Below are 144,179 nucleotides of genomic sequence, written 5' to 3'. Positions count from 1 at the left end.
GTTTCTTGAACAAAATGGTTACTCCACTGGTTATCTTTCAACTCTGTTAGCATTGAGGAGAAAATCAACAAACAGGGCTTACTCCAGGATCTGATCTAAATTCAGAGCTTGGTGTTGAGAGAGACATATTCAACATCATGTAGGCAAAGTGTCTCATGGTCTAAATTTTTAATAAGAATCAGTATCAGACTGCAGGCTAATGCCTGGAACAAACATGTTTCTGTACTGGCTGCAATTCTGAGGTATCCAGAAAATCTTCCATTTCCTACTATACGGACAATTATTGCTTCATTAGAGGAGTGTAGCTATTGAGCCCTCCTAAGATGCACAGAGCTCCATCTTTTAATTTGAACGTTGAGCTCAATGCTTTACTGCAGGCACCCTTTGAATCTATGAAATCAGTTTCATTATATTATTTGTTTATCAAAAAGACCTTTTTGATCGCTATCACTTCAGAAAGAAGAGTTTTTGAAGCTTTGTCACTTGATCCATCTTGCTGCATCTTTCACATAGACACGGTGGTTTGGAGAGTGGATCTCACCTTTATTCCAAAAGTAAATTAGATTTGTCATCCAGCATAAGAGATCTCATTGCCTTCTTTTTGTCCACATACTTCTCCTGCAAAGGAGAAGCAATGGCATTTGCTGGATATAAGGTGAGCCTTAAAGGCTTATCTGAAAAGAATTGAGAGCATAAGTAAAACAGCCTTTCTGGTCTTATTTTATCAAAGAAAAAGAGGTTCTATGGCATCAAAATCATTAGTTTCACAGTGGCTATGCTGATGCTTTGGTGAGGGTTGTTAGGAACTGGGACATAGGCGGTCTGGCCTACAAGTCAAAGCAGAAGTAGGGTTGCCAACCATCCAGGTTTTACCCAGACAGTCCAGTTTTTGGTTTCTGTGTCCAGGTGCCCTTTAGGGTTGCCAGGTGCCCATTTTTTTTACCAGAAAGTCTGGTTGAAAAGGGGGCCTATTAGTGTCAGGTCAGATGCAGACACCCAAACTGCAGATACCACAAGGTGGGGAAGCTGCCGGGTAATTAACCCTTGCCAGTCCCTGCTCAGTTGGGGCTGCCTCCTACCTGCAGGCAGGCTCCTTGTCAGGCTGCAAAAGCTCCCATCCCAGCCCTGGAGGAGAAGGAGCCCAGCTTGAGACATGGGGGAGGTGGAGATGATCCAGCGAGCAATGGCAGGAGGGAGGCAGAAGAGCGAGCGATGGGGGTGGAGCCTCGAGGGAAGAGGCAGAGAAGGGGGCAAGTCCTCAAGGGAAGAGGTGGAGCAGGAGCAGGGCCATGGGGGGTCCAGTTACCAGCAATTAGAAAGGTGGCAACCTTAAGCAGGAGTGGGATCTAGTGAGCGGAGAGGGTGTCTAGATTAGGGAACAAAAGCAAGGGTCAGAACCAGAGTCAGCTGCCAAATACCAGAGCCAGGAATGGAGCCGGAGTCAGAACCAGGAATCAAAGCTGAGAGATGGAGCCGGGGTCAGATATCAAATGCCAGAGCCAAGGATCGAGTCAGAAGTCAGAGACAGAAATAGTAGCCAATGGTCAAGAGCGAGGCGTAAGGGCAGGAACCGGAGGAGAGGCAAGGGTCAGGCACAGGCCAGAAGTAAGGTAGGCGCTAGGAGTGAGGACAGGAGCAGTCAGGAGTCAGGTTGGGTGCGGATTGCAGGAGGCAGGAAAGTGCAGGGCCCAACACAGCAGCAGCAGGGAATCTGCACAATTGTTCAGATGTCCCACGTGGCTCACTTCCTGTAGGGGGAGTGAACCATTCAGGCAGCCTCAGGCTTTGGGTGCTCCAATAGCACTTCCTGTGTGACCTGACCTTCCAGGACTGGCAAGATGCTTCTTCACCCATCTCCCCTGTTGGCAACAAGGAAGTGTCAGAGATCCAGGATGCCCATAGCCCTGGCTGTTAGACCTGCACTGTCAGATCCTTACAGGCATATGGGACAAAGGATTCAATCCTCCAGTGTGCACCAGATCTCAACTCACTATGAGCATTGGCAGCATCATGGGAAAGGGCAGGCCCTTTACAATGAAATCTGTAAAGTTGCAACTTGGTCATCCCTGAATACATTTATCAAGTTTTACAAGATAGATAGATACTCAGTGTTCAGCTGATGCAGTCTTTGGCAGCTGGATCCTGCACACTATGGTGATTCCTTAGGGTGAGGGAATCCTTTCTCTCAGTGACATTATTTTGTACCCTCCCTAGGAATGTTGTTGTTGCTGAGAAAATCCCACATGGTGGATTTGTGGAGAAAATGGGAGAATTTGTGGTTGCTTACCTGAAAATTTTCCCTTCTTCAAAGAGCTAGATCCAGTCCTCCCTGAAAAAGGGAGATCTGTCTAACTTATTGTTAAAGTTCTCTGCAGTAGTTAAATGTTTCTTGTTCATAATGTTATCTTGTTGAGTATTAACATGCAGATGAGAGACTCATTCTTTGTTTTACAATCCAGATGGACTAGCTTTGGAAGCATCTCGAAACTGAGGTCGTCTCCGGAAGGTAAGGGCTAGTCCCTAGTTAGCTGTGCAGTCAGGTTTGATTCTGCCCCCTACAGCTGCATAAGGCGACAACCCACACTGAGAATATGTGGATCAATTCCTTTGACAAGGGAAGATTTCTGGGCAAGCAACTACAAATTCTCCCATTTCAAGGCAGTCTCAGACTTTTCAAGACAACAATTTTTAGTTGGATTAAGCTGGACTAAACCCAGGCCCCAGAAGTGAAAAAGACAGTGTTTGTAAGCCTAAAGCAACACTTCACTGCCAATTAGTTTTAAGTATGCATTGCGCTGTCAGAGTTCCAAGTTCTGTGGAAAGTTGAACAATGTTTTAACATTTTAAGAACAAGGGGACAGGAGCTTAACCCATGTATCACTGCTCTGAATTTCATTCTAGGCATTTTTGGGTTCAGAAAGGATTCTAAAGAATATTTTCATCCGGAACACCAAAATGATGGCTAATAAATTATTTTCCTGTAGCATTTCATAAACATCATTTGCCAGAAAGCCAGATCAGTTTCTAATAGTTAAAACAATTAAGGCTTAGTTCTTTGATTTCATTCGAAGGGCATCCAATACCTATCCATCAAAGTCTTGGTCTGGAGCAGTTTTTCCAGAGATTTCGTGCTTAAAAATGATGGATCTGCAAATGCTGGCAAGCCTTTTTTATGTAGATTTTTCTAACTATTCCTTGCTTTGCAGCAACTGGCTGCAGTTGTATTCTTGAAAGACATCACAGAAGTGCCATATGCAGACAGGTATATGTCCAGAAATATTCCCTGTAGTTTTGAAGATGAACTGCAAATGCTTTTCGGAATATTTTTTCCCCAGACTGTTTACGTTCCCAGATCAGTAGGAAAAATACTAAGGGTCAGATTTTCAAAGGAGCCGGGCCCTAACCTAATATTGCACCCTTGTTTTGTACATCCAACTGTTTCTATGTATAAAAGCTCCAAGTTGCCCAGGCAACTGCATTGGTTCATGCAAAGCAGGTGATTAGTCCTCCACCCAATTTCAGAGCATGGGTGTAGATGGCATGTGCAAATGTAAGTTTTTGCAGACATAGAAAAGTGGTCACTCCGAAAAAGTGGCTGCACAAAACTCGGGGGTCAGTTTTCGAGGCTGCTTTTGACATTTTGGGCTCCATTTGCGTATTGTTGCCCCTTTTCAACCCAAGTGGCCAGTCGCCGTTCAGGGCCCTGGGAATGGTCCAGTTTCAAGTAGAAATTGATGGAGTCAGGTATTTTCCTTGATGCAATCTTGTTTATTGAGAAGGAGTATATGAAGTCTGGTGTCTCTGAACTCAGAAGGAACCAAGAAGAAAAGAAGCAGTTTCTTTTCTTACAGCCCATGCCTCTTTAGCAAACATCGGACCCAAAAGCTCTTTCCCTAGCTTTTTTCAATGTTATACTTCTTTTACAGGCTCCTACTTGGCTTTCTTGCCTTTGCCTCTCTCTGTCCTTGTCTTTTTCAGTTTCTGTGTGTTTTCTTCCTATACTCACATGACCCAAAACAATACTCAGTCCAAAGATCTTGGGTGGGTCCACCCGTACCTTTTGTCCTACGTGTAGGAGCTTATGTTTACATTTACATTAATTGAAGGGTGACCTATCAATCTCAATTGGTTTTTAACTTCACCCATACCTAGGTTTTACCCATCTCATAACAATATTTTTAAACTACCAAATAAATATATTTCAAAGAAACGTATTTTAAAAAAACAGAATCCCCAGTTTAGCAGTCGATATTTCCCTTGCAGGAGTTGCTGCCATCAAGGAGTCATAAAGGAAAATACTCTGTTCAATGGTAGCTCTAATTAGAGATTTGAAGAGCTTGAAGTCATTCAGATTTCACATTGGTAATTTCATTAATACTTGCAGGGAAATGCAAAAATCCAAACTAAGGACTTGGCAGGTAATTGAAAGAGGCAAATGGTTTTTCATTTTGATTTTAATCTGCAGAATTAGAATCTGATTTTACAAACACTTCTGTACACACTTAACTGGGACTACTCACATGCTTAAAGTTAAGCAGGTTTGCAAGTGTTAATAAGGCCCTGATCCCACACCAATTATGGTGTGGATGTGTGGGTATTTTCAGCTTTTTGTCATTGACCTATGATGAAAGGTGATTTTGGAAGTGGCGTGTCTGAAGTATTTCTTTATATATGTTTACAGTTTTTTTTTAATTTACTTTCCAAAAAAAGACACAAAATTCAGGCTCTTAAAACAGTTTTTTGTTGTGATTTTTGCTTTGTTTGTTTTTTGCTTTATTTTTGGTTTTGTTATAATTTATGTAGTTCCCCTTTAAAGAAACTGTTTAAAAGAGTTGAAAATGACAGGTTGATTAATCAAGAATAGCTCTTTCCCCACTCCAGCAGTCTCTTCCAGGGTTAAAACAAAGAGCAACAATTGCCAGATCTCTTAATTTCTGGGCCTCATTGAATTTAATGCCTGTTAACCCCTAAGGACTACTGAAACATTTGTGCTCTGTAGGCCCTTAGCCAAGCTTAGCATGCCGCAAATGAAGTAATGCCATACCTGTCCATCTGTTTGGCCTATAGCTTTACAATATTTGGGATAAAAGTTTAATTTCATATAATTTTCTGTGACATTGTTTAGAAATAGACCATTTGTACGTGTCAGAATGAAATGCAAATCACCCTGTAGTAAATGGAAGTATGATTTTTGATTGATGTTTTGTAATGCATGATTGTTATGATTGCTACCCTGTTGTATATCCTCCCCTTCCTCCAGAAGAAAATGTAATGGAAAATGTAACCCTAACAATTATATACAGATGGTACCATCCACATTATTTCAACTCTGTGTAGTGGCTTATGTTTCTGTACTACAACTGGTGCAAATTAAATTTTAGTCATCTTCTGTACATACATTATACTGTATCTCCACTGGCTAAAAGATTAAGAACTGCACAGCTGTTGGATGAGAGGCCATGTTGTTCCATTTATTTGGCTGTTCTGTGTTGCCTGTGCCAATGAGAAACTGGTGATCCAGCTGAACTTTTTGAAAAAAGAGTATGGCTGTAGCCCCGAATTAAATGCCTCCGATAAAACCATCCTAGAATGTTTTATTTTCATGATGTGACAAATCAGGTAGAGGTGTAATTTTTGTTAATCTTAGATGTTGGAAGGAACAGTCAGCAACAGGTGATTTTATCTCAGTTGTGGGGCCCAATTCTGCTTGTACTTAAGTGATAGATGCTTTGTCATTGACTTCAACGGGAGCAGGATTGGGCGTGTGTGCATGCATGTGCGTATTTTAAGAGTTGAAAATCAGTTCCTCCTTCATTTACTTCCAAAGACTTGAATAGTAAATAGAAAATAGAGATGTAAAAGACCTAGTAGGTCATCCACTTCATCTCCCTTTCCCCCAAAAACTGATGTTGATGTTTCCGTAAGTGGCACTCTTCCCTCTCAATTAGTACTGAACCAATTCTTCAATATAGTGTTAAAAGCCACTGACACACTTACTTAAATTTCTGTAACTCTCTGGGGCAGGAACTCTCTTTTTGTTATGTGTTTGTGTAGCGCCTAGTACCATGGGGTCCTGGTCCATGACTTTAAAGACTTCAGGGGAAGTCTTAGGGCTTCTCTTTCAAAGGGTTTAAGCTGGATTGAGTTTACGCAGGTTAGTTAACACACAATACACAAACAGCACTAATAGCATGCACATAGGATAAGTGCACATCATTGTGTACATATAATGGCTACTTGCTACGTACTAAGTGCATGGCATTCTTGGAGGATAACCCAGGATCCTTTCCTTCATTGCAGAGCAGTGTGCATTCTAGGATTTTTCTTGCTGTGCATCCTAAAATTCCGCTGTCTATCTTCTATGCTTTCGTTCCGGGTGGGTTTGTGCCATTTTCAAATTGATTTCAGCTAGCATGAACCACAATGCTCTGCGCCACTATACTGGCAATCATGAATATGCAGAGGCTTCCTGAGCTGTATTTCAGCTCTCAAAGCCAGGTGGTTTCAGTTTTGGACTTTGCCTGTCGCACCACTGAGCACAGGGTGTGGCAGAAGCAACAACTCCTCCAGCAGCAGCAGTAGATTCAGTGGCAGCAGAGGAAGTGGGAAGAGGACAAGGAAGAGCATGACACTGAGCAACTGCTACTACAGGAGCTGTTCCCGGAGCAGCATCACACCATGCATTGTGGTTTCTGGGCTCAGGAAACCAGTGCTGATTGGTGGGAAAGGATCATTCTGCAGACTTAGGTGACCAGCAATAGCAAGAGAATTTCAGGATGGCAAAGGCAACCTTTTTTGAATTATGTGATGAACTAGCCCCAGAGCTGCAGCGGCAGCATGCCAATGTGCAGTGCCCCATAACCAGGGAAAAGTTGGTCCATACCCATGGAGAAGTGTTCATCTGGATGGTGGCCACTCCCAGATGCTACCAGTCCATAGCCAGCCATTTTACCATGGAGAGATCGATTGTTCAGGCCATTGTCATGCAGGTTTGTGATGCCATGCATATAACTAGGTTATAAAGCCTGGTAATACTCAGAACATGGACAGCTTTGCACACATGAAGTACCTGAACTGAACTGGGGCAACTGATGGGATCCAGGTGCCTATTATTTCACCCAGTCAGGACTCAGAATTTATAAACAGAAAGGAATGTTACTCCATGGTATTCAAAGGCTGGTTGACCACCATGGCAGGTTTACAAACATAAATGCAGGGTGGTCTGGAAAGGTCCGTGATGCTAGGGTCTTTCGGAACTTAGCTCTATTAAAAAGAACAGTTTGCCCCCAGGATCACTGTAGGCTTTAATAGTGTAGAGATTGCTTTGATTATCCTGGGAGACCTGTCTTATCCTCTGCTGCCCTAGCTAATGAAACTATCCACAGGCTGCTTGGACTGAATGAAGGAATTGTTTAACTATCACCTCAGTAGTTGCAGAATGACAGTAGAGTATGAAAGGAATAGGTGGGAAGCTGCAGAAAAAAATTCACCTTACATTATTGCTGCATGTTGTATTTTGCACAATATTTGTGAGATTAAGGGAGACAGCCTTAATGATGGCTAGGGAGCTGAGGTATGAGCCTTGATCAGCGGTTTGAGCAGCCAGCAAGATGTCCAATAGAAAATGGAAACAACCAGGACAATACTGTCTGAGACGTCTACTGCTCTTGCTTTTGGTCGCTGGGCTGAAAATGTGCAGCTGTACATCCCGTTGTTAACCCAGGGAGTGGGGGTTGGCGGAGGGGTTGAGATGAATTTTGAGAGGTTCAGTCTCTCTTATGGGTGGGGATGGTGGCAAGTTGTGGCAATCCTGAGGTTACCTTGTGTCTGTTCCTTGTAAAGCCTATGAATTATTTAAGATGCTTGAGTTTTCTGTGTAAAATGCTTTGATGATTCTTTATGAATTAAATTTTAATGTTTTATTAGTAAACAACAAACTATTTATATAATAACCAGAATTAAACCTTTAATTAAAACAGTAATGCAACAAAAATTCAAGGTGACACAGCACAGTGGAGGGCAGAACACAATGGGAGGAAGGGGTGCTCCAAGTTACTTTGTTATTGGGGAGCAGGCGTAACAAGGTGTTTTGCCCTTGTCATGTGAATAAAGGACAGCAAGCCTGTGCTTGGTGTGCCCTGATTGAGGAACTCACTCTCAGCTGGACTGCGCTCTCTAGGCAGGAGTACCAAAGCCCAGCGGAGATGACAGAGGGTGGGGTCGGGTGTTTGTACTGGTGGGGTGGGCTCTGCCTAAGGGTTCTAGGCATTATTTGATACTCCTCCTCTCCACTATGTAATGACAGAGGTGATTAAGACTCCATTGAGGCTCCTTTGTTGCAGATCAATGAAGCTGATATCACTGATAACCAGGTCTAAGCACTAGACTCGCCGTGGGACAAGGTCTCTGGTGAAAGAGACTGCCCAGCCTGCATGAGCAGTGAGGCTCCCCGACTAACAGCTGAAATCACTGAAAACTGTGTTAAATGTTGGGACCTCAAGACATCCCAGAGGTTCCAGTGGAGTGAGTGGCTGGTGGAGCAAGCAGGCAGCAGAGCAGCCAACAGCATAGCCAAGCAGCTGGTGGAGTGAACGGGCAGCAGAGAGGCCAACGGCAGAGCTAGTGACTGGCAAGCAACCAACAGTGGAGCGAGCAGCTGACTGGCAGAGCAAGCAAGGTGACTCCCCGCCCCCCGAGGTGGGAGGTGAACTCACGCAAATGCACCTCTGAACTCTGGGTCTTCACTGACCAAGGACGACAACTGCGAGTGGAGTGCAGTGAAGGGACAGGGTAGGGACACGTTAAAGGAACTTTTGTTTATTGGACTTTCTCACTGCAAGGTGAGAACCTGAGGCAAATGACACTGCCCAGCGTATTCTGGGTTGGGTGTTTTGTTCGTGGTCTTATACTTATGAATCGTGCTTGTGGCGTTTTCCCAAGTTAATACCAGGTTACTTTCCCCTTTTTATTAAAAGTTTCTTTTCTATGCAGCACAGACTCAGTGCTTGCAAGAGGGGAAGTATTGCCTCTTAGAGGCACCCAGTGGGTGGTGTGTAATTTTCCCAGGTTACTGGGTGGGGGCTTGAGCCAGTTCTTTGTTGTACTGTTAAAAAGGAACCTGTAGATATTGAATCTGGCCCTTGTCGCTGCCGACTCCACCTGGCAGAAGGGTTACAATTTGAATATGCCTGGGAAGGGCCAGAGACATACTGTCAGCCCCCATTTTGAGCTGGTGAATGAAGTTGGAGCAGGGGGTATTGCTGGGCAGGACAGGGAGGGGAAAGGAAAATAGGTAGATGGGCATGTACCCTCCCGGTGTGGGCTTGAAAATAGTTGATAGTCAGGGCTTTAGCAGGAGCAGCCATCATTTTGAAAATATGTAGGGTGTGGCACCAAATGGACAGTGTGGGCCAAGGGAGGGAGGAAGGGTGCTGGATACTTGAAAAGGCTCCAACTTGTATCTGCCAATAAGGACTGCCACAGTTGATCACCAGGAACAGAAGCTAGCGTGGCAGTGTAGCATAATAACAATAAATTGTAAAGCTGGATTCTTACATGGCAAGGGTCCCTCGATAAGATCTCCCTCCTCAGGCCCAGCTTGGGTTTCTGGCTAAGAAGTAGGCTCAATTCCTACACTGCAGGAGCTGGGCTTGTTTCCTTCCTGGCTGGTGTCAGGATTCTGAGTCCCAAAGAGATCCTGGCTTTCAGTGGACAGCTCTTCATGTTCCTTCTCCTTCCAGCCTACACAACTTTCTTGGGTTTAGTTATGGTGTAACTGATCAAAATGTTGTCCTGCTGCCCAAAAAAATGGACAAGTTACATTTCAACTGCCGGAACTTTTTCTGGTATCCTTGGTTTTAATGGACAGTCTCCTGAACTGTTTGTGCTGTATCCTGCACTGGTAGGCATCCTAGTTGTGACCCCTTGCAGATCTCTGCTTAGCAGTGTCCACAAAAAAGATCTTTATTCCAGTGGCTGGCCACAAGAGCTTGTTGCATCAATGCATCTCCCCATCTGGCAATGCAATTTAGGGTCCCAGCATAGCTCCAAGCGGATGGTTGAGGCATGTTGTAAGGTTTCTGGAGTAATCACAGCAATGCTGATATACTCAAATCCAGGAGCAGACAGGTAAATTCTGGCCCACACCTGTTTTTAAACAAGGAAGTGGACACCCAGTAAACTTAACACCAGAGCAGTGAAGGGCACATGGGTAAGTAGGTCAGTAACGGTCACTCACAAAGCAGTGTGGGATAGCAGTTGAAGGACTGTCAAAATAGTGTGCAGTAGCATTGCATGCACATGAGCAATAGCTTGAACTAATTCAATTTGCATCAAACTCAGTTAACATTGAAAGAGGCCTCCAGAATTCATGAGAAATGCAGTTAGTATGCTATAATGAATTGTGTCATGTATATGCTAGCATTTTCAAACCAGATTAACCCGATTTAATCCAGTTTAAAATCCCCATGTAGACAAGCCCTCAGTTTACACTGGGGTAACTGAGAACATCTTTTAGACACAATTTAAAAGGATTTGGGGCCTTTGGGTAGAAATGTGAGCAATAGAATCTTGCCAACTTTATTTTCCATTAACATTTCTATGGCTCACGCTTTAATGATCCAGGTAATTAAAATTCCTCCTACCTACAGTTTTTCTTGCAGTTTGAGCTGACTACAAGAATGTTCACTTCCTGTCTTAAACTCTTAATGTTAAACAGCTGCCAAGTTTCACCCTGAAATAGCTGCATTTCTATGGTAAAATAAATAAATGTCCTTCTTTTTATTATCCATTACCTGTTGATACCTATAAGAGTGTAATGAGGTTTGTAATATAATGTCTATAAAATATTTTAAGATCCTCAGATGATGCATCTTTGGGAAGTGCAAAGTATTGTTTTTATTATTTTTCACCATGTGGATAAATAAATAAGTTAACGTTTTATTTAGGAGCACTTTTTCTCTTTAAGTATCTGGTCCATTGCTTTAATTATGGTACACAGATAACATCTAGCACATGTAAGAGCAGATACTGTAAGATTAGTGGTCCAATCTTGCTCTTATTGAAGTCAGTAGGAAGAGGACCTACATCATTAACATTTTCTTCAGAAAAACCTGGATCAGAGTATCCACGTTTACCATTTATTAAAACATATTTAATAAAAAAGAAGTTGTTAATCTCAGAAGTCAGTCAAATTAGCCATTTCTATGAAGTTTTATACGTATGTGCTGTAGACATTGACCCCTATAATCATAGTACTTAGCACTTATAGACTTGCCCAAGATTAAACAGTGAGTCTGTGGTAGAGCCAGGAATGGAATCTCAATGTCTGAAATTTTTCATTTTATTTTTTTGGGAAATTCCATGTTATTTCATTTTATCCACCTGGTGCGGGAGGGGATATGTATGGTCCTGCTCCCCAGGGAGCGGAAACCTGGGTGACTGGGCCAAATTTGAATGAATGGCACTGCAACCCGGTGTGCCGGGTCTCAAAGTCTGAAACTGGGAGCCAGGAGTTGCCATTGTGGGGTGAGTTTTTCATTTTACTTTGTTTTAGGCATGATTTTTTTTGTTTTATTTCACGTTATTTCATATTTACAAATAACACAGGGCTCTACCCATACATAACTGTACTTTTGGTGTGTACATACCCAAAGTGAAGATGCTGCTTATTGTAAACCCAACGGTATGGAATTATTGTAAAAATGTAGAAAAGACATTTCCACTGATATTTGTTTCTGCATGTTTCAAAGACTTGTGTTTAATATTTTTTTTAATGTTTGCACATTACAGCCACCCAAATTCTAGGGTTCTGGGGAATGGAACAGGAATTGTTGGAAATTAGCACTGAAATAAATTTAGATTTATAGAAAAACTCCAGGAGTGCTTGACATACATGTTTCCATGGAACTAGAGATGGGACCGAGCTGCAAAATTAAGATCTAGATCCAGATCCTCCAGCCTTACCCTTAAGGGATGAGAAGTTGAAATTCAGATCTCAACTTTGATTTGAACCCATCTCTCCATCATCTAATTACAGTAGAGTTCTATTTATAAGGGTCAGTTTGAGCTGTTCCTCTTTTTGATTGTTATATCTGAATGATGATTATGTGTGAATCCATGAAACCACAAACTTCCCAAATCAAACTGTGTATATGTGCAAAATCCCACCAGTTTCTTCCACGTGTCTTAGTGCTATAGCATGACAGTCAAGATAGAACTGGTTGAAACTAGCACTCTAGGGTTGCCAATTCTGGTTGGATGTATTCCGGGAGGTTTCTGCACATGACAGAATATTTAATTAAAGATTAATCTTTAATTCCTGGAGACTCCAGGACAATCCTGGAGGGTTCGCAACCCTAACTCCCACCAGCCATAACATTCTTTTCCTGCAGTTGAGCTCACCACAAGAAGTTGTGAAATTCTTTCCTACTTTTGAAAGAAATCAACAAAAATAGAGAAATTTCTTCAAAGTTGAACACCAGACATTTGATTGTAAGTGATGACAAACGCATCGCTTCCTGGTGTTTTTTGGAAAGTTAGATTTGTTGCCAAGAATCAAATCTACACGTTGTGACCACTGATGCTGAATTCAACTAGATAATCCAACTGCCACAAAAACTTAAGTTCCTTTGGGTACACCTACACAGTAAAAAAAGACCCATGGCAGTGAGTCTCAGAGCCTGGATCAACTGACTTGGTTTTGCTCCTCAAGGCTAAAAGTAGCAGTGTAGACTGTACATGGCAGCACCTGAAATGAAAAGCATCAAAAAGCTAAGACAGCAGTGATGGGGTGACAGCTGAGCCTGGTATGTCATGCTTAAAAGGCACCTAATCCCATAGTTCAGTGCAGCATGGTTGGCGGCAAAAGAATCTTCAAAAATCATCATTGACCTTGAAGAGTTCCAGGGGTCTGTGTGTGTTTGGCACTATAAACCACCACCAGTAAGAATAATTTAAGAAAGAATCAACCAAATTCTTCTAAATACATAGAGCCTGATCCAAAGCACATTAAAATCAATGGCTTTGGATCAAGCATTTATATATACAGTCATAGGTTGGTATTCTGTCTTCATATTTACCAAATACATCATTTATAAGGTGGGGTTTCACCATTGGGGTTTATTGTGTGTCCATAATATTGCCCCATATCTGAGAAAAGTTAACTTTTTTTAGAAGAGAGAGGTGGTTCTGAAAAAGTGATTGAAACTGTCAGACACTTTCTGCAGTCTCTTTCCTTTCAGCCAAACTTTTAGTGTCTGATTTAGCACACCTTCTGGAGGCAAAACTCCCACTGAACAAAAAAATGGGAGCTTTGTCCTTGCAACAACAGCAGGATCAGGCTCTTAAGTGGTTTTTCTGCCTTACTTTTTAGTGGGAACTCTTATTATTCTTATTTTGAGTGAACTGAGCAAACCATTAGCAGAAATCTTTTCATCCCTTTATCTTCATCTTTAAATAAAAAGGTTGAACATGAAAGAATTGTATGATAGTCTCAGCACATTAACAAAATATCATTTGGAAACTTATGAGTTAAACCCTGTGAAAGATAGCTAAGTCCTAAGTTATTAATATTTAGGAAATTCTATAATTTTTGTGGTGTCACTAAGTGGTGGTGTCCTGGGAAGGTTTGAAGATTCCTGGCCACTAAGTGGCAAGGTACATTGATAGTCTGGAATAGAGTGTGACCTGCCATGGTTCTCGCTGCCAGAAACTTTCCTCCTCGGCTGTCACTCGTAATGTGACTAAGCTTCCCATGCTACCAGGTCCTGATTCCTCCCTCAGGCCAGGAGTCAGCAATAGGTAGGGAGTTACTTTTGGAGCTCATTTTATGGGTAGTGAGTAACAAACATGGAAGCCAGCCGTGGGAAGAGTAGGGAGGTGGGACTAGAGACAGTGAAAAGTGTGTGGGCAGCATGAGGTTGTTGGATTGCTCGAGGGGGAACATATTACAGTGGTCAGTGGGGAGAGGGTTAGAGAAGTAAAAAAGGATTGCTAGGAGAGGGAGCAGCAGCTAATAGGAAGACAGAGATCAAGGTGGTGTGGTAATGGGAAGAAAGAGAATAGGAGAGAGTACAGTATTCTAAGGGATAAGTTGTCACAGATGCCTCTTTCCATCAGCCTTTGTTTTGCCTCTTGTGAATTCCAACACCTACACAATAATCTCTGTTCTAAAAGCACTGTCAGAATTCCCAACACTGAACCCTGCAAACAAGTGTGTTCTCAATTAGGACAGGAACTCCCCACCCCCTTTATTTGATATGAGTGTTCAGCTCACATTTGCTGGCCTCCAGAGGAATCACGTTAGCACATGTTCCAGAGTGTTCCACCTCCCAAAATCATAGAATGTGCATTTCTTATAAACCAGTGCAGATAATTGCCTGGGTTTTCTTTTTCATAGCCACCCACCTCCTCTTCCCAACTAGCTTTGATTTAAAAAGCCAAATCTCTTCACATCCACATCAAAAGCAAAAAGTTTGCTCTGTGTCACCTCTCCTGGGATTTGGATTCAAACTTTTCAGAAGAAAGATGGAAAGAATAGCTTGATTTTTTTTAACTTTACTACCCTCTGTCTCATCGATAATTTTCAGGGTCATTGGTGGAGCAGCCTCATAGACCAAACTCATAAATATAGCACAAGTGATTCTTTATTTCTATTGTTTACGATTTATTCATACTCTAAGTGTGCTGAGTATACAACAGAGGATATAGTCCTTGTCCTGAGGAGTGTATGGTCTAAGCTGGATATATGTTTTGTATATTTATGTGTGTTCAAGCATCTCAGGCCCTGGATAGGCACTTCTAAAAACAGATCTGAGGCAATAACACAGTGAGTGATAACAATAGACAGTAGGGATAAGAGGAGGATGAGGGTTCAAACATATTGTGTATTGGTTTTTTTGTGTCATGCATGGGACTTGGTAATTATGTTGGCTTTCTTTCCTTTTATTTTAATGTGGTTTTGTAATTGCTTTCACTTTTTGGGAAGAGGGAAGACAGACTGAGGAAGAGGAGGAGTGGGTCCTGGAGTGCAAGTTAGTGGTGGAACCCCCAGCTGAAAGGAATGTACTAGGAGGGGAGGAGAGGCACTTTACAGCAAAGTGTTTCCTTTCAGTATTATCTGGAAAATCTTTTGGTTTTTAGGGAAATACATAGGTGTAAAAATGACACGGTCGGGAGGAACACAGGCTGTATGCCAGTCAGACACATAACACCCCTGCTAAGTTTTGCATTTGGGTTGTCTCCCTTGTACAGTGGGATGCTGATTACAAATGCATAGACAGATACATAATCTCTTGGGGCCAAATGCTGAGGGGTTTCTTTCTGAGTTCTTATTCAGGCAAATGCCACAGATCTAAGCAAAAACTGAGTAAAGTCTTTGAGATTCAGCCTTTAGTGAATGGGATCCCAGTTTAACCCGGTACTGTTTCCCACCAGCACATTTACATTCATGTTTTTCCTCACTGAAAGTATCAGACACCCTCCACTTAAACTATTTTGTGCACTTTAAAGTGCTTGGAGCTAACACTGACTATTTTGGCACAGTTTTGGGGTTGCAGTTCCGGACAGCTACAATAAGCTTCCCTGTTCCATTGAGCAAGGTTGTTTGACTTTTTTGAAACTCTTAAACCCTTCTAACATGGTCTGATGTTGGGACTGTTTTAAGTTGTTTGTTGTTTTATTATTTGTATTGTACCAGAATACATAGAAATAAGATGATAGTAGGTTTGCTGTTTCCCTGAGGCTCTCACAGGATGTCTCAGGAACTACACAATTAAGAAACTTTCAAGATAAATTAATTAATGGGAGTTGCATGAATTAATTAAAAGAAGAATTGACTCCTGAGAGTTCCTCTGGATTTAAACAATTAGAGCTGAGTACAGAATTCAGCATGCACCACCTCTCCAGTGCACGTGAGAGACAAGCATGTGTTGTCCTAGTGAAGATATAGTGAGTTTTAGATCCAAGGGGCCAATTCCTTGGCCCTTCAGCCAGCTGCTTTGCATTGCTCATGCAGCACAAAGGAGACAGAAAGCTACCCTTATGGGGCTGCTGGTAATGTCCATGACATTGCAGAATCCTTGGGTGACCTAAAGCTGGCACAGCTGGTGCTACACCTCTCATTTCCCCATAACTGACCTAGTGGATTGTGACATTACCAAGGGTACAATCTGGACTGTTGAACAGCTGTGTCCCCTCAATTCTCCAGCCTGGGGTGCCTCTTACACTGCTTCTCTGTGAGAGCAACCACTCCTGGCCTTCAGCATGTAAATCATTCCCACTCCAGAGTTATATTGCAGAGTGATACCAGTAAACTCCCAGTCACAGACTTTCCCCCAGAAATGTGCACCTTGTGCTACCCCGCCCCTCCTGAACAAGACAAGCTCATATAAAGTCCATTATTTCATTAATAGAAAATGATATGCACAAATCCTGTTATCTCAAGTGAAGTTTCCCAAACACTTCAATCCAATAAATACTACTTTAGATAAAACAATAAAAGAAGTTTATTAACTACAGAAAGCTGAATTTTAAGTGATTACAAGTAATGAGGCATAAAAGTCAGAATTGGTTACAAGAAATAAAAGGTAAAACATAAACTAATACCTAACTTAACAAGCTAAGTGAATTTAAAGTAAAAGGATCTCTCTCACCACATGTTCTAGCAGTCTTACTGGCTGAATCTTTCAGCCAAGATCCCTCCCTAGTCCAGTGATGCTTCCTTTGTCTTTCAAGTGTTGTCAATGCCGTGAATAGAGATGAAGGGAGAGATAATCTGGAGAGTTTGTTCCTCATTTTTATATCTTTTCCTCCTCTTTGAGAATCATCTCCAGCTGGGGTTCAGGAGAAAGCAAATCTGTGGGACGGGAACTTCCAGCTGTTTCTTTCCCAACATGTAAATTTCTCTCTTATACCTTTTTTCCTGCCAAAGAATGGTTGCTTAACCAGGTGATAATCCATTTGATTTTGTTGACACCTGGCTGAGGCATCAGTTTGCCTTTTGTCTCTGATGAACTAGTTTTCTAATTTTGGAGCATGTCTCAGCAATGTCATATGGTAGAATTTTATAACTTTACATATGGCATACAGTGTTGCCAAACATATTTTACCAGGACAGCAATGATCCGCACATTTATGAGTTTCCAGATGATAACTCACAAGGCATACTTTGTACAAAATCCATTATAGTTTTGTAAAAAGGGTGAACATATAGATACAGACTGTCACAGGGATATTCCAGGATAGGCCAAGGCCTGGCCAGAGTGGCTTGCATTCCAGTGATCAACTGATGATACTATTCCTGGGAGCCTTTACTACTAGTGTAGCGTAGACTAGCCAAAGGGCAACAAAATGGAAGATGAAATTCAGTATTGAAAAATGCAGCGTAACGCACATTGGAAAACATAATCCCAACTACACACACAAAATAATTGTGTCTATCCACCCCTTAACATATTTGAAGACTTATCAGGTCCCTCCTCAGTCTTCTTTTCTCAAGATTAGACATGCTAATTTTTTGTAAACTTTCCTTACAGGTCAGGTTTTCTGAATCTTTTATAATTTTCTTCCTCTCATCTGGACTCTCTCCAATGCATCCACAACTTTCCTAAAGTGTGGCACCTAGAATCGGACACAGTACACCAGCTGAGACTTCACCAGTGCTGAATAGAGCAGGACAGTTACTTCCCATGTCTTACATACAACATTCCTGTTAAAACACCAGTTGCGGGAAAGGTCCAATGAACAGCTGGCCTTATGGTTTCTATTGGCCTAGTCATTCCAGGGGCTCCCAGTTGCAGACTCAATTTCCCCCATGTGCTTCAGTTGCTGCCCCAGAGGTTCTATCACTACGGGAGGACGGGAGAGTGGCAAAGTAGAGCAACCCAGGCCTACCCACTCCACTAGGTCCCAACCCAGAGCCCTATGGGTCTATCAAAGCATCAGGCCCAGTTATTGAGCTACCTCAAATTACATTTCCCCCTGGGTCACTTCCTACCAGACTAGAGCTCCTCAGTTTGAGGCATGGTTGCTGGTTCAGCAGACTCCCCTTCGTCTCTTAGTGTCCTGTTCAATCAATCTCTTTTAGGGCTTCCAGCTCTCAAAGAATAGAAGAGGCAATGGGAGTGAGGGAGGGAATCCAAGTCCCTGCTGCTAGAACAGCCTTCAGAAAGCTGTTGCCACTCCTCACACAGATCACAGCATCAACCTTGCCTCCTGCTGCACATGCAGCTCTTATCCCCCAACCACTTTTCCTGGACTACCTGTGTCCTTTTGAACTGTTCCTCTGCTGGAAACATGCCCTGAACCTGTGGAGGGCTGGGGCCTCCCTAGCCCAATATTTCTCTACTCCCAGCCCTGGTACAGTGAGGGGCCTGTAGACCCCATCACAACACCCCAGAATGATGTATCAGCCTTTTTCACAACAGCATCACATTGTTGTCTCATATTCAGTTTGTGATCCACTATAACCCCCAGATTCTTCTCAGCAGTACTACCACCTAGTCAGTTATTCCCCATGTTGTAGTTGTGCATTTGATTTTTTCTTCCTAAGTGTAATACTCCACACTTGTTTTTATTGAATTTCATCTCGTTGATTTCAGATGAAATCTCTAATTTGTCAAGATCATTTTGGATTCTGATCCAAAGTGTTTGCAACCCATTCCAGCTTGCTGTCACTTGCAAATTTGATAAGCATACTTTCCACTCCATTATCCAAGCCATTAATGAAAATATTGAATAGTACCCCACTAAATATGTCCTCCCAGTTGACAGCTAACACTTGATGAACTACTCTTTGAGTTGTCTTTCAACCAGTTGTGCACCCACTTTGTAGTAATTTCATCTAGACCACATTGCTGGTTTGCTGATGAGAATGTCATGTTGGGACTCTGTCAAATGCCTTACTAAAATCAAGATATATTATGTCTACTGCTTCCCACCCACCCACCCCCATCCATTAGGCCAGTAGTCTTTTCAAAGAAGGAAATTAGGTTGGCACAGCATGACTTGTTTTTGACAAATGCATGCTGGCTATTTCTTATAACTCTCTTATCCTCTAGGTGCTTACAAATTGATTGTTTAATAATTTGTTCCAGTATATTTCCAGGTATCGAAGTTAGGCTGACTGCTCCTCACCCATCCTCCATGAGTTCTTGAAGATAATTCCTTATGGTTCAAAAATTGCTTCAGCTAGTTCCTTAAGTACCCTCGGATGAATTTCATCAGGCATTGCAAACTTGAATACATCTAATTTATCTAAATATTCTTTAACCTGTTCTTCCTATTTCAGCTTGCGTTCCTTCCCCTTTGCTGTTAATATTAATTGTGTCGAGTATCTGGTCACAATTAACCTCTTAGTGAAGACTGAAGTAAAACAGGCATAAAACATCTTAGCGTTCTTTATGTCATCGGTTATTAACTCTCCTTTCCTGAAAAGTAGAGGACCTAGACTTCCTTTCATCTTTCTCTTGCTCTTAATATGTTTAAAGAACCTCTTTGTATTGGCTTTTATGTCCCTTGCTAGGTGTAACTCATTTTGTGCCTTAGCCTCTTTGATTTTGTCCCCACATGAGTGTGCTTTTACTTTGTGCTCCATCCTTGTTTCCATGTTTTGTGGGATTTCTTTTTGATTTTCAGGTCCTTAAAGAGTTTCTGATAAGCCATATTGTTCCTATCTTTCCCTTGCATCGGGATAGTTTCTGGTTGTGCCTTTAATACTGTCTCCTTGAAAAACTGCCAACACCTCTTTTATTCCTTAGATTTTCTTTCCATGGGAACTTATCTACCAGTTCTCTGAGTTTGTCAAATTCAACTTTTTTGAAGTCCATTTGTCCTTATTCTACTGCTCTCACTCCTTCTTTTCCTTTTTTAGGGTATGTCTACACTACAAAATTAGGTCGATTTTATAGAAGTCGATTTTTAGAAATCGATTTTATACAGTTGATTGTGTATGTCCTGACTAAGCGCATTAAGTCGGTAGAGTGTGTCCTCAATACCGTGGCTAGCATTGACTTATGGAGCGGTGCACTGTGGGTAGCTATCCCTTAGTTCCTGCAGTCTCTGCTGCCCATTGGAATTCTGGGTTAAACTCCCAATGCCTGATGGGGCAAAAACATTGTCAAGGGTGGTTTTGGGTACATGTCATCAGTCGCCCCTTCTTCCCTCCCTCCTTCCCTCTGTGAAAGCAACGGCAGACAATCGTTTCATGCCTTTTTTCCTGGGTTACTCGTGCAGACGCCATACCACGGCAAGCATGCTGTTGTGAGCATTGTAAACACTTTGCACGTTATCCAGGAGTATGTGCAGAACCGGGCTAAGAGATGCCAGCACAAGGACGATTGTGATGAGGACATGGACACAAACGTTCATGAAAGTACAGGCTGTGGCAATTGGGACATCATGGCGGCAGTGGGGCTGGTTGATACAGTGGAACGCCGATTCTGGGCCCGGCAAACAAGCACAGACTGGTGGGACTGCATAGTGTTGCAGGTATGGGATGATTCACAGTGGCTGCGAAACTTTCGCATGCGTAAGGCCACTTTCCTTGAACTTTGTGAGTTGCTTTTCCCCACCCTGAAGCACAGGAATACCAAGATCAGAGCTGTCCTGACAGTTGAGAAGTGAGTGGCAATAGCTTGCAATGCATGACTGCTACTGGTCAGTCAGGAATCAATTTGGAGTAGGCAAGTCTACTGTGGGGACTGCTGTGATCCCAGTAGCCAATGCAATCACTGACATTCAGCTATCAAGGGTAGTCACTCTGGGAAATGTGCAGGTCATACAGGATGGTTTTGCTGCAATGGGGTTCCCTAACTGTGGTGGGGCGATAGTCGGAACACATATCCCTATCTTGGCACCGGACCACCTTGCCAACCAGTACGTAAACTGCAAGGGGTACTTCTCAATGGTGCTGCAAGCACTGGTGGATCACAAGGGACGTTTCACTGACATCAACGCGGGATGGCTGGGAAAGGTGCATGATGCTCTCATCTTTAGGAGTTCTGGGCTGTTCAAGCAGTTGCAAGAATGGACTTACTTCCCAGACCAGAAAATTACCGTTGGGGATGTTGAAATGCCAGTAGTTATCCTTGGAGACTCAGCCTACCCCTTGCTCCCATGGCTCATGAAGCTGTGCACAGGCAGCCTGGACAGTAGTCAGGAGCTGTTCAACTACAGGCTGAGCAAGTGCAGAATGATGGTAGAATGTGCCTTTGGACGTTTAAAAGCTCGCTGGCGCTGTTTGCTGACTAGGGTAGACCTCAGTGCAACCAACATTCCCATTGTTAGTGCTGCTTGCTGTGTGCTCCATAATATCTGTGAGAGTAAGGGGGAGACGTTTATGGTGGAGTGGGAGGTTGAGGCAAATCGCATTGCAGCCAATTTTGAGCAGCCAGACACCAGGGCTATTAGAAAAGCACCGCTAGGCGTGCTGCACATCAGAGAGGCTTTGAAAACCAGTTTCATGACTGGCCAGGCTACAGTGTGACAGTTGTGTGTGTTTCTCCTTGCTGCAAACCCTCCCCCTTTGTTGATTTTAATTCCCTGTAAGCCAACCACCCTCCCCCCTTTGATCACAGCTGGCAAAGGAAATAAAATAACTTGTTTTGAAACCATGCATTCTTTCTTTATTAATTTTTTAAAAAATGAGATAACTGACAAGGTAGCTGGGGTGGGGTGGGGTGCGGGAGGAGGGAAGGACAAGGCCACATAGCTTATTGTAGCCACACTACAAATCAAAACTGTTTGAATGACAGCCTTCTGTTGGTTGGGCCATCCTCTGGAGTGGGGTGGAGCCTCCCCCCCGCCACATTCTTGGGCATCTGGGTGAGGAGGATATGGAACTTGGGGAGGAGGGCAGGCGCTTATAAAATGGATGCAGCGGGGGTCAGTGCTCTTGTTGGCTTCCTGCAGCTCCAACAGACGCGTCATCATGTCCGTTTGCTCCCCCATTAGCTTCAGCATCGCCCCCTGCCTCTGCTCTTCACGCTCACTTAATGCTTTCCTGGCGTCTGCCACTGAATGTCAGTGTGGGAGGACTGCATGAGCTCGGAAAACATGTCATCACAAGTGTGTTTTTTTCACCTTCTAATCTGCAATAACCTCAGGGACAGATGATAGGGGAGCATAGAAACATTTGCACTTGGGGGGAGATAAAAAGGGAGAGTAAAATGTAAGATGATACATTTCTGAGAACAAAAGGAAGACTCTTTCACAGTGAATCAAGCAATTCACAGCAGACAGCACATGTGCTTTAGGTACAGGTCACATTTTGCCTTTTATATTGAGCACCTGCCCGTATAGAGACACATCACAAATGGCTGGGCAGCAGAATTCGGTCTCCAGGCAGCCATGGTAAGCCTTTTGGTATGCGGGGTTGGCTTCTTACACCTTCATAACATGTGGGAATGGTTTCAAACTGCAGCGCCATCCTTTCCCATAGCAAGCAATTCCAGTTGGGTTTCATATTTAAAAGGAGGGGCTGCGGTTTTCAGGTGGATGTGCAGCACACACCCCCTCCCCCCACCACGTGGCTATTCTCTGGGATGAGCCCTTCACCCCTCCCCCCACCACGTGGCTATTCTCTGGGATGAGCCCTTCACCCATCCCCCCGCCATGTGGCTATTCTGCAGAATGATCCCTTTTAGCCAAGCGCAAACAACCCAGCATGAACGGGGTCCTTTTACTATTCCCTTACAAAAAAATCCCCTATTTCAACCAGGTGACCATGAATGATATCACTCTCCTGAGGCTAACACAGAAAGATAAAGACCGAATGTTGCTTGAATGCAACCAAAACCCAGGACTATTCGCTGCCATGCTTTGTGCTGCAGTGATTCCAGAATACTTGCTACTGGCTTGGCATGGTAAAGTGTCCTACTGTGGAGGACGAAATAAGGCAGCCCTCCCCAGAAACCTTCTGCAAAGGCTTTCAGAGTACCTTCAGGAGAGCTTCATGGAGATGTCCCTGGAGGATTCCTGCTCCATCCCAGACATGTGAACAGACTTTTCTAGTAGCTGTACTGGCCCCGAATGCATCCCAATTCTTCAGAGCAAATCAAACATTAAACACTATTGCTTTTAAACCCTGTACTGTAGTTACAAATGTGCACTCACCAGAGCTACCGTCTCTGGCTTCAGAGTCGGGGATCCTGCCTTGGGAGGGTATTGGCTCCAGGGTGATGAAAAGCTCCTGGCTGCCAGGGAGAATGGATTCACCGCTTGCCTGCTGCACATTCTCCTCTTCCGCCTCCTCCTCTTCCTTATCCACAAAATCCTCCTCTCTGTTGCGTGAGACTCCCCCCTTGCAGGTGTCCACGGACAGTAGTGGGGTAGTGGTAGGGTCTCCCCCTAAAATGCCATGCAGCTGATCACAGAAGCGGCATGTATGGGGCTCTGACCCAGAGCGACCGTTTGCCTACTTTGTCTTTTGGTAGGCTTGCCTGAGCTCCTTGACTTTCACGTGGCTCTGCTGTGTGTCCCTGTTGTAGCCTCTCTCCACCATGCTCTGTGCAATTTTGGCATATATATTAGCATTTCTTCTTTTTGATTGGAGTTCAGCCTGCACAGATTCTTCTCCCCATACAGCAATCAAATCCAGGTTCTCCCTTTTGGTCCATGCTGGAGCTCGTTTGCGATTCTGGGGGACTGCATGGTCACCTATGCTGCTGAGCTCACCACGCTGACAAAACAGGAAATGAAATTCAAAATTTCCCAGGGCTTTTCCTGTGTACCTGGCTAGTGCATCAGAGTTCAAAGTGCTGTCCGGAGCAGTCACATTGGAACACTCTGGGATAGCTCCCAGATGCCAATACCGTTGAATTGCATCTGCACTACCCCAAATTCGACCCAGCAAGGTCGATTTTAGTGCTACTCCCCTCGCCGGGGGAGGAGTACAGAAGTCGATTTTAAGAGCCCTTTAGGTCAACGGAACAGGGTTGGTTGTGTAGACGCATTCATTTTAAAATTGACCTACTGCAGCTAAATTCAACCTAACGACTGAGTGTAGACCAGGGCTAAGACTCATGAAATCTATCATTTTGTGATCACTTTTACTCAAATTGCCGTCTACCTTCAGATCCAGAACTAATTCCTCCCCGATGATCAGAATTAATTCAAAAATGGCTGTCCCCGATTATTTCATCCACTTTCTGAAATTGTCCCCAGTACATTCCAAGAACTTACTGGAAATTTTGTTTTGCCAAATTACTTTTCCAACACGTCTAGGTAGTTAAAGTCCCCCATTACTATCAGGTCTTATGTTTTGGATATCTCTGTTATTTGTTCTAGAAGTGCCTCATGCACCTCCTCTTCTTGATTTGGTGATCAATAATAGATCCCTATCATAACATCACTTCTTTTATCTTTACTCAAAACCTTTCAACTAGACAGCCTCACACCTCCCTCTGGACCTCATAACCAGTATATTCTTGATGTACAATGCAACATCTCCCTTTTTTCGAGCCTGTCCTTCCTGAGCAAAATGTTGAGTAGACTGCACCAGTGATTTCCCTCTTCTTTCTTCTATGACCTTAGTATAATTTTCTATCCCCTTCCAGCATCTAGTCCTCTCTTAAGGTTGCCTTTTTTTATGCTTATCTGGGGGCGTTTGTCACCTGCCACCTTCAAACCTAGTTTAAAGTCCTCCTCACTAGGTTGGTGAGTTGGTGTGTGAAGATGCTCTTTGCCTTTTTGGTCAGGTGGACCCCATCTCTTCCCAGCAGTTCTTCTTCCCAGAACAGCATCCCATGGTTGAGGAAGCTGAAGCCGTCCCATCAACACCATCTGCGCAGCCACACATTTATCTCCAGGACACACATGTCCCTGGTGCGCCCTTACCCTCAACTTGGAGGATGGACAAGAACACAACATATGCCTCTGACTCCTTCAGCCACACTCCCAGAGCCTGTGGTCACTGCTGATCTGCTCAGGGCCATACCTAGCAATAAGTAGCATCAGTGCCCACTATTATGTAACAGTGCTTGCACTTCTACGAGGCAGGACTGAGCTGGCAGCCCCACAACAGCACTCTCATTAATGTTCATTAGAACTCTGCACTGTACTCTCTGTCTTGCTGATCACTTTCTGCTTTATGAATCGACAGGCTGCAGTTCACACCTGCCTTGGGTAGGATCAAGCCTAAGTTAGTAGGTTTGTATCTTTTATTTAAATGTTAGTGATGTTACATTACACCATTGAGGGTTCGACTCTGGCAGCTACAGTCTCAAGTTCAACAGAGTTATCTCTGCTTGTTTTAGATCTAGCGCTCATAGGAACATGTGAAACCACAGGCAAGTAACAATACAATCCATTATCTTATCAATTTTATTAAAGTTACTAACAAAGTTATGAATGTCACAGTGTATACAACTCCTGGATATATCCATGCACCAGTTATAACTACAGACATACTCACATCCTCCTAAATAGTGTTAGGGTCTGGCTCTCTCATGGATCGATCATCAGTAGAGGGATGGCAAAGAGTCCTTATAGACTAACAGACGTATTGGAGCATAAGCTTTGGTGGGTGAATACCCACTTAGTCGTTACTGCTGGAGTTTTCCCATAGGAAGCTCAAGTTTCCCACTCCAGGCACCCCCTTTTAATAATGTGATTTTGCCTATGCCTACATTCTGTGCATGTACATGAAAGTGTCAGTCCTCTTTTTTTCTTACTGGTGTAGTGTCCCCTAGAAACTTAAGGGACCCTAATTTCTTTAGGTTCTCTTTGTTCTCATTAGCATTGACGCACAACCTATATCCTGTGGTTAAGACACATGTTGAAAGTCAATACCATCTGGCTTTCACATTGGAGGGGGTTCAGTACACTGTCTAAGTCTTACCTCAAGGATTCCATAACAGTCCAGCTATCTTGCATAGATAAATGAAGTGAATTCTGTCTAGGTTTTCCAAACCATCTGTTTTATTCAGTATGTAGAAGACATTTGTCTTCCAAGAGAGACTTGAGAGGAATATCTGGAGTGCCTGGATGAGCTTTTAGAAATCATCGTGGAAGCAGGACAAAAGTGTAACCCAACAAAGGTAAAACTAATGGTCCCAGAAGTTTCTTTTTTAAGTATCACATTGTCTCAGGGAGGTTGTATGCAATTCGGGAATTGCCTACGCCCACTGACATAACTTCTTTATGTTCATTTCTAGGTTTAGCAGGATACCATCGAGACTTCATCCCTAACTTTGCTTACGTTGCAGGTCCACTCTACAATCTCTTGAAAAAGGGAGTAGTTTGGGTCTGGACAGACCAGCATGTAAAATGCATTTGTCAAATTAAAGCAAGAAGTAGTGTGGGCACTTGTGCTGATCACCCCAGATCCTAGCAAACCATATCATCTAGTGGTATCTGTGAGTACAACTGCAATTGCAGCAGTAGCTTCGAGAGAGAGAGAGAGACATGGAAAAATCAGACCAGTAGCATATGCTTCCAGGAAAATGAGTCCAGTGAAACTTAAATTGGCTACAGGTTCATTGCCTACAGGTTCCTGCAGCTATGTGCAAAAAGTTACATGTGTGACAGGAGAGGTGGGCTGGTGGTGAATTTGTTTGTAGGATTATATGTTTTCATTACACTTAGCATTAGCATGAACTCACAGAACAGATCATACAGTTCTCTCCATTTTCTACATTATGGGCTTGATTTATTTGTTCATTAATAAAGCCAATTCCTTTATCATGTGCTATTTGCAAAGATGTTTGTTATACCCAGTGGGACTGATTTTCCGTCAGATGCTTACCTGGGTTGGGGTAACAATAGGTTTAATTTGATAACTCTTGCATTTTATTAGCTGTGAATTTAGTAGCTGTGAACAGCAGAATAATATGACACAAAAGAAAAAAGCTGCACTATCCATGCTGTACTTATCCTGCTACAGGGAGGTCCAAACATCATATTTCACAACCCAGTGAATTGCTTTCTTGTGGGTCATAAGAAGAACATACACTATGTGACTGAGGCAACTAACTTTTAATATCTTCAGTGTAAAGTGGACTATTTCTAACGGATCATGACATTATCAAACTGCTGTTTTAAATCATCTCCATGTGCTGTAGCAATGCTGTAAGACGCATTTTCAGATGTTATTCATTCAAGTTCAATGAGGGGAAATTGGAAACATTTGGGTAGACCCTACTTACAGATCTGTTAAGACCACACTGCAGATACGTAATTTAAATGCATGTGGAGGTGGGGAGTGAGGAATTGGGAAAGGGGTGAGCAGGAATAATTCTATCTCATCATCACAGATTTTGTAACTGTTGCATGAACCCTGCTATCCAACCCACATTGTGGAGACTATGGGATTTTCTCAAAGGTGGCATTTTTTCGTATTCTAGGGATCAGATTCTGCCTGGTTGCAGAACAGGGTTAGGTGAAGCAGCACAACTTCTGCTCTGCCGTGGTGCCTGGAGCCAGATGGCACAGGCCACAAAGTGTGAAGTGTTCGTCCAGAAAGGCACTGAACTGGCACCTCTGCCAGCAGAGCCCCAGCTAGATTTTAAAGCTGCCTTCCCACACAGGAAGCTCGCTCCCAGGGAGACCGAATGGTAGTTCTGCCACCTCCCCCCGTTGAGAGGGGAACAGGGGCAGTGGGAAATTTCTCACTATGCCATATCTAGCTGGGCAAGACATTGATATGGGATGTTTTCAGTGCTTAAATACTGATACATAAATACCTGAGAAAGATAAATTTTAACTGGTTGAAGAAAACAAACTGTGTGAGGGCTGTTGTTTTTTTGTCATGATAGATTCATATTTCTCCGTAAAACGATTTGTGGGGAGTGAGTGATTAATAAGAATGCTTCAGCTATCATTGCTGCAAGGCATGCAAAGAGGCAACGAAGATGCTTACCAGCAGCTTCACCAAGCCCTGCCTTTGCACTGGTAGTTTCCTGTATGAGAATATACTGCAGTATACTACAGGAATTGTCCTAAAGACACCAGCTTAGCAGTTTTACAACGGTGTTTTTGGCTATTACTACATGATACTATAAAATACTTTCATATGGTTTATAGCAGTAAATACAAAATAAGAGGTAACTTGGAGCAATATCCGAACAAGCTAACTGCAAGAATTATTCTTTACAGAAGACAGTTGAATTTTGAACATACATGTGCAGATTATAGTTAATTAAGCGCAGAATTTAAAGAAACCAAAATCCAATATGGAATCATCTAAGGAAGTACAACTGTACATTCTTCTTTGAGTAGATGCTGCAGTTTTTTCCACTTAGGTGGGTGCGTGTCCAGCGCTCTGAAGCCGGAGACATTTGCCTAGCAATAACTGTAGAGGGGCAGCATCTGCACTTTATGGCCCTAGCACTTCCCCTGGCTACGTGAGGCAGTGCTTCCTCCACTCCTTACTGCCTGTGGCTGAAGTCAGAGCTCTTCCCCCTCCCCAGGAAAAGCGTGGACTGGCATGGAGTTGGTGCCAGTGCGCAGAATGGCATGGGTACCTCTAACACTTCCCTGGTATCGAGTAGGGAGGCCGACCTGCCGCCACTTCAGTTTCTTCTTATCACCTGTGAGGGTTTGCCGGAACGGTCATTCTCTCTTGCTTCGGCAAGCCTTCTCCCTAGTAGTCTTCAGACTGTTTCTTCTGTAAATAGTTAGATCAGTAGATAGTAGTGGTAGTTGGTTTAGTCAGTATATAGTTAGAATTCCAATAGGGAATTGTTCTGGGGGTGCCCCCTATTCCTCCTCCCCGCCCCCCAGTACCGGGACATGCCTATGCCCAGGAGTGACCCTCACACTTCCTGTTTGAAGTGTCTGGGGGAATCGCATCAGAAGGACTGTTGCAAGATCTGCAGGGGATTCCGCCCCAGGACTCAAAAAGAAAGGAACCAACGGTTGAAGATCCCCACTTGGAGCCAGGGTCAGCAGAACCGATGCCTAGCACCTCAGCATCAGTGCGCAGTGCTCCAGCATCAACACGGGAAACTTTGGCGCTGAGAAAAGACTTGGATAAAGACGCTCGGCACCGACAAGCCTCCCTGCACAGAGGCTCCATACATGGTAGAGCGCGGCACCAGTCCCAGTCCCTAGTTTCCTGCAAAAAGAAGAAGCTGGACAGAGGGCACTCACCCACACCAAGACCGGGACGTAAGGACTTGACTATAGTGAGACCCATGTTGGGCCACCGCTTCGCCTGGCACCATTGACTCCTGCCCCAAGAAGGGGTCAGTCAAGTCCAGCTTCCCAAGACTCCCCTCCCTGGTGCCGTCCCAAGGCAAGTCAGCAATGATACTATGTTGATCATCATCACCTCAGCACCAGTCACCAGTATATTCTGCCAGCAGACTGACAAGGGAGCTGCTCACTGGTCCCCAATATCCCATGATCCTCCTACAGTGAGTCCTCCCAATCAGAGTCAGAGTCCTTTGTGTCCACGCAGAGCCAGCACAGATCGGAGTGCAGACAGATCGAGGTTAGACAGGGAGAGACAGCAATTTTCCCCGATGCCATAGCCCATGCAATGGCAGGCTCCAGCCCAATGGCCATTTTGGATCGCCTCGGCATTTCATCAAAGCCAGGGGTCCTATTCCAGGAGGTCTGTGTCGGTGGCCTCAGAATCCCACGCACCTCCCCCAGTGCAAGATCAGCTGCCCTATGCCACGCTGGAAGACCCGGCACTGCATGATCCCCTCAGTGCTGAAGGCCAAGAGCAAGGGCCAGTCCCAGTTAGAACCTTGTCTTCATCCTCACAAGATGAGGCAGTGGCTGGAACCTCCATGGCTCCTGCACTCGAGGATCATAGGGTCCACCAGCAGCTCCTGAAGAGGGTGGCCTAGAACCTGGGGCTCCAAATCAAGGAGGTCTCTCAGTCATCAGACCCCATAGTTGACATCCTGGCCCGCTCGGGTCCCTCCCGAGTTGCCCTGCCACTCATTAAAACCATACAAGATACCACCAAAATCCTGTAGCAGACACCCATGTCCCTGCCCCCAACAGCAAAAAGGACAGAGAGGAAATATTTTGTCCCCTCTAAAGGGATTGAACACTTTTATTCACAACCACTGCTGGACTCCTTCGTGGTGGCGGCAGCAAATGAACAGAAACATCAAGGGCACCAATGCCCATCACCTAAAGCTCGTGATGCGAAGAAGCTGGACCTCTTTGGGAGGAAATTCTACCGGGGGGCTCAAGGTTCGGATTTCAAACCGCCAAGTGGTCCTTAATAGATATCGCTTCAGTTCCTGCGGGGCTATGTCTAAATTCATGGAACTTCTGCCAGAAGACTCAAGAGCAGAGTTTTCTGCCTTGGTTGAGGAGCGCAAGCTTGTGGCAAGGGCATCACTCCAGGCAGCCCTGGACGTTGCCAGTTTGGCCGCTCGTACCATGGCTTCAGCAGTGGCCAGGGGGAGGAGCTCCTGGCTGCAGGCATCAGGGCTCCCATATAAGGTCCAACAGACCATCCAGGACCTCCTGTTTGAGGTTCGACCCTTTTCGCTCAGAAAACAGATTCACGGCTTCATAGCCTTAAGGACTCAAGAGCCACTCTCAAGTGCCTGGGTCTCCATACTCCGTCTACGCAGTGGAGGCATTTTCAGCCCCAGCCCCTGCCTTGATTCTACCAGCTGCAGAACAGGCAGGACTACTCAAGGAGGCATAACAGAAACAACAGGAGGCAGCCTCCTCCCTCGTCAGCTCAGGGCTTTGGGCAGCCGAAACAGTCCTCTGGTCAAAAGCAGGCCTTTTGAAGGTGCGCCCGAGGGCAACGCACCAGTTCAAACATCAGATCCAACTATCCCTTCTTTTTTGTGCCGACTATCCCATTTCTACCTGGCATGGGCCCGAATTACGTCAGACCACTGGGTGCTCTGCATGGTAGAACAGGGATATTCTCTCCAGTTCAGCTCCCTCCCTCCTTTCCACCCCCTTTTCCCCGTCCCTCTTCAGGGACCCCTCTCACGAGCGGCTTCTAATGCAGGAGGTATGCATGCTTCTAAGTGTGGGGCTGTGGAAGAGGTTCCTCAGGAACTAAAGGGCCAGGGCTTCTATTCCCATTGTTTCCTAATCCCAAAAGCCAAACTATGACGGGCTGGATCACAGAAACCCCCTTGGGAACTGCCAACTGATGTGCCAAGACTACTTCTGCCCCTGCTTTCCTACCCAGTCAGCTTAGGACTTCAGTGCCCTGCCTGGTTTGAGCCAGACCCGCTAGCCTGCTGCAAACCCAGACCCAGATCTGAACCATGTCCCCTAACAGCTGTAGGCTTAACTGAAAGCATCTTACAAAAGTGTTTCTATCCTTGACACTCAGATGCCCAACTTCCAATGGGGTCCAAACCCTAAATAAATCAGTTTTACCCTGTATAAAGCGTATACAGGGTAAACTCATAAATTGTTCGCCCTCTATAACACTGATAGATATGCACAGCTGTTTGCCCCCCCCTCCAAGTATTAATACATACTCTGGGTTAATAAGTAAAAAGTGATTTTATTAAATACGGAAAGTAGGATTTAAGTGGTTCCAAGTAGTAACAGACAGAACAAAGTGAATTACCAAGAAAAATAAAATAAAAAATGCAAGTCTAAATCTAATCAAACTGAATACAGATAAAATCCTCACCAGTTCAGGTAAGCTTTCTTCTACAGACTAATCTCTTTCTAGTCTGGGTCCAGCAATCATTCACACCCCCTGTAGTTACTGTCCTTTGTTCCAGTTTCTTTCAGGTATCTTTGGGCGTGGAGAGGCTCTCTCTTTAGCCAGCTGAAGACAAAATAGAGGGGTCTCTCAGGGGTTTAAATAGAGTTTTTCTTGTGAGTGGAGACCTTCTCCTCTCTCCTATGCAAAGTCCAGCTACAAAATGGAGTTTTGGAGTCACCTGGGCAAGTCACATGTCCATGCATGACTGAGTTCCTTACCAGCCACGCCACATTCCTGGGAAAGCCCAGATGTGGATTGGCATCTTCAAGTTCATTGTTGGCTTAAGGGCTTCTTGATTGGGCACTTACTGAGAATAGTCTTTTCTCAGGAAGCTGACCAACTGCTTCACTAAAACCTACTCAGAATCAAACAAGTATGCAGCCAATATTCATAACTTCGAATACAAAAATGATACATGCATACAAATAGGATTAATAGATTCAGTAGATCATAACCTTTACAGAGATACATTATGTGGCATATGTAGCATAAAACACATTCTAGTTATGTCATATATACATTCATAAGTATATTTCCATAAAGTCTTATGGGGGGCATCGTCACACCAAAGGTGGCCTCTGGCCCATCCTACATGTGTGAGACCTCAACAAGTTCATGGAGAAGTTGAAGTTCTACATCATTTCTTTGGCCTACATTATCCCTGGCCTGGATCCAGGGGACTGGTATGCCACCCTCGACTTGAAGGACACTTATTTTCATATTTCAATAACACTGTCCCACAGAAGGTACCTCAGGTTCGTGGTGAAGCACAGTCACTATCCATGCACAGTCCTCCCCTTCAGCCTGTTGGCGGCACCTCCGGAGTTCACCAAGTGCATGGAAGTTGTGGCCAATTTTCTGCGAAAGCGCCAGGTGCAGGTGTTTCCATACCTCGATAACTGGCTAATGAAGGGCTGCTCCAAAGCGCAAGTGGACACACATGTGAGGCTGACAAGAGCAACTTTTGACGACCGTGGCCTTCTACTGAACATGCAGAAGTCAACTTTGTCCCCCGTTCAGAGGATAGAGTTCATAGGGGCAGTACTGGACTCAAAAAAGGCGAGAGTATTTGTCCCAGAGTCTTGAAGTACAACAATTACAAAAGGTAGGTAACCATTTTTTGTTTCATCGCTGTTTTTCAGATGGGTGTTTTGCACTGGATAGGGATTCTCTCTCATAGGAGGAACATATAGATGAATGAGAGAGCCATCTAAGACACAAAAAGAACAGGAGTACTTGTGGCACCTTAAGAGACTAACAAGTTTATTAGAGCATAAGCTTTCGTGGGCTACAGCCCACTTCATCGGATGCATAGAATGGAACATATAGTAAGAAGTTTATATACACACACACACACACACACACACTTGCAGAGAAGGTGGAAGTTGCCATACAAACTGTAAGAGGCTAATTAATTAAGATGAGCTATTATCAGCAGGAGAAAAAGGTTTTGTAGTGATGATCAAGCTGGCCCATTTAGACAGTTGACAAGAAGGTGTGAGGATACTTAACATGGGGAAATAGATTCAATATATGTAATGACCCAGCCACTCCCAGTCTCTGTTCAAACCCAAGTTAATGGTATCTAGTTTGCATATTAATTCAAGCACAGCAGTTTCTCATTAGAGTCTGTTTTTGAAGCTTTTCTGTTGCAAAATTGCCACCCTTAAGTCTTGTACTGAGTGGCCAGAAAGGTTGAAGTGTTCTCCTACCGGTTTTTGAATGTTATGATTCCTGATGTCAGATTTGTGTCCATTTATTCTTTTGCACAGAGACTGTCCGGTTTAGCCAATGTACGTGGCAGAGGGGCATTGCTGGCACAAGGCACAGTCCAGCTGTGATAGGGTATTTCCAGGAAGTGGTGTGCAACATCAGCTGTAGCTCCAGCATCTTAATTAAGAATTTGTTGAACTGGCATAAGAGAGAAAGTTAAGGGAGTTGATTGCTCAGCTTATCCGTTTCCAGAAGGACATGATTTTAATTTTGAAAATGTTATTCGATCTAAAAACTGAGAGTCTCATACCCACTGCATGAGCAATTCTTAGTTTACTGTAGAGCCTGAAGTTAAGAAAAATACACACGCACCTTTACATCTAGTGCTTTTATGAATCATTTCAAAGAACTCTAACTAAGCAGCAGTAGCAATATCATGGCTACATTCTATGAAAAGAAAGGGCTGCATTGCTTATGTTGTTTCCAAAAAAATTGTTTTGTTTTGCATTCCCAGAAGTTCCTTTTTTTCTTCTGAATAGGTCAAGCAGGAACATTGATGTAAATCCTGTGTATGGCGATTTTGTTAGATTTCCAGCAATTGCAATGGAACATATTCATAACAAGTATGTTTTTCTCTAGAGTGATACCATTAGTCAAAATATGTTTTATCATATTTCCACTACATAAACACAAATATCTTTCAAGAATCAAGCTTACTGGTCTTGAGGATTACAATAGCCACATCTTATAAATGGTTCATAAGCCCATGCAAACCATGGTTTCAACTCAGGATGGAAAGTGTTTGTTGGGACAACTATCTCCTACCAAACTAGAAGGCTTGACAACATAGGAGGATAATATTTTATGAGCTGGCTGGGCTGTGCCTGATAAAACAGTAACTGTGATGAGTCTCGTACTTTAAGCATGTGACTGCTGACTGAATGTGATAAAGGAACCAGAGTTATGCATCCATGGTGCTTCAGTCTCATTGCTATTTGCTCATTGTCATATTTATCTATTTAAGGTATGTACATAGCTTCAATGACATATTGTTTTAACACCTCATAATCTCAATGTGCCAACAATGAACCTGCTATCCCTAGTGAAATGTAGCGACCATCTGTCAAGGTTCCTTCCCCACTCTGAACTCTAGGGTACAGATGTGGGGACCTGCATGAAAGACCCCCTAAGCTTATTCTTACCATCTTAGATTAAAAACTTCCCCAAGGTACAAACTTTGCCTTGTGCTTGAACAGTATGCTGCCACCACCAAGCGTTGTAAACAAAGAACAGGGAAAGAGACCACTTGGAGACGTCTTCCCCCAAAATATCCCCCCAAGCCCTACACCCCCTTTCCTGGGGAAGGCTTGATAATAATCCTTACCAATTGGTACAGGTGAACACAGACCCAAACGCTTGAATCTTAAGAACAATGAAAAATCAATTAAGTTTTTAAAAGAATAATTTTAATTAAAGAAAAGGTAAAAGAATCACCTCTGTAAAATTAGGATGGTAAATACCTTACAGGGTAATCAGATTTAAAACATAGAGAATCCCTCTAGGCAAAACCTTAAGTTACAAAAAGACACAAAAACAGGAATATACATTCTCTCCAGCACAGCTTATTTTACCAGCCATTAAACAAAAGAAAATTAACACATTTTCTAGCTAGATTACTTACTAATTTAACAGGAGTTGGAAGGCTTGCATTTCTGATCTGTTCCCAGCAAAAGTATCACACAGACAGACAGAACCCTTTGTTCCTCCCCCCTCCATATTTGAAAGTATCTTGTCCCCTCATTGGTCATTTCGGGTCAGGTGCCAGTGAGGTTACCTTAGGTTCTTAACCTTTTACAGGTGAAAGCGTTTTGCCTCTGGTCAGGAGGGATTTTATAGCACTGTATACAGAAAGGTGGTTATCCTTCCCTTTATATTTATAACATCATCCTTCTACACACCCACTTAATTGTAGCAACAGTCTTTGCACATGTTAGGATATAGATATTCAGGATATAGATAGGTCTGTAAAGGCCTATACTCTAAGAATTTAGGTGTATTCTTATCACTTGGCTAGTTATAGAGATATAAAAGAAAGAATCAAAATCACTGTCTTCTGGTGTAAGGGCCTTCTCTTACTGTGACAGTCTGAGGCCCTGTGCTTAGGCTAAGACCTTTGGCTAAGCAGCAGAGGCAGCCATAAGCTGGGAAGCGACGGGTCACATCCTCACATTCCAAATTAGTCACATTGAAATAAGGTGCTATTGGGCTGTTAGAAATACAATCCTGTCCTGATAATGCCTATCGCCTCCAGAGAAAGGGAAGTGCCTAGAAGATGTAAAAGGAAACTTAGTTTGATAGCACCCTGTCTGGCAAGAACTCACTTATCAATAGCTGGGATGTGAAATCCTCACTTCTGTATTGTTTTGTCATTATAGTTCCCACTTTGCTATTGTTTGTCTGTATAATCTCTGTCTGGTTCTGTGATTGTTTCTGTCTGCTGTATAATTAATTTTGTTGGGTGTAAACTAATTAAGGTGGTGGGATATAATTGGTTACATAATCATGTTACAATGTTAGGATTGGTTAGTTAAATTTCAGGAAAATGATTGGTTAAGGTATAGCTAAGCAGAACTCAAGTTTTACTATATAGGCTGCAGTCAATCAGAAAATGGATGTGGGAGGGGGGGAAATGGGAACAGGGAATGGGGGCGGGGAATTGGAATCATGTTTTGCTAAGGGAGGGAATGGGAACGGAATGGGGGTGGGGAATTGGAATCATGTTTTGCTAAGGGGGGGGAATGGGAACGGAATGGGGGTGGGGAATTGGAATCATGTTTTGCTAAGGGGGGGGAAATGGGAACAGGGACATAGGTAAGACTCTGTGGTGTCAGAGCTGGGAAGGGGGACACTAAGGAAGGAAACTGGAATCATGCTTGCTGGAAGTTCACCCCAATAAACATCGAATTGTTTGCACCTTTGGACTTCGGGTATTGTTGCTCTCTGTTCATGCGAGAAGGACCAGGGAAGTAAGTGGGTGAAGGAATAAGCCCCCTAACAGCACACAATTTTGTACTTGCATTCCCAAACTAGTAGAGGTTGTAAAGAAACAAACTTTTCAATGATTTGGTGACTGTGATGAAAACTAAAGAAAGAGATTTGAGCTACAAAAAGCAAATGACATTATTGGCAAGACACCAGACTAGAAGTAACCAAAAATTTTAAAGCACATGATTGTAGCGACAGACTGAGTTACCATAAACCACCTTCTGTTCCCAGTACACAGTCACTTTTATTTAGGTGAACATTAAAATGTATTCTCCCAAGATCAAGAGGCAAATATTGATTGAGATTGTAATGAGTTTGTGGTCCTCCAGAGTAGCTAGTAACCAACTGAATATGAATGATTTATAAAAGGAAAGTGTATAGACACATGAGAAGTCTAAATAGGAATTGGCTTGAAATGTGCATCGTCTGTCTTGTTCCAAGTTTATTTGGTGTGAATCTACTAATAGAACCTGATACAAGTACAACTACTATTTTTTGAGAATTTCAGAAATAACTAAAAAGAACAGATTGGAGCATTATTTTTTTTACCTTTACCTTGTTTCCAGTTTTAAAATATGAATGTTCAAAACCAAAGTCAGATCCTTAAAAATATGCTAGAAGAGTCTCTCGTGTACATAAACATGTACAGCTACATAAAACAAACATGAGTGAAACTTAGAAGTACTGAAAATGAGAGACTCCTTCATGCTGCCGTGAGTCAAATGCAGCTGCAGACATATGTTTCCCCTTGTTGGGGTCCATTAGCAAGTGTAGTAACTATTTTCTGGCAGTCATAACGCTAGCCGACATATACGTCCAGGGATCACAGTGAGCTGAAACAGAATTTCAGGGGTGAAATCCCAGTGAATAGCATTAAGGGCGTTGTTATGTATCACCATGCTAATAAAACTAACTACAATTTAGCAGGAACAAAAGTTGGCAAAATATGACTTAATTTAGTCTGCCAGTATTTATGAGCACGCTTGGGGCTCATCAGCATTAGGAAAAAGAGGGAACCTTGTGAGTTATATTTTGTTCTGAAAATTTCAAGCCAAAACTTGTCATCCACACAGCATTTTTAGAAAATTCTGTTTTTCCTCACAGATTATTACTGAATTGATAACAAGTTGTACCTTTCTTAGAGCCATCAGCTATTATTCACTGTCCATTATATTATTAGTAGTCACAATCCAGACTAGCTGAAGTTTATATGACATAAGAGAAATTTTACTTTGGATGGCAACAGCAGGCTGATCCTGGAGCAGAGTTGCTACACTAACTTTCTGCACTCTGAAGACTTATGGTGATTGGTTTTAAAGGGTTGTACTGGCTTATATGAAGGATAATTATTGTGGGATTAATGACTTTGTGTAAAGAGAAACAGGAGAAATATTAATCATCAGTGTAACTTCACTGTTATTTGCTGAAATTGCACCAGAGATTAATTTGGCCCATTGTTTAGTGCTTCTATTACTCTGAGGGAATATAGAGAGGGAGAGAGGAAAGAACAAAGACTTATGCTAGGAATAAAGAACAGTTTGAAAGATATATAAAAATCCATCAAATCTTCTCCACTATCTGGTTAAATGGAGTATCTCATGAAGACTAATATGGTGGGAAATAAAGACAAAGGACAAAATAATGACACTATTGAAGTCAATGGGAGTTTTGCTGTTGACATCAGTGGAGCTAGGATTTCACACAAAGACATGAAGGTGGAAAGAAAGTTCAGGACTAAGACTATGTGGAGCATATGGTCTTTCTTCCTGAGTGCTTTGGTTACTTTCTGGCTTCCTTCACAAACCAAGAGTCTACATGAAGCTACAAATGCCAAGTCTCTATCAGACAATGAAAGCAAAGCAGATGTGCACAAGAATTTAAGAAGACAAAAGAATAAATGAAGAAAGTGGACACTATTTTTAGAATAAATAGGTTAAAGGACTGGAATATTTTACCTGGGGAGCTGTATTAGAATAGAGAAAGATAAGAGAGGTAAAGAATAATGTCATTAACTGAAAGGGTCTTAAATGGACTATAGAAGCTTTCTGAAGAAGACATGTCAACTAGATAATGACCCACACACACAAATCTTGTGGTGGAATACATCCTTCCCAGCTGAGATGAGTGAACATAAACATGAGCGAAAAGGAGGAATGTGATCGAAACAGCAGGCTACGGCTGAAAGAAGATCACGACTGACTTATGAGAAGTGTTTAAAAGACTAAATAAGTTATTTTCCTTCACCAATGACACGCTTTGCATATAATTCAAATCTTAACCCAAATCCAAAATCAGGGAGTTTTAAAGAATGGGAGAGCCATGGAATACAGACAATTGGCCAGCTGCTCAGCAAGAAACTTTTCTAATTTATTTGGAAATCAAAACTAACTTTAACTGGCCCTCTCTCCCATGGTAACAGTAACTTCAAACTAGAAATTATATGTCTTAACTTTCTGGAAAAGTTGTTTTATACAGAAAGCTAGCTTTAATAAAAGTGATGGTGTCTGGTCTCCCATCAATTAGGAAACAAAAAAATAACTAATTTATATCAATTGTTGCAGACAACCTTACTTTAAAAAAAAAAAAAAAAAAAGGCCATATATGACATGCTGGAAAAAGACAAATTACATCAGAGGAATGGGATTTGACCTGGAAAAGGGGACTGGCAACCTCAGTCTGTAGCACAATTCAAGGAAATTTCTTTAAGATAACTGTTTCTTTAAGATACTGGGCTTAAATTGCAGCAAGGGAGGTTTAAGTTGGACATTAGGAAAAACTTCCTAACTGTCAGGGTAGTTAAGCACTGCCTAAGGGGGTTATTGAATCTCCATCATTGGAGATTTTTAAGAGCAAGTTAGACAAACACCTGTCAGGGATGGTCTAGATAATATAGTCCTACCATGAGTGCAAGGGACTGGACTAGACGATCTCGGGGTCCCTTCCAGTTCTATGATTCAATGGTACTTAACACCAATCAAGTTAAAGTAAAGATATAGATTGAATGAGGATAAATGTTGGCAGAATTGTGGTGAAAGAGGAGATTTGATGCATATGTGGTGGACCTGCAGAATCATTAGAGTATTGGGATGCAATTCTTAATCAGATATTACAAATTGTTGGATATCCCTTACTAAATGATCCCTTGGTAATTCTCCTTGAAGAGAAATTAAGAATTCATCTCAGGTGCTAGTAGCTGCTAGACTACTGATACCCTCTCACTGGAAAATGAAAAATGGTCTAAAACTAAAGGAATAGTTACAAAATGGGGCAGGTTGTTATTATGGAAAAATCAATTCACCAATTACATACCCAATAAAATAGAGGACAAATAGATATTTGATTACCATTTAATCAATATTCAGACAAAAGATAATTAACCTAACAAAACAGGTTTCAGAGTAGCAGCCGTGTTAGTCTGTATTCGCAAAAAGAAAAGGAGTACTTGGGGCACCTTAGAGACTAACCAATTTATTTGAGCATAAGCTTTTGTGAGCTACAGCTCACTTCGAAGTGAGCTGTAGCTCACGAAAGCTTATGCTCAAATAAATTGGTTAGTCTCTAAGGTGCCCCAAGTACTCCTTTTCTTTTAACCTAACAAAACAAAAGCACACCTGTCCAATTTTTTGAATATTAACATTTTATAGAGGTTTCCCTTAGTTGAATAAAATAAAAAGACCACCATGTTCTGAGTAGGGTAGGGAGCCTTACTCTGTGATAGGGAGAGATCTGATGGTTGTATAACATTTTTCTAAACAACAGCTCACTGGTGTAATGATTCTTCTCATCTCTGATATTTACATGGCAATGATTTGTGAACCTGTTAAAACTTCCTAAATAAATTAATAGATTTTTTTAAACAAAGACTAAATAGGTATAGTTCAGCTAAATGACAAGGACATGGAAATCTTTTCTACATATTTGAAGGGTGTGAATATCCAGAAGGCAATAAAACTCCTATGAACAGCATAATGAAGACTCCATGTCTGCTTGCTCCTCCTACAGCTTCAGTGAGAACTACAACCATGCCATGTTGTTCTCATTCTGTCCTTGAGATTTTTCCCTCACCTGAACTGCTTCAGGAATAAAGCTGGCAATTTGAAATGTGTATCTGTACTGCCTGCTGCTTTCCACATCTCTATGCACAATCCCCTAGATTCCAAGATACCATTATACTCAGATGTTCGCAGGCCAGATACAGTTAGAGACATCTAGCAGCATGTTAATAAAAGACCTGATGAAGAACAAAAAATAAATAAACCTGCTATTGCTCTTCTAAGAATTGCTGCCACCAGGAAATTTAAAAAGTTGCTCATGGCATATGCTGACTGCCTACATCCATGGACCGCTTTTCATCATTGAAATAATAGTCACCATACCCAAAGAAAATTGTGCAGGCTATAGTGAGTTAACAAAGTCAATCCTTCCCGATAAATCCTGTGCATCACTGATGTTACTAGAAAACTGCTAAAACTTTAAAGTGAACTTTCAACTAATCACATAGTTGCCTTCATTTTCATCTTGGAAAGACAACACTGAATTTTTTCTTTTTACCTCATTTCTACTATGTGAAACAGATTCAGGTTCTGCAGCAGCTTCACAAGAGTCAGAAGATTAAACCACAGAGTACATTATGCTAAAATGTTGGGAAGGCTTCAGTGACCCATTGGATATAATTGTGTTTACCAGAGCTCAAATACAGCTATGGGGGGAAAGAGTAAAGAAGTTTGGCAAGACTAAAGTAAAGATTTAAAAAATAAAACATGGAATACAGCTGATTCATAAAGCACTGCACACTCTCCTGAAGTGCCTATGGAAGTATTGTTACAAACCTAGAAACTAAGGAGGAAAAAGCATAAAGTACAGTGGTGAAATGCACATTGATTTCAAAAGGAATTTTGCCTGCGTAGCTGAGTACAGAATTGTGTTCACACAGTTATTGTAAGACCCCTCTGTTGAGACTGCCGAACCCTTTCCATTATGAAAGATTCTTGCAAGTTGTTTTTTTTCCAGAGAAGTTCTGAGCACCTCCATTGTTTGCAGCAGGCCACTGATATTCAGCATGGAGCAAGCCATTGGACTACAGAAGTGCCTTTTCTTTGGCCCTGAAATTCCATTTTGATGTAGCTGAGTCATAAACTGCAAAAAAAAAAATCACAATTTCTTTTCTCTCACTTGCATGCCTCTAGAACATTTTGGCAGCATGCCAAAATAATAACTGCACATGAACATTTTGAAGTAGGAGGCCCATATGGCCATCAAAGCAGCAGCAGCAGGCATTCCACCAGAAAAAGTGGGAACTGCTATAGAACTGGGAAGAGAAACACACTGGGCTCCCCATACCTCAGTGACACCCCCCTTACCTGGCAAATGGCCCCAGAACCCCATGCCACCCCTCCAGGGACACCACCTGGGACAAGAGCTCTACCAGATCCTGGGGGGTGCAGAAATCTAGGCCTCTTTCCTGTAATCCCTTCTGGACACAATGCATTTCCTCTGTAGCCCATTCTCTCCCTCTCTGGGGGCACCACATGGGTAACAGAGAAAGCCAGACCAAGTCCTCCCAAGCCAACTGTTGGCCCATCATCTGGTCCCAGTGGCCCCTTCACTGGGATAACAGCCTTCTGCTGTTGCCAACTAATGTAGTTAGTCATATAAATCAAAGTGGTAAATGTCTGTGCTGAAGGTTTAGGGTTCAAACCCTGATAGTGGTGGGGATATTGTTACAGTTGTACTGAATAGAATTTGATTTTACTTTTTACAAAAATCTAGGAAATGCATACAAAAACTATGATAAAGAATGTTATTTAGGTTGCAAAGTCAAGCACTTAGAAGTTAGGAAATGCCATATTTATGGTTGCAGACATCTTCTAACTTCTAAGTGCTTGACTTTGCAACTTAAATATCTACTCTGCAAGGGTCTCTAAGCAGATTTCCTAAACCCCAAGAATATATGACAACAACAATCATGGGGAAACAGTTCTGGGAACAATCACTGGGAAAAGGTATACATGCTATAAAGCATGATAAAACAGGTGGTCTTTTCCAGTGCCCAGGATGTATTTTAATGCACCAACCACCACTGAAAACTGCATATTTAAATTTCATGTGAAAAGAGATCAATCAGCTACAGAAGAACCTCAGAGTTACAAACACCAGACTTATGAACTGACCAGTCAACTACACATCTCATTTGGAACCAGAAGTACACAATCAGGCAGCAGCAGAGATAAAAAAATAAAATAAATCAAATACAGTACAGAACTGTGTTAAATATAAACTACTTAAAAAAATAAAGGGAAAGAAGCATATTTCTTCTGTATTGTAATGTTTCAAAGCTGTATTAAGTCTGTGTTCAGTTGTACACTTTTGAAAGAATCACCATAATGTTTTGTTCAGAATTATGAACATTTCAGAGTTATGAACAGCGTCCATTCCCCCGGTGTTCATATCTCTGAGGTTATACTATATTGGACTATGATAGACTCTCACAGTAAACAATATTATGTGGACTCCAGCACCCTCTAATGGTCTGTTCATGTTTTTTATTACGCATGTGTTCCTTACACATACATATGTAGTGTTGTTGTAGCCATGTTGTTCCCAGGATATTAGTGTAACAAGGTGGGTGAAGTAATCTCTTTTATTGGACCAATTTCTGTTGGTGAGAGAGACAAGCTTTCAAGTTTCAAAAGCTTGTCTCTCACCAACAGAAGTTACTTGCTTTATCTCTCTCTTACAGTTACATACATAGTGACCATGCTTGTGATATTAGGAGACAAAATCTTGTACTAATAGCCACCTTTCCCTTTGGTGCCTATTAACAAATTTGTAATATCCAACGCAGTTTTGCACACAATTGATGATCACAAAAATGGAGATGTATCTTGTCATTTTGTTGGCCAGAATTACTGCATCAAATTATTGTAAGTTCTAAAGAGGGGGGTGAGAGAACTGGGAACTCTGAAAGAGCAGGAAGCAAAAGTGAATTTAAAAAATCATGTTGCAGTGCAAGTTATTTGAATTTAAACATGAGAGACTAGAGCATTGGGAAAAACTCAAACTTTCTAACCTCTATAGGGAAAACGTACCTATTCTAACTTGGTTTTAATATTAGTGGTAGGCTTGCCAACTTCCCCAAATCTAAAGTCTACCAATTCTTATAGAGCCAGATCCGCAGTTGGTGTAAATCAATGTATACTGATTTATATCAGACAAGGCTTTGGCCCACAGTCACCTGACTTTATTTTAGGCCTTACAAGGCAGCATCATGACATTCCTTTCACATGGTATGCTTCAGTGTGCAATAACATGGTCATTGTGTATAAATGCAATCGCATAATATAGGGTGCAAGAGTCATGATATAGAGTTGCAATGCTGTGCCTAAATTATTTTCTTCACTAAAAGAAACCAGAAGTAGGTCTGCGGGGGGTGGGAAAGGAGCAGGTTTTTAATATGAAAATATGATCTTTACTAGACAGGTTTTAAAGACGATAAAAATATGATTCTGATATATTAGTACTAGTCAAACACATTTTACACTTATAACATCATCTGTCAAGGAGCTGGAAAAATTAGGAAGAAAAACAAAAGCATGGATAAAATATGAACCTCCCTCCCAAAACCACCAATCCAAAACAAACAGGACCTCTTCTGAGATTTGAAAATGTTCAGCTGACTGTAATTTATTTGTTAATGTTATTTAGTAGTCTTGATCTCAACGTCCACCAGTCCTACAAGCTTCCTGATACTACAGTGATGGGAGCTAGATAAATCAGATAAATCCCAAATTTACCAAAGTCTTATGCAATATCCAAAACCTTTATAAAGTTGGAGTTTCATAAAAACAAATGTCGTTTTCAATAAGAATTTCAGATACAGGACAAGATAAGAATTTTGATAACAGAGATTCACGGTTCAGAAAGTAGGGGCTTATCTGTAGAATAATCCTCAACCTTAACTATAGCAACTATATGTCTTTGTCAAGGTCTGTAAGATGCGATAAGTACATTTAAAGGAGACTTCAAATATATAATTTTATACAATAATAAATCCTGTAAACGATTGTATCTTCTCAATAATTCTACCTACAATTCAATTTAGACACATTAATTCATTAAAATGCATCTCAAATAAACAGTCCCCTTCCCAAACTATTTATAGCATGAACACATCTTTGTCAGTTTTGAATTGTGCTCTGCTTGGCAGTAACCATGAAGGCCACTCAGAAACTTCAGTTAGTGCATCATGCACTGTTACTTTCTTGAGCAAAGTGGACTAGGCTGGTGATAGCATATGACATCTGTACTTCACACTGCACTGGCTACAAAGTTCTGGGTGAAAATAAAAGTGCAAGTTTCAAGCTAAAAAGGTCTTCATAACCTATCTCCTAACCAGCTCTCCCTCTGCAACTTGCTCTGCCATTTCTATTTGTCTGGAATGCTTAATCTAATCATCCCAAGGATGAGACTTGGGGAAGCTGGGGCAGAGCATTCTGAAGGAACTGAGATGTGAAACTGCAGGACTACTAACTGTAGTCTGTAACCTAGCATTTCAATCAGCTTCTGTATTAAATGACTGGAGGATAGCTAATGTGACGCCAATTTTTAAAAAGGTCTCCAGAGATGATCCCTGCAATTGCAGATCGGTAAGCCTGACTGCAGTACCAGGCAAATTGGTTGAAACGATAGTAAAGAACAAAATTGTCAGACACATAGATGAACTTAATTTGTAGGGGAATAGTCAATATGTTTTATGTAAAGGGAAATCATGTCTCACCAATCTACCAGAATTCTTTGAGGGGGTCAGCAAGTATGTGGACAAGGGGGATCCAGTGGATTTAGTGTATTTAGTTTTTCAGAAAACCTTCGACAAGGTCCCTCACCAAAGGCTATTAAGCAAAGTAAGCTGTCATGGGATAAGAGGGAAGGTCCTCTCATGGGTTGGTAACTGGTTAAAAGATAGGAAACAAAGGGAAGGAATAAATGGTCAGTTTTCAGAATGGAGAGAGGTAAATAGTGGTATCCCCCAGGGGTCTGTGCTGGGCCCAGTCCTATTCAACATATTCATAAATGATCTGGAAAAAGGGGTAAACAGTGAGGTGGCAAAATTTGCAGATGATAGAAAACTACTCAAGATAGTTAAGTCCCAGGCAGATTGCAAAGAGCTACAAAAGGATCTCTCAAAACTGGGTGACTGGACAACAAAATGGCAGATGAAATTCAACGTTGATAAATGCAAAATACTGCACATTGGAAAACATAATCCCAACTATATGTATAAAATGATGGGTTCTAAATTAGCTGTTACCACTCAAGAAAGAGATCTTGGATTCATTGTGGATAGTTCTCTGGAAACATCTACTCAATGTGCAGCAGCAGCCAAAAAAGGGAACAGAATGTTGGGAATCATTAAGAAAGGGATAGATAATAAGACAGAAACTATCATATTGCCTCTATACAAATCCATGGCACGCCCACATCTTGAACACTGTGTGCAGATGTGATCAACCAATCTAAAAAAAGACATATAATTGGAAAAGGTTCAGAAAAGGGCAACAAAAATTATTAGGGGTATGGAGCGTCTGCCATATGAGGAGAGATTAATAAGACAGGGACTTTTCAGCTTGGAAAAAAGACAACTAAGGGGGGATATGTTAGAGGTCTATAAAATCATAACTGGTATGGAGAAAGTAAATAAGGAAGTGTTATTTATTCCTTCTCATAACACAAGAACTAAGGGTCACCAAATGAAATTAATAGGTAGCAGGTTTAAAACAAACAAAAGGAAGTATTTTTTCACACAACGCACAGTCAACCCCTGGAACTCCTTGCCAGAGGATGTTGTGAAGGTCAAAACTATAACAGGGTTCAAAAAAGAACTAGAGAAATTCATGGAAGATAGGTCCATCAATGGCTATTAGCCAGGATGGGCAGGGATGGGGTCCCTAGCCTCTTGTTTGTCAGAAGCTGGGAGTGGGTGACAGGGGATGGATCACTTGATGATTACCTGTTCTGTTCATTCCCTCTGGGACACCTGACATTGGCCACTATTGGAAGACAGGATAGTGGGCTAGAGGGACCTTTGGTCTGATCCAGTATGGCTGTTCTTATGTATCTGACCCACTCCTCTGGCTCAGTTTAGAAAGTGCTGTAAGATGCATCTCACTGTCCACATTTATTGCTATTACAGACTCAGCCTCCTTGGCACTGAGAAAACTCCAGGGCCGCCCGGGCGAGGACAAGTGGGGCAATTTGCCCCAGGCCATGGGGCCTGCAGGGGCCCCCCCATGAGAGTTTTCAGGGACCCCCAGGAGAGTTTTCAGCTGCAATTCGGCAGCAGGGGTCCTTCCGCTCCAGGTCTTCGGTGAAGTGCCCCGAAGACCCGGAGCGGAAGGACCACCACCCCCGAAGACCCCAGGACCCCTGAATCCTCTGGCCAGCCCTGGAAAACTCAGGTTTTCTTTGATTCTATTAAGGTTGCAGTAGAGGTTGTTGAGGCCCAGAGCATATTCTTTCCTTATTCTTGGAAAACGTTTTTTGCTTTTAAAATGTAAAATTAACTGAGATATAAGTGTGTGTGTGTGTGTGTGTGTGTGTGATGATGAAAATGTTACTGCTTTATCTTTGACTTTCTCTTATAGCACGCACACGAGGTCAACCGATGATAGCATTATCTTAGTGGACCAAACCCAGACAAAACTCACATTGACTTCAAAATGTATTTTCTGAGTAAGGTCCTCAAAGGATTTTCATGGATGTTTATCTTCACAGTTATATTTCCATTTCTCCTCATGCGTACACATTACAAATGTGAGCTGGTTTCAGGTTGGTGACATTTAAAACTTTAGGCATAAAGTACCTCAAGTTTTAAAGGTGAATTAATGTGAGCGCTCACATCTTTCTGGATCCTTGTCCTCCATGCCAGTCCTCACCATAAGTGTCCCCCTCTAGTCTTACCCAACTTTCCAAAGACACACACCTCTCAGCCTGCTGCCTCGCATGCAGTGATTTCCCCACACACCCCCCCTTGAATTTCCCCAGCACCCTCTCCAGTTTTGTGAACTAGTTACATGCCAATTTAGTGACTGTTTGGAAATCTGAATTGAAATTGAAATATTAATACACACTTTAAAAGCATATACAGTGTATGATAAAATATGTGTATCTGAAAAAGTGCAATAGATTTTAAAAGTATAAATGTAAGCAGGGGAATAGTCCTGCTATTGTGGGGAACTTTCCTGGCTTCTGCACTATCCCGGTGAAGTGGGCTAGCGAAAGGATCTGAGTCCTCGCTCCCACTTCCTTTACCCAGTGGCCTCCCTGCCCTTGAGGATTCCCCTTCCACTCTCCTGTCCGGCAGAATCCTCGTAACCCCAACAAGGCTGGGCCCAGGATTCCTGGGGGGCTCAACCCCCAACCCTGCTGTGGTCACCTAGGACAGGGGTTAGGGTGTCCCCACTCCGGGGTACTCTCTCTCTGCACTGGGCACTTCTCTGACCCACTGACCATTACATACAAGTTAAAGCAAATGCAAGTTATTTAATCAACAATTAATTTTAAAAAGAATAAGGAAAAATGGGAAAGGCTAAAGGAAACACATCACCCCATTCTGTGGCAGGGAACGTCACAAACAGTGTCTCTGGAATGTCTGGGCAGTTCACAGTCTGTTCCTTGTAAGTCCCAGGCCTCCTTCTCAGGCCCTGGCTGTGCTGCAGGGATGCTGTGGGTCGGACACTTGCTCTGGTGGTGGCCACACGCTCTCAGGCTCTAAGTGGTAGGACCCTTCTTCCCAGTGTCACCCCCGCCCTATTGGGGTTACGATTCAAGCCTGGCCTGCAGAGCCTCTTGGCTGAGGCGTCTCCCTGTGCTGGGCCTGCTACCCAGGGGCCCCCTCGCTCTCCCCAGCTGCTCACCGCACCCAGCTCCAGACTGCTCCAGCCCCAGCTGCACCACTCTGTCTCTGCACTGCTGCTGTTGCTGCTCTACCTCCAGCTCCCTGGGCTGCTTCTTTGGCCCCTCTGGCTCTGGTTGCTACAGCTCTGCTCCCAGGACAGGTCTGCTCTGCAGGCTGCTTCTGTGACTCTGCTCCCAGCACTGACCTGCTTCCTGGGCTGCTTTTCTGGCCCCTCTGGCTCTAGTTGCTGCAGCTCTCCTCCCAGGGCAAGTCTGCTCTCTCTGGGCTGTGCCTCTGGCTTTGGGGCTGCAGCTCTGCTCCCAGGAAAGGGTCTGCTCTCTCTGGGCTGCTTTTTCTGGTCCTTCTGGATCTGGCCCAGCTTAGCTTGGGCCCCTGCTTTCTCCTTAGGTCAGCCCCACTCTGTCTGACCCAGGCAAATCTAGCTCACACAGAGGATGGGACCTCCCTGGCCTCCTGACTCCATGATTAGTCTGCCATTCAGGCTGACCTGGAGCATTGGCCTCTCCCCATTGTTCCTGGGGAGTCTCAGGGTCCTGGTTTCCTATAGACCCTTCCCCTTTTAGTACTGGGAGCTAGCCAACCAAAACACTCCCACTGAATGTTAGTAAGGGGGCAACAGTCCCCTTACATAAACATAGACTAGCTTCCTTATACAGCTATTGTTTTTATGACAATGTCAGTGCATTCATTTCAGTGATGTTTGCCAACCTAATAATTTCAAATTATGATTTGTAAGTGAAGTCTGAATGAGCTCTCCCTGACAGCTAGTAATGAGCTGGGGGAAAAGGCTTCAGGACCAGGTTGTATTTACATTCACATCTAATCTACCTAGGTATCCAGCAAACAGAGTTGTGTTGCCCAGGTGATAGATTTTGGATGGGGTTGGGTTACAAATCACTTGAATGTGGGGGGCGGGGGAATGAAATGTTGTTACTCTTATTGTATGAGTAAAGGGCAGTAGAACTGTAGTTAGCCAGTGTTGATTGAGGGCATCAAGAGCCAGGTGTTTTGCTTGATGGTCTGTCTGAGTCACAAGTACTATTTGACCTGCCCCTCTCCACTGTTTAAAGACAGAGGTGATTAGGCTCCATAGATAGTCTTTTGTTTTATTAAGTGACCAATAAGCTGAAATCACTGAAAATCAGGTCTAAGTGCTTAGACCTGCTGTGGGACAGTGTTTCTGTGGAAGAGATGGCCCAGACAGCACTAGCAGCGAGGTTCCCCCACTAAGAGCTCAGCTGAAATCACTGAGTGCTGGGTGGAACCTCAAGAGACCAACTTGCAGAGGTCACAGTGGCAGGTGGCAGCAGAAGGTGACAGTGTAGAGCCATTGGCAACAGAGTCGTGGAGTGAATGGTGGCACAGCGAACAACAGTAGCCAGAACAAACAGTGAGCAGCTAGAGGAATAAGCAAAGTGCTTTCTTGCCCCGCCCCCCCCCACCTGAGAGGTGTACTCATGGGAAAGCACCTCTGAACTCTGAGTCTCCACTGACCAAGGACAACACTGGTGAGTGGGGTGCAGTGGAGGGAAAAGTGAGGGGCACGTTAAATAAACATTTGTTTGTTGGACTATATTTTAGTGACTTTGCTCCAGAATGCTAGATTTGTGCCTAGGAATGGAAACTTATATAAATATGTTTCCTAGTAGTCCAAGATTTTTAAAATGCATTATTTGCCACAGTTGTTATCTCACGTCGTTGCTATCTTGAGAGGTCATTATGTTGGGGAGGTTCTGTACTAAACATTTGTATTATTATAATTCATTTTTACATAAGAATGGTCATATTGGGTCAGACCAATGGTCTATATAGCCCAGTATCCTGTCTTGTGACAGTGGTCAAGGCCAGGTGCTTCAGAGGGCATGAACAGAACAGGTAATCATCAACTGATCCATCACCTGTTGCCCATTCCCAGCTTTTGGCAAACAGGCTAGGGACACTCAGAGCATGGTGTTGTATCTCTCCTCATCTTGGCTAATAACCATTTATGGACCTATTCTCCAGGAATTTATCTAGTTCTATTTTTTAATCCTGTTATAGTTTTGGTCTTCACAGCATCCCCTGGCAAAGAGTTCCATGGATTAACTTTATGTTGTGTGAAGAAGTATTTCCTTTGTTTTTTTTAAAAACCTGGTGCCTATTAATTTCATTGGGTGACTGTGTTCTTGTGTTATGTGAAGGATTAAATAACATTTCCTTATTCACTTTCTTCACACCAGTCAAGATTTTTATAGACCTCTATCATATCCCCCCTTAATCGTCTCTTTGCTAAGCTGAAAATTCCCAGTCATTTTAATCTCTCCTCCTGTTTCACACCCCTAATCATTTTAGTTGCCCATCTCTGTACCTTTTCCAATTCACCAATCTGGGATGGGGTGACCAAATCTGCACACAGTATTCAAGGTGTGCACGTACCATGGATTTATATAGAGGCAATATGATATTTTCTGTCTTTCTTAATGATTCCCAACATTCTGTTTGCTTTGTTGAGTGCCGCTGCACATTGAGTGGATATTTTCAGAGAACCATCCACAATGACTCCAATATCTCTTTCTTGAGTGTTAACAGCTGATTTAGACCCCATCATTTTGTACGTACAGTTGAGATTATGTTTTCCACTGTGCAATACTTTGCATTTATCAACTTTGAAATTCATCTGCATTTTGGTGACTGGGCAACCAGTTTTGTGAGATCCCTGTGTAACTCTTCGCAATCTGCTTTGGACTTAACTATCTTGAATATTTTTGTCACCTCACTGTTTACCCATTTTTCCAGATCATTTATGAATATGTTGAAAGGTAATGGTCCCAGTTCCAACCCCTCAGGGATACCACTATTTATCTCTCTCTCCATTCTGAAAACAGATAATTTATTCCTACCCTTTGTTTCCCATCTTTTAACCAGTTACTGATCCATGAGAGGACTTCCCTCTTATCCAATGATGGCTTACTTTTCAAAAGTCAATTTAAATTAAATACATTTTTTTAATTTATATTTTTTTAGAAATCTAGACCTGTTATGTGTTTTGCATTATCCTAACAAAACATTTAATTTATTCATATCTCTTTTATATGTTGCAGATCAAAGTGAAAATGAAAAGACAAAAAACAATACAACAATTTTTCCACTCAAAGGCCTCAAAAACTAACCAAGGTGAAGAACGCAGTGAGAACCAAGACTATATCAATATGTCATCTGAAGGTTCAAGTGGTGTATCTACATCTGACCAGCCCGAAGCACAAATACAGCTACCTACTGAAGAAACAGTGTCTGTCTCCAAATCCTAAAGGCAGTTCCCGATGTTTGTCGGTCAGAGTGTTCCCATTTATTGAAGTTACAAAAGATGGCTACTGGCACACCTCTTGCAAAAAAGCTTATGAAGAAGGAAAGCTCCCCAATGCTATAACTGGTAAAAGTGGAGGAGTTTGGTTTGTCAGACTGATCAGCAAAGCCAACGCTGACAAACTACGTGAAAAGGCAGCAAAACATCAGGCCTCTGGACTACATCAACATGCAGAAAGCCTTATAAGCACACTTTCAAAGCCCATTTTAGAAGTACTTAATGAAGCTGTTAAGAATGCTGGAGACACAACACAGTTCATGCAAACAAACATGGCTGTGGCATCATACTTTCTATTTAAGCAAGAGATCTCACACACTACAAACTGGAGGCCAATGTTAAGTGCATTGTCACTTGTTCATCCTGTAGTTGAACACTGGTTCCAAACAAGACCAGCAAATGCTCACTATCTTTCCCCAAGAAACTCAACTGACTGGCTACAAGCATGCGGTGCAACAGTGAAAGACTCAACAGTTGAAAAAGTGAAGAACTCCCTCTCCACATTCAAAAAATTTGCATACATGGCTGATGAATGCAAATGGGCATCAAGTATTAAGTCATTGTGTACATTCTCTTGATGTCAGTGGTAGGCCAGTAGATGCATTTCTAGATGTTCAAGTTATAGAAGACACATCGGCTGCATCTGTGACAACCCACATCTTAGAGTTAAATGCTTGTCAGTCGGACCCCAAACAGATGACTGCTTGGGCATTTGATGGAGCTGCAAACTTCTCTGGAAGACATGGTGGAGTACAAGCTTTGCTCAGAGAAAAGTGTAACCCTAATCTCTCCTATACACACTGCAGAGGCCATCTACTCCAACTAGCACTAGTACAAGCTGCAGAATCTTCAAAGGACATTAAAAAAGCTATAAATTTAATGTCTTCATTATATTCTTTTTTCAGCAAGAGTCCAAAACGACTGAATATCTTGAAAAATATAGAAGATACACTGGGACTGAAGTTCATATTAGTCCAACCTGGAAAAGCCCTCTGGCATTCTCATGAGTGATCCTTGACTGTTGTCTTAAAATTACTCCAGCCGTTATTACTAGCTTTGGAAAGTATCTACCAAGATGGGATGGATCTAAGTAGTGAGGCTGGTGGATTACTTTTGCTACTACGTTCAGAGAAGACTACTGCCATTCTCTCTCTCGTAAGTCTACTGTTGAAACCACTTGGGTCATTAAACAATGCTATCCAGTAGTAGATCTTTGTCCAGCAATAGAAGCTACATTTGGATCAATCAGAGAGCTATCCATTGAAAAAGTACTCGAAGAAGCAAAGTCTTCAGTCCAGAAGTTGACTAATGAAGGCATTTATATTGCCTTCATAAGTAATGGGGCTGTCATGTGATCAGGACAGACTAGAGAATTTGAACACAGAGTGGAATATCATACGACGAATAAATGAAGATTTGACTTCAACTGCTTTTTTATCATCACTAGTGGCTCGACCCGATCTTTGTGCTACCTTTCCTGGGATGAAAGAAGTAGAAATTCATCTCTTGCCACTCCCAGTCACAACAGCTACAATTGAGCATTCTTTTTCATCATTGAATAGAATTTTGTGTTCTGAAAGAAGTCGCCTTCTGTCTGATCATGTGAATGAACTAATGAGCATATCAATTGAAGGAATGGAAGTATTGGACACACAAGAAGCCACCAAAGATGAACGCATTGCATTCAAGAAGTTCATTAACAGAGTTGTGCAAAATTATAACAAGCAACCACGAAGGATGTAGACGTAGTTCTTCATAGAAGGCTTGAGTAGCCAACCTTAATTTGTGTGATTTTTAAAACCTGAGTTAAATCTAATAAAATGGTCATGAAACATTTTTATGTTTTTACTGTGGTGCCATACAGCCCACCTTCACCCTCACAGTCTCACCCCTCATCGACCCTGACATCCCCCACCCCCTGTAAATTCAAATCCCCCCCCCCCCCCATTTCAATTCCTGGGGAAACAGCTGCTCACATCCACTCCACTGAGGAAGGGAGGAAACAAAATCAGTTTGAGGCACTAAGACCACTCCAATCCTACAAGGATTTACACGTACTTAACTTTATGGCCTGTGAGTAGTGCCACCGAAGTCACTGCACATGCTTAAATCCTTGCAGAATTGGGGCCTGAGATGCTTTAGTGCTAAAAGCTTGTAGCAGAAGTCTGACAGGAGATCTTAACTAAGCTGGGGCAGTGTATGAAGGGAAGGAAGGCTTTTGATAGCCCACTTAGGGGGTCTAGCTATGGCAAGCAGTTTCAGAGGACTGTGTAAGGTGGGTGCTGTTCCTTAATTATGCTGCATATAAAAAAAAAATATGTATTTGCAGTATTCTAGTTTCATACAGTAGCTTTTCTTCCGGAACAATTTCTTTACATTGCAGGCAGTTGAATGGTTGTGTAATCAATCAACATTGCTGCAGAATTTAGAGCCAATATGCCAAATATATGTGGCGTTGGTCAATGCATTTCATATAAAGCCGGTTGAAAGTTTTCAAATGTAAATATTTCTTTATTAAAAATCTTTTTCAAAAATGAAAATTTCATTTTTTGTTTATGTTAATTTTTTAAAATAAAAAACAAAACAAAATTGCAAATTTTCAGTTTTTCTTTAACCTCACCTTTTTTTTCCCCTCTGATTTTCAGGGGCAAAATGGAAAAAAAAGGCAGAGAGAGGACAAATAAGGGGGTGAAAAAACAGAAAACCAAATATTTTGAAGCTGAAATGTTTTAGTAAAAATGTCATGAATATTTTTTATCTCAATTCCTTTTCAAAACTTTGAAACAAAACATTTTGAATTTTTTGAAAACTGTCATGGTTTTTTTTTTTTTTTTTATTTTTGTTCAGCTTTAATTACTGAGCTATTCACTACCCATAAATGTTCTTAACACAGAGTTAAGATTGACCAAATGTGTGCTTTATACCTTCCCAGAATGTCAAGGTCTCCTATAGTTAAACTTCTGAAAACCAGAAAATACAGAATTAAGATATTCACCAGCCCTTGACCCTAATGCTGTGGCACAGCAACATTATGAAGGAGCAGTAGTGTCACCACATTTAAGGGTACACCAGAATTTCCACTTTAACAAGGGTGAAATGGTCTGCAAAACTTCTCTCTTTTGGGTTAGTACATCATTTTAAATGTGTATTGTAGTTTGTGCACAGCTTGATTTTTTTCTATAGCATTTTGTAGGGAGAAATGTCATTTGAGGTTTGCTATATGACAGTTTTTAAAAGGGCAATGTGACTGAAAATATTTTAATGTCTGCTATTTCCTTCAGACCTCTTTTTCATGGGAAATACTACCCTTTGAGGGATGAAATTGATACTGATTCCTTGATTTGTGTAGACTGAATAAATTATTGTAGAAAATTGAAATTTGTTCTATATTTATATTTCATGATAAACATAAGATACTGGTTTTGCCTGAAAGCAGTATCCCGGTGCCACATAAATCAATGTTGACTTTATACCAGCCCTTAGAATAGGGCTCTTTATTATGGATGCAGTTCCCATAGTTACCCTGTGATCATGCTGAAATTATTTTTCTTTGGTTTCAGAGTAGCAGCCATGTTAGTCTGTATCCGCAAAAAGAACAGGAGTACTTGTGGCACCTTAGTGATTAACAAATGTATTGGAGCATAAGCTTTCATGGGCTACAGCCCACTTCATCAGATGCATAGAATGGAACATATATAAGAAGGTGTGTGGGGGGGTGTGTATCTATATATACAGAGAAGGTGGAAGTTGCCATACAAACTGTAAGAGACTAAATTAATTAAAATGAGCTATTATCAGCAAGAGGAAAAAAAACTTTTGTACTGATGATCAAGATGGCCCATTTCGACAGTTGACAAGAAGGTGTGAGGATACTTAACATGGGGAAATAGATTCAATATGTGTAATGACCCAGCCGCTCCCAGTCTAGTTAATCTAGATACCATTAACTTGGGTTTGAATAGAATCTAGATTAACTAGACTGGGAGTGGCTGGGTCATTATAGTCCAGTTAATCTAGATACCATTAACTTGGGTTTGAATAGAGACTGGGAGTGGCTGGGTCATTACACATATTGAATCTATTTCCCCATGTTAAGTAGGGTGGGGCCTCGGGCGGAACAGGTGGGGGTCAACATCCTGCTGCCAGCCTGCCCAAGCTGTCCGGGGTAGCTGTTCCTTTTGCCCCCCTCCCCCCCCCCGTCAGCGGCGGCCCAGGGTGGGGGCAAAAGGGGCAGGGATGTTAAAGCCATGGCAGTGCTTTAAGCAGGTCCCTTTGCTGCGTCAGCTCTTTGAAGCGCCCTGCTTAAAGTGCTGCCGCAGCAGTGCTTTAACACCACTGCTCTTTTTGCGTCGTGTGTCGTCCCCCCCCCCCCCCCCCCCCGGTTTGGTGGCCCTGACAGTAGGGACCCGGCAGGGCTCCCAAGGGGGGTGGCGCAAAAAGAGCAGCGACATTAAAGCGCTGCCACGGCAGCACTTTAAGGCGGTAAAGGCCGGTACAGACGGCTATCTTTTACCGGTACCCCATACCGCCTCACTTTCACCCCTGCCAGACTGGCAGCGGGCTGAGCGGCTCAGCCCGCTGCCGGCCTGGGGTCCCGGCCGCCCTGAGCCCGCTGCCGGCCTGGGGTCCCGGCCGCCCTGAGCCCGCTGCCGGCCTGGGGTCCTGGCGGCCGGGACCTGCAGTGTGCCATTTTAAAAAAAAATCGGCTCGTGTGCCGTAGGTTGCCGACCCCTGTTCTAGTGTATACTGTGCTTTAAGGGCGATTTAAGGGATTTTCAAGGGAAATTTTGATTGTACGTGATTTTCGTTTTAGCCGCTGACCTTAGAACCTCACCCCCGCGTAAGATGCGACTCCACTGTATTGGTGACTGGACCAACTGCTGTTGGTGAGAGACCCTTTGGCCCTTCCCAGAGCTCTTCCTCGGCTCCAGGCAGCTCCAGTTCTCTCTGGCCCAACAGGGGAACGATATTGTCCCGCCCACCTTGCGTCTCACCTACCAGCAGGGCTCCCACCACGCTGCCCATGGCCACGCTCCCCGCCTGCCCTTCCCCACGCAGCGCCCTCCGCCCTGCCCCGGCTCCGCCCGCTCTGCGGGAACGGCCTTTGCTGTGCACTGCCAGCGCAGTCCCCGCCAGGTGGCGCTGCGGCGCAATGGCCAGCGGCGCCAGACCTCCGCTAGCCGCGGCTTGCCAGGCCTCCTCAGTGGAGTTCCGAGCCGCCGGCTTCCCCGCCCTGCGCCAGCCCCTCTCTATGGATCGCCGATGCGGATGGGGCTGGGGAGAAGATGGCTCTGTCTAGGGGGCTGCGGTGCTGCCAGCGGGTGCTCGCCTGGGTGCCGGTTGTTATCATCACCCTGGTGGTGCTCTGGTCCTACTACGCCTACGTGTGCGAGCTCTGCCTGGGTGAGTGGGGGGGCTCTGCCCGGCTGGGCTGGTGGAGGGGCGGGGCCTCTCCCTGGGTGAGTGGGGGGGAGGGGGGAGCTCTCTCCGGGTGAGTGGGGGGCTCTGCCTGGGTGGGCTGGGGGAGCTCTCTCCGGGTGAGTGGGGGGCTCTGCCTGGGTGGGCTGGGGGAGCTCTCCCCGGGTGAGTGGGGACTTTGTCCGGGTGGGCTGAGGGGGTTCTGCATGTGCCTGGCCAGGGACCTAAAATTTGGGTGAGTGGAGGAGTGAAGTTCTGCTTGGGGGACTGGGGAACAGGATTGAGGGGGCACTGGATGAATAAATGTGATTGTGTGAAGCAGCGACAGTAACCAGGGGTGAGATAGAAGCTGACACCCCCGTATTTCCCCCCATCCTGTATATGAGTGGGGTGTGTATGTGGGGTCTCCCAGAAGGAGAGGGGGGATTGAAGAGAGTCTGGCAAGAGGAAAGAGCCTAAATATTTGGCCCCAGCCTGGGGGGATGGAGAGGATTCATTCCCTTCCAGACTGGGGAGGAGATGGGGAGACACAAACTGTCAACTCTTAAGTGTTTTTTAAAAATCACTATTTAGGCCCCCCAGAATAATGGCAACTGTAAAAATAATAGTTTTTAGATGCTTATTATTTCCCTTCTGGGGTTTGAGTAAAGGCTCAAGCTTTTTCCTGCAACCATGAACGCTAGAATCTTCTTTTAAAGAAATAAAAGCTGAGATTCTTATGACTGTGTGACTCCAAGAGCTTGGGCTTGACACAAAACCCTAAATATTTTGAGACTTGTGATACCATGAGAGTTGACAGCACTATGATGGTAGTAAAAGCAGCATTCATATGCGGGGTGAGAGTAGCAGTGTTTGTTCTGAGCTGCACGTTTGGCCGTAAATAAATGCTTTGCGCATGGGCCCTTTAAATTCTTGTTGAGTAGATTACCCAGAAAAGAGACACATCCAGATATAGACCAGTTGGTCAACATCTGTGGTCACTTGGACACAACATCTGTCACCACTGATCTTGCACTGACTCTCATCTCAGAAGTGCGAGACAGGGGTAACAGTGACTAACTTTAGGTTTGCATTGTCCAATGCAAGAGCAGTAGCTCACAAACACACCATTATTTGTGAAGTTATGGATAAGGACCCTGATTCTGCTAGTATTACTGAGTCTTAATAGGATGATTCATCTGGTCTTGTGTTGGCACAGTTGGGTCCACAGGGAATGTCATTTATCATGAGTTTCAGGAGAGTTGGGGAGGTGGCTCTGCTCTTTGCATCTTACTATGTCTATACAGTTGCAGTAGCAGAGGGGAGTATGTGTAAACAAGCAGGGGAATCACACCCCGCAGTTGGTACTATAGATGTAACCTTAGATGTAGAAAGTGACTTGTTCTAATGACAGATATATTTGTTTCAGAGAGGTAGCCATGTGAGTCTGTACCAGCAAAAAAAAAAACCCAAAAAACCAAGGAGTACTTGTGGCACCTTAGAGACTAACAAATTTATTTGGGCATAAGCTTTCGTGGGCTAAAACCCATTTCATCAGATGCCTGGAGTGGAAAATACAGTTGGAAGATAGATATATCTATGTACACACACACAGAGAGAACATGAAAAGATGGGGGTTGCCATACCAACTCTAATGAGACAAATCAATTAAGGTGGGCTGTTATCAGCAGGAGGAAAAAAACCTTTTGTAGTGATAATCAGGATGGCCCATTTCAAACAGTTGACAAGAAGGTGTGAGTAACATTAGGGGGGGAAATTAGCATGGGGAAATAGTTTTTAGTTTGTGTAATGACCCATCAACTCCCAGTCTTTATTCAAGCCTAATTTGAGGGTGTCCAGTTTGCAAATTAATTCCAGTTGTGCGGTTTCTCATTTGAGTCTGTTTTTAAAGTTTTTTTGCGTTTTCTATTAGTATGCCAGTTCCAGGATGCGATTAATTTGGGGAATGTTTGTGGTGCACTGGGCATCCCACTACCCCAGATTCATGACTGAGTTCTTTTCTTAGTTAATGTTGAACTGGTATTGTTGGCTGTTGAATGTGGAGTTGAATCTGAATCTCATATTTTCAGATGCTATGGCGATGGGTTCATAAAAATAAATATGAAGTTGAGGGGGTTGGGGGAGACACAGACCTCCAATAAAATTTCATGTTAATGGACCCTGAACCGTATTTAAAGGTGGTTTTCATTTAAATTAAATAAAGAATAGTGAGTGATGCTGTGCAATGCAGACCAATTTCTTTTGTCTCTTTATCTAACCTAGGCTTTTGCTATTTGAATGATCAACTTATAAGAACAATGAGTTCTGTCTGCAATAAATTGCTTTGTCGCAGTACTACCTAAGAGGCTAACGTGATTATTAGTAAGTTTGCAGGGAAGTTTAAAATAATATGATGCATGTAATAGTATTTAACATTTCCATAGCACTTTGTGGTAGGATGTCTGGGTGCAATCTATGAAGGTATTTAGGCACCTACATCCCATTTATAAGCACCTGAGTCCTGTTTTTAAGCACCATTGCAGCCCTTAAAACTCCTATTTGGCTACCAACTAAATCAATAGTTGCCTAAACTCACTCAGCACCTCTGGGTATGTGCACTGCAGCCTTTCTCTAGGTGCCAGAGATAGATCAGGTGAGTGCCCTAGTCACCAATCTATGGAATATCCTGATGTAGGTCTTCCTCAGTCGCTCCTATTGAAAGCATTCCACTTTAATTTAAACCAGTGGTTCCCAAACTTGTTCAGATCCTTGTGCAGGGAAAACCCCTGGCGGACCGGGCCGGTTTACCTGCCGTGTCCGCAGGTTCGGCCGATCGCTGCTCCTTTGGCCTGGAGCAGCGAACCGCAGCCACTGGGAGCCGTGATAGGCCAAACCTGCAGACGCGGCAGGTAAACAAACTGGTCCGGCCCGCCAGGGGCTTTCCCCGCACAAGTGGCAGAACAAGTTTGGGAACCACTGATTTAAACAATGGAATAATAAATAGTAATTGGGCCAAAGAAAGAGTTAAAATGACTCCATAGCCTAGTGATTAGAGCACTCTCCTGTCAGATCCCTGCTCAAATCGCTTCTACCCCTCAGTAGGAAGGGGGACTTGAATCAGGATAGTCTCCAGCATCCTGGAGGATTACCCTGTGCATTAGACTACAGGCTATATGGAAAGTCTTCCTGATCCTCCTGTCATTTGGTTTGGGTCCCATGTGCAGCTTTGGTGACCAAATGCCTATGTTCCTCTGGGTCCTGGATCACTAGTAAAGATGCCTCCTTGCAGCCCATAGTTAAGTGCTTATCTCTGTGAGAGGGGCCGGGCTCTCTGGTCAGCATCTCTCATTGGCTAGCTTAGGTGGCTCCCCACCTAGCATGCTGGCTTTGTGGATTACAATCTAAGGAGCGGTTTCAGAGTAACCTAAGTAATCTAAGGAGCCTATCCTTCCTCATTCATTTTGTAAGGAACCTAGGTGCCTAACTCAGGCTTTCTGGATCTCAGCAGCATTTGTGTGATTTTTCTAGGCACCTAAAAGGCATCGCAAAGCCTGAGTCACTTCATGGGTCACCACTTATGTGCCCATCATGTGACCCAAGAAGGAGTTAAACCTCCTCACTAGGCAGAAAGGAAGACACTGTACCTAAAAGAGATGGGTAGAGCTGACAGCTGTGTGTGTTAAGCGACTGGGAGGTGGAACTGATGGCTGTACCTCTTTATTGGGGTAAAGCCAAATAAAGGAAGCAGAGGTCATGAGAGAGGAGTGAGGGATGTTTCTGAGATGAGAAAAGAGCTGCTTTCTGGTCTCCTCCTAACCTAGAAGGCTCTTGAACCAGACCCCAACAAGGGGAGTGGCAAAACTGCAGAAACATTTGCTTGTCTTGTGCTCAGAAGGACTGTACTGGTGGTAGGCAAGGCAGTAACCATGGTAAGATCTATTTTTGTTTTTCTACAGTTGGAATAGGTACAAGGAAGTTGCCCTGCATTTGTTGTTTCATTTCAACACATAGTCAAGAGAAGCCACCCCAGGACTTTTTTTTATTTTCCTTTTACTGAGATTAGAACTACGTAATTCCTTTTAGGAATTAATTTAAAGGGACTGTAGCCCCCAGCTGCGCAGATATTGTCAGTGGTTTATTAGCCCAATGACACAAAGAGGTTAACAAAATATGTACCTAAAGTACCATTGGAGTTTTGGAAAGTGTTTTGATAGAAGGGCTATATAAGTTTAGTAATAATAATAATATTTAGTTCTTATAAGATCAAATCCAACTCCCATTAAAGTCAGCATCCAAATTCCCTTTATCTACTTCCACAGGCCCATATCATGCTTTTCAACTGTAGATTGTTCTGCAGCCACAAACTGGGTGAAGTTTTTCAAACAGGGTGACAGTGAGGGAAGAAGAAGTTTGTTTCCTGTGTTCTTGGCCAAACCATTGGTCTCTTCAAAGCCCATGCAGAGCAGACAGGACCTCAATGTCTAAAATTTCACCTAAAAGAGATGCATGCATGCACACACACACACACACACACGCACACCACAAACACAATAACTGTATGAAACTTAGTTTATCTGTATTGGAAGGATGAATGGCTGAATTGATGCTCTTAGGATTTGAATCTGCTTTTCTAGGGAATGCACATATCTGAAAACTGATGCTTGGAGCACAAAGTTGGCCCTTCTGAACTCTTGGCATAATACAATTTTTCTTTTAAACAGATTCTGTAACATAGTACCACTGTGAGTTTGAAACAGTGTAAAGGTGATGTACTCTATTCTAGAGGGAATATCTCATGCTATTATCACTGCAGCTATTGCTGCCTAATTTGGATATAAAGCCATGCTTCAGAGGGGATCTGGTTCCAGTGACTGGCTGATGGATGCTACCACAGCATGAGAATGATAGAATGAGATATGAATATTATGCCACGTCAAGGAAGAGGGAAAAGAACAAACTGTTGCAAAACCATAGAGTTAAAGCAGGGATTGGCAATGTTTGGCATGTGGCCCACCAGGGTAAGCTCCCCGATGGGCTGGGCCAGTTTGTTTACCTGCCGCATCCGCGGGTTTGGCCAATCGCGGCTCCCACTGGCCGCGGTTTGCCACTTCAGGCCAATGGGAGTTGTGGGAAGCGGTGCGGACCAAGGGATGTGCTGGCCACTGCTTCCCACAGTGGCCTGGAACAGTTAACCGCGGCCAGTGGGAGCCGCGATCGGCCGAACCTGCGGATGCGGCAGGTAAACAAACCGGCCTGGCCCACCAGGGGACTTACCCTGGCAGGCTGCGTGCCAAAGGTTGCCAGTCCCTGGGTTAAAGCTTCCACTCCCACTAAAGCAGAACCTTGGGCTTATGATGCATGGGGGGGTCCTACTGTGGGCATCAAAATGAGCCTTAGGAGGGAGCCAGGCAGCAGTTGTGTAATGCTAGTGAGATCTCATAGTGCTGATTTTCAAAGAACCAAAGAAAAGGGAGGAGGATATTGCATATTCAGATGTGAATAAGTGACCATGCATAGGCAAATGATAAATTTTGCTGTGTTTTTCAACTATAAAAACCTGATTACTTAGCTGATTTCAAATAGCCTATGGCTCAAAAGTACCAGATAGCATGGCATTAACAAAAGCCATCTTCATCAACATATGCAATACATCTCAGTTCCTATTCTAATTTGTATTTTCCATGTGAACCGGTTGAAAGACCATATTCAAAGAGTAATTATCAATGGATCGCTGTCAAACTGGGAGGGTGTTTCTAGTCGGGTCCTGCAGCAGTCAATTCTGGGTCAGGTACTGTTCAGTATTTTCATTAATGACTTGGATAATGGAATGGAGAGTATGCTTATAAAATTTGTGGATGACACCAAGCTGGGAGGGATTGCAAGTGCTTTGGAAGACAGGATTAGCATTCAAAATGGCCTTGACAAATTGGAGATGTGGTCTGGAATTGACCAGACAAAATTCAGTAAAACCAAGTGCAGAGCACTACACTTAAGAAGGAAAAATCAAATGCACAACTACAAAATGGGGAACAACTGGCTAGATGGAAGTACTGCTGAAAAGGATTTGTTGGTTATAGTGGATCACAAACTGAATGTGATGCTGTTGCGAAAAATGGCTAATGTCATTCTGAGGTGTACGAACAGGAATGTTAAATGGGAGGTAATTGTCCTGATATACTCAGAACTGCTCATGCCTCAGCTAGAGTAGTGTGTCCAATTCTGGGGGCCACACTTTAGAAAAGATCTTGTCAAATTGAGAGCGTCCAGAGGAAAACAACAAAAACGATAAAAGATTTAGAAAATCTGACCTGTGAGGAAAGGCTAAAAAAACTGGGCATGTTTAGTCTTAAGAAAAGAAGCCTGAGTGGGGGACCTGATAAGTCTTCCTGTGTGTTAAAGGAGGTTATAAAGAGGGCTTTCAGGTAGGACAGGAAGTAATTGGCTTAATCTGCGGCAAGGAAGATTTAGATTAGATATTAGAAAATGTTTTAACTGTAAGGGTAGTTAAGATCTGGAATAGACTTCCAAGAGAGATTGTGGAATCCCCATTATTGGAGATTTTTAAGAGCAGGTTAAGCATACAGCTGTCAGGGATGGTCCAGGTTTACTCAGCCCTGCCCTCAGCATAAGGGGTTGGACCTGAGTTATGTTCTGTCATGGGTATCAGATAAATTGATGAGATTAAACCTGATGTAGTTAAGTCTTATTTACCCAGGTAGAAACTGCAGCTGTTTTGGAAACATTGGGAGTTCCAAAAGGCCAGAGCATTGATGTTTTCCCAGAAGCTGAATAATGACTCTAAAAATGGCATGGAGGGGCTAGCCATTGTTTCTAGATAAATGTGGATCAGATCTGCTCAGTTTTCAAGGTGGTTTTACCCTGTCGTCTAAACTTTTATGGTGCCTGCTACTGACATAAGAGATTGTGTGTTATCATTCTAATGTAAGCATTTATAACTCTTCATCTAAATCATATGACCCCAGGACAGTCAAGAGTAGTAGGAGCTCCTTAATACCACAATATGTACCAACAACTTCTCTTAATTCATCAGTATCTCTTCCTGTAGAACCCAGTGTTTTTCCTTGGAGAAGTCTCCCTTTTAAATACTGTCTTGATCCCACTAGGTTTAGCTTGTTGGAGCAAATGAAGTCACAGCCCAAAAACTTGTTTATTTATGAGTGTTTGCCAAAAGGTGTTGAAACTTTAAAAAAAATCAGAGGTTACACATACTAAGCTGTATCTCATTGTCTGATCATATGTGTAAAGTTACCTGTGTAACTTCAGTTTCCTAGGCGGGTAACTGTGTTTTTATTCAACTGTCAGTTTTAGAAATATTTGCCTTACTTGTAACAGAGTTCAAAAACACCCAAATTTCTGAAACAGAGGTTTTTTAATCTTGTTCCCTCCCCAGAGAGAGAGAAGAGACAAATTTTGGAAATGAGGGAGAAGTATCAGCTAAAATGACAGGATCTTTTTGGACCTTAGTTTCTTTACCAAAAATGTATTGTGGCTAATGACACTTGTGCATTTCCTGAGAATTTGTTCTTTTTATCCACTAACAAGGGTCAGCTTCATAGCCACTAACCACCAGCTGAGAACTGGGCAGATCTCCTATTGCATCCTGTCAATTTTGCCACTCCTTAAATCAACGTAGAGGGATAACTGCTGAGCAACACAAAGCTCTCACAGCTCTCCCCCTCCCTCCTCAGGGGCAACTGCTCTGTACTCAGAGTAGCTGTTGAGCAATGTACCCCTCCTCCCTGCAGGCTGAAGCAAGCAGTGAGCTCCATAGTGCTTTTGGTGCCCTGTTAATCCAGATTGCAGCTAGATGGGTCCAAGTAAGACACTGTGTGTGTCATTGCAGAGTACCACTGATTGGCTACCTGGCTAGGCCATGACAGTCTACTTAAATTTTACATTAATACAAAATTAACTGTACTATCCATGGATATTAGTAAACAAGACTTCCAATGTAGAAATGAAAGCAGCTGTAAACTAGCTCCAAGCAGGCATATCAGTAAATAAGTGAAGATGTTATTTGGACAGGCTGTTAGAGGAGCCCTGATTATCTGCAGGCATCAATACCATTGGGACTCCTGAGAAAAATTACATTTTGTTGGAATGGAAAATGGTGTAACTAAGATGATTGAACTTTTTATTATGGAGCCCATTCAAGGGAATAAATGAAAAGAGCTGCTTTCCCAGGTGTAGTGTTATGTCTGATCATGGTTTAATGATAAAAATTGGGCATCATTTCTTTTTGGTCTTCTAGCATATTGAAGTTCTTTTTTATTTTGTTTTAGAAAAGATTATAGACTTCTTTGGGAATTTCATCTGCTGCATAAACATATAGTTGTTTTTTCTTTTTCAGTGACTCTAACCAATCCTGTAGAACAAGGTAGGTGAATTTTATTAAATACGTTGGCATTTGTCCATAGTTCCAAAAGTGCACAAACATCTACTTAAAAGAAAGCAGTTGAAAATCATTTTTTGTATATTTATGTACATACAGCTCTCAAGAGAAGGAAGGGGAAGGGTATTCGTGCTGAATCTCCAAATAGTAGGATCTTTCAGTTCAGTAACAAGAAAATTTAAAAGCAAACATTTCCATGCGCCAGCAGACTACAAACAATAACTTCTTGTAGAATTCCATTAAACCATCATACTCTTTCAATATTTCCTTCCCCCGATTGCAGATTACCAGGATATGTACAGCATGTATCAAGAGAAGTGTTCTAACCTCTCTCCATGCTAGTGAAAGGTGCCAACTGGAAGTGGAAACCCTCTGTTTATTCCCAGAACAAGTACAGCACGGGCAACAGGCATGCTCCCAAAGCACCTTCACACACACTATCCTACTTTTTCTGTAAAAATACTATCTCTAAACAGTAGTTCAGTCCCTGTGGCCCCAATTAATGTTCTTCATTGTTGTATCATTTAATGCCATTTCTAATGGTTTTGTAAAATAGACATCTCTCGACCAAGACCACTAAACTCATTTTCCATAGGCCCCTGGGCAGCCATTGAATGATAATGACTTTCAAACTACAGTCTCTATATGAATTACAACTAGCAGCCTAGGGGTGAAAGGTTTTATGTCCCATTACTAGTTCACCACTGCACTCTCCTTGTTCGCATGCACCTTCTTCAAATTCGTTCAGTAATGTGAAAGTTTATTCTTATGGAAGCAGAAACAGAACTACAAGGTCACTGAATAAATCAGTCAGGAGGAGCAGGCAGTATTAGACAGAGCTACCATTGGCACGTACTGTCAGTGGGTTAAATTCCAACCCTGTGCTATGGGGGTCAATGGGAGTTTTGCCATTTGGTCCTTTGAGCCAGATTCTCTGTCCTGCTCCATCCCTTTTGTTCTACTTTAATGGTACAGAGGAGATGCATTCTGGCACTGTCTCCCCTGCTGGAGATTTCCACAACATGGGAGAGTCCCCAGCAGGTGTATAGCTGGCATACATAGCTCCCACACAACCCATCCCAGGGGATGGGGAGGAGTAGCAGGTTTACTGATCCTCATCTGGCAGACTGGCCCTTGAGAACCCATGTCAGCCAGAACAGACGAGCAGCTTCCAAGGCAGAGAACTGGAGAGCTGTAACTCACTCCCAGATGGCCCCCTCTTTCAGTGCTGCACCAAGCAGGTTCTCTTTGCAGCAAAGTACTACCCCAGTATTTTAAGTGGTCACAAAAGAAATGTAGAAAACATGGCAATAGGTTAATGAGGATCCAGCAAAATGTATCTTATTTTGTAAAGTTTGCCAGTGAACTTAAATCACTGTGCATTTAAGTTCCCTGGACAAAAGTTTGCTCACCCTGATCCTTTTTTCCCAGAGAAGCCCCTCTGTGCCACCTAACCAGCATAACTAAACCTTCAGCAAGAGTTATCTCCTTAAATGCCAGTTTAAGAATGACTGAGTGCTTGCCCTATCCTGCTGGGATACCACAAAATGAGTTAGTGGCTTGTCACTCCCAAATAACTAGCATCCCTTAGTTATGTCTCTTTCATTCTGCCAATGTTCTTTAAAAATATGTGCCCCCAAAAGCAGTACACTGTTTTATCTGAAGTCAGTGGAGTATTTGGATCTGCCCCAGTGGGAGCCATTTCCAGTGTGAATTCCATTACTCCTGAGATGAGTTTCTTATTGCTTAAGGCTACTTTGCACTACCAGAGTAGAAATTCTTTACTGATGTCACTCAGTAAATCCTGGGAAGGAGCAGGGAAAATGTCTTGGAAGGGTTGTGAAGTATTTCTCTGTGAAATAGAGCTTTTAGGACATCTCAACCTCTCAGAATTTTTTCAGTCCACCACATGTGTACATACCATGTATATTATTGGTATGCACAGAGAATCCTACATTACTTCCTAAATTACTATATTCTAGCTCTATATCTATATATAGTGAATGACACACTGGAAAGATCAATAATGCATCTAAATAGGCATTCTATCAACAACAGTGGGCGACATGGATGCTTCAGAGGAAGGTGTAATCTCATATTGCATAGAATTGTGCAAAAAAGCTATCTGAAGAAGGTTGATCTTGTGGATAAGAAACAAGACCAGAAATCAGGGGACCTGAGTTCTATTCCCAGCTCTGCAATAGATTTTTTTTTTTGAGTTTATTTTAATTTGTGTGCACGCCTAAAGGCAGTGTGATGAGCACACTTCAAATAAATAAACTTAAGATAACAATAACGTACCCTCCCCGAGTGGATAACTTATTATTCACATTGAAAGGGCCAAATTTTCAAGTCTGTACTCAGCCTTTACACTAGCTAAATTTCCATAAAATATAAGTAAGGAAACAGGATTTGTCTTGGACTATAGCCTTCTGACTCTTCCTGTGGTGGTCATATTAATTCTGAGTTCAACATGATCAGGAAAAGCACATATTTGCATCTATTTAAGTGACAGACTTAGAAATAAGGCTGTCTCCTGATTGCAGATATAACCAAGAGTGGCGGGTGAACATGCCGTTGGGGGGGAGGCTAGCCCCCGGCCCCTCCCCGTCTACCCGAGGCTCTGCCCCTCCACTTCTGCCCGCTGGAGCCCAGAGCACCGCTCCCTCCACAGCACGCCCTCAGCCCCAGCGCTGGGCGGGTGGGCGGCTCAGCTGGAGCACCCCTAGCCCCAGAGCACTGGCTGGACGGACGGACGGGCAGTGCAGTGTGGCCCCATCCCCAGCCTGCCTGTCCCAGCGTCTCCACCACAAAAGAGCAGAAAAGGAACTGGAAGCAGGCAGGAGGGGTCTTGGGGGCGGAGCATCGGCAGGGCCACGCCAGGCTGTTTGGGGAGGCACAGCCTTCCCCTGCCTATGCTACCCACTGCCCATGGATATAACTGTAGTTAATATTGTAGTTTTGTTTAAGCATTTAAAAAAATATCCAAGCGCTTTGCAAAGCTGATGCAGAACTGCCCTTTGCCCTTTTGAGTCTCTTCATATGCCTCATTTCAATATCTCATGTCCTCCCAAATTCTTTCAAGTAAAGAAGTTTGTATATTGAAATAAGATTGCTCCAGGTACCTTGTTTTTCATATGATAATGATATCGCTATGAATTATAACCCTGCCTCACAGCTGTGATCATTTCCTGTTTTGCCTACTTGCTGAAAAGAAATGTTTTCCCATTTTGCTTTGTCACATGAGCTCTGACAGCTGCAGTTGACAGTTCATAAGATATTTGATTTTTCCCATGATACAAAATTCCATTGGAGCATGATATTTTTAAAATGAAGCACCCTGAATGGTGAAGAGTATAGAGGGACTTCTGCTTATGATTCATTATTCTTTTCTTCTGTTAGTGACCTACCTCAGCATATTCCATGTCATCTTTGTGCTCTTTGTGTGGACATACTGGAAGTCCGTTTTTACTCTCCCGCTGCAGCCAGATAAAAAGGTAAGGGCCTACATCTTCACTACCCGCCAGATCGACGGGGGAGCTGCCACGGTCGACTCGCTGCCGTGAAGACGGCCAGGTAAGTCGAACTATGATACTTCAGCTACACGAATAGTGTAGCTGAAGCTGTGTATCTTAGTTCGAAACATACACCCACACCCACACATCTTCCCCCCCCCCCCCCCCCGCACCCTAGTGTAGCCCAGGCCTAAGTACTTTTCATCCATGGCAAGCCTAAGACGAAAGTGGAGACAAAGGGAGAATTCAAGAAATCCACCTATACTACTGTGGCCAAGGACAACTGATGAGTCTTCCTGGTTAGATGGAAACATGCCTGTGGCTGTCCATAAAAAAGAGTGCAGTTGAACGGTTCTGAGAATTGTTTAAATTAAGCTGTGCTTAAAGCAGGCATGATGTTGCTTTACTTTCAAGTGGTTTAGGAGCTAACAGGATTTTAAATGGTTGAGGATAATGGGATTTATTATTATTAATTTACATCTTTTAATGTCTTCGATCCCTAAGCACTTAACCCAGGGGTGGGCAAACTTTTTGGCCCAAGGGCCACATCAGGGTTGCAAAACTGTATGGAGGGCCGGGTAGGGAAGGCTATGCCTCCCCGAACAGCCTGGCCCCCGGCCCCTATCCGCCCCCTCCCACTTCCTTCCCCCTGACTGCCCCTCTCAGAACCTCCAACCCCCCCTGCTCCTTGTCCCCTGACTGCCCCCTCCCGGGACCTCCCATCCCTAACTGCCCCCCTGAGACCCCACCCCATATCCAACTTGCCCCTGCTCCTTGTCCCCTGACTGCCCCGACCCCTATCCACACACCTGCCTCCTGACAGGCTCCCCCGGGACTCCCACGCCTATCTAACCCTCTCTGTCCCCTGACTGCCCCCCATCCAACCCCCCGCTCTCTTACCATGCCGCTCAGAGCAGCAGGAGCTTGCAGCCCCGCCACGTGGCTGGAGCCAGCCATGCTGCCGTGCTGCCCAGCAGCAGTGGCAGGCCAGAGCGCTGGCTGTGCGGCAAACTGAGGCTGCAGGGGAGGGGGACAGCAGGGGTGGGGCCGGGGGCTAGCCTCCCCAGCCGGGAGCTCAGGGGCGGGGCAGGACGGTCCCACAGGCTGGTTGTGGCCCGCAGGCCGTAGTTTGCCCACCTCTGATTTAACCAATCCTGATGTTCTTATTCAGTCTAACTTCACACCAATTCCATGAGAATTTTTCCTGAGTAAGGACCTTGAGATTTGGCTCCTGTATACAGAGCTGGATTAAAACAATATGGAGCCCTAGGCATGTCCCCAAAGGGTGCACTGGTAGTGGTGACAGGGCCTCTTGAGGAGCAGCAGCAGTGTTGCACCCTTGGAGGCATGTGAGTTGTTCCCCTAGAGTGGGTGTGGGGCCAGATGATTTTTCTCTCTGGTTCTAGTGTTGGCTGGCCTGCCCTCTGTTGGAGGCTATCTGCAGACTCAGACAAATGTCACTGAATTGATTACACTCACTTCATATTTTCAGGGGATGGAGGGGGGGTTGGCAACCTTGAAGGCTTAAAACATATTTTTTGTTTTAAATGAAAGGTGAAATTCTGACATTACATGACTGTGGGATGTGTCTATTGTTTAATTTGCCAATCCCTGCCTATATACACATAGGAGACACCTATCCCAGTAGCAAAATGTCCTTCTGTGGTGATAATAGAAATGGAAAAATCACTGTCCAAGAGCACAACAACGAGGGAGAAGAGGCATTGAAAGAACCACTTCACCAAAATGTAGATTGTGATTCATTTACTTGACAAATCCATATTCTTAATTTTAGGATATTTTTAAGATGGAGAGCATGACTTACTGGAGCACAGGACTGGGAGCCAGGAATTCCTGGATTCTAATCTTTGCTCTGTCATTGATTTACTGTCTGACTATACTCAAGTCACTTCACTTCTTTATGCTTTGTTATACCCCTTGGTAAAATATTTGGCAAAATACCAACCTCAGAAGGCTGTTTGAGGTTGAGTTAATGAATGTTTGTGCAGCAGTTTAAAAATACAGCTCCAGAGTCTGAGCTTAGTTACAAAGATGTAAATTTATGTCAGTGGAATACTCCAGATTTGAACTAACGTAACTGAGAACAGAATCTGCCTCATAAAGTGCAATGTAAATGCCGCTATTATTATCATCATCATTATTATTTGTTATTTAATGAAGAGAAAACATCTAAGGCAACATGTAGTAGTGAAGCTAATCTATTATGCTCTGACCTCAATTTCGGTTTGTATCTCTTATGAGTGAATCAGTTAGTTCCGCAGCAGTTGATCTGTCCAACAGTGATTACCTCTCTGTTTATCTCCTAAATGAAAGCTCTTCTAAGTGTGATTAATGTTTGTGCTTTGGAAGTGGTGGGAGGATAATGGCTTTTCCAACCTGGCCTGCATTTGAAATATTACTGTACTACACATGGATAACGGGTCCTCTCATCATTTCTGCTTCTAGTTCCATATGTCCTATGCTGACAAAGAGCGCTATGAAAATGAAGAGAGACCGGAGGTACAGAGGCAGATTCTTGTCGAAATTGCAAGGAAGTTGCCAGTGTACACAAGAACGGGGAATGGAGGTCAGTTAAGCAGAGGCTCTGTTGATGTAAATCTATTCAATCATGCTAAGCATTGTATGCTGGCAATCCATTTTATACTGACAGTATCAGCAAATCCCTCATGCCAAGACATACTGCTAAAGGATTTCAGTGCTCAGAACTTTAATGCTGAGGAAATACTATTAGTTTAAAAGGATTTCCTTCCTGGCTTCCTCCTCCAACCCTCCTGATTGGGGAAAACGAGAAATCCTTGAATACTTATCACATTTTCAAGTAGAGTGCCAGGGGCTTAGCCTTATGTTGTCTTCCTTTCTGTAGTTATAGTTTGGAAACGGTAGTTATTAATGTAGAATCATGGGTATAGCTTGGGGGGGATAGGAGAGTACTGCCACCCTCCCACCCCCAAAAACGGAAAGCTCGGGCAGGCATGGAATTTGTATGTCTTCCCCCCCCCCCCCCCCCATGTGGCCCCTTTGGCCTGACTGCAGCTGCCCCCACAAATATGGAAGCCAAACTACACCTATGTGTAGAAACAAATCTTGTAGCCTTTTTTTTTTTTTTTTCCCCATTTCAAAGAGGGTTTGGCCTGAGTAAAGACTTCAGGACATGGCCCCATAAATGAGGTAAACAGTTATGGTCCCTTATGGACCTAGTTCTGCAACCAGATACACGTTGTTACTCCTGGGGGAATTCTGTGCCACTGCGCATGTACAGAATTTTCCCCCAGCAGAATTCTTTGCTTCCCTGCAGAAAAATGACTTTCTGACAGGGAAGCAAAGGGAAGCCACAAAAGCAGTCATGTGACCCTCCCCAGTAGTATGTTTTGGATGCCCAGTGCAGCCTGCAGAGAGGTAAATCACTGTGGGACAGGGAGCAGGACTGGGGAAGACCCGGCTGGTAGCTCCTACCTTGTGCTGGGCTCAGCTACTAGTCCCAGCTGAGCTGGGAGGACATGGGACTTCCTCTTCCCTGGCACAGCATCCAGGGCTGTGTCAGACCCACCCCCAGATTTCTCCCCCGGCTGTAGGAAGCTCTGCAAACTCCACCCCCCCAGGTGCTTCCTGCACCCATCGCTCCTCAGCTGCAGAGGGAGGGATCACTGTACAGGGAGCTGCTCCCCCATCCAACCCCCTCATACCCAGACCCTCCCACCAAACCTCACCCCCCCCACAAACAAAACCCCCCCAATGAGCCCCACTCCCCTTGCACCTGGACTACCCTGACAAGCCACCCGTACCTGGATCCCCACCCCACTGAGCCCCACTCCCCCAGCATCTGGACCCCACCACCGAGGCACCCCCCCGCACCCAGACTCCCCTGCCAAGCTCTGTCCCCCCACAACCAGACACACAGACCCCACTGAGCCCCAACCACCTTCATCTGGACCCCCCTGCAGAGTCCCATTAATGTTGTACACAGAACCCCCCAACAAGCCTCTGTGCATCCAGATCCCCCCGCACCAGATCCCCCACTGAGCCACCCCCACACAGAACCTTCTCACCCCACACATGGATCCCCTCACACTAAGCCCCTCCACACTTGGATCTTGCCTGGCTGAGCCTGCCTGCCCACACCTGGTGCACTTAGCACAGAGGGGCAGGGCTCTGGGGTGTTTCTGGGGCAGGCCCGGTCCTCGCGCTATGTCAGAGTTGGGTGCAGCATCACTGCTGAGTCCGTGTCCAGGGGGAAAGCTGCACAGTGATCTCCCACCTCTGTGCAGCCAGTGGCCTGTGCTCCCCAGTGTCATGCTGGAGCCTCTACATTTATTTGACAAATACAATTTTCAGAATTTTAAAATATTGTGTGCAGAATTTTTAATTTTTTGGCACAGAATGCCCTCAGGAGTAACACATGGAACTCTTGTTGAAGCCTAAAGGAGTTCTATGCTTGGAATTGCTGCAGTGTTCAGGCCTGTGTATTCTTTAGTCAGCAAACTTAGGATCTGAAGTAAGCAATTTTTGTCCTGGGCCATTGTTTAAATGGAGCTTTTTCAAAGCCACAACACAAATGTACATGTGTACACACATCCTGTTTCTACGTTTCTTTTGACTGCCTTCAAGCTGGATGTACATTCACCTCAAAGCCAGCCCCTTGGAGTATTAGGACCACCATTTATCTGTTTTTTTGCCTGGCAGCCTGAATCAACTGTAAAGTTGTTTGGGAAGTCAGTTATGAGGGAAAGGATGAGAACATGAACAGAATATTAAGTGTGTGTTCTCTTCCTGCTCATTATTTAACACTAACTACTAACTCTAATACTTCTGTGTTTAATTTTAGCTATTCGATTTTGTGATAGATGCCAGCTAATCAAGCCTGACCGTTGTCACCACTGTTCTGTTTGTGCTATGTAAGTTGTTGAAATGTTTTGACACCAGTGAATTGAGCCACTGCTAAGCAACAAAAATGACAATGTCTTGAACATGTACTTATACACATAGAAGTATCCAAATGTTTTCCTATGTTCAAGAATAGCTAAACAGTAAGGGCGAAACAGTCAAAAGGACTTCTGCTAGGTCTTGTGCACGTGTGCCAGCACCTACATGCACGAAAGCGTTAGCATTTGCACTCCCAAAATACTGTGTCCCTAATATGTTTTGTGGTTATAGTTTCTACACTTTGCCTGCATGGGTGTGAATCTGGTGGAAGGTTTGCCAATTTATGAAAGGCACTAGCCACTGTCAGTGCACTCAAAAAAGTCCTTTTTTTTTTTTTTTTTTTTTTTTTTAAATATGTCAGGCCTTCGCTATGTATTGATCATGCAAAGATTGTAAGCACCCCAGAGCAGGAACCATCTTCATTTTTTGTCTTGTACAGCACCAAGGATGTCGGTAGCTCTTACAACAACAAATAGTCAGCCTTAAAAATGGTGCCTGCCTTAAGAATGATGGAATGATAGCAGCTATCTTAAATCTATCTCTTTGTAGAAATCCAACACAAAACAGCAACAAAGTCTTCTGACCTACAGTTGGTGGAGTCTTTGTTTATGAGTCTGTTTAAGTTCCAAACATAAGGATCCTCTTTGTTGTATTCTTTTTCTTTCCTTTTGCAGGTGTGTGTTAAAAATGGATCATCATTGCCCATGGTATGTCCAGGATATTGGTCTGTATCTTTCTGAAAGTAAAGGCTATTTAAATGCTTTTGTTGGTATTGTGTCTGCATGCCTCTTTCTTTTATCATGGAGGATGTATCTCTTTTTTGTGTTTAGCACTGTATGAAATGAACATACTGGGAAGACTTGCTTGAAGCATTTGATTTCTTTTGAGGGACAGATAAGGAATATTCTTGTTTTATTAACTGCATTTTTAGAAGCTGTTATAAACTAATCTACTCTTAGATTATTACCCAGAATTGTAAAGGGGCCTCAACCCTACCTTTCATTTTGGGTACATAATCATTTGGGCAAGCAGTTAGTAGTTGCACCCACCAATAATATTTGCATGCAGTATGCATATGAAATGGTGTCATTTGGGCATATGTGATAGTGTCTGCAGAATGGTGCATGAAAAATTAAAGCTCACACTTTGAGAGTTTGCCCCCATATACTTATTTCCCAGAACTACCTGGTTGAGATTTTTTAATTACTGTCTTTGGGTTTTCCCAGCTCTGCTACTCCCTCCCCTTTACTAGAAGGGAGGCTTCAGGAACCAGAGGCAACACAGACATGGGTCTGAAACATACCCCCGTATCTTATTCCCAAACGTAGGGGGTTCCAAATTTGAACCCAGGTCCAGATGTGAGTCTGATGCACCACTGATTAATACCTAGTGGAAAGATTTACACATAGATTCATAGATGTTAATGTCAGAAGGGACCATTATGATCATCTAGTCTGACCTCCTGCACAATGCTGGCCACCGAATCTCACCCATCCACTCCTGCAATAAACCTCTCACCTATGTCTGAGCTATTGAAGTCCTCAAATCATGGTTTAAAGACTTCAAGGTGCAGAGAATCATCCAGCAAGTGACCCGTGCCCCATGCTGCAGAGGAAGGGGAAAAATCCCCAGGGCCTCTTCCAATCTGCCCTGGAGGAAAATTCCTTCCTGACCCCAAATATGGCAATCAGCTGAACCCTGAGCATGTGGGCAAGATTCACCAGCCAAATACCCAGGAAAGAAATCTCTGTAGTAACTCGGATCCCACCCCATATATAAAGAGGGTATAAGATGCTATCACCAATGTGAGTGGAGAATTCTGACTTACTACCATTTTGCACTCATTTTGCACATGTGTAAATTACTCCACGAGGTGGACATCCGTGGTGAATCAGGCCCAAATGGCCCATACAAGCCAAATCAAAATCCCAAATCTGGGTACCTTCAGAGTTTGGGGTATTTGAAATCCAGATATGAATTTTGCAGCTTGAGCCCATCTCTGTGACAAACTAGCGACGAGACCAAACTGATGGAGGTCTGGTCTTTTGATGTTATCAAATACATTTATCATGTTTTGCTTGGTGTGACTTTTGCTTGCAGGTAAAATACAAAAGTAACCAAGAACTCAGTTACATTTCATTGTTACCACTAAGGGGAGCTATTATTGAACAGATTGTTTTGTATAATCAAGCACCTACATTTAAAATTTAAAAAATTACTTTTGTATTCCTTGTCTTTGGACCACATGTGCTGTAAGTATCCTGATTTCAACTTTGCTTTAATTCTTTAGGGTGAATAACTGCGTTGGATTTTCTAACTACAAATTCTTTCTACTGTTTTTAATGTATTCTTTGTTGTATTGCATGTATATTGCTGCAACAGTCTTCAAGTATGTCATCAAGTATTGGACAGTAAGTGTATGAAATCATGTTACTTTTATGTATTTTATTACTCTTATTGTGGCTTTAAACTCTGCTGTGTTACTCTTACTGTCATTCCACAGAAAAATATATTGCATTTCAGTAGTAGAGGGGCTTTTTCTTGAATTCTGTATGTCCGTTTAACTCACATTGTGATTCAGATATGCACAAACTGAAGGGAAAATAGGCTCCAGTTGTAGAAAGGTTTTGGCTGAAAAATGCTAAACCTGTTTTTAAATTTCTTCTACAAATGCTACCAAATTTGTGCATGAAAGGACATATTTTCAGCCAGTCTTTAGGGCCCAGAACTTGCAGCCTAATTTTAAACAAAATACAAGTGAGTGTGTATAAACTATAAGAAGGAGTGGGTGATGGAGGGAGAATGAGGATAACGGTAACACATACTGTCCCAGAACTGACTTGAGCAACATATTACAGGGATCATTGTTGCCAGTTGCAGTTTTAGTGTATTCATTTTTTTAACTGTCCTATGTATTGTGTATGGGGAATGTAAAGACTCGCAGAGAGAGAGATCAGATATAAAAGATTTACAATTGAATATCAGTCATGTCTGGAATGATCTTTGTGACTAGAGAGGTAGAATTATAAAGCAAGTCAGAATCAGTACATCGTTGTGGTGATCTTGCAACAGAACACAATGAAACTTCCTAAATCCAAGAACAACTATTATTTGGGAAATACTGAAAAATTATGTCATCTCATCTCTTTATGTGCTTGTATTGCTTGGGGGGGGATAGTTGTCTCCTGGGTAAAAATTGGCAGGTTACCAACATTTGAAATGTATTAAGTGGCTGCATGATCACCACATACGCATTTTCATTAGCATTGCAGGAAACTATTACTTGGAGTATATTCTTTTCTGTGACTTTATGCTTTGTTTCCTGTAATTCCCAGACCCACTTTCCCAACCTTCTCTGAATCCTTGCTCCTGTGGATCAAGTTTAGTGTGTTAAGGGAACAAGTGAGAGGGAAAAGTAAATGAAACCTACTTTGGTGTTAGTTTTCATGGTGTTACTTTCCTGCTTGTCTCCATAAGCTTAGTTCCTGCAGTACATCTTCTCTTTTCTCTTCTCTTCGAGTTAGAACTAATATAAAGAGCTTTATCCTGCCATTGATCTACACACATTCATTTTAGGATATGGCATTCAAAGAAACTGCTTTGACCTTCATTGTTTCCTTATAGTTTTTCTTTTTTGGCTTAAAAGTCGGACTGAAATACTGAGCACTTCTTTATATTGCAGTTGGTTTATATGGAGACAGTGTCCGCTGACGGAACAGGAGATGGGCCTCAAGATTCTTGATATCTAATGCCTGCTGGTGTTGCTGGTTCACTTTGTGACTTTGGCCAAGTCACTTAGAGTATGGCTACACTGCAGTAAAACACCCGCAGCTGACCTGCGTCAGCTGACTCAGGCTATGAGGCTATCAAATTTTAGTATAGACATTGGGGCTTAGGCTGGAGCCTGGGCTCTGGGTCCAGCTGTGGGTGTTTTTATCGTAGTGTAGATGTACCCTTAATCTCTCTGGACCTCAATTTTATAACAGATGGTGCTGTAAACCATACCTCCAACCCAGTCACCCCTGTGGGGCACTAATGGGAATTAGTCCACATACTCAGGAGGGCAAAGGTTTTGTAACTCTCCCTTACGTTATGTAGGACTTGTAAGGTGGAGGAAGGCTTTTGCACATTTGCTCACTTGCAAGGGGTAGGTACAGTCTGTCTTTAAACTGCAGGAATTAAGTGCCAGAGAGGTCCTCATGCTCCAACATGTGAAATGAAGCATTTCAGCCACCTGTAAGATTTTCTGGGCTTTTACTAACTGTAGACATCTGTCACAAGCATTTGATTTACCTGCTTGTTGCTGTTATAGCTGAGAGAGAGGGAGTTCAAATTTCTGATCTCTTAAATTGGAATGTAGCCATTGGAAAAGATGGCAGCATATTAATGTGCATCCAGGAAAATGTGAAGATTAAAGGAAACTCAGCAGAATGTGAACAGGCTTTGAAAGCACTTGTTATTGCCTGCCAAATTCACTGTGGGCATAGGAGACACTTCACATACCCATATGGGGGACTGTGAACATACTGGCCCAGTTCCATACAAAAAATTAATAGCAAAGCCCCACTGTATATCTGCTTTGGAAGTGATGAGGGAAAGAGCCAGCTTATTTCTTCTTTGTCTTGTCTATTCATTGTAGGGAGAGGTGATTTTTTTTTTCTGCAAGTCTGAAAACCCCACACATCCTTAATGGATCCAGTGTAACGTCTGATTTCCTTTAGGCACCAAGATTTCTCTCTCCCTCTTTTTCATGTCCTTTTATCCTTTTTTGCTTTTATTTCTAGGACGAATTGACCAATGGACGTTCCAAGTTCCATGTCCTTTTCCTTCTTTTTGTGGCAGTCATGTTCTTTCTAAGCCTGATGTTTCTCTTTGGCTACCACTGCTGGCTCGTCAGTAGAAACAGGTCTACTTTGGGTAAGATTCCATGTGTACACCATAAAGCAGTGTTCTAAAAAAACGTGTGCTGTTCACCTCTAGGTAAACCAGCAAATATTTGAAAAAGCATTGAAATAAAAAGATTTCTAATTTACACTGCTGGGGGTTTTCCTCTTCAGCTGACAAAAGCTAAATTGGCGACGTGGAGACTGTAAAATAGAAGGGCCCGATCCTGCAAATGCTTATGCGTTACTTTATTCACTGAAATCAATGGGACTACCTGTAAGTACATTTACTTACACGTGTGTTTGCTGGAGTAGGCCGTAAAACAGCAAGTGGATTTGAGCAAAAGTACATCCATCTTTTCTCATGGTGAGTGAGGGTAGGGGTATGTGGAATTGGATCAGTTTTGTGAAAAAATTCTGAAATTCCATGATTTTTGAGCCAAAAAACTTCCAAGTTTCAAAATTTGAAACTGCATTTGGGTGAAGATCAGGTTTCACATTAGAGCACAAATATCACGTTTCAATGCAGATACTACCATTCTGTGACATTTTTGAATGACAAAGTGGCTTGAAACAAAATTGAAACTTTTTTAGCAAAGTTCCACACACAGATTAATCTCTCTCTTTCTTGCACAGACCTAGTGTAGGTTTGCCTTGAAAACTCGTTTTCAAAGGGCACTAGAACTCATCCATAGGCCTTTGTGCTGGCCTGAAGCATCAGGTCTCTACACAACAGGGTAGAAGGTAACTTTAAAAATACTGTTTCTGATGCCCTCTATTTTATCATTTTCTCCCTGCACCGCTTTTATCTCTCAACACAGGGCCTGTGTATCCTCCCCTAACTCTTGATAGATAAGTGATAATTCATCAAGCACTCTGAATTTCCACACTTGAGATATGGTTCATAGAAGGGAGTTTGTTTCCGTTTTATGCTTCCAGTCTTAGGATTAGAAATTCCCCAATTTTTGTGTCTTTCCAGTGAAATTCAGAGCAAGTCTCATGAAAGAATGTTTAAACACATTAAATAATAAACTTCATTTTATAATTTTTGTTTTGGGGATTAAATTAAAACATCGTTAATTGGTTTTATGATTATTCTATGGGTTTCATCTGCAAAACCAAATCCATGCCATCAATTTTAAGGTGAGAGAAATGATAATGTAAAGATTTACAGGCATGCAAAAAGAAATGGCTGTGATCTCCACATTCATTCCTGTAATATTTCCATTTTGGTCCATGGTGTGGTATGTTTAATTGCTGAATGCAGTGGCTCTCAACCTTTCCAGACTACTGTACCCCTTTCAGGAGTCTGATTTGTCTTGTGTACCCCCAAGTTTCACCTCACTTAAAAAACTACTTGCTTACAAAACCAGACATAAAAATACAAAAGTGTCACAGCACACTGTTACAGAAAAATTGCTTACATTCTCATTTTTACCATATAATTATAAAATAAATCAACTGGAATATAAATATTTTACTTACATTTCAGTGTATAGTATATAGAGCAGTATAAACCGGTCACTGTCTGTATGAAATTTTAATTTATACTGATTTCTCTAGTGCTTTTTATGTAGCCTGTTGTAAAACTAGACAAATATATAGATGAGTTGATGTACCCCCTGGAAGACCTCTGAGTATGCCCAGGGGTACATGTACCTGTGGTTAAGAACCACTGGCTTAGTGTACTCAAAGATGGCTACTGTATAGCTTAAAGACGGTAATTTACTTTGCATTGATTAAAATATGTATTATTTTCCTAATGTCTAAATGGGCTTCCTTTGATTTTGATGAAGTTTGAGTGAGGAAGGGACCTCAGGATTTGTCCATTGAAAATTCCCATGAGGATACAGTGTCATCACTTTAATGTGTAACAAAGCAAGGTTTTGAAAAATCTTAGACACCTTATGTTGGAGCTTCAGCATAAAATATTTTATTTAACATTGGCTTCTTTTATTTTTTCCCCTATGATGGCATCTGTCCATAGAGGCGTTCTCAGCTCCAGTGTTTCAAAATGGCCCAGATAAAAATGGATTCAATCTGGGCTTCATAAAGAATCTTCAGCAAGTATTTGGAGAGGAAAAGAAGCTGTGGTTACTACCTATTGTATCCAGGTAAGTGGTAATCAAAACAGTGGAAAAGAGGCCAATACCATGAAGCTGAGGGCCAAATCCTGGTCCCTGGGCTCAGCCTGAGTGTCGACCAGTTATGTATTGCGGAGTTCTGCAAGAATCAAGAGGAGCTGGTGTCCTCGCATGTAGATTGAGAAGTGGCTAGGGAGTCACTCCTAAGCAACAGCTGCTGCAGCCTCATTGCTACACCTCCAGCTGTACTGCTGACTGGAACGTGGTTAGGCAGTCATAGACCCACCAGCAAACATCTTTGCCTTGTCCCCCCAGGCTTCCTGTTAACATGGATGAATGAAACTGCCACGGAGCACAGCTTCATAGTGTACAGGTGGTCTGCACCTTCTCTATTGGCGCGCGTGTGTGTGTCTGTCTGTCAGTCTCTCTCTCTCTCTCTCACACACACACACACACACACACACACACACACACACACACACACACACACACACACACACACACGATTACATTTAGCTATCTCTCTTAATTATATTTAAATGATTGAGCTAAATTGAACTCCATTTGAGTTACACCAGTAATGAATTCGGACTATAATCTTTATCCCACTGATCTTTTGCAAGAATTCAAGATCAAAATCACTTTAAAACATGGTCTATGAGCGCCCATCAAAACAAGGTTCCAAAACTGAACCCAGTATTTTCCAGAATTTAGTCCTTTAAAAGTAATCTCTGGACATTCAAAGACTTGTTTTAGGTTTGACTCAAGCCCAAAGCAAGGAGTAAAGTTGTAGTTCAACCTTCAAATGAAGCAAGTCGGAAGTAGCTTATTTTCTGCCTTTGTCTCCCCAGCCAGGGTGATGGACATTCCTTTCCAATGAGAACGTTGTGTGAAGCTCAGAATCCATTGCTAGCAAATGAAGAGCAGTGGGGAGATGACGGACTGGATGAAGAGAACCATGGTAAGGTAACACAAAAGGAAATTTAGTTGTGTTTTAAACTAAAGTAACTGTTGGGTGGATTTAAAAATAGTCACTGAGAACCCACTATGAAAGTTATTCTTATGAAAGAGCATGTTGGCTAAGTCTCTGACAGCTCTGACTTAGTTAATGAAACAGAACAAACATAAGGCCCAAGTTTGGAATGAGTCTCCCATTTTGCAGGAGGAGCTCTGCTCCTACAAATACAGTAACTCCTCACTTAAAAAGAACGAGGAGTCCTTGTGGCACCTTAGAGACTAAAAAATTTATTTGGACATAAGCTTTCATGGGCTAAAACGCCGATGAAGTGGGTTTTAGCCCATGAAAGCTTGTGCCCAAATACAGTTGTTGGTCTCTAAGGTGCCACAAGGACTCCTCGTTCTTTTTGCTGATACAGACTAACACGGCTACCACTCTGAAACCTGTCGTCACTTAAAGTCGTCCCGGTTAATGTTGTTTCATTGTTACATCGCTGATCAATTAGGGAACATGCTCGTTTAAAGTTATGCAATGCTCCCTTATAACGTCATTTCGTAGCCACCTGCTTGCAGGGAGAGCAGCCCGTTGCAGCGGCTGGTGGGGCTTGGAACCAGGGTGGACCGGCAGCCCCGCATCAACTCCCCTAAGTTCCCTGTGCAGCAGCCACCCAGCAGGCTATCGATTGCTGGCAGTTCAGCTGTCCCTCCCCCCCACTGCCAGGTGCTGCTCCTGCCCTGTGCCTTGGAGCTGCTCTCCAGAGCCTCCTGCTTGCTGCGAGCAGGAGGGGAGGGGGGGGGCGCTAATGTCAGGATGTCCCCCTCCCCCCTGCTCCTGCACGCCACTTACCCTATCTCCATAGAGCAGGGGGGACACACAACAGGACTCAGGAGGGAGGGAGCTTCCTGGCAGCAGCTGCTGCAGTCTCAGCTTGCTGATTAACTTAACAAGGTAATGTACTTAAGAGTGGTGTCTGCATACTTAAAGGGGAAATGTGCATCTCTCTCTCCCCGCACACAGGGTGTATGCCTCTGTCCCTCCATTCATGCTGCCTTGTAGAGTGTGAGGCTATATGAACAACGAGTCAACCCTTGAGGGCTCAGCCAATTGCTAGTTCATCATTTAGCAGTAAGGCATGCCCTGGGAAATATCCCACCCTCTGACTCCACCACCTCAACCAAGCTTCACAATCATCATCGCTGTGTACAGTATTCAATTATTTGTTTAAAACTTACACACACACACACATATATGTCTCTTGTCTGTCAAAAAAAAATTTCCCTGGAACCTAACCCCCCCCCCCTTTACATTAATTCTTATGGGGAAACTGGATTCGCTTAACATCATTTTGTTTAAAGTCGCATTTTTCAGGAACATAACGACAACGTTAGGTGAGGAGTTACTGTAATTGGACTTGCAGTTTTGCACCCACAAGTTGCAGGCAGAAATGGTGACTTTTCTTCATCAAGCTATTTGATTGCTCCCACAAATTAAATACGTAGATGTGTAAATACTCTTTGCACCAGGTATGCAATGTAGCTGTAGCCCTGTCGGCCCCAGGATATTAGGCAGACAAAGTGGGTAAGGTAATATTTTTTTATTGCCTCAGAACTCTGTGTGGCTCAAAAGCTTGTCTCACGCTAACAAAAGTCGGTCCAATAAAAGATCTTCCCTCGCTCACTATTTGCACCCACAGTTATTTGGGACATGAACCTGTGCATGCTCAGTGTGTGTGCACATGCATATGTACAGTAACTGCATTTTGGCACTGTGAATCAGTCAGTAAGGATGCCCAATTATGCTTTGCCTCAGTGAGACTGTAGGGTAGGTGGTCCTTAAACAAACCTGTCCATGCTGCTATAATTGGTGTTAAAGAAATACTTGTGCCTACAGCAATTCTAGTGACATGGCTTGTTTGTACAACAGTTATAATTTCAGATTAATTGAAAATTAATTTTTGGATTGATGGAAATAAGACTTGATGGACCTCTAAAAACATAGACACCCTTTTTATGCTATGGTGCTCCTGTGAAATAGCCCCTGCTAATATGTCCACTCGCTGCTTGCTTTTGCTCTGGTTAAGATACCTCTACAATCAGTTTCAAAATAATTCAGTGCTTCTGCCTGTTGAATCACAATTTTTTTTCTCATGTACTTGTTAACCCCCAAACTCCGGCCTTCAAACATGATGACAAGCATTAACACATCCCGGTGTCCTGTAAAGCTTCATGCCCTCCAAGTTTTAGGGTTCCAAAATATTGTCACTTGGTGTCATGAGGCAGGTGCTTTCTGTATGGAGCAAGGATAGCCACATATATATGTGTGGAAAGTATAATAATAATAAAGGCATAGATATTCCATCCTGGCATGAAAGCTCAGCAGATTTCTATTTAAAAAATTGGATCATGGTTTTTTCCTATAGGAATCGTGAAAACATAATAAACTCTTGTGTAACCATAACTTGTGAATTAAGCAAATATAGGTGAAGAGCTTGCTAATGCACATTTAGTGCTATAGAGACTAGGCTTTCATTAGGAGCTCAGCTTTGATATCATGTTAACTGTTTCCAGGCTTAAAACAAGACCATTCGTGTTGTAGTTCACTTCCAGGAAGCCCCCTTTAGTCATTTTCAACAGTGCGTACTTGGGGACCTGTGTGGAAGCAATAGCTTTGTTTAAAAATAAAGCTTGTGTAGGTTTTTATAAGTGTGTGCAATCTTGTTACTTGCAGAACACAGAAAGGAGGTAGAGGAAGGATGGTCCAGTTATTAGGGCACTAGCCTAGGATCTAGGTTCAGTTCTCTGCTCTGCCACAGACTTATCCTCTCTGTTCCTCAGTTCCTCATTTGTAAAATAGGGATAATAAAACTGCCTTACCTCACAGGGATGTTGGGAGGATAAATATGGTAAAGACTCCAGCACTTTGAGATCTAATGATTAAAATTGCAATATAAGACCTCAGTATTATTTTTTTTATTTCTGACTATACAGCACTTGCAGCCTTACTGTCCCTGGTTTAATGTTAGCTTGTGTTAAAGTTTTATTGTGGAGGGGATGTGTCATTGCAAAGTAAATAAATGAAACCTTGTCCAAGGCACACTTCAGACACTAGCACTCCAGGATTTCATGAACAGAGCTGAAGAGGCTCATTTCAACATTGGTTCAGATAAGTGATTTCAAATGGCCTTTGTACATCTGTGCTGAAAAAAGTCTGCTTCTGCTAAGACGTGTATATTTTAGTTAAGCTAATCTGTCTGACACGGTGATGCATTGCTGATGAACTTTTTAAAATAACATTGGTGTTTTTCTGTGTGCTATTTGTGATCATTTTAAAAAAAATCAATCTGTCCCTTCAGGAGTGGTTCCCAAGTCCCCTACCCTTTACAAAGTGTTATGGGCTCTGATTAAAAAGTCTGCTTAGCTCTCTAAATATGAGCATAAGCATGCATAAGAATGAAATTAGCTTTTGCCAAGTCAGCTCTCAAAATCTGAGTTTCAAGCCTTATGATCGTAGTACTCATATAATGATCAGTGACCTGTACTAGGCTGTTTCCCAGTGAAGAAAATGGTGTGTAATCATCTTGCTCTGAAACTTGGTGAAGTTTTTTTCAGCACCAATAGGTAGGGCCATTTTGGTTAATTTCATAGCCAGAGGGTTTTTTAATTGGTCAATTTCATGTTTTCAGATATTTGACATCTGAAATTTCAGGGTGTTGTAACCGTGCTTCCTGCAGCTGGAAGAGGTTCCCAGAGGTGGAGGTGGGTCTGATCTTCCCCCATACTGCTGGGAGCGCCCCCACAGGGGCTCCTAGCATCCAGTCCTGGCCTCTTCCCCTGAACAACTGCTGTTTGGTGGGGGGGAGATCAGACCCATCTCTGGGCACCTCCCCAAGCTGCAGGAAGCTCCATGGCTGCATTGCCTTCAGAGCCCAGCTGAAACCAATGAGGGTGCAATGCAGCCAAGGAGCTTCCTGCAGTCAGCGGAGGTAATTGGAAGTGGGTCTGATCTCCCCCCAAGAGCAGCCATGCAGGGGAAGAAAAAGTCCTGTCCCTCCCCAGCCCGGCAGACTAGCAGCTGGAGCTCAGTGACAGATAGGAGTCCCTGGCTGGAGTGCCCCCAGCCCTGCCCCTTCCTCTCCCCTCCAATAGCTAGAGTTCACGGGGGAAGTCTAATTTCACGGTCTGTGACGTGTTTCTCACGGTCATGAATTTGTAGGGCCCCACCAATGGGACTCGAATTCCTTCCTAGAACACAAAAGCAGAATGATCCCTCCCCGATGTATTTAAGTGGTGTCTCTCTCCTCTTGGAGCTTCTGCAGCACACACCTATGATTGCTCAGGCACCTGCACTTTGGTAGAAGTAATAAGAGCTGTTCTCATCATCGGAGTCCCTCCTCTAGGCATATGAGGAAGAGGAAGTGACATGCCACAGAGATAATTTAAAAAAAAAAGAAAAGAAAAGAAAAAATGCTTGATCCAGTTTTGCTGTATAATGTTCTCCTTCTGAACCACCACGCTACAATCCTTGCCTGTGCTGTGGTTTGATTTTTCTGAACATAAACAAAGCGAACACCCAGCAGACCCTTAAAGCTAAAAGCAAAAATGGCAAAGGCAAACCCCTTGTGGATATAGTTTTAAAATCAATCTTAGGGGAAACTGGAAGACTTCTGAATACAAGAGACATGTTACTGAAATTCAGGAGGCGGGGAACACCATGACCTGGACTAGGTGTATGAAAAAGAATATTCTCAGTTGCTTTTAACTTCACTGTAAGATTGTGTTCCTCTCGGTTTGAAATGGGTGTTGACCTTTGCTCTGACTTTTTTTGTACATTGATTTGCTAAGGATTGTAGCATTTCAGTTAGAATGAAAAACATTCTGAGCTTCTTGATCAACCAGAAAACAAGAACATTCACTTTCAAATGCACTTTAATTCTTAAGTTATGGCATTTTTCTGATTTCATTAATGCTGTCCTTTATTCACAAACATATTCTCTCTCTAATCTATCTAGTCAGGAAGTTCCCCCAAATGGCCTGTGCTGGCAGATTATAAAATAATCTTATTTTTTCTAAAAATTAATCTTGAATTCGCTTAATATCCAAATCCTGAATTAGTTGGTCCTATGTGTGCTTGGATTCTGTTTGCCCTTATAGTAACAAGATAAGGCTGTGGACAAGAACTTTTTAAATATCTATGTAGTATATGATGTTAACAACTAATCACACAGGTGGATTTAAATGTATGTTTCAGGGCAAGTCAAAATTCTAGATATAATTAATATATGTAGTACTTGGATATGTAGTACAGTAAATTTGGGAGCATAATCATGAGAGTAGAGTTCCCCCTGAATTTTACCACATATTCCAGTGTTTTCTGTGTCATAGTTGGAAGCGGTAAACACAGATTATCACATAAAGCTTCAAATATCTGAAGGTACCTGATTTCAATTTAAATGTTACTCATTAGGAAATACTGTATGCCTGAGAATTGCCTTGACTGCAGTTGAGGAACTTACTACAGTGCTCTGACCAGGAGGAATTAAATAAAGAGAGACCTCCCTGTCCTGAGAAATCATCAGTTAATTTGCATAAATCCTTGAAACAAAGCCAATCACCTCTTTTTTCATTGTAGGGATTAAATTCCAATCCATGCAAATACATCCATCCCCTTCTATCACATGTATCTGAGACACAACTGATACTGCTTTGCAGTCTCTCATTTTCTAGCCATCTCTTTCCTTCCTATCAATGCACCAGCACCTCAAGTGCTATAGTACTGTAACTGAGTATTTGGATTACATCCAGAGCAATAGCAGCAAGACCGTATAATTTTCTGAACTGATCAGACCTGAAACGTGCCATTAGAATCGGAAGATCTTCACTTGTCAAAGTGGCTGTTAAAGCCTGTGGCATGGACTGTGAATCAGATAATGTCAATAAATAAACTCTCAGTTTAGAAATCAGCAGGGTTACCCCTGATGGGGATGAATGTCTGATTTTTTGTTTAAAATGGTGTTAAAAAAAATTATCTAACATTTAATGGCTAATGGTGTATTCAGAGCATAAGGATGACAGGAACACTATTCTATCTATCTCTAACCATTTTGTTTTCAATTTTATAGGTTACCATGAAGGTTCATCTCTTGCCATGGAAATGGAGACATAGCAGTTTGCAAATCTGATGATACAAAACTCATTCAGACAGGTCAGCACTTTGTTTTCAGGTGACTTGAGACAGTCTGGTTCTGACATGGGACTTCTTCTGAGGCCTTGTCATTTAACCTGTTTGTCTATATCTCCTTCTGTGAAATAGGATAATAATGCCTCATATGGACACTCTGAGGATTAATTATGGTATGTTTGTACAGAGCTTTGAATAGAAAAGTGTGAGATAAAGTAATGGAGGTTGGGGTTTGGGGGGGGGGTTTATTTTATTTTATTTTTTTAACCTCCCAGGACTGTGGTGAACTGTCAGTGTGGTGCACAGAGTGTTGCCTACAGTGTTCTCTCTCCTTGTTCAGAGATCTAGAAAATAAATTTTACATATCTCTGACCTACTTGTGTAAGAGAGCCCAGAGAAGCCTCCTCAGTTTACACACCCCATAAGAGCACCGAAAGGCATTTAACTTGAAGGAAAGGATCAAAGAGTTGTGAGGTATTTGATGGTGGAATGTGGCTGGGCAGTATATTCCCTCAGATTTAATCACATCTCTCCCCCACATGACCACAGGAATGAAGATCTGTTTCATGTACTTCCAAAAGTAGCGGGTAGAATACTGTGGAATAGGGGAGGAGTTGGGAATAGCCATGCTACATAGTAAATTCCTCTTCATTGCAATCAGGGCTAAATTACAGTAGCTTACAATGCTCAAGTCAGTAGTGACTCTCCCATCTGGCTTTTTCTCACCGTGGAAGGGCCTGGGTGTAACAGCAGATGGCATGGGCTGGGAGAGGAGTCAGGTCCTTCATGTCAGAATGTCACTGATCCATCAACTTAGCTCCCATATGTTCTGGCCTTCACGACATTGGGAGGATGCCCTCTCACAGCTCCACTCAGTTATGAGCTGTGTCCTCCTCAAGTCTCTGCAAAGGAACCATGCAATGAAGCACCACTTCAAGAGATCTACTTCTCTTTCTGTTCTGTAGGTAGGGCAGTGCAGGGCTGTGGGTAGACAGAGGACATTTAACCCTTATTTTGTTCAAAGTGTTAATTGTAAACTCTGTGCTAACGCAGCATAATCCAGTACCTTGTTCTGTGCTTCAAAAAGATGATTTAAGGCCTGGTCTAAACTAGAGAATTATATGGTAGAACTACGTCACTCAAGGGGTGTGAAGAATCCACGCCGCTGAGCGATGTAGTTATACCAACCTAACCCTGGTGTAGACAGAACTATGTCGGGGGGGGGCGAGCTACTCCTGTCATCAAAGCTACCGCCTCTCGGGGAGGTGGATTTGCTACGGTGACGGTGTAGTAGCATCTTCACTAAAGCGCTACAACTGCGCTGCTGTAGTGTGGTACGTGAAGACAAGCCCTAAGACTATTTGATAAACTACTTGTTATAGCTTTTGAATATGCATCCACTTTCTTCTGAGGAGGACGATGCTACCAACCCAGGAAGGAAATGTTCCGAATCTTGATAACACTGAAAGCCACTTGCTGCCCTACACCCATCAAAAATGCTAGTGAGAAGGCAAAGTGTTTCCTTGAAGTCTGTATGATTTAAAATAAAAATGTTGAACCCAGTATAAAGGTATATGAAGCAGGCAGGTGTGAATTGCTCTGACAGAACAATGCTTAGTTTATTTTTCTTGTTCCTTTAAATTTCAGCTTCCTTCTCAGGAGCCAGCATCTTTTCTTTGCACAGACTTCAGAATTGAAGGTCAGGAAGCAAATGGATATTCAGGATAAAAAAACATCATGAAGTGTTATCTGACTGGAATCCTAACGTTCTAGACTGATTGTCCAGAATACCTGCTGGGCGGATCTTTCAGGGCTTTACAAGTTCAGGATGTTTTAAAGTTAATGTCTGAGCGGAGCAGTTTCATAGACAGTGGGCCAGGGCAGACTGGCTTGAATATATCTATATATAATTGTGTCTGTAATAGGTGAAAAGTGTTGGTGTAAATGCATTTCCACAGTCCTTTCCATTGCTGCAAACATCTGGCACTCTAAATCTCAAAGTACTTCAAGCCTTTATATTCCCAGGCAGGCTGTTTATCTTGGGCCTGATTCTTCAGCCTTTACTCATGGCGAGTAAAATGTACATATAAATCAACAGAATTTCTTGAGTAAGTACTACTCAATGTGAGTCAGGTTTGCCAAATCAGGGCCTAAATTGGAAGAGCCCTTTGTGTGTATGTGCAGTGTATATTTAGATAACATGCATATACATTTGCAACTGTATATGTGCATAAAATACCTGCTCATGCTGGCAGAAGCAAGGTTAAAGAATATGCCAAGGCCACTGATGCTTCTGTCTAGAAATGCATCATCCTCAGTACGATTTTGAAGTTTACTGGCCTTCAAGCACAATCCTGTAGCAGGTACTCAAATGTTATATTGTCTAAAATTCCCTTTAATGACTTCATTTAATTCCTAGGCCTAATTTATGGGAATCTAACAATCACATAGAGCACATTCTTCTTCCCTCTCCCACCAGGATCCACATTTTACAAAGGTTTTTAATCACTGTTTTCAGTTCCCCATAAGCATTGATCTAGAAGCAGGTAAATTAGAAACTTGCATTGAATGTATGGCTCCAGCAAGTGTGATTGGAGCCTCAACCAAGATGGTTTTAGCCCCATAATGCTGAACACAGCAGCTGATGTATTATATTAGCTCAAACTTCTGCCTGATTAAATGTATTGACTGGGGCTGTAAAGATTTTTTCAATACCAAGCTGTGGTCATATTTCCCAGTTACTTTGCATTCCTTTGACTGCACATCATTGTTCCAGATTTTTTTAAGCTACTTTTGCAATCAAGAATTTTATACTAGGTAATGGAATTTGGAGTTTTTGGGTCGTAGATGTTATGTAGTTCTTAGTGGTAGGTCTTAATTTTCTCTTTCCACCTGTAAGATTCAGGATTGACAGCTCCATCATCATCCATGCTGGAAATCAGATGCTTGTTTCATAATAGTAATGTATGGACAATACTAATATTAGTCCTTAAGCATAGGTCATAAGATCAGTCATTATGCTCACTATATACCATTTTAGATACTTTTTATTTAGTATCAGTCTTTACTTTCCTGTGGACAGTTCCTGAAACAGCAAGTATGGATGTGATGAGAAACTGCTTGATAAATGTTCAGTGACAAAGGCCTTGTCTACAGAATAGACTTTTTCCCCCTGAGATTTCTCTCTTGCTGCTATGAGAGGAGGATATACCAGTGGTAGCAGCAGCTGGAAATTGTAGGGGAAGAACCTGGTGTACATAACACTCCTCCTCCCACCTTCTGTCACAGATTATAAATCACTGCTTTTGGAAGAGACGTCTTTCATCTCTGTATTTAAATCCTGGAGCTGGTAATCGAACTCTTGCTTTCAGCAGCAACATATTTTACAAACACCCAATTTAACTCCTAGAAGCTGGGGTAAGTGGGACTGCAGAACACATCCATATCCTAGTGTAGGTTCTCTTCTCATCTCTTTTTTTGAGTGTGTTAGCTAATTAATTTGTACATTGTGCAGATGGGACCTCAGACACCTCTTTTGGTAGCTGTTCTGTTATCAGGTGGCTCTCAACATTTTTTTTTATCAAATCTGAATCTGCCTTTCTTTAATTTAAGCCCATTACTGCTTTTAATACATTCATAGTCAACTTCTGTAAAGGCTTGCTCCTTTCATTACATTATTTTCTGTGAAATACTAAGGAAAGATAGCCATGAAATCAAAGTAATTGCCTAATCTCATACAAAATGTGTTTAAAGGGAGATTTTCAAAGGGAGAAATGCAGTTAAGTGTCTTAACTCCCACTGAAAATTAATGGGAGTTAGGTCCTAACTGGTGTTTGTGCCTTTAAAAATCTTCCCTTAAATCACTACAAACTCTTTAAAATGCCCTATGTATAAAAATGTGAAGATAATATGCCAGCCTCCTGCTACAATCCTTATCTGTTAGCTTGATTGTATCCTTCAGAGCAGGAAGAACAGCACTGTAGCCAGACCCACATGGAACTCCTGGAGTTTTTTAGGTAGGTTCTTATATCTCTCTTGTTTTGTTTTTCTGTTTACAGCCATCTAATTCTTTTGTTTCTTGCCAAAGCTAACTGTACAGTGGTAGCAGGAGAGTATTTACAAGGTGCTATAGAAGCTGCTCCTGTTTGCTCACTGACTGCAGCTCTGACCTTCTTCTTTGAGTAGACCACATCAGGCTGCATTTCCTGTTGCAATTATCACTAAAATGGCAGGCCATCAGTGTTTATACAACTGTCCAATTCATAACGGGACAGTCTGAAGTAATTTCAGGTATTTTGAAATACTGTTTTGAAATCTCCATGCTTAATTTACATATTCTAATTTAAAAAGCTATTCTGTAGCCAGGTAAGGCTGCAGGTCTCCTTTTTAAGATAACTTGGTGACTGTCTCCTGTCCAAACAGAAACTGTTTCTTAGCTCTTCAAAATCTACTTTTAAAAATCAGTACCAAGGCTCAAAACTAAATGTGCTTAGAAAATAAAATAAAATGAAATCAATGCTGAAGTTCAATCCAAGTGAAGCGTGACAAATATAGTACAGAGCAGGAATGTCTGAGTGACAAAAAAATCAGTTTTCAAAATAAACCTGTTTGCTTTTAGAAGAAATGGTCATACTATGATTGCAAATCGAATTTGTGGATGCTGCAGTCCAATGCAACAGAGTGGAGTTGTGCAAAAACTTTACATCCCAAGAAAGAAGCTGAGTACAGAAAACTGTATTGAACATAATTATGCCCAAAAATGGAGAGATACAGTGTGCCTTTATTTCCTTCCCTAGAGATATTCTGCATCTGCCGCCTTCAAGGCTGCATGTAGATGAATAACCAGGCCCTTTGGGGAAGCCTAGCACTTCATACAATATTTCTACTTAAGTTTCCCTGCTTTGATGGTGTGTCATGACTACAGATCTACTCCTAAGGTCACAGAGGATGACATACTAAGAAGTGTATAACTCGGTCGGTATTTTTCACTATTAAAAAGGATTCTGTCAGCTTGAAATCTAGTCACCATAAAAATTGAGTTAAATAGTTTCGACACTACCTGTGATTTGTTGTGGTTTTACAGTCAGGTTCCTATTTATTTTGTAAAGTGGTTTTTTTTTTTCCCCCTTCCTTCCCTGTTTCTGTAGGAAAGTCGTGCACGAACATCAGGGGAAATGCACTATGCACACAACGCTATCAAAAGCACTAAGTGCACTGAAAAAACAGACTGTTGGTAAAATATTCAGCCTGAAGTGTGATTTTTAACATTCTGATAGCCCTTTAAATTTAAGGGTGCATTTTCTCTTTCACTGGTGCTATTTGCTGGGCATATTTTTATGCTGCATCACAGAAAGAGATGTTTAAGTCCTATGATATCATCAGGATCCAGTTGTGTCTCTGTTCTTGCCAAGGAAAAGAATAGGCTTCACAGCTGTAAACTGAATCCCAGAAAACAGGAGTTAAAGCTCTATTAAACTTTTGGAGCACAATCCTTCTAGCAGGTCCCAATGTTTATTTTTAAATTGTGTGAATGCAATATTCCTGAAAGGTGCCAGATTGATAGCCCTGCACAGTGTGCTGTTTAGCCACAAACTGGTGGCAGCAGTACAAGCTTTCCCGAAAGGGAATACCTCTGGGGCTAAAATAGCTGGCAGTCTGCTTTGAGAAATGAAGGCTTGAATGGACAGAGAGGCAAGTTGCCAGTTAGTGCTCTCCATGGTGGCTTTTTGTGCTTTGGATGTGGAAACTGAATTGAAATCACTGAATTCAATTTATGTAATTCACCAAACAGCCATCAGAGAGTAATTTTTAGTCACAACCAACCTGGACTGAATTCAAACCAGAGACCTAAAGATGAAAAGCTTAACAGGGGTTCCTAAAGTCTCTTTGGAAATGTTAAACACTAAACATTAATTTAGCTCAAAGTCTAAAAACTTGGGTATTGAACCTCCCCATGCAAAGCACGTTCCCCTGTTCCCCCAGCCCCAGATCCATTTTATACTGACTGTGGTGTTCATATCAGATAGGAAACACATTTATTTGTCCTATCCTCCTCTTCCTCTCCCCTCCCCCCCCCCCCCCCAAAAAAAAAGAATGACCATACTTATAAACACTTTCCCCAGTGAATGTCACCACATGCACAAAGAATGCTGTGGGTGGATTTTACTGTAATATGAATCATTCCGTCAAGCTGCCTGTCTCCTATGAATAAGAGTCCAAAATATCCCACTGACAATTATCCTCTTTACATTCCAGATACCCTGCTTTAACAAGCAGGTAAGGCATCATATTGATGTCTGCATAGGGTGTCTTGTGACAAGGCCTCTCCTTGGCCAGTGAGTTGCTCTCCAAGGAATTAGTGTTTGTAAGCATCTCTGCACTGCAGTTTGTTTTGTAAATTTGGACTCTTGCTGAATCAGTGTAAGATGTTTTTGGAGTAGAATAAGTTTTTGTATTCCTTTAAACAGGAATTCAGTTCTCTACATTTTTAATAGACTATACTTGTTGCATGTAGGCGTACTGTAATCAGTAAGGACTAGGAAGCTTTCTATTAGCATGATAGTGTGATGAATGTTTACTTGCCAGAAATGGCCAGAGCTGTGGTTCAGCAAAATATACAGTGTATTCCAAATGTAGGAGGTGTGTATTCTGGCACAGGCTGAAAGCATAATTTTGTACCAGTTACAGGACTAGCTGCATAAAGTCTGTAACACAATATGAATGTAACCTGTCAGGAAGTACTTCCTTTGTATCTAACGATGTGGATGGAGGAGTTAAGATTTTAAAGATGCATTCAGGGAACAACTGCCTTCAGTACAGTTGTTAAGCCAGCACAGCAGACTTGCCATTCATATGGCTGACTGTTCCACAGAAGTGTTAAAGGAACTGATCATTAATAATTGTAAGCAGGTTAACAAAACATTGCTGGACCCTTGCCTGTTAGGCCTGAGTCAACTCAAAGTTACACATTCTCTTTTTGTGTCTGTGGTACAATGTTTTGAAACTGATCTACTTGAAAAATGTCTTGTTCTTATTGGTATTTTTCAGTTGTCAGCAGGTGTTCTGATGCAGAACATTTCAAACTGAGGTTTTTTCCCACAAACCATCAATTAAAGCATTTGCATGGCAGAGTTGCTTTTTCATTAAAACTAATGTTCTGTTAGCAGCTTGGAGGGTGGCAACCAATTCAGACATGGAGCATTAGATATGTACTTTTCCTGATCATTTCCTCTTATTTCATCTCGTTTCACTTTTTTGATAATTAACAGTCCACCAAGATGATAGCCATTTGTTCATTTTAGTTTTTACAGGCATTCTTATTTCATTTTGTTAAAGAAGAATACGAAGTGAGAAGAGTTTTTCTTTCTGATCACATGCAAATGACTTACAATTTATTATTTTTCAGCCAGCTGCATTTTTTCCTTTAGTTACTAATACAGAGAGTGGATGGAATGGGCTCTCAAAAAATGTCGTGCAATGTAATTTCTTGGTTTGATGTCAATTATTTGTTGATGGGTATCTTTGCATCATCCTTGTCATTCTGATTTGTTTTTTTGTTCAGTGCAGCAAGATCCAATTTTCTATATCTTCTTTTGAATGCTTAAATATTTTTTTAAATCCCTATTTTACTGTTTTCTGTCTGCAATTTGGAATGTACACATTGAAATTTTTAAAAATGGTATTAGGTTTTACATTTATATTTCAAGTAAGACCAAAAATCTTTTATGCCTGCAAAGATGCGGTTTAAAGTATTCATTCTATATCAGGATTTGAGGTTTGCAGCAGCATCTGCAGTACAGCTGGTATTAGAAAAATGCATGATTGTTAAAATACACAAAATAGAAAAGGGTCATTCTTGTTCTTTTATTCCAGTTGTGCTTAGGAAGAGGCATTCTTTTTGCACTGGGTGCTAATATCAAACAGCCCATGTAATGCAAAGATGATTTTACTAAACAGAACTTTTTTGCTACTTTGTAACTAACTTTGCATTTACTTGTGACCAAATCCTATACCAAACCTGGACAGACAGAGGTGTCTTTCCCCCACTCGCAAAGCTGTAGAGCCTTTGCAATGTATTATCTATTACACACCTGCATGGAAGGAAAGCACATAATCTGTATCTCTGTGTTTTTCTTTCTCCTCTGGGCCCTGGTGCTCAGTGAGCCCTAAAGCTGTTTTGTGGTGCATCTATAAATGGAGCAAAGTCATGACACAGGCATCTGGTATCCTAACTGTGCAACAAACCACCCTGGTTCTGGTGCAGACAGGGCCTTTCTACAAGGGTGAAGGACACTAAGCGTTTGTCTACACATGAAAGTTATTCTAGAATAAAGTAGGGTGTGAATTTCAAGTGCAATGGCTATTCCAGAATAACTTGTGTGTAGACAAACCCCAAGTACCATAAAAATGTAAGTTGCTTCATTTACGCAGGGAGCTTTGATTTTAACTTCCGCCAGTTCTTTTGTAAAGTTTTCAGTGCATCTTCATTTAGGGATGGACTTGAGCCATCATTTAGTCAAGGGAGATCCTCCTTCCCTAAGTTTTTAAAACAGGAGCATTTTAAAAATAACTTTTTTAAAAAATTCATACTTACCTGTGAGCTGTAAGCAACCTACATGTTGGAGTTCACTTTTCATTAGTTATTTTGTTTAATATTTTACTCTACTTCAAAATCCATTTTGACTGGTCAGCTTCACTCCTTGCTGCACAGGCATGGGTTTTGTTTGCTGGGGAAGGTGTGAATCAAACTAAACATTTTATCCAAACTACTCAGAAAGCTTTGCTTGGGGAGAAAACCTACTGTCACTCGTCCCCTTCAATATTAACAACCAGTGCAGAGAACTTTCCCTTTGCACTAATGTAAACTGGCATAGTGAGCCATATCATGTCAGCAACTTTAAACGGGACTGCCATTTGATTTAAATTAGTTCTGCCTTACATATACACACTAACTTACTTGCTGGCACAATATGGCCCTACGTTCATACCAGTAAGTGTGGTTTTTTTGCTTTTTTTGAAATGCATCTTGCAGATTCAATGATTACTGGAGTGTTCAGCTAAGACTGTGATAGATTGGAACTGCATGAGGTTTTATCTCTCACACTTCCTTATGTCAACAGGGGGGCCAAATGTTTTCCATAATGTTATGAAAAGTCTGACAGCATTGGGAATGTTTTTGCGCAGTTTCAAGAGTTTTTATTAGCGATGCTGGCATTGGCTTTTAGTGTCAAATGGATTTTTACAAAAACTTTCTGTACAAACCACCATTTTTATTGGCCAACAAACATTCTCTATATTTGATGTGTTAGTAAGTTTCAGTAGCACTTTCAAGGAGTTTTTATGGTTTGAATACTGTATATTATGCATTGTTTTCTACTGTTTGTTTTTTTACTAGAGAATCGCATGGTTTATACTGTATTGCAGTAAAGAACTGCATTAAAATTGTTTTAGCTTTACACTGATGTTGATTATTGGCCATAAGTTAGTCTAGAGCACCATTTCACAGGCAAGGTCTTGTAAGCCTGAAACAGCTGTCTGAGGACAGGAGGGTGTGATAGCTCATCCCACCTAGGTGAGGTTTGAGAAGATCTCACTGCTGGAGCTGCGCACATGGCAAGCTCAATTCCTGCCTCCTTTGCCCTGGTGAAGGGATACTTGCACCAGCTTGTCTTTTTGAGAATTCCCATTCCACCCTATTACAGGCAGGAAGCTTACCAGTACACCACACTACAGCATTTATGTGTTGGGATATTTTTTGGATGATATTAAGCACCATGTTAAGGTGAGGTACAAGTTTTACAAACAGGCAATCCAGTTGCTATCACTTATGTGTGAAAAACTTTTTTTGCTTCTCTTTCCAGAATCAACTGTTCGCGCTAGGTATTCCAAAAAATTACAGTAAGACAAGACCCTGTTTTGTTGTGCACTTGAAGCTGACGGACTTAAATATTTTACAGTAAAAATTACACACCAAGAAGCTAGAACTACATTTAAAGTGTGTCAGAGTTTTAGCTTGTGTTTAAGAAGCATTTAGACCTAATTACTGGACATAAAATGCAAGACAGCTACCAACATAAACCCCTTTCTTAGGAATGCTGGCTGATAGATAGGGCTAGAAACCAGGCATCACTTCATCTGACAGTTTACTTATCTTTAAAATGGTTAATTAGAACACATATGTAGCTTAACACATAGGGGTTTTAATAAGGCACAACTGCTAAGTATTTTGTGTAGAGATTTTTTTTTGAAAACCGTACTGTTGCCATCTTCAGCACTAGCCCTTTGAGCATTTTCACTACAGCAGCAAGTGGGTTATGGTGGAAGGTTTCTTTATTTTTTAGTACCACAGAGCTTAATGAGGCACCTACATGTTTTACTATGTGGAATTAATCCATAAAGAACAATGACCTAAAAAGAGTTGAAATCAATGGCTGTGGGCACCATCCAGGGACCAGAAATCTACCTCTGGTGCTAATGTCTATGCAGAGTTCCTAGTGCCTTCATGATTTTTGAATTAGTAAAATAAGCTGTAATGACTACACCAGCACAATGAAAACTGTACCAACATAAAATGAAATCTACACTGCATGCTTTACAGCATGATTTTATTTTGCTATTGCAAACAGCTATAGAACAGGGTTATGAAAGAATAAATAAGTTAAAGCACTGAGTGTGTAACAATTTCCAAAAGCTCATTAAATAGCCTTTAGTTTATAATAATTGAATGTTCTTCATTATTGTATTTGATTCAATTTTCAGAAAGTAACCAAACAAAATGAATGTAGGTCAAATATTTTTCCCCTCTGGCCAATAAAGATTTTAAATATGCCTGCAGCCAGCCCTGCTACAAATAATAAAACGTAGAAAAAACACCATTGTAATATACAGCAACATATTGACATAACCAGTTTGTGTTAAGTGTCAGTCCGTTCCAAAATACTTCTGTCCAAAGTGTGTTGGTGCAACAGGATGAACTTCTGTAGTTAAAATTGTGATCTCTGGGAACTCCTGGATGATAGATTTGGCACCTTTTAAGGAAGAAAGAAGAAAATAGTTGAAACTACACTTTGTAGTTCAGTCCAACACCTACAGGATTTTATAATCAGTTGAGCAGAGGTTGGTCCCCTGTAGTTACCTCACCTCCGCTGTTTGATCCACTTTTTGCATTTACACTGGGCTTGTGCAGGGCTGAAATTGTGGAAAAGCAGCATCACTTGCCCCACAACCTCAGCCATGCAGAACACAATGCCATCCACAGCCTCAGAAACAACTCTGACATCATAATCAAAAAGGCTGACAAAGGAGGTGCTGTTGTCGTCATGAATAGGTCGGAATATGAACAAGAGGCTGCTCGGCAGCTCTCCAACACCACTTTCTACAAGCCATTACCCTCTGATCCCACTGAGAGTTACCAAAAGAAACTACAGCATTTGCTCAAGAAACTCCTGAAAAAGCACAAGATCAAAATCACACACACACACACCCCTGGAACCCCGACCTGGGATGTTCTATCTACTACCCAAGATCCATAAACCTGGAAATCCTGGGCACCCCATCATCTCAGGCATTGGCACCCTGACAGCAGGATTGTCTGGCTATGTAGACTCCCTCCTCAGGCCCTACGCTACCAGCACTCCCAGCTACCTTGGAGACACCACTGGCTTCCTGAGGAAACTACAATCCATCGGTGATCTTCCTGATAACACCATCCTGGCCACTATGGATGTAGAAGCCCTCCACACCAACATTCCACACAAAGATGGACTACGAGCCGTCAAGAACACTATCCCCGATAATGTCACGGCTAACCTGGTGGCTGAACTTTGTGACTTTGTCCTTACCCATAACTATTTTACATTTGGGGACAATGTATACCTTCAAATCAGCGGCACTGCTATGGGTATCCGCATGGCCCCACAGCATGCCAACATTTTTATGGCTGACTTAGAACAACGCTTCCTCAGCTCTTGTCCCCTAAGGCCCCTACTCTACTTGCGCTATATTGATGACGTCTTCATCATCTGGACCCATGGAAAAGAAGCCCTTGAGGAATTCCACCGTGATTTCAACAATTTCCATCCCACCATCAACCTCAGCCTGGTCCAGTCCACACAAGAGATCCACTTCCTGGACACTACAGTGCTAATAAGCGATGGTCACATAAACACCACCCTATACCAGAAACCTACTGACCGCTATTCCTACCTACATGCCTCCAGCTTTCACCCTGACCACACCACACAATCCATTGTCTACAGCCAAGCTCTGCGATACAACTGCATTTGCTCCAACCCCTCAGACAGAGACAAACAAACACCTACAAGATCTCTATCAAGCATTCTTACAACTACAATACCCACCTGCGGAAGTGAAGAAACAGACTGATAGAGCCAGAAGAGTTCCAAGAAGTCACCTACTACAGGACAGGCCTAACAAAGAAAATAATAGAACGCCACTAGCAGTCACCTTCAGCCCCCAACTAAACCCCTCCAACGCATTATTAAGGATCTACAACCTATCCTGAAGGATGACCCAACACTCTCACAAATCTTGGGAGACAGGCCAGTCCTTGCCTACAGACAGCCCCCCAACCTGAAGCGAATACTCACCAGCAACCACATACCACACAACAGAACCACTAACCCAGGAACCTATCCTTGCAACAAAGCCCGTTGCCAACTGTGTCCACATATCTATTCAGGGGACACCATCACAGGGCCTAATAACATCAGCCACACTATCAGAGGCTTGTTCACCTGCACATCTACCAATGTGATATATGCCATCATGGGCCAGCAATGCCCCTCTGCCATGTACATTGGTCAAACTGGACAGTCTCTACGTAAAAGAATAAATGACACAAATCAGATGTCAAGAATTATAACATTCACAAACCAGTCGGCAAACACTTCCATCTCTCTGGTCATGCGATTACAGACATGAAAGTTGCGATATTACAACAGAAAAACTTCAAATCCAGACTCCAGCGAGAGACTGCTGAATTGGAATTCATTTGCAAATTGGATACAATTAACTTAGGTTACCTTGCATAATTACTTAGCCACTCCCAGTCTCTGTTCAAGCCTAACACCCACCCCCCCCCCCCTTCCTCATACATTCTTGTTAAACCCTGGATTTGTGCTGGAAATAGCCCACCTTGATTATCATACACATTGTAAGGAGAGTGATCACTTTAGATAAACTATTACCAGCAGGAGAGTGGGGTGGGGGGAGAGAATAACACCCATTTTTTCATGGTTTGTGTGTATAAAAATCTTCTGTATTTTCCACAGTATGCATCCGATGAAGTGAGCTGTAGCTCACTAAAGCTTATGCTCAAATAAATTGGTTAGTCTCTAAGGTGCCACAAGTGCTCCTTTTCTTTTCCGCTATGTCTCTGTTTGAATTTCACGAGTAGCCCTGACAGGCATTAAAATTTCTTCATCCTCCCACCCCACTAAACAGAAACCAAAAGTCATTCTCAAAGCCCCAGAAGTCAGCAGAGTAAGATGGGACCGAATTCCTTTCTTAACCAGTCAATGCCACTGTTATTCACAAGGGATCGCTATTGAGTCATATGACATGCCCTTTAACAGAGTGGAAAGGAAAACATCAAATTGAACCAACGTCTTTCACGTCACATTTTATAAACTACCATGACCACCTGTTGTTGTTTTGTTTACATTTTATCCATTTCTTTCCTCGATTTATGACTTTTCTCCCACTTCAGTCCCCAAATAAGACTACATTAAATCAGCTCACTGGAACTCTTTTTAAAATCTACTCATTGTGTACAGTTCTGTGTTGCATGAATAACCTCCTCCCAACCTATTCCTTCAACTTACCATGAGGTGTGGAGAATAGGCTTAGTAGGATAATGACACTTGGTTGAACGCCATGTTCTATAAGAACTTTTACAGCTTCAATGACAGTATTGCCAGTGCCTGGGAGGAGGGGAAAAACAACACTGTCCTTATCAGAAAGACTTTACAAGTCACTTGGAACTAGATTAAGCAGAATTCACCTTCAGAGGGGATTAGTGTACCACCAATACTAGCGTGTAAGTAAACAGACGGAATATGTCCCTTTTCTGCTGCAGAACAGACCACTCACTCTGTTACCTATGGCAGCTTCGTGCCTTGATGACGCTACTGCAGCTAGGCACTAAAATACTGTATTAAGGGCAGGTTTCAGAGTAGCAGCCGTGTTAGTCTGTATTCGCAAAAAGAAAAGGAGGACTTGTGGCACCGTAGAGACTAACCAATTTAAATAAATGGGCTAGTCTCTACCGTGCCACACGTCCTCCTTTTCTTTTTGTATTAAGAGCCTGACCCAAAGTCCATTGACATCAATTGGCTCTTGGTTAGTCCCTCTGGCAAGAAATCACAGTTGAAACAGAAAATGACAATCGAGTTCCTTGTGAAGGAGGAGAATTAAGTATTAGAAAATTCGCTTCAGCCTGACGTAAACTCTACCAGCTTCTGAGGCTCTTTGGTGGCATTAATTAATTTAATTTTGAAATAATTTAATATAAACTGTTAAATAGAATTTTTAAATGTAAAATTAGCGTTAACTAGTATTTAATTAATTTGAAATTTTAAAGTGTTTAGCATGCAATAATAGTTCTAAATCTTTTCTACACTTACATACTAAAATTTATATATTAAAAAAGCAATTTACAGCAAACCCCAGTTCTCCCCCACCCCACATACACAGTGGGTCATACTCAAGCAATTTGCACCACATTTATTTTACCTCATTAGATATCGCCTCAACGTGTGTATTTTGAAAATAATGCCTCAACAAGTAATGCAGTTTGACTAAGGACTTGGCTACACTTGTGAGTTAGAGCACATTAAAGCAGCCCCGGGCGCCCAAGCTCCCTACCCATCCGCACTGGCAAGGCAGGTAGAGCGCTCTGACTCCACGGCTAGAGCGCTCCTGGTACTCCACCTTGGTGAAAAGATTAACGCTTGCTGCGTCTTGACTGAAATGTCCGGGCGTCAGTGTGAACGAGGTGTTGCATTACTGCGCTCTGATCAGCCTCTGGAAACGTCCCATAATCCCCTTAAGTCATGTGGCCACTCTTGTCATTGTTTTTGAATCACTACAGGAATGCAGATATGCCCTTTGAAAGCTCCGTTTCTGACAGTCGGCTGCTTATCTGCTCCGAGACAAAGCAACCATTAGTGTGGAATGCTGAGAGAGAGAGAGAGGCAGGGGGGGTCTGCTGCTGTCTGAACTTACAAGACAGCATGCTGACATGCTCTCTGCCCCCCCAAACCCCCTCTCTCTCCCCCCACATACACACAACACACTCCCTGTCACACTCCACCCCACCCCACCCCACCCCCATTTGAAAAGCACACTGCAGTCACTTGCATGCTGGGATAGCTGCCCATAATGCACCACTCCCAATGCTGCTGCAAATGTGGCCACGCCAGTGCGCTTGAAGCTGTCAGTATGGACAGACTGCAGTGCTTTCCCTACTGCGCTCTCCAAAGGCTGGTTTAATTCAAAGCCGTCTACGTCGGCAAGTGTAGCCATGCCCTAAGGCTTATTCTAGCCGAACTTGATAAATTCTCTGCTGTGTTGCTCAAGGCAAGCTAAAATCCTACTAGTAGTCACTGACATTCAGGGAATTTTACACAGAACACCGATTAGTCAAACAATATTTAACACTAACAATTCTCTAAGACACTCACTCAGTATTGGGTACATGAGAAGAACTTTTCTCCTGTAAATGTCTGGTGGAAACTTGGCATAGTACACTTTGGCTCTCTGAGTCTCTTCGTCGCTCTGTATCAGGATTTTTCCTATTCGGATGGATCTGCAGCAATCCCGTAAGCCTTGTTCCATTGCCTCTCCTTCAGTTTAGTAACAAGAACAACAACAAAAACCCTGTTACACATCAAGGAAGAAAGCACCACAAGCTACTACTAGTAAAGGATATTCAATATTTAACTGTGGTAAGGAGATTATTAAACCAAATGACTAAAATCACATTAGATTATTAACTGGAAGTTTTCACTCTGCTTAGATAATGAAGTTAGCCTGATCAGTATCACTCATTGGTCCCAAGCACTAACACAAGGCTGGTTTTCAAGGATATAGCAAATCTAAATCTAAAATATAGCAAAGTTTCCTACAAACATTTTGATCATTCCTAATCAGTATGAAAAACCGCTTTGAGTACTGAGAGGGAAACTCATCTGCAAATCTCTAGATACTGATGCATCATCATGATACTATAGTGGGGACAGAAAACACTGCATCAAGTGGATTTCAGCCTCTTGCTGTTAGATCTTTAAGAACTGTTGCTATCAAGCTGCTAATTAAGTTAGACAAAAAAACCCACTAGCATTCCCCAGAATGTGCACAATTTCTACCAGTAGCCACAGTTTATTTGGAGAATTGTCGGGAGGGGGAAATTAATGGAAACAAGGATGGGGGTTTCTAGAAGCAAGGAAAGAAGGGCAGGCCTTGCTCCATTTGAATGTCCTTGACCTAGAACCCCTTCTCTAGCAGCCACAGGAAATCCCCAGCAACTGTTCTATTTCCTAAGGGCTTAATAAAACACATTACTTGATAGTGGTTGGGTGTAAGCTTGGTTGGAAACAGGACACTTATGAAGAGAGAAGAATGGCAGTTGGAGGACTTTGGTGAATTTTGTTCGTCAGAGTAAAAGGGGTTGTTGCTGTTCTTAAAAGCAAGGTGTTAAAGAGATTTAAAGAAGAGCTTTAAACACAGACGCATTAAGAAACCATGGCTTACCACTTCTCATTATGCTGACTCCACAGTTTCCCTTCTCAAATTTCACTCCTTCATACTTGTACCCTGTGGGAGGAAAGACAGACCTGATGATCAGTGGAAATCATTGTGTCTTTTTAACCCATTTGGTGCCCCTTTAGGTTATAGTCTTAAATGATATTCCCATGAATGGAACTAACATCTCTCTAAGTACATACTGTATAAAGAGGAGCTACGGATGTATGCCATACTCTGCGTGGACCAATAGTATGATAGTGTGCCAAATACTATGGGCCTAAAAAAGTGATGGGCAGAGGAACAAAAATGTAAGCTGGCAAAGGGCTGGTAACATGGAGTTTAGAGGAGAGCCTTCCCTGCTGTAGGATTTTAGTTTAATAACTCATATTCTGGGCACACTTCTTATGAAGGATGCCATACAAAATAAAGCTGAATGGTAACTTCAGAAGAAGTCAATGGTTACAGGCCAGTGCTGTGGACAGATACCAGAAATATGAAACTACTTGAGTTATTTGATTTGTGCAAGGAATAACTGGAAAATACTATGCGAGTGATGGGGTCAACTGACAGCCCTGGAAGCTAAAGTCCTTTACTTATTCAAAGAACAGCTTGGACAGCAGGGCAAGCTTCCCCTGCCCAAGCATTGTGCTTCAGTCTTAATACTGAGGCTGGTGCAGAGTTCAGTCTACACCTGTGGAGACTGAGGGAATTATGTGTAATATTTTTTATAAATATCAAAAGCCCCTGTGGTTCTCTGTGTGACGTTACCCAGCCTGACTGCCAGGAGATAAATCAGAAGAGGCTGTTCAGAGGGAAGCAAACAAAAACTGAAATAATGTCCTTGAGGAAACACTGGGTGAGCTGTTTATTGGGAAATAGCCTGGATGAAGCCAGGAAGTGGGTAAGCAAGGTTACTCTTCCCAAGGCTCAGCCTAGCGTCAAAGGAGATGCTAAACCTTAAAGATGCCAGCCTCGGGCAGGAGGAAGGGTTGAGTGAGTGGCCAGAGGCTGCCCAATGAGTGTCAGCAACAGCTGCCATCCTGGCAAGGGAGGACAGATGCAGAAGAGACATGCTGCAAGCATGACAGTCTCCTTCTCCCAGCCAGAGATGAGGGTTACTCACAAATGCGGGCAAAGAAAGATTATGGTACAGGTAAGGGAAGATGTGTATAGGACTCTGTTGCATTAACTCTTTGCTGAGGGTGCTATGTTCCTTTGGGGGTAAGAATACTTAATGCTTTGTTTTGGAAAAGCTGCTGTTTAGTTGCTTTAACTAGTAAGAGGGTTTGAGAGCTAAAGTGCTTATAGGTGCCAAGTGCTGTTGGGTCTGTCACATTAACACAGTTGGGAACACAGAGATCTGGTCGGAGAGCGGTTGGTCCATGTGGTGCCATCCAGAGTGAGCTGCAGGAAGCCAGGCCTGTCACCTAACAGGAACATTCAAGAGGTCTAAGGCACAGTTTGCTCTATAACCATGGCAATGGCCCAGTCAGAAGTCCTTGGGCGTTCTTCTGCAAAGGAGCTACCAGCTGCAGTTTGGAATACAGCAAACTCATTTCACAGAGGGCACTTAACAAACAGCCTTCAAGTGGAGTCAGTTGCTGATCCATGTGGACTGGATTTGAATCCAGTGTTCCAGAGGAGAAAGGCGACACTTCTGTTAAACCAGTAAAACAATGTTCATCTGTATTACTTTTAAAGCCTCTTTCCCAAATTCTAGCTAATGCTACACTGTTTCCTGTTTAACCTGTCTTGCCTGTAACCCCATATTTGGCTTCAACAGGAACAAGCCAAAATGATTCCTATGGGTTCTCTCTAGTGTTAACACATAGATGCTTCCCTGATGATGCAGAAACTAACTTCCTGCTCCTCTGTTATCACTGCTATCTGGTCCCCAGTTGAAAGCAACCAGGCACAGAGAATTTTGCAAGACCTCTTGAATTTGCCTAAATCCCCCCAACTCTCCTTAATGGGTAAGTAAAACATCATCAGGGTTATTTTCATCATCACAGTAAGGGCAAGTAAGCAGATCTGGCACCTGGACTGGTACATTTTCATGATCATTTTGCTAGACTGATTTAAATTCTTACTAAATAACTCTTGTGTGTCTTGCTGAAGTGTATTAGCCAGTAAAGTTTGGGTTTGTTAAATGTCAGGAAGCAGGGCCTGACCTGAATGTTCAGCTGAGTCAGCCTCACAAGGATTCTAAGTTCTACTTTACATATAGTATGAAGCTTCTACTGCCAACCCTACCAGCTGGGGAGTAAACTCCCAATTACCTGTTGGAGTGGTCACTGTGCATTCTGTATATGGCAGCTGATTTAATCCCTCTTCAACCACAAGTCTGATCTGTAGAACCAAAGGAAAGCATCAGCTTAGAGAGGTTTCTTACCCATCAAGGTAAGGTACTGTATTCTAGTAGTTTTACCAACATACAGTGAACATGTCAACAAGGTTTTCCCCTTGCCAGTTTATTTTCATATCCCTATCTCCGTTCAGGAGCTGCAGTGGGCTGCCCAGAACAGCCTGACCCGCAGCACTGTAAACACAAAGCTAAGTTCCCCAAGGCAAATCAATCAATAGAGAAATATCATCACCCCTCCCTTTGACACCTATCAGTTGTCATTATTATGGGATGCTCTGCAAAAAGATTTCACGTTCACAAACATGGCCCAATTTCAGCAGGTATATCTCTACAGGAGACAGAGCCAGTAAATTCCACAGCCTCAGGTGATCTGAAAACCCCTAGTCCTCCCCCAATGATAGCTCTGTAGCTGTACCCCAGGCAAGGTTATTTAAAATGTATTAATCTGACCCAGGGATGATTTCCCATGAAAGGAGCTCCAGGTATTAAAGATTTAGAAAGTAGAGCGAGCCAGCAATTCAGAGCCCAGAATGCTCAAAAAAAAAAAAAAAAACCCAAAGCCAAGCAAAGATGAAAACGTATTAAGCAAAAGTCACTGTATAATGATAGAAGTGAGGCAATCTCTCACAGGACTGAGCACATAACTTATCCATTGACCAAAAAAATATAAGGTTCATCTCTACTGTTCTCATTCCAGGAACAGGGCAAAACCCACCAGAGGAATCTTTTCTATCCTTCCCTCTCAACCCAGTTCCCAGTGCAGACAGACTGTCTGTTTAAGGGAAGTTCTTCAGTTGCAGTCAGTGCCAAAGGCCTTTCGATTTATTGTCACGCCAAAGAAAGTTCAGTAATTTTATTGGCATGACAAGGTTGATGAGTGTTCTCAAGCTTACCATCACAAGAATTTCAATTCGGAGCAGAGTTTTATAGTGGGCCACATTCAGAGATGATGGACAGGTTATGTCAGTGAGTGAGTGGGTCAGAGTTGGTGTAATTCACACACCCAGGGGCCAGAAGACAAGAAAAGCAATTAGCAAGATGCTGTAAGTAAATGTCAGGAAAGATGGATACTTTCATTTTTCTCCCTGGCATATAAATGACACCAAACTGCATATCAGGAAGTGGGTCCTACTGAGTCCTGCACCTCCATTGGCATCCCCTGTGAATTTGGCCCAGTGTGTCCATCTCTAGTTTGGTAGTTACAGCTAACAGGAAGCTGTCACTGCCAACTTACTCCCTTTTTTAAAGTGAAGTTTTCTTTCTTGCTCTTTACTGGCACATTCTAATCCTGACAGCTTGAAGGAAATATCACTTGTATCTGGTTGTGCTGTTTGTGGGAAGATGCATCTTTTAGTACTCTTAAACCAAGATGCACCAGGCTTTGAACGTACATGCCTAGGACCGGGAACAGAAAGAGGCAAAATAAATTACCTAGACCAGGTATGGAAGGCACCCACCAAATGCTGATTTCATGTTTACAGTGCTAGCACAACTCACTCAGAGACTTAGGTTATGTCTACACTATCAGGGTGAATTGACCCAAGTTATGCTACTCCAGTGTGAATAATGTAACTGGAGTCGACGTAACTTATGTTGGCTTACTGCAGTGTCTACACCGCGCTGGGTCAACGGGAGACACTTTCTCGTTGACTTACCTTACTCCTCTTGTTCCTGATGGAGTACTTGGTCGAGTCCCGCTAAATCGACCCCCAGTGCATCGATGGCAGCAGTGCCGATCCCGCAGTAGTGTAGACATAGCCTGAGTTCTACTTTGTGTTTGAGTCCAGTGTCTCCAACTCTTCAGTGGAAGAGACTGGAAAGCCCTGCAGTGTTCTCCAGCAGCTCCTGGTCTGCTCCCAAGGCTTTTCAAAGAGCCTCTACTCAACCTTTTCAGACCAAACATCAATGTTTTGATATTTCACCACCAAAGCTCTAATCCAAGTCTTTATAATGCTCAGATCATCTTCTTAGGCCATTATTTTAACCATGTGCCTCCACTAGCTTCCCCTTCTCTTCTACAAACACCAGATTTGTCCTCACCATCGTGTTTTAGCTGCCTGACACACCCTTCACAGATGCATTAGCACATCAGTGACAGCCACCTTCCCTCTGCCAGCCTTTCCACCTATTAGTCCCATTCTCCCCATAGCACCTTTGCACACACTCTCATGCTGCCTATTACGTATGGGAACAATTGCATGAAAAAAATCTGCACTGCTAAATTTATCGGCCTTCAAATCTCTCCCTGTGACTCATCTGCTGTGACCCTCCCAGAGACTGCTAGCAGCCAGTGCCAAGCAGGCAAAAAGCTAATCTCTGCTCACATCCAATCCCACCTCTCTGTTTATTTCATCCATCTGTTACATTTTATCATTTGGGCAGGGACTGGCTTTTTATTAGGTTTGTAAAGCACCTAGCACAATGGAGCCCCAATCTGCCTAGAGCTCTAGGCACTACCAAAGTACAAATCAAACAATAAAATATACAAAACAAGACATCCCACAATCCTATGCACGGGTTCTCCATTTCTTCCCTCTTCTTAGGAGGAGGAGGGACCTGATACCTGTCTAACGAATGTCAAGCCTGTTGTATGACCAGCAGGTAGAGGCAATCCTGTGAGCAGCAGCTCTAGATCTGTAAATGTGCAGGTTAAGCAACACTGGACTCCAGCACCATGAGCCTGAGTTTGGCTCAGTGACTGGAAAGTTATAGCCTGCAGCAGTGAGGAAGTAGTTTGTACATCCCTAAGACGGGCACAACACGTCCAGGAAAATATGAGAGGGCCCAGGGTGAGGACTTTCACACTGGGGAACTGCAACAGGGGTAAGTTAGGGTAAATTAAGGTTTTCTCCTGCCTGTCTTGCAATAGCCATTGTTTCCCTTCTATCAAAACTTTAGCAACATATTTTTGACCCATCTTCTTTTTTGAAGTGATTTGATAGGGGAGGAATACCCCTTTGAGAGTAGGTCATGATGGGAACCCTCTGCAGGGTAAAAAATAAAGTGCTTTCAGAAGGAGCTCAGTGTGGTAGAAACTCTTGTAGAGAAAGCACCCTTGATGGAGAGAACCAAGTTCTGCTAATGTTCAGTACGGTTTATCTTTATTGTTTGCAAATCTTGACTCTGCGTATAATAAGATTTTGGGAATCCTGGGAACCGTGACAAATAGGAACACTGAAATGGAAGTGACCTAGAAATAAGTCTTTCACATCCTGTGTGTATCTTCCACGATTGTCCTTATTTGCTTTATTAACTGTCACAAATGTGTGCTTGAAACAAATGACATTTGTTGGAGACTGTGACGTTACACCCCATATTCTTCATAGAAATATGGTTATGATATGAATATGGCATAAGTAAGATAGTTCATGTTAGATATCATTGGAAAGGTTATGATTTAATGAATGTGATTATCCAATTTGTATGCCTGTATCACAGTATTAACATGTTAGCAGATTGAAGTAAAACCCGTAGGCTCCCTGGTAGTGTTACTTTGACCTGTTAATATGTACAGGTGAAGGTAAAGGCTCTTGGATTGTTATTACTATTATTTAGTTGTAATATCGTGTAGTCATGGAACAGGACCCCATGTTCAGGCCATTAAAGATCCCATGGCACTTTTAACAAGAGTATGGGTGTTACTCAGGGAAACTGGGGTAGGCACATCTATGTTTCCCTAGCATTCTCAATTACCTACAAGCTTTTCACTTCTGTTCTAACATAGTAGTGTGTGCTGTTAAAACAGCTGCTGCATTCCACAGGTGGCTGAAGGTATTTGTGAAATCCTTTGGCATGAAAGGCATCTTATACAAAGACATTAAGAAAGTTACTGTCAAACAGCATTCACAAATCGCTCCCACCCGATGACACTCCAGCATCAAAGTCCTGTTTAACACAAGTGTCAAAGCACAGCAACAACAAGAAGAAATTCTCCACCTACCAGACGATCAGCAGAAAACACGAAGTCCCCTCTACTGGCTGTCCTGAAAAAGGTAGCAAAAGTGCTAAATTAAATTGTGGAATAACTTTTATTTCGATAACACTGATAAATAATTCAAGGATAGTACACTGTACATAGCAGGAGTTCTCCACATAACTAATTTCTACTGGATAAAACTAATTGGAATCTCTTGATAGTGGGTAACTAATATTCAGGGAACATAAAGCTACAGCCAGGCTTGCCTCTTACTATAGGCTAACATTTTGCAGTGCTTTGCCCAAAGCAATTAGAATATGAAAACCTAAGATTGCTATGTAAGCTTTCCATGGGAAAATCTGACCTTGCTTCCACTCCATCCTAGCAGGCCACCCAAACTATCATGTGTTCACTTCTTGAATTTACAAACATTGTGCTCAATATCCTGCGTCCAATCAAGTCAATAGCCAGAAGCATTGTCATCAAATGGGAGCAGTACCAAGCCTCCAGCGCTGAACTAAGAATCCAACTGTCTGTCTGACAGCCCTAAAAAACCCCAAACAAGCCATCAGAATATCATGTACAAGCACATCTTAGTACTACATGCAATTAGTTGCAGCTCTCTCTAAATTTCCATAAAGAAATATTGGCACCAAACTCCATATTTTTGCAATATTTTACTTGAGGGTTTACCTGCATGAAAGTCAGGAAACTTGGTTATTCCCAGAGCAACTGGTGACTTGGCCACATTAAAGACATTGTTTTTAAAGGGACAGTGTCAGTTTGTCTTAATTTCTTTCCCCATGTTACCAATCTTATACTAATAATAAGTTTATTTAGTTTATCACATCGCTGCTATTTATTTTTTGGCTTTCAATTATGCAGTGAACACAGACTAATCACTTTCTGGTTCTCTGGCATTAAAAGGAAACCCAAAACTTTTTTTAAAATGGCTTCAGGTAAATCTGCACAGTGTTCCTCTGATAATTCTTGTGATTTTACAATCATATTTTGTTTTTTTAGATTTTGATTAATATTTTGTTCTTTGGTATTAATTAATTATTGGGAAAAGGGGAGTGAGCAGTGAGATCGCAAAACTTGCAGATGGCACATCTAGGTTCTTCCATACCATGGAATCTAAGAGGATCTAGGTAAGCTAAGTGACATAATGACAGATGAAATTCAGTATTGACATTCAAAATGATGCACATAGCTTATTACATTAATTATATTGACTTGGGGGGAGACCTGGGTCTCACTAAGCAAGCAGTGTTTGACTGCATAAGAATAGAGAATAATTCTGAAAATATGGCAGACCAGTGGTACACCCTCACCTGTGTTCAGGCCTGGTGACCCGATGTCAAAAATGAGAGTAGACTCAGGAGTAGACTCAATATCACAAAGAAGAGAAAATATATTGAGGCAATACTGCCAAGTTCCTCTTGCTGTCAAATCTAGAATTAAGGCACTGAGTGTATTTTAAGTGTCTGCCCTGCTAGAAGTGGAACATGCAGGGGATGCCACCCTCCACTGCCCCCCCCCCAGCAGTGAAGTCATCTCACTGATGTGTTATGCACTGCTGAGTCATCCGGCTTTGTACAGCAGTGAGGAGCATATACCCTGCTGCTTTACTGTCTTCAGTTCTATATTATTCACTCTAAACACCTCAGGGAATAAAAAGCCTAAGTAGAATACAATAAAATGGTCACAAACAAAAGCCACAATAACCTTTAAATACCTACACTTAAATCCTGCCTCGTGTTAAGTCTGGATTTTAAACAATACAGACACACTACTGATCTAAGCTAACGAAGTTGCTTCTATGGAAACCAGAGATCTTGGGTGCACTAGACTTGATTTTATTGCAAATTGCAATACTACAGGTTTTAGCCTCCAGATCACTCAATCTAATTTATCCCTGTCATGAATGAATGAACTTTTGTGAGATGATTTTTATAGTCTCACCAGTACAGAGCTTTAAACAAGAGACTACAGCAGTGTGCTCCCACATAACCAACACTGAAATGCACAAGTACATTCTCCATTAGAGGGTTCAAAATTCACATCCATTAGACTTAAACTGTGGGCAACCACCTCTAACTAAACACTGGAAAGCTTGCAAAACTGAGCAAGTTTGCGAAAACATCTTGGATGTAGAGATGAGGAAGTGATATGGAACCTATCCTATCCCCCAGTCTCCTGCACACGTGCCCAACTCCTGTTAATATTAATGACACCTACATAAAGGAAGCAAAAGGAACATGGACAGCTCTAGAGAGAGAAGTGGACTAAGTCAGTAATGACGATTTGGTGGACTAACATATGCTATCTTATCCAGTATGAGGCATTAGAAGGACTAGTAATAATGCCAATTACTTTAACTTCCTTAGGCTTCAGGGGCTGTACTGAAAACAATGCCAGGACAACACCCTGGTGATGGCAGAAGAACCTAAACAGAACAGAAAGGAGAGAAATACCCACCGGCTATTTGTAGTGATAAAATACATATATTTAAGACTTCATCTTGCAGACACAAGGTTTGTCCAAGAATAGTCACTTGCCAAACGGGCCCAAATCTTGGCCCTCCTGTGCTTTGTCACATGCCGCTGACCAGAGCGCCACAGTATGGCATGACTCCACGGATACAGAGCTTTGTAAGTATCCTAAAAGGGGGAACCCATGAAATGCCACCCAGCCCACAATGGTAAGAGCTTTTTTAAAGTGTCTTGAGATTTTGCCTGATTTTCCCCACCATATTTTGCAGCAGATGCCAGATAGTTATTGCAATGCAGGATTGTATTAACTTCCCTGATTCCTGGAGAGAGGGGAGAAAGACTTATTTGTGTGAGCTCCCACTTCCCCAAGCACCTCCCACCATGGAATGAACACAGAGCCCCACTGTGCCCCTCTTCTGCACTAGCCCCAACTGTCCTCAGGATCCCACAGGCTAATATGGAACTAACCTGTGTCAGAGTAAGAGACTATCCCACCCCTGCTCCCGAGTAAGAGCCACAAACTGCCTCACTCAGCCCTATATCTTGGTCACTTCTCTCTCATCCTGCCCCTCCCAACTTTGTGGCTTTTTCATACTGTCCCAGTGCCTCGACCATCTGTCTTCTGGTGCATTAAGCAAACACACCTCCCCTCTAAGACTTCTAATTGTGGTGCTATCTGCTCATTTTTATACTACTTTCTATCTAGAGAGAGATCTGAAACAAGACGTGATCTGGATACCCTGTAAGTGAGCCAATTTTTCCTTCCTTCCTAGCATTGTCTATTGATGTCTCATTATGATATCCGTATCAAGCAGACCAAGCTCTTGGCAGCAAGCTGTAAAGCTCCATGCCTATCCCTGCTGCATCCATTCTTAAGAGGATTTCCAGCACTACAGTTGCTTAAAAAGACCAGACAAGATGAATTATGCCATTCCCAGAAAAGAGCATCACAGCAAGTTCTAGTCCCCCTGTGCCTAACTGTTCCTTCTCCCCTATGTGATTTAGCAGTGAACATTTTAGAATCCTCCTGGATGAAAGATTATTGCACCCTGGAATCTCTTTCTCCACCACTGAAATGTAGCTGTCTTTCTCAGATGGAATGTGGCAATAAAACTGCTGCCATTTTTTCCCCTGTGAAAGTGTTAACAAATGAGATGCGAAAGCCTGCTTGCCTTTTTGAACAGCCGCATTGGGTCTTCCCCCCTTACACAGTAATGTTTTTTTCTAGTAAATGTTTAGTGAAAAGCTCAGAGCGTCAGTTACAGCTCTGCTGCCTTGTCATCATGCCATGTTCAGGATCGGGTGTAGCTCTGAGACTTGTCATCATTGCAGTAGATATTTTAGTGATCCATATTTATGAGTCTCCACCGCCTCTCAACAAAATAACATAGCCTTGCAATGAATCTAATGTGTAAATCTCCTCAACGGAAGAATCAGCCAGTGGCTTGCAGGCTTGCCAAACCCAAAGACCTACTGAATACACTTGGAAAAGCTGAACACTTTTTTACTTGCAGCAAGAAAGACACCCACTAAGTGGGATATTTCCCTGTGTTCCAAAAACGACACGGTTTTCCTTTACTAGCCTCAAAACTCTTTACAGGGGAAACCCTTCTCACCAACAAGTTTTGAGTGGACACGACAACACCATGGGTTGGGGAGGCAGAACTGAATCCTCCCTGTCGCCGCAGCCCACTCTCAAAGCCCCCTTTCTGCTCTGCAGGGGAGACAGCTGCCAGGCAGTGTGTCTGGAACCTCCACAGCCTGTACAGCGACACTGCAGCAGCTCCGTGCATTCTGTGCCTGTGGTACTATTACTCTTCAGCACACAGAGAAAAAAGATACAGAAAAACACTAATTTAAAATAATTTAAACTACAGAAGATAAGGTTACTTAATGCATGCAGGTTTCAGAGTAGCAGCCGTGTTAGTCTGTATTCGCAAAAAGAAAAGGAGTACTTGTGGCACCTTAGAGACTAACCAATTTATTTGAGCATGAGCTTTCGTGAGCTACAGCTCACTTCATCGGATGCATACCGTGGAAAATACAGAAGATGTTTTTATACACACAAAGCATGAAAAAATACCTCCCCCCACCCCACTCTCCTGCTGGTAATAGCTTATCTAAAGTGATCACTCTCCTTACAATGTGTATGATAATCAAGGTGGGCCATTTCCAGCACAAATCCAGGGTTTAACAAGAACGTCGGGGGGGGGAGGGGGGGGAAGCGTAGTAAAAAACAAGGGGAAATAGGTTACTTGCATAATGACTTAGCCACTCCCAGTCTCTATTTAAGCCTAAATTAATAGTATCCAATTTGCAAATGAATTCCAATTCAGCAGTTTCTCGCTGGAGTCTGGATTTGAAGTTTTTTTGTTGTAAGATAGCGACCTTCATGTCTGTGATTGCGTGACCAGAGAGATTGAAGTGTTCTCCGACTGGTTTATGAATGTTATAATTCTTGACATCTGATTTGTGTCCATTTATTCTTTTACGTAGAGACTGTCCAGTTTGACCAATGTACATGGCAGAGGGGCATTGCTGGCACATGACGGCATATATCACATTGGTGGATGTGCAGGTGAACGAGCCTCTGATAGTGTGGCTGATGTTATTAGGCCCTGTGATGGTGTCCCCTGAATAGATATATGGGCACAGTTGGCAACGGGCTTTGTTGCAAGGATAGATTCCTGGGTTAGTGGTTCTGTTGTGTGGTATGTGGTTGCTGGTGAGTATTTGCTTCACGTTGGGGGGCTGTCTGTAGGCAAGGACTGGCCTGTCTCCCAAGATTTGTGAGAGTGTTGGGTCATCCTTCAGGATAGGTTGTAGATCCTTAATAATGCGTTGGAGGGGTTTTAGTTGGGGGTTGAAGGTGACGGCTAGTGGCGTTCTATTATTTTCTTTGTTAGGCCTGTCCTGTAGTAGGTGACTTCTGGGAACTCTTCTGGCTCTATCAATCTGTTTCTTCACTTCTGCAGGTGGGTATTGTAGTTGTAAGAATGCTTGATAGAGATCTTGTAGGTGTTTGTCTCCGTCTGAGGGGTTGGAGCAAATGCGGTTGTATCGCAGAGCTTGGCTGTAGACAATGGATCGTGTGGTGTGGTCAGGGTGAAAGCTGGAGGCATGTAGGTAGGAATAGCGGTCAGTAGGTTTCCGGTATAGGATGGTGTTTATGTGACCATCGTTTATTAGCACTGTAGTGTCCAGGAAGTGGATCTCTTGTGTGGACTGGACCAGGTTGAGGTTGATGGTGGGATGGAAATTGTTGAAATCATGGTGGAATTCCTCAAGGGCTTCTTTTCCATGGGTCCAGATGATGAAGACGTCATCAATATAGCGCAAGTAGAGTAGGGGCCTTAGGGGACAAGAGCTGAGGAAGCGTTGTTCTAAGTCAGCCATAAAAATGTTGGCATACTGTGGGGCCATGCGGGTACCCATAGCAGTGCCGCTGATCTGAAGGTATACATTGTCCCCAAATGTAAAATAGTTATGGTTAAGGACAAAGTCACAAAGTTCAGCCACCAGGTTAGCCGTGACATTATCGGGGATAGTGTTCTTGACGGCTCGTAGTCCATCTTTGTGTGGAATGTTGGTGTGGAGGGCTTCTACATCCATAGTGGCTAGGATGGTGTTATCAGGAAGATCACCGATGGATTGTAGTTTCCTCAGGAAGTCAGTGGTGTCTCGAAGGTAGCTGGGAGCGCTGTAGCGTAGGGCCTGAGGAGGGAGTCTACATAGCCAGACAATCCTGCTGTCAGGGTGCCAATGCCTGAGATGATGGGGCACCCAGGATTTCCAGGTTTATGGAAATAGATAGATAGTAGATAGTAGATTAGTAGATAGAATATCCCAGGTCAGGGTTCCAGGGGTGTGTCTGTGCGGATTTGATCTTGTGCTTTTTCAGGGAGTTTCTTGAGCAAATGCTGTAGTTTCTTTTGGTAACTCTCAGTGGGATCAGAGGGTAATGGCTTGTAGAAAGTGGTGTTAGAGAGCTGCCGAACAGCCTCTTGTTCATATTCCGACCTATTCATGATGACAACAGCACCTCCTTTGTCAGCCTTTTTGATTATGATGTCAGAGTTGTTTCTGAGGCTGTGGATGGCATTGTGTTCCGCATGGCTGAGGTTATGGATATATGCCATCATGTGCCAGCAATGCCCCTCTGCCATGTACATTGGTCAAACTGGACAGTCGCTACGTAAAAAAATAAATGGACATAAATCAGATGTCAAGAATTATAACATTCATAAACCAGTCGGAGAACACTTCAATCTCTCTGGTCACGCGATTACAGACATGAAAGTTGCGATATTACAACAAAAAAACTTCAAATCCAGACTCCAGCGAGAAACTGTTGAATTGGAATTCATTTGCAAATGGGATACAATTAGCTTGGGCTTGAATAGAGACTGGGAGTGGCTAAATCATTATGCAAGGTAACCTATTTCCCCTTGTTTTTTTCTTACCCCCCCCCCCCCCGACGTTCTTGTTAAACCCTGGATTTGTGCTGGAAATGGCCCACCTTGATTATCATACACATTGTAAGGAGATTGATCACTTTAGATAAGCTATTACCAGCAGGAGAGTGGGGTGGGAAGAGGTATTTTTTCGTGCTTTGTATATAGAAAGATCTTCTACACTTTCCACAGTATGCATCCGATGAAGTGAGCTGTAGCTCACGAAAGCTTATTCTCAAATAAATTGGTTAGTCTCTAAGATGCCACAAGTACTCCTTTTCTCAATGCATACAGTGTCCTGGAGAGGTGAAGTATTGTACGGATATGGATGATTTAAACCATTGCTTGAAAATTTTACACAACACCTACTGTCAATGACCCAACCAAAGGCAGATACAAAAGACCAGGGAAGGCCACTGGTAGTGCCTGGTGGCAACTGCTGCAATAGCCTGCTTCCCAGTCAGCAACAAAGAGAATCTCACAAGTGTTGACAGTTTCACGGCTGCCCAACCCTGTCTGAATAACACCCAGGAAACTGGCAAGCGTCTTGTCTGCTTCATGCTGCTGCTCACGAACTTCTATAACCCGGAGAAAACGATCAAAGGCAGCCCTCTCCCTTAAAGTTGTTCCAGAGGCAGCCTCATTCCATTCTTCTCCTCTTTCACAATTGCTTTCTGGGAAATCCAGCACTCAGGAACTTTCTCTATTCCCTTTCTTGCTCTGGTAAGTTTACATCTATTAGCTACTAGGGAAAAAGGAAATGTTAGTCATATCTGTATTGCTCCCTTCTCCTGTTCAGTCACAGTCATTGCAAGTCAATAGCAGAACCTAACTGGAACTCCAAGCCACGTGCCGCTTTAGCCTCTTCTTGGTATTCTTACATGCTTTATTTAAATATTTGGTTAACAGGTGAGGCTGCAACATATACCTCACACTGATTTAGTGTCTTAAAAACTTGGTTTTTCTTTAAACAAGCCAAGCTTACAAAAAAGGAGGCTCTCCTTGATCAAAGGAATGAATGTGGGGGTTCTAAGCAGCAGGAATTTGAAAAGCAATCCGCTAAGTGCCAGAGAAGTGGGGATTGTAATGAAACTACTGACCTATCGAATGGCACAGTGGCACCAATGGATGCTTCTACAATAAATCTGACATCATAGCCAGTGAGCAATGGTTCTTCCTGCTCCAAAGCACAGGACCAATGTAGTACTGCTTTCTATTCTCTGTACGTATATAGCTCCTCACCACAGACTATGCATTTTAGCATGTACATCCAAAAGCAGGAAGCAGAGTCATAATACAGCAAGGAGGCAGACACTATGAAAGCTACAGCACAAGTCTCAGCAGTGAGACAAGAAGAATAACTGACTCTGAATTAAGGAAAGTGTAAGCCTCTTTTAACATGTTGTAACTAAAAGTATAAAGACAGGGTTTTTTTTTTACAAACGCTAGGTCTTTCTACCTGTGAGGATTCCTTCCTGCTTTTAGGGTACTATTAAAAAAAAAAAAAAAAGAAGAAGAAGAAGGAAAATAACAAGAGACTAGAACTATAAAAATTGGGTAGTTAGTCATGATTTCATGTTTACTATATGCGTGAGAGGTAACTTCTAGTCTCAATCAAACTATGAGTAGGAATGATCTGGCAGCAGATCTATTTTAAAGTCACTTCTTTAGCCAAACTAGTGACTTACTGGTCATGTCCTGCACAACTCCTAATAACATGTTTCTGTTCCCAGTCCCAGCTTCTTGTTCTGAGTTGGGAGACCTGAAGAAATAAAGGGACTCTGTTCCAGGTAGAAATGAGCAGGATCTTGCACTACATCTGTTAGTTAAGGAGTGGTGTTGTCTGACTCCAAAACAGCGAAAAAACCTGGTTGGATCAAGACGTGTCCCAGGAGTGGGGAGACCAGGAACAAGACAGATGAAGTGGGTGAAAGAAAGCGTGCATTGTTTTTGACTACTTTCTGTCTTTGTCATGCACAAAATTTAAACAAGCCTGGACATAAGAGACTGCATCAGAATCAAGACAGTTGGCTTGCAACTACAAATAGACCATGTGGGTGTATCCCATGTGACCAATTTCCAACAAATGCAACAGGGCACACGCTGGTGCCCCATACCTTCCCCAGCTTCTATTTATGGCTCCACACAGACTTTTCATTCTGTGCACTATATAAAAAATCCAAAGAGTAGTTAAGTTTCACCACCACTATTTCCATATCACATCTTGATGTTCTCTAGAAAAGTGTTTCTCAACCAGTGGTCCCTGAGATCTACCTGACACAGTTTAGGAAGGCAACAAGCCGGTCCCTGGTATCAAAAAGGGTGAGAAACACTGCTCTAGAGAAAGGTTTCAGAGTAACAGCCGTGTTAGTCTGTATTCGCAAAAAGAAAAGGAGTACTTGTGGCACCTTAGAGACTAACCAATTTATTTGAGCATGAGCTTTCGTGAGCTACAGCTCACTTCATCAGATGCATACCGTGGAAACTGCAGCAGACTTTATATATACACAGAGAATATGAAACAATACCTCCTCCCACCCCACTGTCCTGCTGGTAATAGCTTATCTAAAGTAATCATCAGGTTAGGCCATTTCCAGCACAAATCCAGGTTTTCTCACCCTCCACCCCCCCACACAAATTCACTCTCCTGCTAGTGATAGCCCATCCAAAGTGACAACTCTTTACACAATGTGCATGATAATGAAGTTAGGCCATTTCCTGCACAAATCCAGGTTCTCTCACTCCCTCACCCCCCTCCAAAAACCCACCCCCATACACACACAGACTCACTCTCCTGCTGGTAATAGCTCATCCAAACTGACCACTCTCCAAGTTTAAATCCAAATTAAACCAGAACATCTGGGGGGGGTGGGGGTAGGAAAAAACAAGAGGAAATAGGCTACCTTGCATAATGACTTAGCCACTCCCAGTCTCTATTTAAGCCTAAATTAATAGTATCCAATTTGCAAATGAATTCCAATTCAGCAGTTTCTCGCTGGAGTCTGGATTTGAAGTTTTTTTGTTTTAAGATAGCGACCTTCATGTCTGTGATTGCGTGACCAGAGAGATTGAAGTGTTCTCCGACTGGTTTATGAATGTTATAATTCTTGACATCTGATTTGTGTCCATTTATTCTTTTACGTAGAGACTGTCCAGTTTGACCAATGTACATGGCAGAGGGGCATTGCTGGCACATGATGGCATAAATCACATTGGTGGATGTGCAGGTGAACGAGCCTCTGATAGTGTGATGTTATTAGGCCCTGTGATGGTGTCCCCTGAATAGATATGTGGGCACAATTGGCAACGGGCTTTGTTGCAAGGATAAGTTCCTGGGTTAGTGGTTCTGTTGTGTGGTATGTGGTTGTTGGTGAGTATTTGCTTCAGGTTGCGGGGCTGTCTGTAGGCAAGGACTGGCCTGTCTCCCAAGATTTGTGAGAGTGTTGGGTCATCCTTTAGGATAGGTTGTAGATCCTTAATAATGTGTTGGAGGGGTTTTAGTTGGGGGCTGAAGGTGACGGCTAGTGGCGTTCTGTTATTTTCTTTGTTAGGCCTGTCCTGTAGTAGGTAACTTCTGAGAACTCTTCTGGCTCTATCAATCTGTTTCTTTACTTCCGCAGGTGGGTATTGTAGTTGTAAGAAACCTTGACAGAGATCTTGTAGGTGTTTGTCTCTGTCTGAGGGGTTGGAGCAAATGCGGTTGTATCGCAGAGCTTGCACATTATCATGCACATTGTGTAAAGAGTTGTCACTTTGGATGGGCTATCACCAGCAGGAGAGTGAATTTGTGTGGGGGGGTGGAGGGTGAGAAAACCTGGATTTGTGCTGGAAATGGCCTAACCTGATGATTACTTTAGATAAGCTATTACCAGCAGGACAGTGGGGTGGGAGGAGGTATTGTTTCATATTCTCTGTGTATATATAAAGTCTGCTGCAGTTTCCACGGTATGCATCTGATGAAGTGAGCTGTAGCTCACGAAAGCTCATGCTCAAATAAATTGGTTAGTCTCTAAGGTGCCACAAGTACTCCTTTTCTTTTTGCTCTAGAGAAAGGAAGCAGCAGCTTATTACCACAAGGTCTTATGTTCTCTTGTCTCAAATGCTCCAATCAACTCTGAACCTGCCAAGGCCAAGCGTGGGTGGCAAAAGACTCAAACTAAGGAGTGAAAAAATATTACAGGAAGCTTTAAAGTCACAGGATTCATTTCTTTAGCATAAATAATATTGAAACAGAGGTCTACACCACAATTTAGCCCCACAGCCTGAATGCCATGAGGCTGAGTCAGTTGACCCTGGCTCTTAGACTTAGCCCTAGTCTACACTAGGAGTTGAGGTCAAATTTAGCAGCGTTAAATCGATTTAACCCTGCACCCATCCACACGACCAAGCCCTTTTTTTCGACTTAAAGGGCTCTTAAAATCGATTTCTTTACTCCACCCCCGACAAGCGAATTAGCGCTGAAATCAGCCTTGCCGGGTCGAATTTGGGGTAGTGTGGACACAATTTGATGGTATTGGCCTCCGGGAGCTATCCCAGAGTGCTCTATTGTGACAGCTCTGGATAGCACTCTCAACTCAGATGCACTAGCCAGGTAGACAGGAAAAGGCCCGCCAATTTTTGAATCTCATTTGCTGTTTGGCCAGCGTGGCAAGCTGCAGGTGAGTGCAGAGCTCATCAGCAGAGGTGACCATGCAGAGCTCATCAGCAGGGGTGACCATGATGGAGTCCCAGAATCGCAAAAGAGCTCCAACATGGACTGAACGGGAGGTATGGGATCTGATCGTTGTATGGGGAGAGGAATCCGTGCTATCAGAACTCCGTTTCAGTTTTCGAAATGCCAAAACATTTGTCAAAATCTCCCAGGGCATGAAGAACAGAGGCCATAACAGGGACCCGAAGCAGCGCCGCATGAAACTTAAGGAGCTGAAGCAAGCCTACCAGAAAACCAGAGAGGCAAACGGCCGCTACGGGTCAGAACCCCAAACATGCCGCTTCTATGGTGAGCTGCATGCCATTTTAGGGGGTTCAGGCACCACTACCCTAACCGTGTGCTTTGACTCCTTCAATGGAGAGGGAGGCAACACGGAAGCAGGTTTGGGGGACGAGAAAGATGATGATGATGATGAGGTTGTAGATAGCTCATAGCAAGCAAGCGGAGAAACCGGTTTTCCCAACAGCCAGGAACTGTTTCTCACCCTGGACCTGGAGTCAGTACCTCCCAAACCCACCCAAAGCTGCCTCCCAGACCCGCCAGGCGGAAAAGAGACCTCTGGTGAGTGTACCTTTTTAAATAGTATACATGGTTTAAAAGCAAGCGTGTTTAATGATTAATTTGCCCTGCATTCGCAGCCAGTACAGCTACTGGAAAAGTCTGTTAACGTGTCTGGGGATGGAACGGAAATCCTCCAGGGCCATCTCCATAAAGCTCTCCTGTATGTACTCCCAAAGCCTTTGCAAAAGGTTTCTGGGGAGGGCAGCCTTATTCCGTCCACCATGGTAAGACACTTTACCACACCAGGCCAGTAACACGTAGTCGGGAATCACTGCAGAACAAAGCACTGCAGCACATGTTTGCTGGCGTTCAAACAACACCTGTTCTTTATCTCTCTGTGTTATCCTCAGGAGAGTGATATCATTCACGGTCACCTGGTTGAAATAGGGTGCTTTTCTTAAGGGGACATTCAGAGGTGCCCAGTCCTGCTGGGCTGGTTGCCTGTGGCTGAAATGTTCCCCGCTGTCAGCCCGCTGTTAGCGTTGGGGGGAGAAGGGGAAGGGGGAGGGGTTAGCCACATGGTGGGGAGAGGCAAAATGCGACCTTGGAACGAAAGCACATGTGCTATGTATGTAATGTTAACAGCAAGGTTTACCGTGAAAGTAAACATTGTTCTATAAAATGTGTCTTTTGAAATACCACTGTCCCTTTTTTTTCTCCACCAGCTGCATGTGTTTCAAGTATCACACGATTTTCTCCTTCCCAGAGGCCAGCGAAGATTAGAAGGCGAAAAAAACACACTAGGATGAAATGTTCTCTGAGCTTATGCTGTCCTCCCACACTGACAGAGCACAGACGAATGCGTGGAGACAGACAATGTCAGAGTGCAGAAAAGCACAAAATGAATGCAAGGAGAGGTGGCGGGCTAAAGAGAGTAAGCTGATGATGAAGATGATAGGTGGTGGCAGCGTGATCAGAGGAGGCAGGATTCAATGCTGAGGCTGCTGGAGGATCAAACTAATATGCTCCAGTGTATGGCTGAGCTGCAGAAAAGGCAGCTGGAGCACAGACTGCCGCTATAGCCCCTGTGTAACCAACCGCCCTCCTCCCTAAGTTCCATAGCCTCCTCACCCAGACACCCAAGAACACAGTGGAGGGGCCTCCAGCCACCCAACCACACCACCCCAGCGGATTGTCCAAGCAACAGAAGGCTGGCATTCAGTAAGTTTTAAAGTGCTGTGTGGCCTTGTCCTTCCCTCCTCCACCACCCCACCCGGTGCTTCCCTTCTCCGCCACTCCTCCCAGGCTACCTTTCAGTTATCCCCCCATCTGTGTGATGAATTAATAAACAATGCATGAATGTGAAGCAATAATGACTTTATTGCCTCTGCAAGCAGTGATCGAAGGGGGGAGGGGAGGGTGGTTAGCTTACAGGGAAGTAGAGTGAACCAAGGGGCGGGGGGTTTCATCAAGGAGAAACAAACAGAACTTTCACACAGTAGCCTGGCCAGTCATGAAACTGGTTTTCAAAGCTTCTCTGATGCGCACCGCGCCCTCCTGTGCTCTTTTAACCGCCCTGGTGTCTGGCTGCACATAACCAGCTGCCAGGCGATTTACCTCAACCTCCCACCCCACCATAAACGTCTCCCCCTTACTCTCACAGTATTGTGGAGCGCACAGCAAGCAGTAATAACAATGGGAATATTGGTTTTGCTGAGGTCTGAGCGAGTCAGTAAACTGTGCCAGCGCGCTTTTAAATGTCCAAATGCACATTCTACCACCATTCTGCACTTGCTCAGCCTGTAGTTGAACAGCTCCTGACTACTGTTCAGGCTGCCTGTGTATGGCTTCATGAGCCATGGTATTAAGGTGTAGGCTGGGTCCCCAAGGATAACTATAGGCATTTCAACATCCCCAACGGTTATTTTCTGGTCTGGTCATCACTCTCGTCACCGCGCTGACGTTGCCTACTAGCCCGGTTTCACTTTGCCAGGTTCTGGTGCTGCATAAACTGCTGGATAATGCATATGGTGTTTAATGTGCTCCTAACTGCCAAAGCGATCTGAGTGGGCTCCATGCTTGCTGTGGTATGGCGCCTGCACGGAAAAAAGGCGCAGAACAATTGCCTGCCATTGCTCTGACGGATGCAGGGGCGACTGATGACATGGCTTACAGGGAATTAATATCAACAAAGGGGGTGGCTTTACATCAAGGAGAAACAAAAACAACTGTCACACAGAATGGCCCCCTCAAGGACTGAACTCAAAACCCTAGGTTTAGCAAGCCAATGCTCAACCCGCTAAGCTATCCCTCCCCCTGGGTATTCCAGGGAGGACTGAATCTCCATTAGTTTTCAAGGTGCCCCTGACAGACCTCACCAAAACGATTGTCGGCCGTTGATTTCACGGAGGGAGGGAGGGCCTGATGACATGTACCCAGAACTACCCGCGACAATGTTTTTGCCCCATTAGGCATTGGGATCTCAACCCAGAATTCCAATGGACAGTGGAGACTGCAGGAACTGTGGAATAGCTACCCACAGTACAACGCTTCGGAAGTCAACGCTAGCCTCGGTACTGTGGAAGCACTCTGCCAAGTTAGTGCACTTAGAGCATTTGTGTGGGGACACACACAATCGACTATATAAAAACGATTTCTAAAAAACCGACTTCTAAAATTAGACCTAATTTCATAGTGTAGACATACCCTTAGTTCTGCAAGTTTTACCCCAGGGCCAGCTAGAGACCGACCGAGCATGCTTCAGCAGCACAGTCTGACATGCTGCTCCCCACTTAGCAAAGGGGTGCTGCCGACAAATGCAAGAGTCTAAGACTGAGAAGCAAAATCAAACCCAAGACACTGTACTTCCTCGCCCCTTGAAATGCCCACAAAGCTTGAGCAGCATCTAGGTCTCAGAAAGAGTGGGAAGCCTGAACAGTGGTGGCCCTTGTGTGACCACCTACGGTGCTGCCAGACGCACTCTTGTTGTTACAAAGAACTGGCCCTCCTCACAGCCCTTCTTTGCTGAGACAAGTCCTGTCACTTAGGACACTTTAAACCTTTGCCTGATTCCCTCTCCATAAAATTGCACCCCATATATACCCCCAGCCTCCTGCCTGCCCCCCCAGCCCAATCCCTCCTGCTCCCCCCCATCTGATCCCCCGTCTTCTGCTTCCCCCCCCCCATCCCACCTGCTGCCTGGGGCCCCCCAGCCCGATCCCTCTTGATCCCCCACTTCCAGCCTGGGCCTCCTCAAACCGATCCCTTCTGCCCCCAGCCCCCTGCCCGCCCCCCCGGCCAATCCCTCCGCCCCTCCCACCCCCAGCCCGATTCGTCCTCTTCCACAGCCCGCTCCCCACCCCACCCCCTGGTCCCCCGGGAGTCTCCGCTCTCCCCACCGCCCCGGCCGGGCCCTGCTCTCACTTGTCCCTGATGATGGTCTGCAGCTCGCGGATCTGGTCGTTCATGGGCAGCAGCTTGAGCTGGGCTCCGATCTGCAGCGGCTGCGGCCCGGGCTCCGGGGGTGGGACCCCGTTGCTGCCGCTGTCCGGGCTGGGGCTGCTGTCGGGGCCGGGCTCCGCGAAGCGGATCAGCCGCGTGCTGCCACAGCCACCCCCTGCCCCGGCCGCCGGCTGCTCCTCCTGCTGCCGCGGGCCGCCCGCCGCGCCCAACGGCCGGTTGTGGCAGGGCATGGTCTCCATGCAGCGGGGCGCGCGCCGCCACCCGCCGCCCGCGCGCAGCCCGGGTCCCTCGCTCCCGGCCGGGCCCGGCCCGCCCCGTCCGCGCCCATTGGCTCCCGGCCCTGCCACTCACCACTCAGAAGGGGTCCCGCGGCCGGGAGCATAAGGCCCCGCTTCCCGCCACGCCCGCTTCCTGTGCGGAGCACGCGGGCGACGGCGAGCAGAGGGCTCCTCCCCCCGCCGGCGCGAGCGGGCTGGGCTCTCCGTCCCGTGTCGCCTTTCTTTCTCCCCCCCCCCCCCCCAGAGCTGCTCCGCGTGCCCCCTGCGGTCCCCTTCCTTTCCCCGCCGGGCGGCGCCTAGCGCGCCGGGCCGCTGCGCCCTGCTGGGGACCCCAGTGACCCGCCCGCGGGCGCGCCCTTCCCCCCTGAGCCCCCTTCCTTCCGCGTCGGCATGGCCCTGGCGCTCCGCCGCCAGCGTCGCTCAGGCATCAGCAGGCCCCCCCCCGGCAAGTTAAATGCCGGGACCCCTCCCGCTGCCCTCGGCTGTGAGGTTGCCGGCCCCGTGAACCCCCTCCCCTTATCCCCCGGCTGTCCTTCCCCAAGGCCCGCAGGCGGGCTGAGCAGCCACGTGCCGCTCGAGCCCCCCGCCCCCCCGGCGGAGAAACGCCTTGGTGGGGATCCCGGGATGGGCAGGCGCTCGGGGCCGGGGGGGCTGCTCCAGCGGGATCGCCAGGGTGACTTGTAAATGAGGATTGAGAGTGAGTTCAGCTCAGCAGGTGTTCGCGAGGGCGGGCAGTGGTTGTCTTTAACTATTGCAAAGGGGCAAACCCCCTGCTTAACCCTCCTTTGTGCAGCCCGTGTACGGATTGTTCGAGCAGGTTAAAGGGATTGCAAGGGACCCTATAAATCAGTCTAACGGCCAACGTTGTTGTTTAAGGGTTTTGCCAACTCCAAGGATAGAAATATATATTTATCTTCAAAGGAAGTGGTTTTGCATATTGATTTAATAGTCCTTAATGATTCTGTTGGGAGACTAGCTGGCACTGGGTAAACTCCTCTACCCACACATCCCTCCAGCCTTCCTATGGGATATAGAGATGGCTGTATTTTCATCTGGTTCCTGACATACCCACTAAAAACGCAATTCGTTGTAAGGACACACCTGCTTGATGGAGGGGAGGGGCATGCCAACTAGAGCTGTGTAAGGATATTACCTGGTCTCTCTGGACAAACTTCAGCTCTGCTATTCCCCCAGGTGTTCAGGGGGCTAATAAAAATGGCTGCTTGGGAGATGGGAAGGAGTAGGAGAATGTCTTTGGTCAGGTATCAGAGTAGCAGCCATGTTAGTCGGTATCCGCAAAAAGATGAAGTGAGCTGTAGCTCAGGAAAGTTTATGCTCAAATAAATTTGTTAGTCTCTAAGGTGCCACAAGTCCTCCTGTTCTTTTTTTTGGTCAGGTAGTGTTCTATCCCCAGGGTCAGAGGAATGGATCTAATCACAGACAGGGAGCTTTTTAAATTTCCTTTCTGATTACGTTAATTAGCTTAACTTGTTATGAGTACTAACCCTTGAGGGACAATACTTTGTTGCCTATAAATGTGTGTTCCTTTCCAGTTCCCATACTAAATGTAGCCTGGGCTTCCTAATGCCCCATACAGGTATTGTCCTGAACTAAACAGTCATTGAATGCTGACTATGCTAAATATTACAATGCAGCCTTCCTTATCTGAACTAATTGGGTCAGTTATATCTTTGAAGATATTTGAGGAGGATAGGAAAAAATAGGGGATGAATTCTGGACTATCTGCCCCCAGAATAAGCATCCACAGATGGTAATGCTTATACCATAAATAGCCAGAGTTTGACAGATTTATTTGAAAAAAAATCCCAGGTGCCCATCTTATGTGCAAAATTTCAGATGGTATTTTTTCAACAGAGAAGTTGTGAACTCTTGGAGAGAGCGGGTTTATAATGGAAATAATGGCAGAGCCTTAACTATAGAGGCACAAACACAGATCCTTCATTGGAGTTGAGGTGTTTGATTCTGCAATAATTAAGGGATGCATATCAGTTACTCTAGGCATATGCCTGTTAGGAAAATAGGAATTTAAAAAATAAATAAATAAAGCAAAGCCTTGGTAAATCTTAATTATCTTGTCAATTCATTTAACCAGGAACTAGGTATGTAGTAATACTGCAGTTTGCAGAGCACAGTAGCATTCAATGAGAACTTCTTGTATGATTTTTTTTGTAATGCTTAAACATATATACAATGGAGAGAAGACAAGATAGGACTCCATGAAAGGCTGGACCACCATAAAAGTGCATCTATGGAAACAATGTCTAGGGTTGAAATTCAGAGGGCCTCAAACCAGGCTTTATCTTTCATACTCCCAAAGTACATGTAAAGGTATTTGCAGTTACAAAATTGTATGTGCGTCTGTGAATGCTTGCAAAATATTTACACATTACACTCATAAATGCATTTTTGAACACAATCAGAGGCTGCTGAAAATGTGGCCTAAACTTGAAGTTTAGATTATGTGAAGCAAATTTTCAATGATGGGAAATGGAGCACAGGCCTCTCTGACAGATCAATTTCCCTGGAATGTAAAGTGCTCTGGGATTGTGTGCTTTAAAATTTTAGGATGAACAGCAGCCCCAGAACCCAACCGAAAGGCTGCCAGATAAGTGGCATCCCATAACAGGAGGCATGAGTGTGGGGAACTGAAGACTACTGCAGGAAAGAATTCTAGGTGGCTCAAAGGAGAAGGGAGTCTGATCTCAGGAAGCTTAAATATGTAACCATAAACATCTCGCAAACCAGTCTGAATCTGAGTCCCAAAAGTCAAGGCTTGTGCATGTCCCTAATGTATTTGTGTTTTGGGGGTTTAGAATTGGTTCAACCTGTGCTGCTCCTTGTTATACTTTTTTCATGCTTTGTGTGTATATAGTAAGATCTTCTAAACTTTCCACAGTATACATCCGATGAAGTGAGCTGTAGCTCACGAAAGCTTATGCTCAAATAAATTGGTTAGTCTCTAAGGTGCCACAAGTACTCCTTTTTTTTTTGTTTTGTTATACTTAATGATCTTTTCACTCCTGCCTTGTCCTCCCTACCTATTTCTTGCATCCACCTGTTGTCTCTCATCATATGTTAAAATTATAAGCTCTTTGGAACAGAGACTAAACAAAATTTATTAGAGTGCCTAGCCTTGATCCCTGATTTGGGACTCTAAATGCTACCACAATACAAATAATTATATTAATGTCAATGAAATAAACTTAATTGCTGCTATCTTGGCCCAAATTAAGGGCCCAATCCTACCCCCACTGAGGTCAGTGGGAGGTTTGTTATTGACTTCAATAGGAGTTAGAGTGGGTTGCAAGCTAATATAAAATAGACAGTTCAGCACATTTGTCATGTTTTCCTTCAAGAAGAGTAGTCTGCATTAGGTTCTGTGGCCTCTCCCACTATTAAGAGGGTATGTCACATCAGCTGTTAAACTCAGCATGAAGCCCATGAGTAGTAGGTTCCAATCCCATTAGGTGAGGCATCCTCAGGGAGTGCTGTGACAGTGAAACTGTTGTTGCTTGGCCCTGCCTGGCAAAAATCACAGATGGGAGCCACATTACTGCATGGTCCCTGCTAGAAGACCTAATGCAGGATCAGGTTTTACATTGGTATAAACTGGGAGTAAGTGCATTGCAGTCCAAGTTAGTCAGTGTAAAGCTTGTGGAAGGGGAAACAGAAACCAGTCCTATGTGTACGACAGAAAAATCAAGTTGTCAATTGTCCATTCATTGTGGTATTATTTCTAAAATATTCTTAAATTTATGTATTAGAGTCTGCCCTCTTGACATTCATACTAGCTATCAGGTCAGTTGATTTCTCCTCCCTACTTCATGCTAACTGACAAAACTCAGAAATTCCAAGTCCTGTGAATTGTGTTGTATCCCTGTCACTGCTCACTGAATTCTGATTGTTAATTAAATGATGAGACTCCTAAATTCCAAGCCATTAATTGGACTATATTACAATCGTGGCCAGGAATACTTATCAGTGAATCTGATGTTTACTGCCTGCTTTATAATTACAGTTAATATCTCAGGTCCTTTGAGGGTGGAGAGACAATACAGAATGGAAGGGGAGCAAACACAAATGTGAGGAGGGAAGAAAAGAGAGGAAAACAAATCCATTGTTATTCCAGGCACACACACACAAAAATTTAAACCTCTTCCCCAACACTGCTCTAAACCTCCTGAAACAGCCACTTCTTGTTATGTTTCTACACAGAAAGCTAAATATATACTTTCCGTCTACAATTATTTTTATATTTAGATTAAGGATATCAAAAAAAAAAAAAAAAAAGTAAAGTCTGCATGTGAGAGCATTGTGTTGATGTGTCACCTCTGCACATGCTACAGTAACCCTGACATCAAAATGACTGCTATTTCTCCACACATACAGAGTTCTTGGTCATTTAAAGGTGTAGTACACAGAAAATAAAGTGCGGAACACTGAAGGTGGGGGGAGAATTAGGGAAGAACATTTTCTGCTGAGACATAAAGCCTGAGATTTTATAAGAACTATTAGCGAACAATTTAGTAGAGGAAGTTAGTCCTTTCTGTGGCTCAGAATGGTCACATGCAATCTGCAATATTTTTAATAAACTTGTTCAATATTTACAATTGCTCTACTAACACTTTATGCAAACGTATTTTGGATTGTGCATTGTTTGTAAACTGTTTTTTGCAAGGATTCATTTGGTGCTCACTGCTCATTATTCAAGCTGCATCGTTGTCATCAAGAAAGTTACTTTATATTGTTCCTTCTCCGTGATTGGATTAACATAATTTTTTTTTATAATTACCCGTGGGAACACACATACTTGTGTGAATATGAGACTCCCCTGAATATCTGTATGAACAAAGCCTTGCACATCCAAATGTTAGCAAACAGCAAAAAAAGGGCTTATGAATACTGCTGAGGCAAATTCACTTATTTGATATGCATAAATGTTTGCAAATACTGTTTTGCAGTATTTGCCCATTTCTTGCCCTAACCATTTCACATAGTGAAAAAAAAATCGTAAAAACACAGCTATTGACCCCGATGGTCCTGACCAAATTGAAGTTCAGCTAATTACTTTCTGCCTCCCTATATTTGCACTGTAGTTTACTGGATTTTTCTTCAATTCCTGCCCTCAATTATTGTGTAATAGAGTGGGATGACCCCAGCAACTGGAGGCCCATCTCCCTCTGCTCCCCAATGTTCAAGCTGTATGCCAGCTACCTGGCGTCGAGGATCACGGAGTGGTCGTTGAGCGGGAGAGCCATCAGCTCTGTCCAGAAGGGCTTTATGTCCTGTGAGGGCTGCTACGAACACAACTTCGTCCTCCAAACCACCATCCAAACAGCCAGAAGGGTGCGGAGGCAGAGCGCGGTAGCATGGCTCAACCTGGCTAACACCTTTGGGTCCATGCCCCACCACCACATCTTTGCCATGCTCCAGGAATTCGGGATGCCAGAGAACTTCCTTCATGTGATCCAAGAGCCGTATGAGGGATGCAGCACCACCATCTGCTCGGGTGAAGGGGAGACCGCCGAGATCCAGAGCGGAGTAAAGCAGGGCTGTGCCCTCAGCCCCATCATCTTTAACCTCGCCATGGAGCCATTGCTGCGAGCGCTCTCCAAAGGCACAGATGGCTTTAACCTCCACGGTGAGAGGGTGAGCATCCTGGCTTACGCGGACGACCCAGAGCCTCCAAGGTATGCTAGACGCTACCAGTCGAGCTGCCAACTGGGGCTCCGCTTCAGTGCAAGGAAGTGCACAACTCTCCACATTGACAGCAGCAAAAGGGACTCGGTGCAAGCGACGGGGTTCCAGATTCAGGGCAAGCCCGTCATTCGCCTGGCAGAGGGGCAGGTGTACCAGCACCTCGGCACGCTGATGGGTTTCCGTGTCCAGCAGACACCCGAGGACACCATCCAGGAGATCTTGCAGGATGCCACCAAGATCGACGCCTCCCTGCTAGCACTGTGGCAGAAGGTAAACACCCTGAACACCTTCTTTTGATCCTCCGCATCTCGTTCATCCTAAGGGGATCTGCTGTGGCAAAGGTGCCCCTCAACAAGACAGAGAAGAACGACCGGCAGCTGGTGAAGAAGTGACTGTTCCTTCCCCGGAGAGCCAGCAACGAGCTAGTCTGCATTGCCCACAGGCATGGAGGCGCCAAAGTCCCCTGCATGGGCGACCTGTGCAACGTCGTGGTGATCAACCACGCCTTCCACCTGCTGACGTGTCCTGATGCCACAATAAGGAACATCATGGCAAACGCCCTACGTGCCATGATAAAGAAGCAGATCGGCAGAGCCCCTTCCAACCAAGACATCGCCACCTTCCTGAGCGGCTCCCTGGATAGCGAATTCGGGCAGGACAGGGGCGACATTGCTTCACTGTGGTCCCGTGCTCGCAATGCCACGCATCGCCTGGGGAAGCACATCGGCTGCCGCTGAAAGTGGTGTGAGGAGCACCAGGAGCTGGGAATCTTGGCACCGCAGATCAGATCCAATGACAACACCATTGTCACCCTGAGCACCAGGGGCATACCGGAGAGGACCCTGAAGGCCACCATCCACTCGCTGTACGTGGAAACCCTGAAACGTAAACCACACCAGGGTAAAGCCTTCGAGTTGACCAGCAAGTGGGATGCCAGCAACCACTTCCTTGCCAGGGGCGACTTCACCCGTTTCGCTGACTGGCGGTTCATCCATTGTGCCCAATTCAACTGCATCCTTCTTAATGGAGTCGTCCACCAGAGGAACCGAGACAAGCGTTGCAGGAAATGTGACTACTCCAACAAGACCCTGCCCCATGTCCTGTGCAGCTGCAAGCCCCACTCCAGAGGTTGGCAGCTGCGCCACAACGCCTTCCAGTACAGCCTGGTGAAAGCCATCGCACCATGCCTGGGGGAGGTTGCTGTGAACTGCGCCATCCCTGGTACCGACAGCCAGCTGCGACCTGATGTCGTCGTCACCAACTAGGCCCAGAAAAAGGTCATCGTCGTCAACATCACAGTCTCCTTTGAAAACAGGACCCCGGCTTTCGCAAAGCCCAAGCTCGTAAGCTGGAAAAGTACACTCCCCTGGCCGACACCCTGAGAGTGAAAGGCTATGAGGTGCAGAGGGACACCCTGATCGTCGGAGCCCTGGGCACCTGGAACCCCTGCAATAAGCGTGTGCTGCGGATATGTGGGATTGGTCGACGCTATGCTTATGGGGTGCCTCATGGTCTCAGACACCATCTAATGGTCCAGGGACATCTACACCAAACACATCACCAGCCACCAATAGTACCAGGAGGCGTGAGCCAGAGCGACATCGTGCATCGACCACAAGAAAGGGACCGAGAGACTTTGTCCATTGGATCATATGAACTGGAACCATAAACTCACTGAACGTTAAATCTCACCAAATGGGGGTCAATCCATCCTCATCATCGTATCCACTCGTTATACTCCACACCTGAACATAGCCATCATATGAACAATATACCCTCATATCTCAGTGTCTGTACTTTGACCCGTTAACCTTTTACCCCCAATTGGGGATATTGCAGATTATGTATTCCTTATGCCAATTTTAAACCAAACTTCACACCCCTTGATAATCTGTATGTTATTCCCTGATAACCAGAAACTTCTACGCTTAAACTCTGTACCTTTCACTTTTTTTAAACATCATCTTAATAAAATTTTTATTTCTGTGTGCTTATAATCAGCTGCTGCATTTTACTCCAGAGGTGTTTGCATTCCAGTGGTAGATGAAGTAAATTACTTTGGCTGGGAAGGCAATGTATTTTTGAAAATTTGGCCTTATATTTCTAAAGGAACATGCAAAAAGACTTGGAAAATATGGCCCAGAAGACCACTAATGCTATGCAAAATTCTGCTATAGTGGCTGTCAACTCCTAGTGGAGTTACACTCGGGATAACTTTGGCTAAGTGGTTCTTCTGTCATCCGGATAGTTCCTTGAATTCATTCTGAATGAAGCAAAAGTAAATACAAAAAAAAAAAAAAACCCCACCTAACAATTCTTGTTTATTTTTTGATATTTATAAAGGGAAATAATACCCCACACTTTGCAGTCCCTTATCTCTCATTTCAATGGGTCCAGATCAAAGTGGTCCTGCAGCCAATTTTTATCAGCAAATCAGTTGCATCCCTTTTCCAAAAATACCTGCTTTGGTATAGTGGGCTTTCTGTAAATCCCCCTGCCTCCCAACAACTCACCCACGCACACACACAATTCTGGGGATATGACGGGGGAAACTCTGCACTTTGGCTATTCTCCAGCTGCCCAAGGCCGATAGCACCCCAAGGGATCACTTAACAGGTGCCAAGGACTGCACCTTAGCTACCCATTCCTTCACTAGACTCTAGACTGGTGCAGGAATAGATTCAATCCCAGATCTATATTAACAGCTGCCATCAGGAGTTCCATAGACACCATAGCCCTATTGAATTCTCCGTGCCTATTAAAAGGATCTGCCTTCTGGTGAGGCTAATTCATGCAAGAAGCTTATTGAATGCCTTTTTTTTTCCTTTGTATGTCTACACTGAAAAATCCTCTCTTGTGTTGGTATAAAAAATAGAGGTGTGGATTTTGTTTTTAAAGACAGCTATGTCAGGGTGTGTTGCAAGATTGGGTCTCTTATGAATTCAGATAGTGTTTATAGCAGTGTTTCCCAAATCAGGGATGGGGTTGGGTGGTTATGGAAAGGCTGTAGAGGGGTTGTGGGCCTGGTGAGGAGGGGATGCCATAGGGGGTAAGGAGGTTGGAAAGTGAACCCACACTCACCCCACAGTATTGTTTCCTGTCCAATGGGTCTGGGCCCTGCTCCCTGCTCTGAGTGTAGCAATCTGGTGCATGGGGTTGTAGTAGTGGCTGGGCCAAATCTGAGTGGTGCTGTGACTTTGTGCACCAGGTCACAATGCCACTCAATTTAAATTTTGTTTGACTGCACCCCCATCATGATGGCTTTGGCTGGGCCAAACCGGAGTGGCGCTGCAGTGCCAGGTTCAGCCCCATAGGACAGGAGCCGCCACTGATAGCAGAGGGTGAGGCAAGCTTGCTCTCCACCCCACCCCCAGGGCCTCTCCTCCACACCTGGCTGGAATTAGGGTTGTGGTGCCAGGGCACATGGTGCTGCTGTGTAGTTGGTGCCCATCAGCAGGGGAGGACAAGGAGAAAGGTGACCTATGATTTTGGATCCCCACTGATTTGGACCCTGGGTTCATTGAAGAAAAACAAAAAAAAAGACAAAATGTAGTTGGTGGGTTGCCTTACTAAAAAGTTTGGGAACCTCTGGTTTATAAGAAAATGAAGTGAATGTTCTAATTTTTTTTTCAGTGTATTGTTATGTGTAAAGTGTAATTTTGGACTCAATGACCCTCTATTTAGAGTTTAGTTTTATGGGGGGAAATTACATAGTCCAGTCTGAAAAGTAAATGTGCTGGCTTTTAGTTTATTGCCATAGACTATGGTATCTGGACTAGTTACTGCCTTTGTTGCCAGCAAAGAGGGAACTTTATTTATGGGTTTCTGCTTTCATATCTTGTATAGTGTTTAAATGAAAATGACTGCCCCACATATTAATTTAAATAACCAATAGCTGTATTTAATCTTACTTTTGTAAAACAACAGTATCCTCTGTTCAAAAACAACACAAAGAAAGCATAAGTAAACAAACCGTCCCTTCTTCTCTGAATAAAACGCATCGTGTTACTTACTCTTTACTAACTGCTTAGTGAAGGTATAAATGTTAAAGGCACTTAAAGCTCAAGAAATCCTTGAGAGCAGCAGTGAGCCATCAAAATGGTCTTCACTGTACTCTTAGCCAGTCTAAAACAATCAGATAATCATGTAAAATTGTTATGAGCTGGGTGAAACCTCCTCACAGGTCAAATTGAAACCTTGCTGAGATTGATGGGTGTGAACTCGCCCTTCAAGTAACATAACTATAAGAATATATTAATCACAAGCCCCTATCTAAGACAAAAGGGTTATATGAACACACACAGGGGTTTCTGGACTAACTGTAGTGGGCTTTTGCTGACTATTGTTCGGAGGCAGAACACAGAGAAACAGAAGGGACAAGAACGGAGAGAGAGAGGCAGAGGCAAAAAGCAAGAAAACCAAGCAGTAGCCTGTGAGCACAATGTGACCCTGGGAAAAATGAGAGAGAGCTTTGGGGTTTATTGACTGAAAAGGCTTGGGGCTGTGTCAGGAATCAGGGCCTGCAGCAGAGCTAGTCTGTAGGCAGCCTCATCAGCACAACTGGCCTGCAGCAGTCTGCTTGATTAGCCATGAAACCTGATTGACTGCAGAGGCCTGTAGGCTGGCTCTTAAGCCAGAAGCACCCTTAATTCCCTGTTTTCAATGCTCAGGTCTACCACTGTGTCTGGGTCAGTTTTGCTACCTTGTCTGGTATTCTGCATGCTTTAGTTCCTGACCTCTGGTTTTGACTTTTGGCTCCAGCTCCTGACTATGGGACTCTGGTATGAGCCTTGGTTCTGGTTCTTGATCTCTGGTTTTGATCTTTGGCTGTGGCTCCTGATTATGGACTCTGGTTTGGCCCTTGGCTTTGGCTCCTGATGACTGACTATGGCTCTGACTCTGACCATTAGGCCTGCTGTCCAATCTAGCCACTAGGCTAGACTACCCTCATCCTGGTTGGCTAAGAAATGGCTCCTTTTGTTTTTGGTTTCTCCTGTGTTTGGAGAACCAGGACTCTGTACACCACAGGTGCTGACTCCATGGGTGCTCCAGGGCTGGAGAAAAATTAGTGGCTGCTCTGCACCCACCAGCAGCTAAGCTCCCCACCCTGCCCCACCTCACCTCCTCCTCCTCCCCTAAGCATGCCATGTCTTTGCTCCTCTGCCTACCTCCCAGTGCTTGCCACCACCAAACGGCTGCAGCAAGCTCCGGGGGGGAGGAGCGGGAATGTGGCGTGCTCAGGGGAAGAGGCAGGGGTTTGGGGAAAGAGTTTGAAAAGGGGCAGGGAGGGGACAGAGCTGGGGTGGGGACTTTGGGGAAGGGATTGGAATGGGTGGGGCGGGGTGGAGGTAGGGTGGGACCAGGGGCAGAGGGGGGTCGAGCTTATGCTGTACATTTCTTGTTTGGTTTTTTTTCTATGCAATTTTGTGTTTTGGGTGTATGGGGGGGTGTTTTATACAAGACATTAGACTCTATCTAGTTCCAGCTGGAACATCTCCAGGGCCCTGAAATTTACCTAGCTGCTCAGCTCGATAATGGGGAAACAATAGTAAAAAAATACCAGGTTACTGATTATGTGGTGTTCTATATGCTATCGGCCTGTGGCATCAACACTTCTTATAATCCTAAATAGAATGACATGAAGGCTTATATTTTCAAAATTACTAGTGACTTTGGATAGCTCAGTTTTTGGTGGCCATCTTGAGACCCCTTAAAGGTGCCTGATTTTGTTTTCAGAGGACAGGTACTCAGCACTTCTGAAAATCGGCTCCCTTTGAGGTGTCACCAGTTGGGCACACACATATTAAGGCACCCAAACTCATTGGTCACTAGTCATGTATTAGACCTACATAGGTACAATATAGAAGGTAAAGCAGGGAAGTGAGGGGAGGGGGTTGAATTTCTTCTTTTCTTTTTTTCTTTTTTTAAAGTTATTGACATTCTGCTTAGAACTTTATAAGGCTGCATATCACCATGGTATATGTTAATAGAAATTATTTATGACATGAAGTTTTGTAAACCATTTGTCTAAATATGCCTAGAACTGTGTGTAAGGTTGGCTGTCTTCCATGGCAAACCACAGGGGAAAAGTCATGGCAAAATCTCTCTCTATTTACAGTATTAGTAGCTTTGCTTCGCACAAACATTAATGAATATTTATCCTTGCAACACTCCTGTGATGGAGGGAGATGTTATCCCCCTTTTACAATGGGAATCCCTTAAATGCAAAAGTCATCAGTTTAGTTAAAAGAATAGTCACGGCACTGAATATTCAAATTACTGTCACGGGAAATTCTGGGAGAAGTCAAACAAATATTAGTATACTTGCACTTGAATAAAATGTATACTAAACAATGTAATCCTATGTATTTCTTGTAAACCAATAAGAACCCAAACTTAACCATACTGGAAACATAAAAGGCAGGGCTGAATTTGTAAAATGGAGGGCTCTTGCATAGTGGTAGGCTGGCCATGACAATCGTACCGGTTTTAAACAGACAACGTGACTGTCTCGTCTCTCAATTACACCACTTTTACACTAATATAATTCCAGTAGCTTCACCAGATGTAATCACACGGTCTGTCTGATTTATAGTCCTTCAGTGCATAATGGTACAGGCTGAAGACTAATAGATTACACAATTTTTTTTATAAATATTAATGGCCATTATCTCCAATGCAGGATTGTTCCCTATATTTTGTAATGCTTGGTCCAAACTAGTTCTAAAAATCCCAAGCAAGAGAAGTAGTTCCACCACTTTCCATGAAGAACTATTCTATAGCCTATTACATTTCACTCAGTTTTTTTCTGATGATCTTTAATTTTTCCATTCTTCATTTCATCCCATTATTCCTTGTTAATTCCATTAGTAATTTCAGTCCCTACAACTATTTATACATTTTTAAGGTTTAATTTTTTTTTCCATTCTGGTTCATAGATTCATGGATTTTAAGACTGTAAGGGACCATTGCAGCCCTCTAGTTTGATCTCCTGCAGAACACGGGCCATAGTTCATCCAGTAATATCTGCACTGAGCCTATATCTTGTGGCTGAATAACTTTTTCCAAATGCAAATTGATCCACTGTTACCTTATGGAGTCTGCAGGCAAATATAGTTAACAGTGGATCACATTCATGTCTGGTGTAACTCAACTGATTTCTATGGGCTTACATTAGGGATGAAGGTGGCCCAAAAGATTTGTGAGGCATGAAATCCCTCCAATAATCTCAGTGGGATGTTAACTATTAAACCTAATCATGACAGTTGTAATATCAAATCTGATTATTTAGCCAAAGAATCCAGATATTTGGGGATAGTGGGTGGACATTGAATAGAGTACTATCACTTTCTTTTACCCTCCCATTCTGATTCCTGACTGTAATTCGATTGCCAGAACATTGGGAGCATTTTCATTCAGTCTGAGCACTGCAATCAGAGTTACCTGGGTCACTTCTTGAACGATAGGCGTCTGCCTTTGGCCTAACTCCAACACTGATTCTGCTCATTTTGGAAGAATGTTTTATAGTTCTAAATCTAGCTCAGTCTTCTTTCTGAAGCTCCATTCTGTATTTTTACAGCTCGGAGAATTAATAATCAGAATTTATTGAAATATCATAATCCCCTTAAACATCTTTTAAAATTCAATATAAATGTTGTACCTTTTTAATGCTTTTTGTTAACAGTCCGCCATCCATAACTGATACAGCATGTAATTTGTCTGACTCCTATGCTTTTATCATAAATCACCTTTAGTGTGTGTATTTTCATGTTCTTGATATTTTACATGTCAATCTCAGGATTTCACATCCGTACACACTTCAAGTCAAGTACTTCCCTGCCACTGCACAATCTCCTGTGAGATTTTGTCCTGTGACAAAACCCTGATGAGGTTTTTACAGATATGGTTTTATTCTAAGCACTGCTAAGCCATTTCATGTATCTGTGTGCAGAGATGTCAAAAATGTGAGCATCTAAATGAAGCCACATCTGCCAACCTAAGGAAACAGAAAAAATGGAAATTTGAGAAAATAATGGTAGATATCTTTTATATCTTGCTGAAATATAGTTTAGACTTATTTTTTTTATTGAAGGACTGAAATACTTAAAAGTGAATCCTATTCAGAGAGGAAGTTGGAAATTTCTTCACAGGAGAAGCTGTGGCCAAAGAGCAAAAATGTTTAGTAGGTATCAACCTGCTTAAACTAAGAGGGCAAAACTGAAGGAGGACTGTCAAGTGAACAACAAAGGACGTATTCTTGATCTAAAGTGATCAATTCTACTCATTATTAATGCAAGCACTTATTATATTCAAGTATCAAGCTGCTTGTAGTAAAAAAGGGGATGTATTTTCACAGTCACACCAGTGCAACCCCCTTGCCTTCAATAGGATCAACCCAATGTAACTGAAGGAAGAATTTGGGTCAAATTTTTTTGATCTGGTTCTGAAATCTACATTGCTCACAATGGTCAAATCCCTAATCACCTTCTTTGTTTGGAAAGCTCTTAACACAGTGCTGCTTTCTCTGATGTTAGCTTCACACAGTCTACTCTTCTAGTCTACGTTTCTGACTTTATATTCACCTGTACATTTCGCTCTTCTAACCTCTTTGCCCTTCCTACCTCATTTTTACTATTTTGAAATTGATCAAATAAATGAAATCAAGTTGCTTGTCTCTGAAATACCTTGTTTTCATGGAGTTTGTAATATGTACATCCTTATTAACATTTTGCTGGTTCTGTAATGGGCACTGACTCACAGCTCTTAAATAAGGGAAATTGTCTAAATACTCACTCATCATGGATAATAAAAGGTATTATGACTATCTTCAAAGTGCTGTAAAAACATTAACTAATTATTCCTCAGAACATCCTATGTGGCAGACTGTTATTATTATTCCCATTTTACTGTGGGGAGAGACAGACTTTAAGTGACTTGCACAAAGTTACACAGAAAATGAGTGGCTGAGCAATTGAAACATGCACAGGAAGTGTGTTATCAGTCTAATAATATTAAGAATCTGAAAAAGTGAGGACATTCAGTGACAAGGCTAAAACTGAGTCCTGTCTCATTGTCTTGTACCTATTTTAATGCAAGTGTCTCCAAATGGTGAGCACTGTTGTACAGCAATCCACTGTGATTAAAAGAATCAAATGAAATGTATAAAAGGAAGGTGCAACCATACACAAGTCCAGTAGAATAAGTTAAAGAGAGATTCTTTTTCTTTTTTTTTTCTTTTTTTTTGCATGTATCTCCAAAAATACCCAGTTATCCCCCTGTATCAGCTCTCCCCAAAGACACCATATTCTTCCATCACAGCTTGACTGGATGTTATCCATGTCACCCCTGGTTCTACCAAATGTAATCACAGGAGAAACATGGTCCCCTAAAAGTTGAGGGCTTGGCCTCTTCAGCAATCCTTGTCCCAAGTTCCCCAGTGATTTAAGGAATCAAAGTAATTTCCTTACCTATTAACTATGCATTTGGAGGCAATGTGGTCCAGTAGGCAGGGCTCTGAGGCCTATTACTCAGGATGTCAGGGTTCTAGTCACTGACTCTCACTGTGACCTTAGGTATGTCACTTCACCTGTCTGGGCCTCCATTTTCCTACCCTGTCTTGTCTCTTTGGGGCATGGATTGTCTTCCACTATGTGTTTTTACGGTGCCTAGCACAACAAGGTCTTACACTAATACAAATAATAATTGCTAGTAGGCCATAAGGCTAAGAGCGAGGAAGAAGAGCATTAAAAAACCAAAACGGGGAAACTGATGAAAGAACACAGGAAGAGGAAAAATACAGCAGAATTGGAAGGACCTTAACTATAGAAAACAAGATGAGATTTTTTTCCCCCCAATATAGTAAATAATACAATCTCCCTTGCAAGTATATATAAATAAAGTTGCACATCTTAACTCATAGCATAGAATCAGAGATTATAAACCTCTGATGTAATTCAGTCCATAGTGATACAATATGAAATTTACTAAGATTACAGAATTTTCTCTAAAGAAAGAGCACAGTTATCCCAAGTACAGGACTGTTCACTAGAGACCATTTTCTAGTGAATTGTTCCATTTAATTTTAAAAGTTCCAAGTGATGGGAGTTCCCAAACAGAATGGATAAAAATAGATTATTTTTTAATAAAATTTCAATTGGATTTTTAAATTTTGTTGTTTTCTTCTTTTTAAAAATAAACCTGTTTACAATAAAATCTGAATTTAATACAAAGTATGTTAAGACCTAAACTTATCTTGTAAAACATTTTAAAAAATAAATATGCTGAATCCATGACGCTGTATCAACAACTTTTGATTTAATGGCTGATCTTTATAAAGAAAGAATCAAAAGAAAAATATCTAACTTTTGAGGTCAAGCTCTTTAAACATGTCACAACATGTACTGGATTAGCCCCTAGATTCCCCCACAGGATCAAGCGCTTGTGTTACTGGATGCAAGAGACTGGCAAATCATCATAGGCATTGGGAATTGGCCTCTGACTACAGGAGACATGATCATGTATCTCCTCAGGATCATCCATCAAGCCCACCTGGTGGTATCTTACTCCTGTTTTATAGCTTCTTTCTACCTGAGCTCTAATTGTCTCAGTTCTCAATTTTAAATAAGTCACACCACTGAACTGGTGGAAGTCAGCAGCTAAGCACTTGGAGCCAGTGTTTAAGTGCTAAGCTAGCTTTTGACAGCAGTAGCCTCTTCTTCAGGCACAGAAAGAATATTTTCTTCATTTGGACGAATTCATTCAAAAGTGAGAAACTGAACTGGCGTTGGCAAAGCAGGAAAACTCGTCTTTCTCTTCCAGTCTATGAATAAAAATGAGGAGGTTGAGGATGACATCTACCAGTTATAGAAGTCTGAAGGACGGACAAAGTAATTTAGGAGATTGTCATTTTCAAGAGACTTAGGCGAGTAGGAATTTAAACTCCAGTCACTTTGACTAAGGCATATTTGGAACAAATTGATAAAGTAATAAGTTACCAGGACCAGATGGGCACCCAAGATTCTGAAGGAACTCAAATATGAAACTGCAGAACTATTAACAGTGCTGTGTAACCTCTCCGTTAAATCAAACTCTGTACCAGATAATTGGCAGATAGCTAACAGGATGCTGATTTTTAAAGAGGCAACCCTGGCAATTACAGGCTAGTAAGACTAACTTCAGTACCAGGCAAATTGGATGAAACTATAGTAAAGAAAAGAATTATCATAACTAAACAATTTTTGATGGGGGAGGGAGAACAAACGTGGATAAGGGTGATTCAGTGGATGTAGTTTCCTTGGACTTTCAAAAAGCCTTTGACAAGGTTCCTCACACACAGAAAAAGGTTCTTCAGCAAAGTAGGCACTCATGGGATAAGAAGGAATGTCCTCTCATCAGTTACTAACTCTTTCAAAGATAGAAAACAAAGGTAGGAATGAATGATCAGTTTTCACAGTGGGGAGGGGTAAATAGTGGGGT

At 43.1% G+C, this 144,179-nt stretch overlaps 2 protein-coding genes across 3 annotated transcripts; one reads left to right on the top strand and one right to left on the bottom strand.

Moving 5' to 3' along the window:
* The first annotated feature begins 56,838 nt into the window (after positions 1 to 56,838).
* ZDHHC15 (zDHHC palmitoyltransferase 15) lies at positions 56,839 to 97,489 on the top strand. Of its 2 annotated transcripts, XM_077825795.1 has the most exons (12): positions 56,839 to 57,069; positions 65,435 to 65,461; positions 68,879 to 68,973; positions 71,458 to 71,578; positions 73,835 to 73,904; positions 74,607 to 74,639; positions 76,223 to 76,343; positions 78,717 to 78,849; positions 80,803 to 80,929; positions 81,751 to 81,860; positions 87,976 to 88,058; positions 89,682 to 97,489. In XM_077825795.1, the coding sequence occupies exons 1-11, from the start codon at positions 56,952 to 56,954 to the stop codon at positions 88,017 to 88,019; spliced, it is 999 nt and encodes a 332-aa protein (XP_077681921.1). In that variant the 5' UTR covers positions 56,839 to 56,951; the 3' UTR covers positions 88,020 to 88,058; positions 89,682 to 97,489. The 2 variants fall into 2 exon arrangements, with proteins under 2 accessions (XP_077681921.1, XP_077681922.1); XM_077825796.1 differs by lacking the exons at positions 81,751 to 81,860; positions 87,976 to 88,058; positions 89,682 to 97,489 and adding an exon at positions 81,215 to 81,272.
* Positions 97,490 to 98,605: 1,116 nt separating this feature from the next.
* Positions 98,606 to 126,997, bottom strand: UPRT (uracil phosphoribosyltransferase homolog). Its single transcript, XM_077825797.1, has 7 exons — positions 126,667 to 126,997; positions 111,107 to 111,149; positions 107,081 to 107,150; positions 104,808 to 104,870; positions 103,739 to 103,900; positions 101,879 to 101,977; positions 98,606 to 99,061 (listed from the first exon to the last, which is right to left on the bottom strand). The coding sequence occupies exons 1-7, from the start codon at positions 126,942 to 126,944 to the stop codon at positions 98,955 to 98,957; spliced, it is 822 nt and encodes a 273-aa protein (XP_077681923.1). The 5' UTR covers positions 126,945 to 126,997; the 3' UTR covers positions 98,606 to 98,954.
* Between the last annotated feature and the right edge of the window lie 17,182 nt (positions 126,998 to 144,179).

This window comes from Eretmochelys imbricata, chromosome 9 (genome assembly GCF_965152235.1).
Source record: "Eretmochelys imbricata isolate rEreImb1 chromosome 9, rEreImb1.hap1, whole genome shotgun sequence".
NCBI lineage: Eukaryota > Metazoa > Chordata > Testudines > Cheloniidae > Eretmochelys > Eretmochelys imbricata.
This window is presented reverse-complemented; position numbering and strand designations above follow the sequence as displayed.

Bases quoted from the DNA above. Each gene is read 5' to 3' on its own strand.
- UPRT (XM_077825797.1), bottom strand. From the start codon at position 126,944: ATGGAGACCATGCCCTGCCACAACCGGCCGTTGGGCGCGGCGGGCGGC. The intron at 107,151-111,106 runs GTAGGTGGAGAA...TTGGTTCTACAG, and splicing joins TGTTTTCTGCTGATCGTCTG to ATCAGACTTGTGGTTGAAGA. The intron at 104,871-107,080 runs GTAATTGGGAGT...TTCCTCCCACAG, and splicing joins CACAGTGACCACTCCAACAG to GGTACAAGTATGAAGGAGTG.
- ZDHHC15 (XM_077825795.1), top strand. From the start codon at position 56,952: ATGGCTCTGTCTAGGGGGCTGCGGTGCTGCCAGCGGGTGCTCGCCTGG. The intron at 65,462-68,878 runs GTAGGTGAATTT...TTCTTCTGTTAG, and splicing joins AACCAATCCTGTAGAACAAG to TGACCTACCTCAGCATATTC. The intron at 76,344-78,716 runs GTAAGTGTATGA...TTTTATTTCTAG, and splicing joins ATGTCATCAAGTATTGGACA to GACGAATTGACCAATGGACG.